At 40.8% G+C, this 144,179-nt stretch overlaps 3 protein-coding genes across 3 annotated transcripts; 1 reads left to right on the forward strand and 2 right to left on the reverse strand.

The window, feature by feature from the left end:
• Positions 1-9,784: 9,784 nt before the first annotated feature.
• On the forward strand, positions 9,785-52,903 carry LOC117256212 (protein phosphatase 1 regulatory subunit 1A-like). Its single transcript, XM_033625488.2, has 7 exons — positions 9,785-10,195; positions 26,913-26,973; positions 39,264-39,301; positions 39,474-39,537; positions 46,049-46,231; positions 50,921-51,046; positions 52,823-52,903. Exons 1-7 carry the CDS (start codon positions 10,115-10,117, stop codon positions 52,900-52,902), a joined length of 633 nt encoding a protein of 210 aa, XP_033481379.2. The 5' UTR covers positions 9,785-10,114; the 3' UTR covers position 52,903.
• A 5,634-nt stretch (positions 52,904-58,537) lies between these two features.
• LOC117256185 (dual specificity calcium/calmodulin-dependent 3',5'-cyclic nucleotide phosphodiesterase 1B-like) lies at positions 58,538-82,700 on the reverse strand. Its single transcript, XM_033625440.2, has 14 exons — positions 82,494-82,700; positions 80,309-80,422; positions 77,568-77,750; positions 77,040-77,106; positions 76,790-76,906; positions 76,248-76,388; positions 74,170-74,270; positions 70,191-70,316; positions 66,614-66,715; positions 66,274-66,394; positions 61,664-61,745; positions 61,372-61,489; positions 59,404-59,540; positions 58,538-59,024 (listed from the first exon to the last, which is right to left on the reverse strand). The coding sequence occupies exons 1-14, from the start codon at positions 82,544-82,546 to the stop codon at positions 58,927-58,929; spliced, it is 1,560 nt and encodes a 519-aa protein (XP_033481331.1). The 5' UTR covers positions 82,547-82,700; the 3' UTR covers positions 58,538-58,926.
• Positions 82,701-89,977: 7,277 nt separating this feature from the next.
• Positions 89,978-130,732, reverse strand: nckap1l (NCK associated protein 1 like). Its single transcript, XM_033627807.2, has 31 exons — positions 130,541-130,732; positions 127,149-127,259; positions 126,402-126,494; positions 125,755-125,811; positions 123,173-123,315; positions 122,441-122,531; positions 120,175-120,312; positions 119,012-119,060; positions 118,531-118,687; positions 117,159-117,215; positions 116,934-117,030; positions 116,540-116,649; positions 116,211-116,343; positions 114,513-114,594; positions 114,352-114,410; positions 114,113-114,258; positions 113,869-114,001; positions 113,369-113,488; positions 112,828-112,967; positions 111,137-111,268; positions 108,438-108,656; positions 106,636-106,766; positions 105,046-105,143; positions 102,565-102,658; positions 101,439-101,521; positions 100,142-100,222; positions 98,295-98,388; positions 98,063-98,179; positions 97,318-97,427; positions 94,497-94,586; positions 89,978-90,536 (listed from the first exon to the last, which is right to left on the reverse strand). The coding sequence occupies exons 1-31, from the start codon at positions 130,628-130,630 to the stop codon at positions 90,420-90,422; spliced, it is 3,372 nt and encodes a 1,123-aa protein (XP_033483698.1). The 5' UTR covers positions 130,631-130,732; the 3' UTR covers positions 89,978-90,419.
• Positions 130,733-144,179: the final 13,447 nt, after the last annotated feature.

Raw genomic sequence — 144,179 nt, forward strand, 5'->3', positions numbered from 1 at the left:
CCCCTGGAGATCCCTGCTCGTCTGGTTCCGGTGTTGGCAGCAACACAGGGGTAAAGCCAAACACCGCTCATCTGCACACACTGCGATGCCACATAGCTGGTTCAATATCAGCAAAGTTTCCCTTTATATTCATTGTCTTGTGTGGCGATCAGCAGTGATGTGGTGGTTCACTTTTACACTGTGATCTGTAGCCTATAGTTCGGCTTTAGCTTCTAACTATCTTTGTCTTTTTAACCTGTTGTTGCTGCTGAGTCAGTTTGACATCCTGGATATATCCTTCAAACAGACTGTAGTCCCCTCTGTCTGCTTCTCTCTGGAATCACTGTTTCACTTTTCCAAAAACAGGATAACATTTCTTCAGGGAGTGCAGTTAGTTACAGTGTGGGCTCCATGCTTACTCTGACAGCTTGTCGGACCATCACAAAGGGGCGGAGCTTAGCAAAAGGTCACAATTAAAGGGTGTAAACTCAAATTATTGAATACTACAAATACAGATGTTGAGATTGTAATATAAACCCCTTCAACAAATAATCCTATTAAAATACAGATTAAGGCTGATTAATACGTTCATTATCAATTAATTTTTTTCCCACAATCTCTGAACTGATTAGTCTAAAAAAAATGCCCTTACAATTTCTAAAACTCCAAGGAGATACAATATCTTCAAATGGCTTGTTTTTCTCCCAAAATTAAGTTGATATAATATTGAGAAAAAAAGCAGACGCTCACATTTAAGAAGCTTTAACCAGCAAGTGTTTCTTGATAACTGTCTAATGATCTAATAATAACATGTTCAATATCATAAAACTGACTGTGATGTTGTGCAGTACTGTTGAAATATATGTTAGTCTGCAGGCAGTGTTTACTCTGTTAGTTTTCCAGTTTATTTGGATTTGGTTGCTGAACAACTTTTGTGGCTTTATAACAGCTGTTTAGGTGTGATTGTTTATAAAACATCGATTAGCAGGATGTCTATAGCGCAGTGCCGAGTGTGTCAGGTACGCAGAAAACATGAAAATATTGTCACAAGAGATTGTATTATTATTTAAACACTAATTGCTGACAATTTCTAGAGCACGAACATCTGCTATACAAGTGCATCATTGTTTTTCCACTTAAGATTTGGCTCGCACAGAGGACACACAAGTACACACAGAGAAATATATGTACTGCAAACTATACATGCAATACAGTATCTCATTTAGCAAAATATCTGTGGACATTTAGTTGCTGCAATTTCATCTCCACAGACCACAGGCAGCCATGTGCAGGATTAGGTTTGATGGGACATGGATGGAGAATGTTTTATCCAGCTATCATCTGTTTAATGTACAGTGATGCACAGCTCTTCTCCACAGACTAGCAGTGGCTGTTATGGTTTTGTGTGTGGTGAATTTACAGGCCACCTGGGGAAGCAGCATGCAGTAAGCTTCGGCACTAATTAAAACATAGCAACATGCAATTACTCTACGCTTTCATGGTTTCCGCAGCCAATTACTGGGAAGGAAAGCACGTCAATCCCTCTTAGGAAGAGTTCTTTTATTAGCCTGACCTCCCATTCCTCATTATGTGCCCAGAAGACAAAATGGAGAATAACTGGTGCTGATTGGAGACTACTGACAGATGACCACTTGATTTTTTTTTTTTTTTTACTTAGGTCACCTTTGTTAACCTTTGTTTGGTTTGTTTTTCTGACCATTTATGGTTAAATCAGGGTGTATTGTTGCAACATTTAGCCTACATCACAAGTAGAGCGTAATTTGTCTTTTTATCTCTCCTCTAAATGTCAGCAATTAACCATCTAGAGTACTTTTCAGGGTTAAAAAAAAGACATAGGCTACTGTGCATAACAATATTTTCCACTAACCAACCTTGAACAAAATCTCACATGAAGCAGCATAATAAGCAGCAAATACGCTAATAAAATGAAAGTATACCCATAGATTAGACTATGGCCAGTAATATACTTGCTGCAAACAATGCAAACACGACGGCGTCATGGCTGCCATGCGTGATCTGCGTTAGTTTGATGCGTCGGCCGTACATCTCAATGCGAGGTAAATCAGGGTCAAGTCAGATATGTTGACAATTTTCCATGATAATGTAGCTTTCATCAGTTGGTTCAATTAGCCAGTCAACTATTTTTTTTTTTTTTTTTTTTTGTGGATTTCTGTTATTTTGAGCTGTAATGTTTTTTTTAGGAGGGCCTTTTTGTTTGGTGTCTTACAACTAACTAATTAAGTTACTAAGGCAGTGTTTTTGCCATTTCATTATGTACATGATGCAGGGGGTTTATAGCCAGAGTTAGAGGTATAATGAGAAATTAGTTTATAGAAATATCAGTTAGCATAGCTTCTAATGATTTTCAGTGGTATCCATGGACTGTTTCTATGGTAACACTATTACCAAGTGGAGTAACAATAGTGCTTAAGTCAAGGTACAAATCCTAGGATAGTGAAGGAATGACCCGCCTTTCTTTGCCTCCGATTGGTTTGCCCGAACAGTCTTACCCGAACCCCAACCAATCCCACTCCTCTTGCCTAAACCTTACCAGAGCTTGTGTTCTATTCTACGGCGCTGAACCTAACCAATCCAAGGAAACAGGTAGGCCTACCAGCCAATCACAAGGAGAGTAGGGCGGGTCATTTCTTCGCTATCCTAGGATTCACAGATTTGCCCACTGTAGCTAGCTAGACCTGATAACATGGCCGACAGAATGAAAAATTGAAACACTGGTGTAGTATTCAAGAACTAGACATTGCCTGTCACCATTAGATGGCATTACATCATGGGCTCTTTGTTGCATTAATGTTGCTTCGCTAGCAAGTTCCTGATTGTGTACAGTGTGACTGTTAACCTGCACTTCAAAAACCACCAGCTTTAACCAGTGTGTAACAATGTGAAAAACAGAATGAAGGGATTACACATAAAGGTAAGATTTATTTTTCTTTATATTTTAAAGCAATATGGTTTACTTACTTACTTACTTACTTACTTACTTAGCTACTAGGGACTAACAGTGAGGTGGCAAAGATGCTGGTCTGGGTTATACACTAGCTGTTGATTTATCCAGCCCACTGTAACCCAGTGTTAATGTAGCCTAAATGTGATGGTGCATTTCAAGGTTGAGAGGCAAAAAGCATATCCTCCTTGTCCTCAGCAAGTATTGATCAAAAAACACATTTGAAAAAGTTGTGGGGAAGGAAAAGAAAAGTTGCAATCAAGGCAGAGCCAGTCCTCCATCACAAAAAAAGATTAGCTAGACCCATTTTAATGGCCCTGGATGGTTTCATAGAAAAGCTCGTGAAAACGGCTGAGCGCTTTAACGGAGGTGGGTACTTAACCTGATGTGTATTTACCAAAATAACTAGTAAGTCTTCACTCTTAAAGTCATTTCTCTTGTAAAGCTGAAAAACACTATTTGAAAACACTTCAGATAAAGCATAAATCTGATTTTTGTGTCGCTTGTTGAAGTTTTTTTTAAGTGTAGAATAGACTCATTGCCCCTTATGGCAAGAACACCCACTATAAAAGCCACTCTCACTCATGGATGTACTAGATACAGCACTAGAGGTGGGACCAGATTCACTCCTGTGAAAGCTGCTCAGTGGCGCATGAAGCCAAAAAATCGCAGGGTCCATAGGGCAAACGAACTAGATACTTCCACTGGCTAAGCATCTAACATCTGCAAGCTGAGAGGCTGACCTTCAGTTTAGCCCTCTCCTTACTTGAATAGGGATTAAATGATTTAATTGTATGGCTCTCCTATACTTTCAAAACATTATTTCGATGGTGTAACGTGTCATTTTGCAGGCCATGTGACACAAAATTACCCACTGCTTTACAGACGTCTCTTTGACAATGGAAGTCACGTGAAGGACCGAGGTGTTGTAATTTCACACTTTGGCCACTTCGTAAAATTGGCTTCAAAGATCATAAAAGCTGTGTCTATGTGTGAGGATTGCTTAACATAACATGTAAGTATCATGAACTTCTGTTTGCCACAGATTTTAATTTCTGCAATAATCCAAAATCCCATTGGATTTTTGTCAAGGGAAGCAGGGTGATGCTAACTTCCAGGTTGGCCTAGAAAAACTGTCATCCCTGCAGCTGTCTTTCAGGCTACAGCTTGGTGCACCATGATAAGGCAGAGAAGAAACAGCACTTGAAAACTTACATGGACAAGCGAAACAAAGGTAAGATTTATGCTTTATTGTTAGCGCTTTGAAACAGTGTTTTTTAGTTTTGCAAGAGAAAACACTTAAAGGCAATACAATACACAAAGAAAAAAAGCATAAAGATATTTCTGCCTACCTCACCAACCTCAGTGAAGACAAGGGAAACTCTTAGTAATCATATTTGAGAGAGAGAGAGAAACTGTCAGCTAAAATATTCAAACAGTGATCCCCCGCCAGGATGTCTGAGTGTGCAGTAGGTGTACACTTGTGTAGCAACAAGGACAATGGCAATGAGATAGGAGAAATAAATACGAGGTAACAAGAAACATGTTGAGACAAAAAGATAGGACAAAGACAGAGAGAGATCAGGGCGTGGGTGCTGTTGATCACACAGCTGTAGCCTCTGATCTGCACAGCTGAGTTAAATAAAAAGATTCAGCTCATCTGAATTTCATGAGTCTGCAGGGGGGCTCAGACAAAAAGTCTGTGTGTGCAGCAATTATAAGCGACAGAGAGAGACAGAGGGATGACACACTGAGAGAGGGAGAGTGATTGTTATTGCCACCTACTGTTTGCAATAACTAACAAAAATATAAACTGCACTCACCTTCCAGAAACCATGTCCTTCCCTGGCCACTGTATGGCTCGCTGACCTTTCCTCGACCCCCCCAGCTCCCATTTTCCCTCATGGTCATCATCTTGGATGGCAGCCATCTTGAACAGTGGAGAGGGAGGTCTCAGCCATTATCGGCCGTGACCATGACACAGCACAATTTGTCACACACAACAGGCTTTAATGGCTACAGGGTGAGTGAAGGATCCCGTGAAAAAAAAAAAACAATGTCAGTGTAAAGGGTAAACTGCAGAGGCGTGCTCTCCTGCATAACTAAAAAGCGCAAAGAGTTATTTTACCTTGCAGCAAATCATTTTGCAAAAAACGCTGCTGTGTATAAGGTTCTTCCGACCATTCAAGGCAGTCCTTGTTTCCCATTTTTATGCAGAGAAAGTCTATTAGCAGATTCTTTAGCTGTAATGAAAAATCAAATATGGTGCGTATTTCTTTTTCATTTACTTACTAGAGTGTAGCTCAGTGTTGCAACTGAGAACCAGAAAATACATAAAGGATTTGGCTGATCTAACTGCACTATGTTGCAGTCTGTGAGCAAGAAAATAAATCTGGTGCCACCTTTGACTTTATATGATTTGTACTGACTCTAAACAAAGTTATCTTTGTTGATTGGAGTACATTGTGTTTTTTGACATTATGTTTTCCCATCCTATAAGTTGCTAGGACAACTGCTACCATTCAGTGAGTCTGTATTTACCACAGTGTTGAAGTAAAATACATTTTGAGCTGCTGAGTAACAAAAACACCCCAGTTCTGTGAGATGTTGATCCATAACTGTAATGCATAGTGTGAAGGCCAAGCAAGATTCAAGTTGCTGTTAAGGGACTTTCCTACCATGCTGACATAGATGGAAACCAGCAACGGCCTTGAACACAATACAATCGTAATTTGTACTGCATGAATTTGAAAAAGATTCTGAAATTCGCTTTTTGACTCGGCCAAGAGCATTGGTAGATGAAAAAATCCACTGGCCAAGCATATTTTTCACTGGCAAACTTATAACTGGCCTTTCTGTGTAACATAGCCGTCCTCTTCCTATCTTGTCTAATATCGCCACTTGTCAGTAATCTCTGCGTTAGATACTGACGCACAGAGGCACATTTCGCAGCGAGGAAAAGAAGACGCAACTTCACTCCTTGTGATGCACTCTCTGCGGCGCTTTTCCTCCTGATGATATATCTCCCCAACGATGGTAGCACCGAATCCCATTCTGTGCAGCAAAATGGGAGCGGAGGATTCAGCCTCTCTTCTCGCCCGCTCAACATCCAACACATGGAGTTCCTCATCTGTATACTCCGGCTCAAACAGGTATGGCTCTGGATCTGTGTCCGCTACAAGAAACTCTTCAAAATCACGTTCAAAGTCGTCCATTGCAGCTACTATAGTCCGGAGATATTGCTAGGCTAAATAAACAGCTGAGTTTTGTTTACAGGCTACGCTGTCAGTCAGTGTGCGGGCTGGAGATTGGTGGAGCAGAGAGGGGAGGGGGGTCCCGCTGGGTATGGTAAACGAGAATGTGTGTATGAAGTGTGTGTGTTACGCTAGAAGAGTCAGAGTTTGGGACGGAGTCTTTTACCCCCTGGAGTATTACCGGAGTTTTTGGAGTGCTCAAATAAACGGGCCTTTTTCCCGAACACTCCTCTGGTCTCCTGCTCGTGAGTGATTCATTACAATATTGTAACATGGTTTAGATTTCTAAATAAATATTCACCTCGTCGCTAGATAGACCTACTCCTGAAAAACTCATGTCTGCGCAAGGCTTTTTGTCCCTACGAGGCCACCGTCATTTACCTGACGGGAGGGGTGAGCGAGTGAGCCCTGCAATCTAGAATTTGACCACTGATGTCACTGTTTCCAACGGTTTTCAACCCATTTTACACACTGGCCCTTTAATGACAACATAGTGTGCTGTGTGTAGCATGCTACAGCAGTGACTTACTGTATGTCACAACATATGTCACATGACATGACATTACATTAGTAAAAACTGGACTTATTTAAAGACAAACCATGAAGTTTTCTTTTAAGACCTACCCACAAACCTAACCACAAACTTTTATTGCCTCAACTTCAGGAAAATAACTAAAAAACAAAGTGTTTTACCTACACTGTAAATTTACTTTGAAAAAGACTGCATGCAGAAGCTGTACATTTACTATGAAAACAGATATGTATTTTGAAATGACACTTAACAAGTGTTAACTGAGATGCTGTCCATGTACATCAAAAACTGATGCAGGAGGCTAACTAGCACGTCATCAGTTGACGTTTAGATCTACTGACAAAACAGCCATATTTGACAAGTTGGGATGAGAAAGAGTTGATGTATTCACTCATGAATAACGAGGTATTATGTTGATCACAAGGTGAGTACAGGTGATTGTTTAGCAGAGTAGCTAAACCATCGGTAAACAGTGCTGTAAAACTAGGGCAGCTTTAAAGTTTCCTCAGTTTCGGCATTGTTTAGACGTGTGTAAAAACTCATATGTGGTGTGTGTTTGTGTGTGTGAAACTCCAACACTAAGCACAGGGGAACAGCAGAGCAGCGCGCCCCTAAATGACACTAAAACACAATAGAGACTCTCAGCATAGTTTTTTCTAATGACTGTTTTGATACAAACATTTACCTGCCAGTCTGGCTGATAGCCCTCTGAGATTTACTTGCCAAATAGAAAATCTGGCATTTGGCATTTGGCGGATGTTAATTTTGGACCCTGTGGGAAAATGTAGCCTAGGCAATTTGCAGTTAGGCGTGTAAAAGTTGCAAAACCACAGATATGGCGCTGTAAGGGTGCAATGGAGAGGCTTGTTTTAAGGAGGACAATCACAACTTCACATTATGCTGCACACTGTCATTTACTGAGAGATAATTGGCTAGATTAAGGCAGTTGCACATGTATGTGGGTGTTTTTGTTTTTGATGATTCCAAGCAGTATTTGTTAGTGGCTTTTATTTCTTTCTCCCCATGACCTACAATTGTTACCACTATAGCATAGAACAACACCAAATAATATAGAAGACTGTGGTTTGGGTATAATATGCGACAGCACATACTACTACATGGCGTCTTATAAAAATTACAACTGTTGGTAGGAGCTGCATAAACATAAAATAATGAAACAACATTTAGTATTTAATTAGTGGTTAACAGGACCTTTAGCAGTCTGTAGGAGGCTATATGTGGCTGTGTGCAGTTTTCTTTGAAGCTATCCCAACCAGAGACACAAACACTATGCTGCTAATATGAGATAACACAGACTGTACAATTCTACTAGTGTTTTCCCTCCAGGAAAGAGGGTGTGTGGGAGAATACGCAGCCAGCTGTTGTCAGCTCTCTCTCTCTCACTCTTTCTCTCTCTCTCTCTCTCTCTCTCACACACACACACACACACACACACGCACGCACACGCACAGGGCATGTGGTCTTTTATTAACTCCCTTCTCTGCTTTGATGACAAAGACATAATTCAAAGAAACACTCTTATTAAAGTTACAATTTTTTAATAACACTTTCGCTCTTTCACTTTCAGCTACCAGAAAAAGAAAACGTGTCCTTTGCGTGTGAACGGTGTGTGCGCGGTTCTAGTGTAGCAACAAAGTGGCCGAGTTAAAAAAAGAAAAAAGGGTTTCAGTGTAGTCTTCATTTATTTATACGTGAATATAGAGAGAGGGAGTTCTTCATGTCAAATGATGAAAGTACTCTCTTTATCCAGCTTACTGTATCCGCTTGCTTTAAACGAGGCAAAATAAAAACTGCCACTCAACTTTAGAGACATAAATTAAAGGCCCCCTCTGGTGTAATGGTCTGGGGCTCATGCCATATGGCTGCAGTGTCCCTGGTTTGGTTCCAGCTGGGAACCTTTGTTGTCGATGAACCCACACCCTCCCTTCCCTTGCTCATTTCTCATATTTCTTGTCTGAATCTGTCCATATCACAGTCTGTAACTGTGAATTAACACACAAAGGCAAAATTCATCATATTGTGTGTGTTGTTACAGTCATAGTAGTGGTCTAAATTTGGCTGTCATCCTCTATTAATCATCCGTAAAGCTACCAGTCAGTGTGTGGAGAAAACTGTGAAAACATCTGTTCATCAGTTTCCAAGATGAGCCTCAAGCTAGTGAATCAAATTATAATTGTTAATGTGAATGAAATTTGGAATACAAGTTAATCTGATATGTTTGCTTACAAAATAATATTTCTGGGGATGTAATTGCCAGTTTTTTTTTGTTTCGTTTTTTTATCACCCCCTCCAAAAATATACTGCAAATCTGTAACAACGCAGCAGTAATATGCCTCTTGACTGGTGTCAGGTATCAGGGCCCAGTAGACGTGTGATGTAGGGACACTCAGGCTAAGAGGCGATCGATAAAGATTGTGCTGGCCAGGCGGCAGCGAGGACAAGCTTGGACAAATATGAACAATATGAACAGCTCAGGGGATCATTTTAACAGCTTTATCAGCTTTATAAATTGGGCCTGTCATTATATGGCCTACTTATATCTAAAATATACATAGTGATCTGGGTAAAATAGCTGTTATTCATTAGAGAACTCACAAACATATTTGTCTGTGAGTCACAGGTGAAATAACTGTATTAAATATAGAGGAGTTTATACATAAAGTACAAGAGAGATGACTCATTCTGAGTTAGCCTTTTCATTTACAATACCATGTAGGTTATATATATGCATGTGTAGGAAGGTGAATTTAAAAAGACTTTATTTTAAAGCAGAGGCTGGATCATGCATCTTTTCCAACCCATCCAACAGATAGAGAGAGGGAGTGTGTGTGTGTCTTTTGTCATCCTCTCTCTGCCGGCTGTGCAGGGGCTGCTGCAGGACAGCCCTGATCTCAGACGTCCAATGCAGACAGAAAGAAATGTGAACAGAGGGTGGGACTAGCGTGAAAGGGAGTCGGGCCCAGCGAATGAGAGCGAAGGAGAGGTGTTCCTAGCCCAGAATGCCCTTGCCTCAGCGCTGAGAGCCGGGGGAGACGGAGAGGAAGGAGAGTGGAGCCGGGGTAGAGACACCAGCAGGTGCAGAGGATAGAGACAAACAGGGTGCCAAAAAAAGCTAGATGATCAGGAAAAAGTGTGTTAAAGGATAAAAGTAAAGAATAGAAAATAGTTAAAGAGAGACCAGAATATAATCTTTTATTTTCCTGAGCTGGATCCCACTTATTTTCTTTTTCAGCCAGCTTCACTGAGCTCTTACCCTCCTTTTCTTGTACGGATTCTTCTTCCTCGGATCGTCCCCACCTCCTCCTCCTCTTCATCCTGTCCTCCTCTTTGACAGACAGAGCCACCATGGACACCGGGAGCCCCAGGAAGATACAGTTCACCGTCCCCCTACTGGACACCCACCTAGACCCAGAGGCAGCCGAACAGGTGAGGAGGAGGGAGAGGGGGTGGTCTGGGTGATGTGGGACTATCAGTCTTTTCGATATTTCTTTAATGCATCAGTGGCATGAATGGACTTTCAGCAAGATAACTGTGGAAAAGATTTCAGATTTCATGCTTGTCACAGAGAACTGAGAAACATTAATTCCAGTCATCAAGGCAAGCGGGTGCAGACGGAGCCAAGCAACTCAACTGGAATAAGAAGCGCAGTGTGCTGTGTCCAAATTGCGTATAGTCTGATGACAAATTGCTGCTTAAAAGAAACCACATTCTCAGTGTCTTGTCCCCCCTCCTCCCCCCCTGCACATAATTAGCAAGCTGTCTCTTTTGAATGCAGCACTGAAGTGATCATGATGAATTTAGGATTGATTTTTCCACCTCCACTCACAGCAGAGCAGGTTAGAGACACAGTATCTCAGCAGTGTTAAAAAGGGATGTTGCAGTGTATGGATGCATCTCCAGGGGTTTTGGTGGTGTTTTGGATTGAGTGACTGGCTGCACGCACTGTACGGCAGAGAGATACTGATTAAGTTGCCTGGTATCAGAAGATAAACTTCTTCCAATTTCAGCTGATTTTAAATCTCAAATATATATATAAGACATGTAGATTGTTACTGCATGACATGACTCGATTTAAACCAAATTCTCAATAGAGGAAGTTTGAAAAGATGGAACCATCTTTCCTTCACTTATTTTAGGGTCTTATAAACTCAATGTCCCTCAATATCACAAGGGCAAAGAACTCTTATTAGTGGCTGAAAAACCCAGTGGGTGCAGTTCAGGTGTCTTTTGAGACTGTTGTGAAAAAACCTGTCCCATTTTCTCGTTTTTATAAATATATCATGAACAGGACAGGTCATTAATAACGAATAAACCTGGAGTAAAACTGGCAAAGATTTATGAGTCTGACTACACCCCATTTATAGGTCTCTCTCTTTTTCTGCGGGTCACTCTTCTCTCCACTGTGACTGTAAGAAACGAGATGTTGGGAGGACTGCTTTGTTCGTGTGTATGTGAGTCTGCCCTTGTGAGGACATTTAATGGGATGGTTTGGGAATACAGCACATTCAGGGGTGAGGTTCAGGTTGAGTTGGAGCTACTGGTATGAGCAAGTATGATAACTTTGTCAGGCTCAGATGTGAGGAACTGTACGTGCAGACCTTTCATGTGCAGAATGTACTGTCACCATTATACTACATAATGTCCTTCTCTGCATGAATGTTCTCCCTCAGCTGGAATTACCTCTAAATGACATAACTTCCCTCCATATATAGAAAGGAGAATAGTTTTAATGGCTTTACTGCTCCTCTTAAAGGCAAAGTGTTATGTTTTTTTTTTTCTTGTTTTCTGTCATATGTAAATTCTTACAATGTCGGATGTTTATATAAAACGTGGCCAAAGTTTCCATGTCAGCAAAAACCTCAGACCGTTCTGAATACTAATTTTTTTTACTTTGGCAACAAGATGACATCAGATCATGACAGATGGCTCTATATGGTAATCTGCTCCAAGCACGCTACTGCAAGTGTTTAAATAATAGCCTCAACTCGGGCTCACTCCGAAGTCATCGAAAACTGGCGCTTGAGCATCGACTTCCAGCATCAAACACTGACCAATAAAGCCATCTTTTAACGTGATTGGGTAATGTGATGTGATTGGTTTGCTTGGTAGCAACGCATTTCCGGTTCTGTATTTCCAGATTACGCCATCCCCGCCGTCTTTAAACATCTTCTGTTGCGATGTAGATGTTGCAGTAATAAGGCCCATTTATGCTCAACGTTCAATACGGATACGGATACGGACGGAGCCGTCTGTCCGTGCTCCGCGTTCATTTCTCTGTGACTGGAAAAGCCAGAAGCTGAACAAAGAATCAACTAGAGACGACGATAACCATTCAGGAAAGGAACGCAGCCTCCTACCGCTCTGGCGGTGAATTGCACCGCGACAAAATGGAGTGACGGAGAAGTTCGAAGGATTCACGACAGCGTCACGGCAACGACGTAGGTACGTCCTAGGTACACCGCAGGACCATAAATCAGGCTTTAGATGCAGTAGACCCGGATGCGCTGACCAATCAGAGCAGACTGGGCTTTTTGGAGAGGGTGGCTTAAAGAGACAGGCGCCAAAACTGAGCATCTCAGACAGAACATTAATACAGGCGTCCCAGCATGAGGAATATAAATGTTTATGAACATTTAAGCATGTAAACATGTTCTAATACTAAGTATGAACCTGAAAATGAGCACAATAGGCCCCCTTTAATGTAGAAAAGACCAACTTATGTAAGTTTGATTTATAAAATTTACTGTTTAGACATTTATTTTTTCCCAGTAATATGAAACTAGCTTTGCCCCTTGACTTTTTGTGCCTGTTTATAATACTGTAACTGTCAGTGTAACATCCTATCCACACTGCAGTGTCTGTAAGAAACCATATGCTTCATGGTTAAACAAGATTGAATAATAAGAGGATTTAATGTGGCTTTTTTGATACCAATCAATGACACCAAAACTCAAATGTCAAACTGAAAACAGACCTCTACAAAGTGATCTATATTTATAAATAAAATACAAGAACAGGATATTTGTTTTATCTCCTTTATCAGGACAAACCTAAATCACCACTGGCGCTGCCAACAGGCCATTTACACAGCAGATGTTCTGACTGGTTTTATTGCAGGAAAGCAAAGGTGAAACTAATTTTATTAGCGATGACTCAGTCTCAATATGTGTCCCAGTAAGCCATGACAGTGAGCCAGCATGCACAATATCAAAGCCAGCGAGTAGCTCACCTAAACAGTGTGGCTGTTATTAATGTTACTATTAAAGGAGCTCTACGTGACATTCAAAACATTAATATAGCAGCAAACAGCTATTTACTATGTAAAGATGTGGTGGAGTAATGGTGTCCTGAGTAGATAATGAAATCATGCTACCTCTGTGTGTGATGTAATTGGAGCTTCTCTGTTCTTTGTTGTTGTAGCCTGTGCTTGCATGTTAATGCATGTGAATTCCTGTGTGTGCATCCCACTGGTTAGCTAATTGCTGCCACTCTGCACTGTACTCACACAGCGATTACCGCTGATAATGCTGTCCCGACCCCCTGTGGCATAATGGCGTCGTCATGGAAATGTTGTACCAACCCTCAGTCAGCTCTGTCAGCCATTGTTAGCAGTGTTAGCGCTGTAAGTACCTTTTGCTGATAGCCACCAGCTCAGACACCTCCATGTTGAGAGCCATGTGCAGTCAATGTTTATATTCAGTAATAACATCTCCATTCATTATTATCACTAATGTGCATTATATTACTTTCTACAGTGTATTCACTTTTCCATTTTTTCTGTTTCATATTTTTATATTTCATTTACTACATTTTAGTTATCATATGTAACTTGACCTTTTAATTGTATTTGTTTCTCACATACCTCATTTGTTTTTGTAATTCATGTTAAGTAACTGCTGTGCTGTAATACTGCAATATCCCTCTGGGATTAATAAAGTACTCTATTGATCTGCCTAGCTTTAATTATCTACTGGCTGTGTACAAAATCCCTCCCCATTAACTACATAGTGCACTATATCTGCTGTCCGCCATATTATTAGAGTGTCCATGTTTATCCATTATGTCGTGCCCTCAAAAATTCTACAGTGAAATGAAACAAGTAGAGTCCAGGGCATATACGCTACTTTCTGCTAAAAATCCCAAAGTGCAGCACTCCGTTATTTCTTTGATCTGAACACTACTGCTGAGCAACTCTGCCGCTGTCACTGATGCTATTATAACAGGAGACGTCAATGAATGAGAATCCTGCAATCTGTAGTATCACATAGCACTTGCTGTTACTACGGTAACAGCAGGCATCGCCAAATCAACCAGGACTGAAATCGCCAGATTGGATGGACGTGATTATCCAGGCCTGAAACTTATTAGTTTGTGCCGGTGTGGTTTGATCATGTTGCTATTTGAACTAAGAAACATCATTATGTGTGTAATTGGCCAAGTGATATTAGGGACACTGTGCCTGTAAATTGGTGCCTGTGGTACATTTATAAAAAGTGTGCTTGCCTAATTGTGTGTGTGCATCGATGTCTCTGAGTCCGTGCATACTTGCAGTGCATTTGTCTCTCTTACGTGTTCTCCTTCTGCTCTGTACATACAGACGTAATTAAAGTTGCTCCCTGCCTCTCCTGTTTGTGTCTGGGTGTCAGGGGGTTGGAGTCCACTGTCTTATTTATTTAGCTGCCTGTCTGATCCCAGGCTGCAGCCATTCAATATAGGATCTTAAACACCTCCAGCCTGGTGTTTACTTACTCGTCTTTACCAGCAGACAAATCGCCTTTTAGCTGCAAGTAAAATTCACTTTACATCTTCTGCAAAGACTCAAGAGAGTTCTTAGCTCTCAGCCTCAATAAGCTCGGCCAAAGCTTGGCTGATTGCCATTGAGACTTTACCCTCGTAGGATACATCTGCTATTTATTCTAGGACCACTGTGAGTGGTCAGTGAGCATGCATGGCATACTAGTTCTTAAGTGGTTGTGTGTGTGTGTGAGTGTGTGTGCACTAAATTCAAAGAAAAAGAAGGGAGAAAAACACAAAAACGAAATGTGTGTATGTGCTTGTGTCCGTGTTTACAAGCACACTTATAAAATGTCACGCCAGGGGGCTTCACCCATGGTTCACTAATCTCTGCAACCTGACTCCTACCAACATGGTGAATCAGCCTCCGTGGAGACCTGCACGTCAGTCAGAGCGGCCTCCCTGAGGTCTGACCCTCACAGCAACAGCACGCACTCATCCTCTTATCCACACACAGATACAGTGTGTGCCACCCTTATCATAACCTTGCGTTAGAGCTCACTGTGTGCTTATGAGCGGAAACTGACTGTACCTAATAGAGGCCAAGACCTGTTGGTGACAGGGGATAGTAGGTTCCAGATTATTTTTATGCAGTTACTTAGATTTTCTTTCACTAGTAGAAGCACATCGTGTTAGTTTTGAACAGATTGTGGAACAGTTTGACTATTTGATGAAATAGTAAGACATTTTGGGAAATATTCTGCTGTGATACCATTCTCCTATCTGTGTGTTAAATATGAAGCTGGAGCCAGGAGACGGTTAGCCCAGCTTTGTCCTAAGATAAATAAGATATCAGCTGGTTGCCGACAGCAACACTGCAAGGAGTCAGTGCACCTGGCCAAGATATAGTCCACATAGATTTTGTATTACAAAAGAGATATAATGTGAAAATTAGTGAGCTTTCAAAGGTGCTAGTATTCGTATATTGTTACTTTCAGACAGAGCCAGGTTAGCTGTTTCCTCCTGTTTCCAGTGTTTATGCTAAGCTAACTATTATCTCCTACTTTCACATGTGAACATATTTTCGCCGAGGGGTGCTGCACAGTTTTATTTATGTGCCCACATCAGTATGTATGTTCACACGCTTACACAGAAGATACAGACACACTGCTCAGACATACTTAAAGACTTAGAGATTGTGTGCTCCCTCACCTCAGACATAATTCTCTCTGGACTGCATGTGACAGCATTTCTAATATGTCATTCTGGCGGTCGAATATCAGTTGTCTCTTCGCTGAAGCCGCTCATGTGCCATGGGCAAATCATAGGTCCGCTTGTCATCCACTCCATCATTAGCTGCCATAAAACTCTATCCCAGTAACTGTGCCCCTGCAGTGGAAGTCCCTGACGTCCAAGAATTATATGGATTTAAAAAGCTGCTTCAAAAGTGTCGCAGCTGATCAGCGTCAGCTGCTGCAAAAGACCCCGACCCGTGCACTGTGACCTGATGTAATAACGTTGCAATGTCATCAATTTAATTCAATCGTCTTTTGTTTCATATATTTTCTCACAGGTACCTGATCATATACTCTTCAGAATTTAAAACAAACGATCAAATAACCCATTTGGTACGGTAAAATGACCAACTATGTGCAGGCTGCATTGTTTCACCCCTTGTCAATAGGGGGGCTCTCCTACCTCCAGCTTTATGTTTCACAGGCATCAGAGTTGTATTGATCTTCTCAGCTAACTCTCAGCAAGACACTGAACAAGCATATGTCTCAAAATGTCAAACTATTTTTTGTACAATACTCAGTAGAGGCCAATAAAAGCTTTGAAAAGATCGGGAAATATGATAGAGGAACTGTACGTGTTGTAGACCACTCAAGTGTTTGCCAGTCTTTGTGCTGGGCTAACTGGCTGCCGGACGTAGCCATTAATTCAACAGACAGATATGAATCTGACGTCAACCTTCTCCTCTAACTCTTGACAACAAAGTGGCTATGCCCCAAATGTCAAACTACTGCTTTAACTCTGTATGATGTCTACATTATATTCATATCACGTACACACACTAATGAATCCATTACTGCCAGACTGACGCAGCAGTCTGATGAGTGAGGTTGCCATGTTAACAGCAGGTTGTTGTCTCACATTAAGGTTGTAAACAGAGTATACTTGACAGCTGGTTTACCTCTACATTAAATTCATCTTTGCTTGTTTAGAATAACAAGTGACAATGTTGTTTACAGAAAAAATAAACACTAAAACTTTTCCAGCAACAACAGACAATTCATATTGAGCTAATTAACTGCCTCTATTATTTAGATAAAGAGAACACTATATTCATACATGAGGGCAATTTAGTCCTTGGTGAGATGATGAATCGTGACATTTTGAGGTGATCTGTTATTACAGACATTACAAGGCTGACAATTTCCTCCCACGTATTCCCCACGTTGATGTGTCAGACCATCTTTGTCCTTGAGTGAGAACATAACTATTACTCAGGATTGCCTCAGGAGGGCCATTTTCCAAGAAGAAATTCTGCAGGACCTGCAGTAGATTATATTTATTATCACACCATGCATATCACTTTTGCACATTAAGGCAATCAAGACCTGTTAAACTGAAATATATGGTTTTAACCAGGACATAGTGCTTTTGGCCATTTGCTAAATACCTCCCCAGAGTAGTGATTGTCCAGTCATGTCATAGCAACTGTTACTAGGCATAGCTGGCCTGTCAAGCTTTGGATTTTTTTTCTTTTCTGTTAATTCAGCCTGTTTTCATTCTGAAGTTGTCAAATATCGCTGCTTGGTCATTGATTTCTGCGTCAGACACCAACGAAAAAAGGCTCTTCTATCGCGCCGGTATGGCTGCCAGGCAATGGCAGTTTATAAAGCTGCAGGACAGTGTCAGTTTGAAACACCACTCGACAACAATGTAATTTAAGGTGCTGGAAAGTCCCCATTGGGTGGGCGGGATTGGTGATGGATGTGTCCAACAAACACTGGACTTTCACCCAGGAGCCCAGTGTTCACTTCCTGTATGAATGTAGCATCACCAATAGCATATATGCTGTGGTATTTCCTTAATGTGTTTAAGTTTGTCCTGGATGTTCATATAAGTTTAGGTAACAACTGCAGATCTGTGCTGCTCTTTATTGTGTTAGGGAAGTTGGTCAGTGTTACCTGAGGTAATTTAACATTGTCAAATACATCGGCTTGTCCTCATCCTCTCAGCCTTTTCTCTTATAATATATAAAATAAAATGAAAATAAAAAAAGAAACTAATTTTTACTTGTATTGCCTTAAAATTGATAATTTGTGCTCAACAAATCTCGCCAGGGTAAAAAATACATTGCCTATAAATATTGCATGTTTTGAGAGTTTGTATGTGTGTGTGTCTGTAATAATTCGTAACATATTACATAACTAAACTTATCAGCTTTAACAGGAAGAAAAATTGTTCCTTCATGATTTTTGACAATGTGTTACGGAAATATTTCTCCCAGTTGCTTCAGATAATTGCCCAACAGCCTGTGTAAATGATGCCCGCCACAATAGATATTTTTTCCAGTAATGAATGAATTCAAACATGTTTTCAAGAAGACTTAAATCAGCCTGTATGTATATGGTCAGGCCTTAAAACCACAATCAATTCACCTATGTTGTGCCAAAGTTGCCTTTTATCTTGCTGTGTTTTGACCATCCCTTGGTTAACTAGAAATTAGCATTTAATTCAATGCAAATATTTATTTTCTCTTAGGTTTAAATGAACTACTAATGATAATTAGACCTCTGCTCTTTGTCTGTGGTGCTAAAATATGTGCCAAAATTGACACAATGAAAGGTGTTCTCACTGCTCTCTCTTAGTCTTGCATCATTTGCAAACATTAGGCATTGTGAATGTGAAAGAGAGCTGTTTATCTGTTAAAACAGTTGTCAGTAGCACAGCAGGTCCTTGACATCATGTCATACTGCCATACCTTGGCTTTTGCCGAAAAAACACTCCAGTTCTAAAGTTAGAAGTGAAAACAGGCTACAGTTTGAAAACATGAACAAGTATGTAAGCTAAGCAGCCAAACAGGGTTATGTCAGAGCAAAAGAAAGTCTTGAAACTGTGTCAAGGTCAGTCTTTCAGCATAGTAAGTAATCACCAAGTTCATATCTAAGACCAATTTCTTGCTTTAAAACGAGTCAGCTGTAAAAATGAAAAAGACAAATAGAGATACACTTTTCAACCAACTCATAGAGGTTTTGTTAGCTTAATTAGCTTGCTGTTAAGTTAACTGTTAAGTGAGAAAAACCGACAGTCGACAGCAAGAAATGAGAAGCCAGCGTTTGTGTTTTTCCGTCGGAGATCAAGGACCCATTAATTTAATTGCCAGTTCCTTTACACAGTTGGTGTCTTTGCCAGTCGAGGCACAAGTACAGACACTCAAACATGTTCACAGCTGCTGCAGTAACAGGCCCCAGCAGATAAAGTCTGTGCTGCCTTCACTGAAAACATAATATGTAGCCCTTAGTGCTCCTAAGTTATATTTTATTATAAACTGCTGCAGCAAAAATCTATTATTACAGCAATGAAATTACAGCTTGTGTGTGGCATCTAACTCCTGCTCCCAGTGCAGCTGGTTGTATGATATGCAGTGAGAGATGATGATAAGAGGGGTGTTACGGGGGGGGAAGACAAAGGATTGATATAAAGTGAGAGGGAGGCAGAGGACTGAAGAAACTGAGATAAAAGAATGTGGAAGTCAGTGATCTGGGTTTTTTAGTGTCCTGTGAATACAGTAATTTCCTCCATTCAGAGACAAACGAGACCACAGTTGGAGACACTGTGAGGATTCATAATGGCTGAGGCTGGTTTTAGCCCGAACAATACCGAGACCATATTTCAAATGACAGGATGAGAAATCACATTAATTATGTCTGTGCATCGTACCAAATCTCTGACAGGCCAGTGCTGCCTCGGCCCACCCAATAACAAGGTGTGGGGGAAAGTTTCTCTTTAACCTTTTATTCCAGCAGCAATCTACTGGGTGTGAATGCCCTTTTTTTCTGATTCATGGCGCCGACTGGTGCAAACACATTGTTCTGCTGAAGGTCACAGGGCAACTCTGATAGTGCAAGTATTACAAAACTACCACTGACTTTTCTCAAAGGGAAATCAGGGTTAAGAGGTAAAGGCTTTACACCTCAGAATTTCCCTGAGTACATTGTGAACTGTAAACCTTTTTTCCATCTCTGTCACCTCAATTAGTTATGACTTTGGTTGTGCCACAATAAGACAAGAGTTCACAAGTTCAGAGCTGCGTCAAACCTGAACAATAGCTGTAACTCCTCCAAACCTCTTCATTCACGTACACTGAAATTTAAATGTCTTTATGTGAAAGGACAGTGGACATACAATGCAAGGACAAAATCCAACAAAAAAACTACACATTACATCACATTAATTTCCTGTTTATTCATGTATTTAATTTAACCTAATTTATTAACCTGTGTCAGGTCCTAAGATCCTAAGCTCAAAAAACACACCTGTCCTTGTTTTATCAGCTTGATAGTTCATGACTTGTCCTAATTTTATTAGTAGTTTAAAAGCATGACTGTGAAATGTAGCCATATTTCAAAAGACTCCAGCTGAAAAATATGGGTGGATACAATGGATGTTTATATACTCTAAATCTGCGTGTTGACAGTAGCTTTACACAGCAATATCCTCCCACCTTCCAAATATGTCCATTTAAAATTTCTGTTTGCTCATAAGAGGTCTATAAGGTGTTAGAGCAAACATATGTTTATCTCTGTGTAGGATGACAAACATTTCTTTGTCTATAAATTACTTCGTGAAAACAAAATGAAAATAGAGAGTCAAAGTGAAACAGGAACTTCTGTGTTCTGTTCCAAAAGCAAGAAAATCTCATTTAATATGCAAGTGAGACAAGAGGATTATGCCGAGAGGTTTCAGTTAGTTCAGGACCATCAGTAATAACAGCAGGACAGAGAAGAGCAAATGCTGTAGAAGTTTTAAGATAGCAGATTCAAAGTATCCTCATACACCAGTTTGTATGACATCTAAGGAATTAGCGTCCTACGAGTGATGTTACCTAACATAACATTACTACACTTAGGTTTAGGAAAAGAAACATGGTGACGACGTACCTTGAAGTGACTCAACGTTCACTTCGTTTCACACAGCTCTGAACTCCAGTCTCCTGGGGAAAGTTCTCTTTTAGAAAGTCCTGTGTTTTGTGACCCATCCACCACCCCAACCTACTTCCCTCTTTACTCCATCATTGGTCACGTGCTCGCAGCCTTCCTGATTACTTGGGTTATACAAGAATTATTGGCTCAGGATTGCTCGCAAAGTAACTGTTGTTTATCTTGTTAAAATCACCAATGTTTCAGTATCTAATACTGAGTGCAGTAGTGATGCTGATTTGTCTTAGAATATTGAAAGCAGTTTTAACCCCCCTTTTTAATTGTGTCCGCACCGCAAGAGCTAGAAACAACTGAAGTTCTTAGAGCGCCATTTGAGGGTCTTTTTAGCTCCTATTTCAGAGTTGATAATCTCCCAGCATGAGAGGAACCATGAGTGACATAATTGTACAGTGATTGGTCACATAGATGAGCCAGTACAGCACTGTCAACTGCCTTTAAAAAAAAAGCAAAACATGTTAGCTGTGAAAGAGCAGACAACACACAACTCAAACATCAATAAAAAGAGATGACAGCAAACACGTACAATTGGACTGACAGTGCAGTCCAGTCTTCACTGAGCATATATGTGATTGGGAACTACAACGTGATTTGTCAAAGTATAAGAATCCTCGATTGCCAGCTTACACCACCTCAGTGTTCCTCTTGGCTTTGTAAACCCAAACAGAAAAAAAAAAAGCCTTTGAAGGTCTCTTATTCTTGGGGGAGCTCCCAGTGGGCAGTTCCTCTAAGGGAGAACTGTTTGGCCTGAAAACACTTCATGTCAACTAAACAGAGTGTTAATTATGAAAAGAACTTTGTCCCTGCTGTCTCTTGACCTGACCTATATTTTACAGCCAAGGGTATTTTGCCCGCTGCCCCCACTCAAGAATATCAGGCATGCATGGCTCTTCCTGCCCACCCATCACTTTGGAAGGCTGGTTTTGTTCGCTGTTGTGAGAAGTGACACAAGTGCATTTTAAACGGACTGTGGGTTGAAAGGCAGGCACGGTGGTTTGAGGGGTGAGCCTGTCCAGTAAGCGGTGGTATTTGTGTGAGCGAAGGATCAGGGAGTTTGCTCTGCTGCCGGGTGAGGAGAATAACAATGACTCTGGGCATAATCAGTTCTACACAGCCATGGCTCGTTGTGCTTTAATGTGGGCCGGGAGGGGGATTTTCTGGAAGGGCAACAAAACACACACAATACTAAAATATTACTACATGGATTTATAGTATACACAAGAGTCTATATAAAACTTGATTTCTATTTCAGTTTTTAAAACCCAAGCCCCAGTGAGCTTCATGGAAATATACAGAAAGCATCAAATAAAGATAGACAGAGCCTGGCACAAAACTCCTGCAGAAGAAGTCAATAAATACAGTTTGATGTGATTCAAAACTTTGCACTGATAACTCTGACCTGAGCTGCAGAGGGTGACTGCTCAATAACCTGGAACCCAGGAGTGCCAAACACAATCATCTGTAGTCTCAAACTGTGATTGTGATACCACTTTGCTCAGAGGACCAGTAGTGTGACAGACTTAAAGAGCTGCATAGAGCCTTTTGAACTTTCAGATCTTTTAGTTAAAGCAGAAGGGAAACTGGAAGGGCTTTTCCATTGGCACTTCTGGCAACATGGAATTGATTTGCATTTTCATTACCAGATTAAGTGCACCAAGTTGTGCTAAATCGCACCCAAGATAGGTCATTTCTGGAGTTGGGACAAGGTGCGCTTGACAGCCTTCAAGCAGGTTTCAGTGTTGTCAGATGGGCTTTGTTATCATTCATCATTCAGCATCAGCATTCTGTGAAGATTCAGCGACATGTTTGATGCATTTACTTTGACACCTCTGACCTGCCTGCCTCATCTGATTCCTGATAAGTGCCTCAGCCCTCTGTCCTTGACCTTGTGAACCTTTCCGTGTCGTTGGTTGCTGTTTGACTCTAACTGCTTGGCATTTCCGTCCCATGATGACGCTACAGTATGAGTGTTCCAGTATGCTTACCTGTGGTTCCTGGTGGTCCAGAGATTTTCACCATGTCGCCACACCCGCCATTGTGTGTGCTCTTGGGAGTATTCACCACCTGGCTTCTCGACCCTCTGCCCGGCCTCGACCAACCATCTGCCTGCTCCCTTCTGGTTCGTCTGTTCGGATTGTATATTCAACTGATTCCAGATTTTCTGCCTCTTTGACCATGTCCCCTGCCTGCTCCTTCATGGTATTGTTGCCGGCTGCTGAACTAAACTGTGTTTGCTGTTGGGCTATCGTCCCTTCTCACTCGCCTGCCTTTCAGCCTAGTTCGGCTTGCCAAACCAGCCGGGCTGCCAGGTCTTTGTGGAGAGACTTTATCGGAGGGTTGAACTGTATTGTTTGCTGCCCTGCTCTGTACCGGCTGAGCTGTGACAGTAACCATCACTACATATTGTCCCTGATTTTCTGTGGGTCCATTGGATCCCATTACAGCAGCCTTAAGTGAAGAAAGTTTTGAATCAGTCAATCACTGATTTCAGCATGATGTTTATGTAAAAGTAACTAGATTTGTAAGATCACCATTTCTCAAGATACTTTAAGATGTTATCCGTGTAACAGTAATTTAGTTCAATCCACAGATTGCATGGCTCAAATTTGAGTGCTGCATCCAGATTACTTGTGATTGCATTTTGCTTCCCCAGTATAAGACATTTATTTATCTGTTGAAAAAGTGGGACCTCTGCTAAATCAGGAAAATAAACAGTTACACTCCAACATGCAGGCAAAGACAAGAACAGTGGAGGATACTTAATCTCATCTTGATTGCTTGTTCCAGGTATTTGGCAAAGATAAATCGACTGTATATGGAAGAATTGTTCTTTTTTTTGCCCAGTTCCAGCTAACGTCTTGGGGATACATTTGTATTTACTCCACACACTGCACTGTATGTGGGCAGATGCAGGTGCAAATGTAGCTTGAGCAATTGAGCATTGGATTGCTATCCAGTGACAAGAAGCACAATTTTATGCAAGGAGAAATCTACCTGTATCTGTGTTTATGTCGGCGTAGACACAGACATTGCTGTGAGAACATACAGATACAGAAAGGACGGTAGCAATGCCACGGAAAGGTGACATTGAATAGTTGACATGCTTCTCTTGGAAAAACATGAAAAGACATCTCTGCCTGCTTGGTAAAGAAAAGAAAAGTCACTCAATACCTCTTCTTATTCACACACATCCTTCTTGTATACTCCACGTCTGTGCTCTGAAAGGTAATGGATGATAAAACATCTTAAATTCTGAATACGCAATTAGACTTTGCTACTGAGATACTACTGACTGCTCATTTTTCAGTACTGCACATCATTTCTGCAGTTACATCTGTATTTCTTACTCAGCAGAGTCTAAAGTGATGTCTTGTGCCTCCAACCATTTTGTGTTATTTAACAATTTCCTCACGTGTTCTTTTGAGCACAGCAAAGCCTCAAAGTCAAACCTGCACATTGGATCCAAGGGCAATGATTTACTTCCTGATTCTCCTTTGTGACTTTATTTCTACCTTCAGCTTTGCATGCACCTGCATTAAAAAGGATAACTACCTTTTTTCCTTTCCATTGTAGAATCACAGCACGCTTAGATCTTTAATCTTTTAGTTTCTCATCTGGATAAGAAAGAGTTTTGCTGCTAGCTGATTTAAACTGCCTCAGAAAATACAGTGTGATGCTGCACTGTGCAGGCTGGGGTTAAGCTGTATAGCTGACTGGAAAAGACTACACAGCTTTGTAAGTGCACAAGCAGCATTTAGAAAAGATGCATGGAGGACTGGAGCCCGTATGCCCTCTAGCATTAGTCAGCAACCCTGTCAGCTATGTGTGAGGAGTGCATTAGTGTTTGTCTCTCTCGCTCTCTGTGGCTGTGTGTGTGTGTGTGTGTGTGTGTGTGTGTGTGTGTGTGTGTGTGTGTGCAATTGACTCCCTATTTAAATTCTACATCACAGCCCTTTTTAGGTTTATGGAGCGATAAAATGGAAAAGTAATCACCTGATTCTGGAGGCTAAATAAAATTAATCACTGTGGTCTCCCTCAAAAATCTTTGGTCCCAAAATTTTGGAGATATAAATGCAGAACTGATGCATATGCATATGCACTGGTGCATATTTCACTGCAAAACTAGCCATCAGCCCTAGGATAGAAATACATTTTAGATCGTGGCTGCAGCACTTACAGGCAGTAATAATGCAAGTGTGCTCAGGGGGAACACTTGGCCTTTGAGCAGAAAATCCAGCACACTGCTCTTGCTCAGCTTCACAGTTTATTAGTACACACTAACGTTTTGGTCCGCCTGGGCCTTTGTCAGGAGCGTTCAACACCATTATTTCTAATATTGAGTTTAAAAAGAAACTGCCCCACCCATTTCACAGGTGTGAGGGAATTAATCAACTGTAGGTGTTATTGTTATCAAAAATGTTGACCTTATGAATGAACACATCGGCCTTGCAGCTTTCTTATGCCATGTATCATAAACAAGCTGCAGTTTTGTTGAAAATTGACATTAATGGATGTCAAGTTAATATTTTTGGATAATTCTTTCGGCCAACACAGGGCATGGTGACACACAGTGCTGACTGGGTGTTTTGGGACACACATACACACACACACACACACACACACACACACACACAACACAATTTATTGCACAGGTGCAATATAAATTCAAATTTACTGCTGCTGCTCACAGTCAAGAGGGTTACCTATTTTTTTGGTTGGACCACAGAGGCGAGGCCAGCCATATTAATGTGAAAGTCTGGCCATGAGTGAGTGACTGAGTGAGTGTGATGAAGTTACACCATTGGTCGGAGTGAGTGATGTGATGTGATGTGATGCTGTTTCCCTATCTCTTGAAACAAATAGGTGCTGACAGGCTGACAGAGCCGTGGACGCTGACAGTCCTGTATTATTGTATTCCCTATTTTATGTAACCAGTTTAGCATGATAGTATGGCGAAAGTAGCAAGCTAGCTAGCTAACCAGCCACCTGTTGGCAAAATGGCGGTTTTTGACAGAGGAAAGAGAGGATCATTTCATCAGTTAGTCTGAGGAACTGCCATGTGTTTGACACAAGCCTTGCATTTATTTAAACATTACTAACTATCATGTGTTGCAATGTCAAAATAGGTGCTGCCACTGTTGTGAGAAGTATGTGGAAGTAAGATACTGATTGAAATTAAAGTGAATATTACGTTCTAAAATGTCGGAACAGGTGCTGCTGCAATAACAATAGAGGGGAGAGGAGGGTTGTGTTAAATCGAGGGAATATGAGCTCGATCAGCGGGTACAGCTCCAGAGAAAGGACGCCTCCTCTGCTTTGTGACTTTGTCTAAGTGTACTGTTCGTTATTTTAACATGACTTTTGGGTTGGGCTGCAACAGTGAGGACAGCTCGTGCCTGCTCTGCTTAGCAAAAAGTTTCAGATTAGAAGTACTCTAATACACAGACACAACACACTCTTATGAGTGGATACTAATGGATACCTCTGCCTGTTACTGTAGCAGTTAAAAATAACAAAGGTTATGCATTGCAGCTCTAATTTTCAGAGAGCTTTCTAGCAGCAGCTCTGCAGTAGGCTTGGACTGTCCAACTCCTGCACAGCTCAGTGAAATGTGCATGTTCTTTCATGTATTATCCCAGAATGGTCCATAGCTGCCACACTCTGCTAGTCATGAGCCAAGAAGCAAGTAGGTGGTGGCAGGCTGCCCTGCTGATCTTACTGCACAGCACTGTGAGATGCAGTGTAGCTCTCAACCAGCTCAGACATCTTCACAGACAACCAAACCCAAAATATGGATCACACTGCCTGTGTTATGAGCTGCCAGCATCATGAGAGAAACTCAGTGCTGAGTTGGTCACAAGACCGGTACTGAGGGAGCAGGGCTAGGCTCTCCCTGATTGGCTGAGTAATGAGAATGTGCAAATATCAGCCTACTGCTTAGCATCTTAATTGGTTAAGACAGTTAGAGGTCAACATCTGTGTGAAATTACAGCCTGGAAGTGACTGAGATTTATCAGTCAACACTCCAAATTAAAGATCTCCAAGAACAGATGTTTAAATGGAGGGTTTAAGGTGATTTTTCGTTTCAAAAGCTTCATAATCTGATTTACTGTCATAGCAGCAAACATTTGCTATAGAACATGTTTTTGTCACTTAAAAATGAGACTGCTCTACTTTTTCAGATCAGAAGACGCAGACCCACACCTGCAACTTTAGTGGCATCCAGTGATCAATCATCACCTGGTAAGACACTGAAACATAAACACACGCACACACATGTACAGGCTATTTATATCACTTGTGAGGCCATTTTATTGATTTGTATTCACTGTCTTGAGGCTGCAGCACAGTGGTGCAGTGGTTAGCATTGTCGCTTCACAGTAAGAGGGTTCCTGATTCAAACCAAGGGTGGGGGGATTCGAACCTTAGGGTGGGGGAGCAGAGTTTGCATGTTCTCCTTGTGTCAGTATGGGTTTTCTCCAGGTACTCCAGCTTCCTCCCACAATCAAAAGAAATGCAGGTTAATTGGTGACCCTAACTTGTGTGAATGGTTGACTGTGTCTATGTGTCAGCCCTGAAATAGTCTGGCAACCTATCCAGGGTGTACTGGCCCAATGACAGCTGGGATAGACTTCAGCCCCCCGCGACCCCCAACAGGATAAGCTGTTATCGAAAATGAATGAATTAATGTTTTGAAGCCCACCCTAAAATTCACAGGTAATTACCAGCCAGGACAAATGTTGCTGGTATTGCTTTTACCTCGTGAGTGTGTGTGTGTGTCACCATGGCAAAATGTGGTTCTGGTGACACAACTGGCACGGGAACTACCACAGAAGCTGTTTTATATTTTCCAGGGGTTTATATTTCTGTCTGTGGATAGATATTGCCACAGAATAGCGTCACGACCATGCAAGATGCACACATAAAACTTTACAGCCAAGATCAAAATGAACGCTGAGTTTAAAGATGGCCATGGTCTGAGCAAGGACATGGGAAATAGGGGGTAGGAAGTAAGGAAGGGGGCATTGCTCCCCTCTGACTTTACGCCCCTAGTCCAAAAGTGCTTATGTGACATTTACCCACCTAAAAGAATACATGGAAAACGATCAGTGAATTGCCTTCAGTGGTGTTACTGGTATTAGGTGCTTACTTTGTAAAAGTCCATAGAATTGTGTTGAGTGTTTTATTTGGTTCTCAGGGTTACCAGTATCCGATCATGTTCATTATTGCATGTGGGCCCAATGGGATAGGAAAGTTTAACCAGCTAGTATCCATTTTGAAAAATGGTTGCCACAGCCATTAGGGTCCGAGTTTGTGATGGCCCAATATCCAGTTTAATTCCCCATATATCTATTAACACATCTGCCAGATTTGGTGCTTTTACCACAAAATGAGCAACTGTTCTGATATATTGAGCCATGCTGCCCCACTTTTTGGATGAAGTGCAGAGCTGATTTTTTTTTTTAAAAAAAGTTGGAGCTTGGCCTCACCTCCCACTCCATTCTGCTCTAAATTTGCTTTGGTACCGCTCACACCATGAGTTCAAAGCATGCCCAACCCAGAATGCATCTGTGTAATGCGCACATGAACTGTTTTCTGTCAAAAAAATTGGTTGCTGCGAGCTCAACAATGGAGTTTACAAAGTACTTTCAAAAGGAATCCGAGCGGAGCAGGGTGAAATCTGAGTTGAGCGCAGAGCGATATTGAGCCGAGCGGCCTGGAGCAGGGGAGCTGATAGAACGAACAGCTTTGTAAGTAAGGAAGTGAAATTCTCACCACTGCACTCTGCTCACATGATCTATAAAAAATGATTGGTAACACAACAAAAATAAGACCCAAGTTGTAATAAACCAGAATTGTCTTTTAACAATGACTGCTACGTGCCTAAACTCAGCCAACCTAAACACTAAAATAAATGCCTAACCTTGGAGGGAGCACTTTTGTTATGGGAGTGAGTGCCCACAATGTGACTTTATCAGTTGCTTTTTCCCCCACAGTGTGATTAATGCAGTTACGTAGGCCCACACACACTAACAAGCTGCCTAAGCCACATGTCTTACACTGTACCTGACATTTCATTTCCTTATTTTGATTGCTGTGATGCAGCGTCTCAAGTCTATTATGCACCAAATGAGTGTTCCTGCTGCATTAGAGCAACAAAAACAGCCGTGTGTGTAACCTCTCGTGGGATCTCAATGATCAAACACAACAGCGCTCCTCTGGAGAGTTATCATCTTCTATGAGTCATCCAGCGGCTCCCTGCATCCCTCCCCTGCCTCTGCTGTACTTCGGTGTATGACTGTGTAATGTGACCCAAATTAAAAGATGATCAGCTGGGAATAAAGGACGGCGAGTGTAATGTTCTCCAGGTGAGAGAACGGAGGGTGGTATTCTCTGTTTTGTATGAATAAATGAAGAGCTGATGCGTCATTGAGGAGAGCAGCAGAGACGGCCATTGTGACATTGTTTAAGTCACTGCATTTTATCACTGAGAGTCGATGCAATTAGTGTTTTATCTTGAAAACAACAGTCTCTCTAATTGGGTGTGATTGAAAATTGGTGTCTTTTGCTTGTGATCTGTTTGCTTAATGTGTGTGTGTGTGTGTGTGTGCCTCCGTGTGATTACATGTGTTTGATTCAGTAATTGGACACTGAGCATGTGGAGTGTCTCAGAGTCAACCTTGATCTCTGAATGAAAGTGAAGAGAAAACCCTCAACAATCCGCCCTGCTTTGTAGATCAGAGACAAGGAGAGAGAAAAGAGAAAGGAGAGACTCACGAGGCAATCAAGTAGAGAAATGTGAGAAAACAACTAGAAGAAACTGAGATACTGTATAAAAGATGACAGGAAAAGAGGAAGTGTATTCTGTGTTGAATAATATATTATCTTATTACCCGTTATTTTTCAGTCATAATTATTTTACATGAGTTTTAAACTTGCTTTGATTTTGTTTTTGTTTCTTTACTTGTATAGCTCTCTGACTCTATAAATTAAGAACTAAAACATACAAAAAAATGACATAAAAAGAAAAGTCTTTGAACTTAATTCAGATTTGATTTCAGTTTCAAGACAGAACAGATGAAGAGTGTGAGAGTGCCTTTGGATAAAAGCAATACCTGCAATATTTTTGGAAAAATGTCATGGAACAGACCTCAATGGTCCAGTGTGAAAGATTTAGGGGGAAATATTGGCAGAAATGAAATGCAACAAAATAAGTATGTTTTCTTTAATGTATAATTACCTTGAAATAAGAATCGTTGTGTATTTGTTACCTTAGAATGAGGCATTTATATCTACATAGGAAGCAAGTCCTCGTCGATGGAGTCCGCCATGCTCACCACCATGTTTCTACAGTAGCCCAGAACGGGATAACCAAACAGTGGCTCTAGATAGGGCTACTTGTGATTTCATGTTGGCCATCGTAGTTAGCAGCCTCTGTAGGGCGAGCGGCATTGGCAAAATTGCTTTCTTCAGTGTTTTTACCGGTTTAAATCACCTGGTTTGTTTGTTTTAGAGAGGAAGAGACCTCTGCAGATAATTTGGCTCTCGGGAAAAACCTCCCCAACAATGAATGCCAAAGGAATTCTGACTGGGAGAGGTTTGAGCTGGTTGCAACCTGCAGTCCTCACCAATTGATGCCATTAAATCTTACTCACTGGACCTTTGGACAAACACTTTTTGTAACTTGTCACTGGACAAGACAATCAAATTAGTTTGTCCTCGTCAGGGTGGTGACAATGTTTGGGTGCTAAAACATGTATATTAGAGAAGAGCTGTGCGATTTGTTTAATTTTAATGGATTGGTATTCTAAGCAACTATAAGGAACTTTAATTTTTTGATGATTTTGGCGACCCCTGTGGACAAAAGTGGTAGTGTTTCCATGAGAGCCACAGCCTTGTGAACTTGGGCATTTGTTATGGAAGCGAGTGAAAGAAAGATGTAACTTAATTTTAAAACCATTTTTCTTTTTTTAAACAGCTGTTTACACATAGTGATATGGAGATGTAGGTATCTGTGGGTATGTGAGATCAATAATTCTAATATGATGATGGTTTAAGCCACCAACATAAACTCATATGTTGATGTTAAAACATGTCTCATTATGTATTTTATAAATAAAATACATATTACATACCTGTCAGTGAGGAAGAGGGCCAGTTCAGGGTCGGTTTTGAATTCTTTCGAATCCCACAAATCTCTGCATCTCTGCTCTATCACTACCACTTTTAGTTGTTTCTTTTTGTTGTTGTTGTTTTTTCAATCAATTCTTTTCTTTTTCTCCTTTTCTTTCCCCTGCCTCAGTATCAACCACAACCACAAAACACAACATCAAAAATAACACTGTCTACAGAAGAATCTCCTCCTGTTGCCGTTTAACTGGCTAACATACTACTTACTGCAAAACTTTGACTGGGAAAATGTTAACATATGCTCCACTGGTCTGTGTGCTGTAAATTATTTTATCTAATTACGCGGGGAATCTGTGCCAGTGACAGGCATTTAGAATAACTCTACAGAAATAGCCAATCTTCTCACTGATGGTCTTGTTGGCGTATGTAGGTCATATAGAGGCTTCAGTGTTAATTTGAGACTGTTTCACACTCCTTGTAGTTGCAATAATCTCATGCCCAGCGGCATCTCACTGTGAGTGTGTCCTCAAAATGAGAAATTATGAGAAAGACAGCTGTGCCATGGAAAGAATCGACACTACAAACATCAAGTCAGACACAGAGATGCAACCAGAGACCAAGACATTTACAGTTGTGCGTGTGTGTGCCAAAGAGGAGGGGGATGGGAAGGAATAGATATGATGATGAGGGAGGGGAGCTGTGCTGGTGCAGTAATGGTGTGCCCCACATCAGACAGAGCCCTGCATTATTTAATGCTCTGCAGATTGCTCTGCCCTGTGCACTGTGAACCCCAATAGCACATCACAGAAACAGCCTCAGATGTACAGACAACTAAGATGCAGGCTGCGAGCTAAATAACAAGGTAGCAGGAGTTGTTACAAGAGTGTGCCTGATTTGAATCTTCCCTGAAGAGGGTGATTCACGTCTTTGTTGATTCCTCAAGAGAGACAAAGAGACAACTTGAGCAGAGTTAAATAAAGCTCAATGAAAACAGAATATTTAAATTCATTATAGTACATTAAACTTGGCAGAATGCCTTCTATAATAGTGTCTATTTTGGTATTTGTGTTTCCTGAGGAGCAGCAGCAGGGCACCGCTATAGTCCTTTAAAAGGGGGAGGAAATAACCGCAAATGGCACATTTAACGATGGCGTTATGTAGTGCCCTTTAAATGGGATAATTCACCTCTACAAGCAGCAGCTGGTCTGTGGTGAGTGAGCACTGCCACTTGAAACACTTCAACAAATGTATGAAACCCTAATACCTCGTTTCCATGTAGCTCTGTGTACATATGCTTGTTAACTGGAAGTCCATTGATTCCTATGAGAAGCTCTGTGATGAATTTACGAAATTCTTCCTTTCATTTTTCGGTCCCTAATTTGCCTCGTGTATGGTAAAAAAAAGAGAACTTCAGCAGCAGGTTTCTGACAGATTGTATGCACTGTGCCACAGGAAGTAAGCATAAAAACAAATAAGCTAATGGACTGATGAATGTAAAGCCCCTTTCCCCCTCTGGCCTTTGTACATATTTGGAAAGGTTATAGTCGCCATTCGCACCCAAGTCAAATGACTCTTCAGTACTCATGGGTATTTATCGGCTCCAGCTCTGATTAGCAATGATGGAAATACAACACCCAGGTGAACGTGCTAAGTTTAGCCCCTTTACCGGCGAGATGCATTGATGCACCACCACAAAATACTGCTCCGTCTCCCCCAAGTAGCGCTCAAATTTGATCCAAATTAGTTTGCATCGAGTTTGAAAGACTGAATAAGTAAGAGATATATTGAAAGACGCAACCACTGGATTTTTCACAGTTTTCACAGGCTTCCATGCTGCTTTATACTATTTACTTACCTGTTTTCTGGCCTCCTCGATGGTGAACACGACACACCAGTAAAAACATAAAAAAAACAGAAATGCCTGTTTGTCTGCTGCAGAGCCGTGTACATGGCTCTAGTCTACTGGCAATAAGAAAATTCTTGTTATAGCCTATTTTTGGCAGGTTTTCCTGTGTTTAAATGTGTATGTGCACTAACACGCTTGGTTGGAAAGCATTAATACATTTCTTTTTATACATTTTATCTGCATTTAAAATTCCCTGGCATGCTTAGCTAGCTAACATTGGTAGCTTGCTAGCCTCATAACATATAGAGTGCATGCTTAGAAGATCATGCTTCTTCACAAAATTAGTCACAAAACTGGCTGCACACCTGTGGTGCCATTAATTATTGGTCATGTTTTTGTCTCTGTACTGCTTCATGCATATACACCGCAGGACTGGATGTCAAAGAACACTCAAAAGCAACCATTTGTGTGGTAGTGTTATTATGGATTAGTTAGAGAGTTGCATTTCCTTTGGGAAAATACAGACACAAAACAAAAGTGTGGAAACAAGGTTTAAAAGGATAGTGCACCCAAAAATGAAAATTCAGTCATTATCGACTCACCCATATGCCGAGGGAGGCTCAGGTGAAGTTTTAGAGTCCTCACATCACTTCCGGAGATCCAAGGGGAGAGTGGGTAGCAACACAACTCCACCTACTGCAGGCTGATGGCACCCCAGATTAAAACGTCCAAAAACACATAATTGAAACCACAAAATATCTCCATGCTGCTCGTCCGTAGTGATCCAAGCGTCCTGAAGCCCCGACATAAAAAGTTGTTTGGAAAAACGTTATGTGAACTCTGTTTTTAGCCTCATTGTAGCCTGCAGCTCTAACTGCCTCTCTGTGCACCGCGCTCACATGTGCAAGCTTGCGCGAGACCGTCCCGGGCTTCAGGACACTTGGATCACTATGGACGAGCAGTATGGAGATATTTTGTGGTTTCAATTATGTGTTTTTGGACATTTGAATCTGGGGCACCGTAAGCCTCCATTAGGTGGAGTTGTGCTGCTACCCCCTCTCCCCTGGGATCTCTGGAAGTGTTGTGAGGACTCTAAAACTTCACCTGAGCCTCCCTCGGCATATGGATGAGTAGATGATGGCTGAATTTTCATTTTTGGGTGCACTATCCCTTTAAGCAAGAAAAGGTGAGATGGAGTGATTCATCTTTGTATTACGACCTTAATGAATATTACACCTACTGTACACTGCAAGCACACATTGACAAAAAAACAACAAAAATAGCCGAGGAAATAGCTTTTATACTGCCTTTTATTTTAAAATGGATTCAGAAGTTACAATGATGAAAAACAGTGTCACTCCTCCTTTTGCTGTCATTGTGACTGAGGGGTGGAGCCTCTCCACAAATATACATTGTGTACAACAAACTCTTCACTACCATGCAAACTGCTGGCCTAATCCTCCTTCACCTTTCCTTTTATTCAAATCACAGATTCTCCAAATTCTCGGAGCTACAAGCTTTACTTTTTTTTTTTTTTAAGAAAACTGAACATGTGCTGCGTCAGGCAACTTTAATTTTAGCTGACAAAGATGATCCTGATAACGGTGCTCTTGGAAATGAAGTTCATTGATTTTACGCAACTTCCTGCTTTCTCTGGCTCACAAAATCAATCAAATTTAAACACTCTGTATATTGTTTTCTTTCTTTCTTTCTTTCTTTCTTTCTTTATTTAAAAAAACAACATTAATTTCTGTCTCGAGCATCATCTCACTTGGTACAGCGTGCACATTGTTGATCGAGCATCGAAAATTAAAGTCCCTGCAGTGCCTGAGAACATATAAGTTTGAGACATTCTGTCGTGTTTATGAGCTATAACCTTAAATTGTCTGTTGTTTCTCCAGTAAATGCAGCTTTTCTCGTGTCAACATGCACTCTTCAAACAACAGTTGCAGCTTGTCAGCCCTCACTCACACTTTTTAAGGAAAATACATTCTGTAGTTAAAGTAACAGGCAGTAACATAATTAGCACCTTTAATTATTTTGTTGAGGAGATGATATCTGTGTTTGAAAACAGTTCCTGGTTGGTATGTTTAAATGAAGTGGGAGTTGAGGAGGAAGAACAATGATTTCTTTGAAATTAAAAGAAAGGAGGCTCATGTTATTATTTGTGCATAAAGGGAGAAAGACATCTTCCTCCCCCACTCTTGTTGCCATGTGCATAGCAAGAGTAAACAACAGCAAAAAGTTGAAAAAAAAAAATGAAATGAATGAATGAATGCTTGTGGACTCATATTTCTTTTTCCATCAACACACGATGAGACCATTTTCTCGATTTTCAAATTTTTCCTCCACAAATGCAGTACAGAAAATATAAATTGACACCAGCTACAGTTGGCAGCGAAATTAAAGCAGCTTGGCTGAATGAAGTGGAGTCAGAAGATTGTCTGTGTTCTCGTCTGGCTTTGTGTCAGACAGCCAGTCAGCTGGGAGTTGCAGTGATAGACTCATCACAGTCGAAACGGCCTTTTTTATTGGCCTTTTCTTTCATTTTGCAGCACAGATGGGCTCGGCACACAGAGAAAACAATTTTAATATCAGTCGAGTGAAAGCCATATTTTATCTTTGTTGACCCAAAATGATATCTGAAACATGTCTACTCCTGCCACTACTACTAGCACTAATACTACTACTACTAACAATTACAATAACAATGATTTTTTTTTAATTCAAGCACAGCTGCTCACTCATCTAAGATTTTAAGTCCTCAGCTGCAGTATATTGATCCTTTGAGCCAATTTAAACATAAAAAGAAAACCTGAGAAGACACCTGAGCTCCTATTTCATCCCATCTGGTGCACAAATGTCTAATTATTTTCTCTGAAAGTGCAGAATTTTACAGCACCGCTGCTCCAAGTTCATCTCATCAGGGTCAAGACACCTTCATCTTCTTTAATTACAGTATCTACTTTGACTCTCTGCACACATTGGATTGTTAGAGCTACTTAAGATGCAATAATTCTGTAATTAAAATGGCCAACATCACCAGAGGGGAACCATTTTTATTATTTATGTCTAAACATAACAAACAGCTGAAAAAGCAATGAAATAATGAGTAAATCATTAAAAAAAAAAGATTAAAGCAATGACTGAAAAGGTGTGGGCTGACACCAGAGCTTATCAAGCATAGGTGCCTACACAGTTGAGAATAGAAGTAAAAAGGTAGTTGCAGTTATGCATTAAATATTCATAAACACGCATTCATTCAATTACAGTATGTGCCTACAAGTGCATGCACCTGTCTTTAATTCTTTTAAAAATACACTCCCTTTAAGTTGATATTCACTGTCTCTTGTTTTATTGCTGCACAAAATGTGTCAGATAATTTTGCACAGGTGAGATGAAACTTTAATTTCAGACACATGTAGTTTGACAGCTGTCTGTCAAATACCAGTCTGTAAATCGTAAGCTTCACCCTGTAACTTGAAGGACCATGGCCCATTTCCTCGGACTGATTTGAAACAAAATCCATAACAGTTGTATGAATCCTCTCAAACTCCTGGGAGAAGCTAAAAATAAGATTCAGTTTCGAGCATCACTGTAAACACGCACAGCGCCGTAAAGATGAATCCCTCTTGAAATGAAATGTAATGGTAAACGTGTGAGGTTATTACACACCGCTGAGTTTGTATTTGGTGCAGAGAGAAGGAGAGAGAGTGATGAATAAAGAACCGAGCACATCAGTGGCATTTTGAGCAGCGTAGCGCATACTTTTAAGTGGGAATAATATATGCACATGTTCACACACATGCACACACAAGCACACACAATGCCTTCCTAGTGCCTAGGGATGCATAGGTTGCCAAGCAACAAGGTGGTGTCCTAGAAAAAAAGTTCCAAAGCTGGATACGTTGAGTTGGATGCGGGTTCAACGCACTCACTATTGATCACAGTTAATGGTTTCACTGTACTCCAGCCAAGTGATCGTTGTTTCTATTTCAGGCCTCTCATATAGTGACCACAGAGTCGTGTTTCACATATTGAGTACAGATGATAAATCTTTACCAAGCAGGAGTCACATGAGCTTCACATGAGCGTAGTATCATGTTGGGGTTTCCGTATTCTCCTAAACAAATACGATCGAACAGTCGCTTCCGGTAGACAACTGGAACTTGGAGATATGTGAATACGGCAAACTTGTTTATTTCTGTTGTCATTTTCAGCCGTAACTTTGACATGTTTGAAATTAATTATTGAGGCAGCATTTGCTCAGCGCTGTTGGATTTTATGTCTGTTTTCTACTTTGAAGTTATTTCAGATTAATGTTGTGATTCAGTTTATACACTCAGTTTCTACTTTCTTAAGTACACCAAGCTAAAACTAATGCAGTCTCATACAATAGTCCCGCAATAAACCCTCACATAATGTTCAGTTTTTATTGAAATGGTTTTAAGATGATTCAGGTGATGGTGTTTGTGGTGCTGTTGAACTGCACTGCCTCATACAGAGAGGCGTTTCTGTTACTTGGCCTACCATCATCGATATAAATGGGATGGGAAAAATATTAAAAATGTATGTGCTGTCCTTGTTGCACCTCCCTTGTGCATAGCTGGACAGCCAGTTAACAATGTTTTGTGACTTTTGTTTGTAAAACGGAAACATTACAGAGATAAAAACACAAATCTACTATTTATATTTACTATGTAAATACACAATTCCTGTTAAAAATATGAGGCAAATAGCCTGCTGTAGTGTACTGCATGAAAAACACAGCTCATCTACCACAACAGTTAACCAGCTGCTGCAACTGCTCACTACCAAGCATGTTTACAAAAAACAAGAGACAATTAAAGCAGACATTTAAAAATGTAAATGTTTGATAATTATTCATACATATTACTTGTAGAAGCACAGACTCCGAGGCAGAAGCGCATCAGGAATACATTCAGCAGCAACATGAATCCAACACTGTCTGTTTTGCCTGTACGTGCTCAACGAAAGAATGCATTTGCCTCAAGAATTACCCCAACCTGACCAGTAGGTTGAAGCAGATGGCACTTTTTTTACATTTTAACTTTAACTTATTAAATTATTCACTTGTCAACTTATTTAACTAATAACGTAATCGCTTTTTTAAAACCCACTTAAATTTCTAACTCAACTTTGAATACATTTTTAAAAAAAGTGATTACGTTATTAGTGAAATTTCTAACTCAACTTTAAAGGTAGAACCAACTTATAACGTGACATGAAGGTAGGCTTTACTGCAGGACTGTAGACGACATTGGCATTAGCTATGTGTACCTAACACACTACCAACTAAGGGACCAATTCACAAAGAACGGATTGCAGCCGCTCATAACACCATCAATTGCGCATCATTTTCAACTACTATCTGCTCCATCTCAAGTTTCAATTCACAAAAGATATTTCGGTAATGATATTACAGCGCAATCACCAACAGAAAGTTTTGCAGCAGAGTGTAATGTCCTCTTTTTGTGTTGCATTGCAATATCCATGTGGCATAGTATGAATTATGCCTTTGCACCAAGAGCACAGCAGACAAAAAAAATGGAAGAGAAAAAAGACAGCTGAAATTTTCATGGTGTGAGTGACGAGGTGCAGAAGCATTCCTCAAAACTTCAGGCAATGAATTTAAATGTGACAGAGAGCACCATGGCACCTACTATAAATGCACTTCAGTTACCACCAGCTCTGTGAAGATGCTAATAATTTCACTGTAACTGCGTTTGGCTGTTAGTGCTGATCTTTGTGAATTGGACTGTTTTTGCAGTGAGGCTCATTTGCATAGAAAAGGGCCAATACTGCATCAAATATATGCATATTACCTTATTTAAATAGGTGCAAATAGCACAGGAGCACCAAGATGCTATTTGCTTTGCAGGACAGTTATGGGTGCATTTCGCCCTTTGCAGGTGCTTTGAGAATCAAACTGTTTCTTTCTGTCTTTTTTGTACAGGTTTCGCAGCCGCACAATCCTTTTGTAAATTCACCCATGAGTGTAACTCAGCTCCAGACTACACTTGAGAATGCTTCACATTTACCTCCCTTAAGGGGTTTTGGATAACCAGTGTCTTACTGTTTATCTACCATCAGCAGTTGGCTGCATGCGGGACTCTATTAGGAAGAAGATGAGAGCGGATTAGCATCCCCTTTGTTAACAAAAACAATCACCAAGAGAGTCTGTGTTTATTCATGATGAGAGTGGAGAATTTAAAGAAAAAAGAAAAAAAAATCCACCCACCATGCTTGATAAAAAAATGAGCGAACACTTGCATTGACTTGTGATGTGTCAGATAACCATCTGGCCAGAGGTCACCTTATATCCACTCTGCTCTGCACTGTCTGGAGACACAGCAGCACTCCAGCTGCAGCACACTGATGTACTGAAGAGGTCAACAGTTCTGTTATGAACAGGCTGCACAATATGTTGGACCAACGATCTTAGTATGCCAGACTACATGTTAGTCTGTTCTTTGTATCTGCTTTTAAGTGGTTTGATTGTGCAGCACTTAACTGGATATTTTCTTTCTTGCAGAAATAGATGAAGATCGTCTCCCAAACCAGTTGTACAAGGTAATCTAATTTATGCTATATGAGGGTCATTTTTTATTAGAATAAGGTTACAGAAATAGAATTATGTGAAGTCTGTTTTTTTTTTTTTTTTAGTATCTCCATCTGTATTTAAACAATCTCCTCCATCTCGATGCTCTCTGCCCAGCTCACATGAAACATTGATGTTTTACAGGCAGCCTTGTTGAACTCCCCTCGACAACGACGGAAAGGGCAAAAGGGAACACCCACGATGAAAGGTAAAATCAGTTTTCCAGATCACATTGTGGGTACACATGAAACAACAGTGAAAACTCTCATTATATGCAAGTTTTTCTGCTTTCTATATTGGCCTATTTCCAGACAGAGTAATCACCTACATCTCTCAGCTGTTCTTTAAACTCGTAATTAAGTCTAATTATCAGGTTGATTGAAATGAATATATACCCACAGTAAAAACTCCACCTGCTGTCAATGTATGGCAACGCTTGCATTTAGTTAAATGACGGTATACTTCAGTTAGAGACCGCAAAGCTTATAAACTGTACAAAAGCTAAACGTAAGACCTCGTCTTGTAATTCATTCCATCTCATACAACAGCGTATGATGCCAAACTGATTCCCTTATGGCTCTCATGACATGACAGAGGTCTGGAGAAGATGAGATATAAAAAGTTATTTAGAAACAGTTGTGTTGTTTCTGTCATTACTCACATCAGTCAGATTTTAAAGTGAAGTAGGGCGCAGGTGTTCACAGCTGTAGGACAACAAGGAGGTTGCCGTTCGTGTTATTGTGAATTAGTCAAACCAAACTGATATAGACTACCTGTGTGGCATGTGATCATAGCCTGAGTGTCAGACTGAAGCTCCCAGAACCTTCAGTCTGACATGGCTTCCATTGAAGGCGATTTACAAGGGGGAGGGAATTTGATTTTTTCCCTAACCAATCAGTAGAGATCAACGACTCACCCAGAATCTGACGTCATTAGTATCCATGCCTCGGGGGTGCCGAAAACAAGCGAGCATTGCCCGTTTAAAATGTCTCCGTCGTCGTGCATGCCCAGCTGCATCGCTGTTAAATCCAGTTTAGCAGCTTCCTTAATTTGATTCTCCATTAACGCAAGTAGTGGCGAAATACCTCGATAGCATCGTTAATGTGGTCTGTAGGATCTGTAGCGGTCGCCATTGTTGCTATCCTCACCAGTTACCCACCGGCGTACAGCTTGACATCAGCGTGGCGCTGATTGGCTAATCGCTAGACCCGCCCCCACCCCCGGCGTTCATTGGTCCGTCCATGGTTTGGACGAGATAAATCGCAAATTCATTGAAGTATGCCAGACCAGTAATGCAAGCCTACTCAGTTGAGTGGGCGGAGTCTATGGTCTGGAACCAGGCTAATGTGGTCATGCAAGTCCTGTCAGATCAAGTGTATGGCCCAACGTCTCAATAGGATGTCCTGTACAAGCCTCCAGCAAAAGTTTCCAACCCAGGGAACAACAGTGCTGCATAATATTGTTAAAAAAAATTAGGGGGAGGCTTTTAAAAACACCTTGTAGCTGCATGTGCCACATGATAAGTACAGTTGATAGGGAAAAAAACACTTTCAAAAAACTAAACCGAAAATTGTGCATGAACATGTACATGTACATGTCAATCAATATGTAAACTGAAACAGTTCTTGCTCACTGTACACATTATTTCTACAGTTACTGTTCCATCAGAGCATACCCAGAAAACACAAGCCTTTGTTCCATACAAATGTAGCATAAAATTTAACCAAATTTCATAAAATCAACAACAGGAAATGCAAATGTAAGCTTGTTTCTAATCACTACTGTGATGCAAATATTAGGAAAGGTTCACTGATGTAAGCAGTAGTTGGCATTTGCACTTTGCTTTTTTTTTTTTTTTTAAGATATTTTTGGGGGGATTTTAGCCTTTAATTGATAGGACAGGCAAGCATGAAAGGGGGAGAGAGAGAGACATGCAGCAAAGGGCCACGGGCTGGAGTCAAACCCGGGCTGCTGCAGCAACAGCCTTGTACATGGGGCATGTGCTCTACCACTAAGCTACCAACTCCCCTGCACTTTGCTTTTAATGATAAACCATCTTTTCCACTTCAGACAAGCATAACAAGGACTTTATATGATACATAAAATATGTATATATTCAGTATTGTGCTTCTTTTTTTTTCCATTTTCTGGCATTTCAACCCTATTTTTTATGCACCAGTTGAAAATGCTTATAAAAACAGGTGGATGTGTCATGATCCTTGCTTTTGTTGTAGTTATTTTCTGTTTTAGGCCTAGTCCACACGAGCACAGGTATTTTTAAAACCAAACTTTTTTGGCCTCCAGTTTTTAAAAAATCTGTGTCCATACAAGTGGTGTAATAAAAATACCTCAGTCCACATGACACCACAAATTCCACTATCAAGCAATGTAATACACATTCCAAAGCAGTAGGTGGCAATATAACTCCTAACTGTAAGGCCATTGTAGCCAATCAGAAGGCAGTAAAACGTCATTACCGGAAAAACAACAACAAGCGTACTATTATGCAGCAGGAGCAGTCTCCGTAATAGCACACTCTTGCGCCTCTGTTGCTGGATGTGGTTGAGTAGCGTTAGTTGTATGATACAGCCACAAAGTGCTGATATGCTGCTAAATAGCAGCAGTATTTTGTTTAGGTCCATCCTCAAATCGTCTCTCGCACACACTGGATCGGGTAATAACCCAGCTGTTTTCTGTTTACGTCGCACACTATGACGTCATACAATGGAGACGAGACAAAATAACTGCAGTTATCCTGTCCACACATGACTGCTGACGCTGGACTTTTCCAATAAATTTCACCCTGGACTCCGGTTACAAATAACTCCGGTTACAGGGGCCCAAAACTGCGGTTACATGTGGATGAAAGGCCAAACCGTGAGCAAAGAGTCACGGTTTTATAAATACCCAGGTTGGTGTGGACAGCCCCTTATTCTGAAAGTCAATCCCCTCATGTGTCACATTGCTTGTTTTCTGACACACCTGCCTTTTCTTGAAAACGTTTCACCTCTCATCCAAGAGGCTTCTTCAGTTCTGATGGACTGGTGTGGAGTCGCAGGCTTTTAACTGGATGTGGGTGTGAACCCAGACTCTTGGAGAGGTGAAACGTCTTCAGGAAACTCAAGCAAGTCCAGTTGCCTATGATATAGCACTTATGATTACCATGACCTGGATGACTGAGAATCTACACCGACACTCCACCCTAGTGTTCCCTACCTCACCCTTGTTATCAGTCAATCTCTGAGTTTCCCTCATTTTGTCCGTCCTCAACTATTCGAGCTGTATCTATGTTCTTGTGATTAGTTTACTGTGTATATAAACCTGTGTCTTTCCCTTTGCCCTTTGTCAGTTTGTCTGTGTTCAGCTCAGGTTCATTTTTCCTGCCTGTGCTGATTGCTTCCCAGTGTTTATCGTGCCATCCTGTTTTGTTCTCAGTTTAGTCTTTCTTTTTTACCTCGAGTCATGTCTGCCTGCCTCACAGTTTTGTTACTGTCTTGGATGTATATTATCAGCTTCATCAAAGCTCGCTTTTCGTTTAACCCCCCTGGCTGCTGGCTGCACTACATTTGGGTCCACTTTTGAACTGATCATACCAAGATGAAAACACAATTATGCAAATTTGTACCAAAAACAAAAACAAAAAAGTAGCTTTGGAAGACACCCGTTCATATCAGGCCTCGTATCAACTCCAGCTGAACTTTATAATTTGCCTGATATCAGACAGAGTTTCCAAGGTGTTGCACTCTGTTTCCATCTTCAGTCTGACACTTTGTCTGCTCTACCTGATTTCACTGGGGGATGAGGATTTGATTTTTTTCAAACCAGTCACTAGAGACCAAAATATCCGCCTGAATCTAATGTCATTTTAAGTCCACACTCATGAGTTGCCATGCCAACATGTCTGTTTTGCTGGAGATTTAAGAGTGGAGTGTAAAAACACAGTACCATGTCAGACAATACTGAGAAGACAGGACCAATTTAGAACAGCCTCAATAGCAGTGTCTATCCAGTCTATAGAGCTTACCAATGTCTTTATTGCTTCTTATTGGTTCTGGTGCACCACTTGACAACACTTGTTAACAGCTTGATAATGGCATTAGTCCTGCCTGTGGCGCTAATTGGCTGATTGAGCCCCCTGCAGTGCTCATTGGTCATTTTTCATTTCAACCAAGAAACTGCTGTTTCAAGTCACAAAGCTAAACGAATCAGTCCACTTGCTGGAGTGGGTGGACTGATTTGAAAGTGTGAACTTGAGCAACTTTATAATAGATTTTTGCTCAGAACGAGAGCAACGAATTTTGTTCCTTCTCTTACTCTTGAATCATGCCTGAAAAAGGTCTTCTCATGGCCAGTATAGACAAGCAATCAAAACCTGTTTCTCAACTACATATGGGCATGTCACTGTTGTTATAAGACAAACTTTAAAAAATGCCAGCCGATCCTTTAAAGGGCCAGTGTGTAATATTTGGCATGGTTTATTGTCAAATCTGAATCTGAATCTGAATATTCTACCCATTAATATGTTTATATAAGTGTATAATCTCTATAAAATAAAATTCGTTTGGTTTTCGTAGCCTTATAATTATGCTTTTATATATATATATATATATATATAGCAAGAGCCTTGCTTTAGAGAGGTCATCTTGCGCCGCCATGTATGTACGGCAGACCGAGTGGACAATCCAGCCAGCCAGAGAACGCGTTTCGCGTGTATAAATGAACCAACGAAGACAGCGGAAGGAAGGAAGAAAGAGGAGGAAACAGCAGAGTGTTAGTAGTTCGTGGATAGAGAGTAGCGAAAAGTTTTTTTAGTTAAAGTTTGCGAATGGACCACACTTACCACGCAACAGGAGAGAATGAACCCGAACTGTCATCTGCGAGGAAAAGAAGACGCAACTTCACTCTCTGCGTGATGCACTCTCTGCGGCGCTTTTCCTCCCGATGATATATCTCCCCAACAATGGTAGCACCAAATCCCATTCTGTGCAGCAAAATGGGAGCGGAGGATTCAGCCTCTCTTCTCGCCCACTCAGTGTACTCCGGCTCTCATCTGTATGCTCCGGCTCAAACAGGTATGGATCTGGGTCTGTGTCCGCTACAAGAAACTCTTCAAAATCGCGTTCAAAGTCGTCCATTGCAGCTACTATAGTCCGGAGATATCGCTAGGCTAAATAAACAGCTGAGCTCTGTTTACAGGCTATGCTGTCAGTCAGTGTGCGGGCTGGAGATTGGTGGAGCAGAGAGGGGAGGGGGTGCCCGCTAGGTATTGTAAATGAGTATGTGTGTATGGAGTGTGTGTGTTACGCTAGAAGAGTCAGAGTTTGGGATGGAGTCTTTTACCCCCTGGAGTGTTACCGGAGTTTTTGGAGTGCTCAAATAAACGGGCCTTTTTCCCGAACGCTACTCTGGTCTCCTGCTCGTGAGGGATTTATTACAATATCGTAACATGGTTTAGATTTCTAAATAAACATTCACCTCGTCGCTAGATAGACCTACTCCTGAAAAACTCGTGTCTGCACAAGGCTTTTTGTCCCTACAAGGCCACCGTCATTTACCCAACGGGAGGGGTGAGCAAGTGAGCTCTGCAATCTAGAATATGACCACTGATTTCACTGTTTTCAACGGTTTTCAACCCATTTTACACAGTGGCCCTTTAATGGGACAACGCTATTAGTGTGTCCGATAGAGTCCAGCATGTCAGATGTCAGGAAACTTACTTGGTGAAGCAGCTGAGCTAATGATGAAAGTTTGCTCCATCTTGAATGTCCTATTTCAACCTTGGAGCCAATCAGTGTTGCACTTGCCTCAGCAGGGATTCATTATCCATTAGTTTCTTACCAGAATTTCTCCCAATTTCCATTTTCTGAGCTTAAAAGTGGGTCTGTGTGAGTTTGGGGCATCTGGGGTCCTGCACCACTGCAAGAAAGCCTGAATAACAAACGTTAAAGTGCCCCTGAAGAGCCTGAAAAGTGTTCCAGCACCTGATTATTTCTGTCGGCTGTTTTTGTGACTGTAGTTCAAATATTTTAAGTGTCAGTTTCCAATTAGATCAAATACAGAATGTACTGATTCATGCAGTACAACAGAGAGTAGGTTCCAACAAAGAAACTGAAGCGAGGGAACAATTATGAGAAGATAAGTGAAATTTGGTGCTCAAGGATGTTTATTCTTCAATTAGTTTCACAGCTAAACAGCTCCTAGTGTGATGAGTCACTTCTAAGAGGGAACCCAGGCGAAGAGCGGCGGGCTTTAGTTTCCCACTACAAGGAGATTAACAGTAATATAACTGTGGATGAAGGAGGTCGAAGAAGGCGATTAAACTTACCACCTCCCAGCTCTGATGTATCTTTACCTGCCCCCTCACTCCACACACTGCTGGATGTTAATTAAATCTTGCTAGTTTATTAAAAAAGCTTAACCTAAAATAATCTTTTGAAGCGCTGGATTTTTCGTTGAGCCTCCACCTTTATCTTGCTTTCCTGTTCATACACCGTCTTTTCTCCCGTTGGTTCCCTTCATCTCACTCCACTTTCCTTTATCGCTTGTCCTCCTTCTTCCGACATTTCCCCAATGATTCTGTGCTTTTTACTTCCCACTATGTCTTCAAACCCACTACTTTCCCCTCTCATCTCCCTCCCCTGTTACCTCTTTCGTCTTAACCAACTTTTCTTTTCCCTGCTTCTCTCTCATCTTTCTTATCTCCACTTTCCTCCTCCCAGAGCTGCAGTTCCTGGTAGAGCACCACCTGTACAGGCAGCAGCAGGGCGCCGGGGACGAGTGCTCCTCAGAGAGCTGCCTGTCGGACCGTCCCAGCCCCGACTCTGTTCCCACCGGGGAGGAGCTCCCACACGATGATGAGGCTACTGCAGAGGCCTTTGAGAAACTGCGCTGCCAAATGGAGGGTATGTTTTGAGACTGTGAATTTGCATGCTTGCAGGATTGCAGCTGCCTTTTCAGCAACACAACCTCCTTTTAAACCTAAAATTGGCACAAACAAGAGCACTTCAACACTTTGTAAAATGAAATACTATCTGGAAATGTGTGGAGTTGGGAGGCGTACACACGCCACGTCTTCAACTGCTTGGAAAACGCAAGGTCGGGCGCTGGGCACTACTTTTGTGCCTTTTTTGAGACAGCTTTCAAGAACATAGATTGGGAATGATATCTGTTGGCTGTGATTGGTTGTTCCTCATCACATGGCATGCGGTGCGTTTTGCTGCATTCCAAAAGTTGACCTCGGTTTATCTTGGGGCACAGCCGTCACTCCCTGAAAAATAGGTGCTCAGAAATGTGTGTTGCTCTGACCTTGAAAACAATGAATTTGTGGGCGCAAAAAACATGGCTAGTGTTCGGCCCCTTGTACAGTATGAAGTTTCCTTGTTTATGTTCATGTGTTTTTCCTTTACACACTCTAAACTGATCATTAAGGTATGAAGTTTAGTGAGCATTTGTCAGTCTGGATGTGCAGTTTATGAAAGTAAAAAGAACAAAATTTCTGTTTAAAATGTGGTGTGGTAAAAGCAGAAAGTAGAAACACTTAAAGCCACTACAAGGAACTTTTAACTGGATATGCAAAAGTCTCTCGTTTCTGCTGATGTCTGTGCGTGACCTACAACAGCAAATGAGACCATCAGTGTGAAGATAAGCTATTTCTATATAGTGTATATCCATACCTTTAGGAAACTGTCTCCGGGTCCGCCCATGGTCGCTTCCAGAACGAAACGATTTACGGCACTCAGACGGCACACGTCATCTTCCCTAGCTGCTTACATTTAAAGCAAAGATACTTGTTTATAGTGACTCTTATAAATAGTTGCTATTCCTCCTCCTCGACCCGACGTCCGCAGGGAGTTAAAATAGCAGCAATCATCGGGTAAAAGTTCTGTGAAAGCACTGGACTCACCAACAGTCAGCCACATCTCAGTCACACAGAGAAAATCCAATCCTCAGGAAGTCAGGAAATCCTTCAGGATAAACGTTTTGTTTGCTAGCGATCTAGCATTTACCAGCCCAATCCTGGCAGGAGCCGGCGGGTCCACGGCGTTAGCTGTCCGGGGAGCCACACACAGAGGCCGCAGGTTGCGCAGATTCACCCCGCGCCAGCGGGGACGAGGAGAGCAGGGGCCGCGGGGCTGGAACACCTCATCCAGGTTGACCACAGGTACCAGCCAGGCGTCAACAGGGTCCAGCGAGAAATAAAGAGACGAGGCACGACAGAGGCTGAGCTGGGATCCCCGATAGGAGCGGGGGCAAAGTTTTCCTGTCTTGTTGTTTCATTCATCCCCAAAACAAACACATGCGCGAGCCAGGTAAGCGTCTTTACGACAATACGCGCTAGAGCTCATGGGAAATGATGTAGGCTTCATTCCGGCAAAACACTACGGCTTTTGTCCACAGAGTCGCCAAAATCAACTCAAAATGAAAGTTCCTTGTAGGGGCTTTCAGTAAAGTGCAGTACAAGTACTTAGAAATTGTACTTAATCTAAGCATAGTGGTTGAATAAATGTACTTTCCTCTCTGCATTTCAGTTAGAGTCCACTCATAAGATGAATGAAGAACATGAATGAATATATGAGCAGGGAGGCTGCATGTCGAGGGCAAGAAAAGGTGTAGAAAAAGAATGCAAGGGTGGACCCAGGAGGGACCCAGGAGGGACACATCAGGATGCTGGAGTGAAGCAAGGACAGACAGAAAAGGAGGTCACTGCTTTGGCCTCTGAAAAATGGATGGTGTTATTCCATGAGAAAAGAGGGAGGGGATGTTGAGGAATAATGTTAAGGGAGGGATGAATCCAAATACAGCTTATTATCATGAGGGAAGTGTGTAGAACTGGGAGAAAAGGGAAGCAGCAGAGTAAAGCAGAGAATGAGGAAAGAAGCAGGAAAATGGCTGGAAGGGATGTATGTAAATGATGTAGGGTTATGGAGGAAGAGGAAAATTAAAATGAGTGAAATAAAGGGACTGGGGGAAAAGGGGAAATGGAGAGGAATACTTAAAGGAATGTTCTGCCATTTTGGGAAATATGCTCATTTGCTTTCTTGACCAAAGTTAGGTGAGGAGATCAATACCATGTTTGTACGGTAAATATTGTGTATAGCTTGAGCCAGCTGCCAGTAAGCTTAGCATAGCATAAAGACTGGAAGAGACTAGCCTGGCTTTGTCCAAAGGTAACAAAATCAGCCTGCAAGCATCTGAAATGCTCACAATTTAACATGTTTTCTCATTTATTTAGTCTGCACAAGAGGTGTAAAAAAAAATGACATACGCATGCATGCACGCACGCACGCACACACACACACACACACACACACACACACACACACACACACAGAGCAACACTGGCAGTGTCATTTTTACACGTTTTTGTAAACATTATACAGAGCCGAGCTAGCTATTTCCTCCTGTTTTCTGTGACCAGATGTCCTGTTTTTTATTTCAGGGCTGTCCAGTTGGGTGTGGAGAATCCTGACAAAATGTCACCACAACTAGAACAATAATCAGTCCTTACAAGATTTCACGGCCTGGTTTTGTGATTTTTGTGGCCTGAAATGTCTGATTTCACAGCAGTTTTTTGTAAAAAAACAAAAACAAAAAAAAAGTAATCCGTGTTGCGATATTTAAAGGTAAAAATTGCAACAAAAAAAAGTTGAGCATATTAAAACCTTTTATTATGAGCATTCAGTGTTTCCCACAGTTAAAATGTATTTGTTGGAGAGGGACAACATAGCCCTAAAGGACTCTCTCCTCCTGCTCTCTCTGCACGGTTAGCACAAGCTAACACAACACAACGTGATTTCATCCCTACTCGTCATATTTTGCTGCTTGAGCAGAAGCCTTGCAGCAGCGGTTACCATCCGAAACCAAGCCGTGAATCTCATACCAACACAGAAACAGCCGAACCCTTCCATTAAATCTGTTAAACTATTCAGTAACGTTAGCTGTGTGATGCTAACAGTTACCCCTGTCACTGTGTGTGTGACTGTGTCCTCCAAGACACAGAGCTCTGGTGAAGGAGGGACTTAGAGAATCAATAGTCTGCACACAGCTCTACAATGAAATTAGATTTTACTGGTTTTAAATAGGCTAGTCAACTTTGCGGTAATGTTACCGCAATTGTACAATATTGCAAGGTCATACAGAGTTCACAAGGATTGGCTAAATTGGTGTTAATTGTTACGATTGCGATTGCGATTCCATCCATCCTGGATGGAGTGGATAATAAGATTATAGGCTACTTGGTTTTAGTGCTCACAGACCTGATGTTTATCATGTTCTGACCCACTCATTATTACCTAACCCAATGTAGAAACAAGCAATGTGCCACACTGTCTGTATGTGTTTCAGTCAATGTGTTATTGTATTATTGAGACTGCTGCTGTAATGGTTAGCTGTCATGCTACAGATAAAGTTGATCTCTTCTAAAGAGCTCCAAGAGGCTCCTTCCCTTGTAAAGTTCCCATGACGAAAACCATCTGGTAAAACATAACCGGAGATTGTTTGTTTTTTGGTTTTCAAATAAACTATATTTGGGTGTATTAGGAGAGACAAAACATACATTTTTGTCTGCTGAGGCACTATCTAGGGTGTTGAAAGGTGTGCTAGGTAGATATGCTAAGCGCTGTTTAGCCCCCATCCTGATGACAATGCCTATGTTGCATGAATAAGCGCATGTGTCGAATAAGCACATGAACATGAGGTGCACTTAAGAGTCCTAGGTTTGAGGTTTGAACATGTGGTCACCCCCTGATTCCAGTCTTTATGCTAAGCTAAGCTAAACTAACTGGCTGCTGGCTGTAGCTCCATATTTACCGTAAAGACATGAGAGTGATATTGACCTTCTCATCAAACTCCCTGAGAGAAAGTGATTACTTGAACTGTTACTTTAATGAAAACACTTAACATGGTTCAGTACCACCTTGGCAGATACTGTCTCCTCCCTGTGCCAAATACTTTAACATCCGATGAGAAAAAACAGAATCAGCTTTTGAGTTCAGGCCAAATAATTCACTTTAATGGCAGGTGAGTGGATGGTCAGAGAGTACAGCACGTACTGTACACACATGCAGTAATTACCCAGCACTAATGCACCATGAGGGCTGCTTTTCTGAAGTGCTGACATATTTTACAATTTTTGTTGTTATCTACAGTATTTTACTTTTCACTGAGACACATGCTTTTTAGGGCATTAAAAAAATTACTCCAGTGTGATAACATGACCATGTATTTTTTGGGTTGCTCGCATGGTGTGGAGGAGCTGCTAATTAAGCTCTCAGTGCAGATGAAAGGAGGAAGGGGGAAGCTGGGGGAAACAAATCGATGACCATTAACACCAGTGCAGTTGAGGGGTGTTTTCACTCAAAGAGCCTTTTGAATTCACTCAGCGTGACTAAAATAGATGTAACTAAATGTCAGGTGAAGCTGATTGATGTGACAAGGTGGTTAAGTTTGGTACTCTAATATAATTTAACATGAAATATGTTTTATTTTTATCCACACTGCTGGGTGACTGAAAGTGCATTGTTTTGTCTCTGCTTAGTTACATCGCTCTCCACCTTCATGTCGTCCTCTGTTTGTCCCTCTGCCCCCTGCAGAGTTCTCAAGGGAGAGTCTAGAAGCTGCTGGTGGACTCGAGTGCCCCCTCTCCAAGGAGAAGGCTGATTGCTCCAGCATTGCCAACGTAGCAGATCCCTCATCGCAACAAAACAACGCACAAGCAGGTACGTAGAGTCATAAGAGCTGCATTTACACAGGAATCCTCTCCCTCAGGGGACTCTTCATCACCTGTTCACTAGGCCGGGTTTATTTCGATATGTTAAACAGTTCAACAGGCTTGGCTTGGTGTCATGTAATCATGGCTTGTCAACAAACATCTGTGAAGTGGCTTTGATCCGCACTTCACAGAGCGCTGCAGTGGCTGCAATGCCCCGGGAGGCAGCTCGTACGGAAGTGGAAAAATTTGTTTGTAGGGCTGATGGGGTTGAGCTGATACTGTGGCTGATCTGTCATTACCGTAGACTTTGTTTGTTTATTTGTCTAAACCATTGATCTACGTGGTCATAAATCAAGAAAATGTAATTTGTTGCAAATCACTGGTTAACTCTGTGAGAAGCTAATTCAAGTGTGTAGATATAAAAGTCAGGCTTAATTGTTGAACCTTCATTATGGATCATGATGTTTCACTGTGTGTTCACAGAGCTAACTGTAGAGGCGGCACAATCGGATACATAATAAACGGAAAGATAAAGATTGGAAGCATAAATTGCAGCGTTGATGCTTCTGAGTGAGTTAAAACTGCTTCAGGATCATTTATGGGGGAGTGCCCAGTGGCTTTCCATGTAAAAGGCCATGTCCTGATGAATAACTGATGAACATTTAGGTAAATATAAGGATCAGATTGGACATGGAATTGACAGACACTCAATTACAAATCAGAGATGAGCTGGCCGCAAGTGACTGGTTGACAGCAAAGCATCAGCCAATCACATGTTTTTGTTTCTAGCAGGGGTACTGTTGTTTTGCTCAGTTAGCTGATAGTATGCTAGCTTTCCATGGGTTGCAGATTCAAATCCACCGGCCTGCGGGGTGCTTCTGTGCGGAGTTTGCATGTTCTCCCCATGTCAGCATGTGTTCTTTCCAGCTTCCTTCCACAATCCAAAGATATGCAGGTTAGGTTAATCGGTGACTCTAAATTGGTGTGAATGTGAGCATGAATGGTTGTCTGTCTTGTTGTCTGTGTCTGGCAACCTGTCCAGACTGTATTATGCCGCTCACCCAATGTCAGCTGGGATAGGCTCCAGCCCCCCCGCAGCTCTGTACCAGGATAAGTGGATACAGAAAATGAATGAATGAATGAATGAATGACTGCTAGCTTTCTGTGCACTGTGGTGCACACAGGGATACAATATGTAGACAGAATGTGATTTTAAAATGGGGCTCAGACATTTAAGAAAAGCACAGATTTTCTTTTGACCAAATACAGACAGTGGTTGACATTCAGACAAGGTACTTTAAGGAAAGTAGCAGAGACACACACACAAGCCCATGACGACGTAACTACATTTCGGAGTGCTTGAGCAGCAATTCACCGGCAACTTGGTGATAATGTAGCTTGTCACTTAGAGTGTGAGCACAGCATAAGTTGCCCAAATTAGATAAATAATCGCTTCATAACCGCTCTTACCATGTTGAAGAAAAGTCATAAGATGAATTTTACCCTCATATCTACATGATATCAGAAAATACAAAAAGAGAAAGTGAGAGTAAATTATAGAACTTTACCTTCCATTGTAAAGCCAAGGTGAGTGTATATATTATTTCTATATAGTTTAGTCTCTCTATTTGTAGAAACAACCATGCCTTTGTTGGAATAAAAAAGTGTTCCTGAATATTCATTTATTGTTTAGCTGCAAGAGTCCATTAAAATCCCTCGAGTCAGCCTCTTCTCTTTCTTTTATTGTCCTCCAGTCTTTTATGTCTCTGTCTATATTTTGCAGACACAAAAGCAGCAGCATCCAGCGCAAGTCAGCCGGCGGAGGAGAAGACAAAGAAATGCAGCCTGGAGAAAGAAAAATAAAGCGTTCTTCTTCTGTACAACACAAAGCTGCTCAGTCTGCTCAGCCAGCCCAGCACAATGACAGAAGATTGTGTCTGCAGATCCACTTTTTAGAAACATCAGGGCATCTATGTTCCTCTACGGTCAGGCCTTAGTTACCACCCCGAGAACAAGAACAAAGGTTTCTACACTTATTTTGTGTCAACAATCCTGTGTGAATTATTTAATTGGTTTTCTAGCTTCTCCTGCACTAAACTAAAACTAGCCTAATGTATCAACCTTACGGGAAAGAGAGCGTCTTTTCCTGTTTCAGTCACACAGTCATTATCATAAACCACCAACACTCACATGCATAATGTCCTGCTTAATGTTCAAAGGCAACAAATATTCTATCACAATCCTTTTAGTCAGTTTTTATCATTAAATATGTGCCATGACTCCTGCAATTATTGTTCCATCTCAAAGCAATAAAAATGAATTAGTACCTCATAAATAACTGGGACCCAAAACATCACTTTTAAATTCAAATGCAGTCCTTTAGTTAGATAGACACTGAATCTGAAATGAGTGGCTCACACATCTGGATTGACTGACAGTTTAAAATATTCATGTATGTTTACAGCACTGGATTGGATAGCTATCCTTATCCTCCATCTATCATCTTTCCTTAGTTTTCCACCAACAGAAACACAGCCCAGTTGCCAGTAGAAAATATTTGCATTGCACACATCTGCAAACCACAAATATGTTACATTTGCACTTTTTACACATATACTAATGTTTCTAAATGAAATGAAATGATGTAATATATAAGCTGACTTTGTCTTCGGGAGGTGGAGGGCATGGTGGGTGGTGTGTCCCCTAGGTGAGACACCTCACAAGCTACAGATCACTGTTCAAATCCAACAAACAACACTGGTTGTTTTCCAGCAGCGTTTGAGCGGCAGAGTCTATTTCACTGTCTCATCCCTGCTTTTCCAGCGGCTTTTGTGCCACCAAATGTGGGTGTTTTGATCCAAAACATTATCTTTTCCTTATCATAACCAAGTGGTGTGTGTACCTAAACATCACCACACGGAAAGTTTCAATGAACCTGCTACAAATTAATGTACAAATATAATGTATCGATGGTTTGCAGAAATATACAATGTAAACATTTTTATGGTGATTGCGTTGATTATGTTTTGGAGTTTTGTGCTGTTGGTCGGACAAAACAAGACATTTGAAGACATCATTTTTAACTCTAACTTTAAAAAAACTCTGAGGGGCACTGAGGGACAGAATGATTCATCAGTTAATCGAGAAAATTATCAGTCACCAGTTGCAGCCCGAACATCATGCTGTTAAAGCTCTGTAAATCACCTGTCCTGTGTTCAACTTTGAGAAAAAAAAAGACCATAAACATAAACCAAAAGGGAAAACTATTTATACTTTACAGTTTGATGATGGTTCCCCCTATCTTTGCATAAATTTGTTGGAATACTGTTCTGATATTCATCCAAGTGGATGGGGACCTTGCTTCCATACAGCCAATCAGATCGCTTCATTCTAAACTATATTTGCATAAAGCACTGACCTCAGACAGCAGCCTGAGCAACAAGAGCCACAAACTTTAAACAACCCACATTAACTTTCTCCTTCTTATCCAACTTGCAAACACGAACGCACGCCTTGCCCCGAATGTTCAGCTTGTTGAATGAGTGACAGAACAATCATCCACTGGGGGAAAGTACTCTGCTAACTTCATTTTGCAGGCTCGACACTCATTTATGGAGCCCCTGAGGTCCTGGTGATATTATTTATCTTGTTCCCACAAGACAGTTAACTTTTGTATACAAGATAATTATTTTGTGGGAACAAGTTATTATCTTGCGCTAATGAGATAATAACCTATGCCTATCATAAGCACAAGAGGCTAATTCATGTGTACAGGATAAGAAAATGTCTCTGGTGAAACTTTAGGGGCTCCATAATGATTAGTCACTCAGCTGCAACAGCTTGTAAGCTTACCTGCAAATATCTGGTTAGATGCTGGTGTAGTTCTCAGTCTTCAATACCACTGCTAACAGCACCCTGTCTGCCCATGACATGTAGACTACAATGTAAGTTTGTCACCTGCTAGCTGTCAATCAAACAGAGACACACCCTCAGCTGCTGAGGCGAAAGTACATCTGATATTTTCTTTATTTATTTTTATTCAAGACCCTTATCTTTGACATTGTAACTATTAACAATACATAAAAAACATTATTTTTGTCAGTTGGACTTCAAAGTGGGAAGTAATTACTGCTAAATCCCAATTAAAAACATAAGTGATTATCATGTCTGGTTACAGTAATACACTAATAACCAGCGTTCACCAGCTTAACTGTGTGGTTGTACATCTCTAAAAGAAGGGATGTTAATGAGGGGTGCGTCTGCAGATGCATTTACATATTTGGAGCTAACAAGGACAAACCCCTCTCCAGTGAACAAATTGCACCCTTATATTTGACACTGGAATGATTTTTGGGAATCTTAATCCTGCTCATGAAACACTTTCCTGCATGGCACTGAATCAACGGTGACTTTTCTTTACTGTGCTTCATTTTGTACGGGAACTGACTTAAACATTGAATCTGACATTTTAAATACAGGACACAAACTGTAATTACGGACATTCCCTTTTCATTCTAGTTTTGTATGAAACATGGACATTATAAAGTCATCACCGCACTCTTAAATGTTATCTCATCTGTTAATTGTATCACTGAAGTGGCATTATTATGTAGAGTATGTGACAATCCTCCCATAACCTTCACATTATACTCGACATGCCTGAAAGAAATAAAACTGAAACCGAAAACTAAAGCCACCCAAGTATTGATCACAACAACTGCAAACACTATGTTCACAAAGAACAAGAAAGACAGTAAAAACATTCCTGTGCAAGCTTTTGGTTTTTTCTTCTGCAGTGTATTTATGGACCATGTAATGTTTGTTCTGTTTTTGAATGGTAATAGTGTTCTTTACATGGATTTAATCTGGGGAGTTTTGTTCCAATTTTACTTGAATTGATTGATGATTACATATGTAATCTAAATTTGTTTGATACAATAAAAAGTTTAAATTGGTGATTGGCTGTTTTTCTTTCACACTAACATCCAGGCACAGTCTATGAACTCTGCATCCAGTCAAGATAAAATCTGCTTTCCTATTATAAACATAGGTGTGTTAGAGGAAATACTGAGGTTAAAGTCAGTTTAATTTACAGCTTCTGACAACACTGCACCACTAGTTATGTGTTCGGTAGAGGTTGACTCCTAAAAATAGGCACTCTGCCAATAAATAATTCAATATACTCAGAGCCGGAAGCATAAAAACATTCATTTTTCATACACGGCACTGGTTTCACAAATATATGTTGAAACACTGCAGCAATTTAAGCTACATGTGGTATCAATACACCTCCAGTTGCCTTTTTAACACAGCCTGAGAGAGACTGATCACCTCTATTTCACGTTTTTGCTGTGAAAGCACGTTGCAGTCATCACTTTAGGTGGATAGGCTGCAGGATTTTTTGAGAGTAAAAGACTAAAGTTGCAGTTTTTTTATTGATTTTCTGTATAAGGGTGAGAAACGCTCTGACCATAACTTTTAAATTGGGTTGAGAAAAGAATATAAACCTTAAGAAATACAGAATGTCATACAGAAAATATATGCTTCATTGTTTTTGTGCTGAGATTCTGCAGATCATATTCACTACGTACAGTACATGTGTAAGGTGACAGTATTGGTGCCTTTTTGTGTGTGTGTGTGTGTGTGTGTGTGTGTGTGTGTGTGTGTGTGTGTGTGCATGTTTGAAGCTGAACCCTCTGGGCAACCCTGGAGCCACTTCTCTCACTTTGCTCTACAGCTCCTCCAGCTGGAAGAGCAGAGAACTGAAGTCATTGCATCAGACAAAGGGGCACTTTCACATTTTTACTGTGCATGTTAAAGTCACTTTGACAGCAAGTTACATTTTGAGAAGAATGGGATCAAGGTTTGGGATGTATTTGGAACTCAACGCATATTAAGAACTAAAAGTCAAGAAATCTGCCACATTAATTTTGAAAAATCTTGAACAAGCTGTCTCTTTCAAGTCCCCAAACTTTATGTAATACTAAACTGCTGGACATCCATCCATCTTCTAACCGCTTCATCCTCTTGAGGGTCACGGGGGGGCTGGAGCCTATCCCAGCTAACATTGGGCGAGAGGCAGGGTACACCCTGGACAGGTCGCCAGACTATCGCAGGACTGACACATAGAGACAGACAACCATTCACGCTCACATTCACACCTACGGACAATTTAGAGTTATCAGTTAACCTAGTTCCCAACCTGCATGTCTTTGGACTGTGGGAGGAAGCCGGAGTGCCCGGAGAGAACCCATACTGACACGGGGAGAACATGCAAACTCCGCACAGAAGGGCTCCCACACCCAGGATCAAAGTGGGAACCCTCTTGCTGTGAGGCGACAGTGCTAACCACCATACCACCGTGCCTGCTGGACATAAATTTACAATTATACTTTCAATACATCCATCCATTCATCCATCCATTTTCATCTGCTTATCAGGGGCCAGGTCATGAGGGCAGCAGGCTGAGCAACAGCTTCTCCCCAGCAACACTTTCCAGCTCTTCCTGTGGGACCCCGAAGTGTTACCAGGCTAGATGAGATATGTAATCCCTCCAGTGTGTTCTGGGTCTGCCCTGATGCCTCCTACCAGTGGGACATGTATGGAACACCTCTAACAAGAGGCACCCAGGAGGCATCTTAATCAGTTGCCCGAACCACCTCAACTGACCCCTTTTGTCGCGAAGGAGTAGCGACTCTACTCCGAGCTCCCTTCGGATGTCTATGCTCCTCAACCTGTCTCTAAGGCTGAGCCCAGTCACCCCACAGAGGAAACTCAATTTGGCTGCTTGTGTCTGCGATCTCATTCTTTCGGTCACTACCCAGAGCTCATGACCATAGATGAGGGTTGGGACATAGATGGACCAGTATATTGAAAGCTTTGCCCTGTGGCTCAACTCCCTCTTCACCATGACCACCAACTTTTTTAAAAAAAGGTTCTCATTAGAAAAAGGGTTCTGCAGTAAAACCTCAGCCTTTCAGCAAGAACCCTTTTGGAAACTTTATTTCTAAGAGTGTATTCTAATGAGAATAATTGTGCAACATAAGCACTGAAAGCAAGCAGGCAGCCACAGAAAATTGGCGCACTTCTGCTCACAGTGTGAACTCAGCATTACAGTCAAACTACTCAAAAAGATTGCAAGATATTTTTAAAAAGGGATTATATATCACAGTAGAAAACAGTGGAGATATCACTAGAGTCGGCCTTTAAGCCAAAATGTGCTCTTGGGTTTGTGCAGAACATTATCTTCTTGTATTTTATGGTTATGGCTTTGCTGAATAAGCCACTAAATGTGCTGTTACTGTATTTCACAGACTTGGAACAGAATAAAATAATTGTTAAAATGACGCAAGGCCAGCAGCTTCAATTTAATCAAAGATTAGGGTGTCTGGCCTTGCAGCTGAATCCCTTAAATGTTTTAATTAAAAACAACGGAGCACAATATCTTGCCAAAACAAGGCCAGCCTCATAATAAATCAATACTTCACGTAAAAACATGGAGAGTTTCTCAACATTTATTGCATGGTTAAATGATTTGTGTACAGGTCAAACTATTAAAGGTAAAATGTTCCTTACAAGTGTTTTGGTGGCAAATTAAATTAATAACATGCACTATACTGTATAACATGGCCAGCATGTACACTTTGCATTTAAATTATCACAGTATACTACACTTGAAATAAGACATGAGGACATCTCTGTGACTATACTGCATCTTACCTTGGGAAGATGATGTTAACCTTAAACCACCCCTCCCTCCTGCAGCTCCCTCGACCATCACATAAGAAGGCATCGTGGTTTTGTTACAAACAGTGACTCAGCATTAACCTCAGGTAACTGTTGTAGGTATTCTATGACAAACAGCACATATCGTGCATGAAGTCTCGTCTACTGTTTGGTGTCTGTAATGGGCTCTTGCAGGGATTTTTCTGACAGCTCCTCTTGTCTGGATCTCTGCTCTTTTGTCACGTCGGGGTCTGAAAATCCTGGAGGATACAGGGGATTGGAAAAGGCATTGGAAAATTCTGTTAAGCTGAACGGGAAACAATATCTGTAAATCTCCTCATGAGATCACTGCGAAATGAGTGAAGATAACAAATCAAATCAGGGACACTGAGCACATTCATGGAGCAGAGTGGCTTTGTGTCTGCCAAATCAGCCACACATCCAGAACAAAGATCTTTCATACTGTGTTAGCAGAGGATGTCAGACGTTTACAGGTGAGCATTTTAATTCCAAATGGTTGAGAAAGATGACAGAAAAGTAAAACCATTTCTCAGGATTGTTAAATGGTAAGCAGTGTTGTGATAGCTGTGACTTTACAAAGTGCATACAGTACATTCAATGAATGAATATATGACATACCATTGGAGCCACTCTCCTTCCATTTGAGCTTGTTGTCTTCGGTGTGTCGTGTCCAAATGGAGCGGAAGCTCACCAGTTCAGCTGTGATATGAGCGAGACTCCACTGCAGACCTCTGGAGCTCTCCTTCCACAGATTACTGTTGAGATGTAACAGTGCTTTCATAGCAATAATTTATGTTCCCCAGTTTTACCATTCACCTTTCTTTCTTTCTTTCTTTCTTTCCTTCTTTCTTTCTTTCTTTCTTTCTGGCGAACATTTTTCATCAGTGCACTGGCTTCCAGTTAAATGTAGCATTGACTTCAAGGCCTCACTTACTGTCAAAAAGTCACTCAGTGGTCTGGGCCCAAAGTATATTGCTGATATGTGTGCTGAGTTCAAGCCAGGTAAGTCTCTCCAGTCTGCAGGGACTGGTCAGGTAGTGGTGCCCAGAGTTCAATCCAAATGCGGTGAAGCAGGTTTCAGCCATTATGCTCCCCTTGAACCAAGATATGCCCCAGTTGTAGCCCATTTTTAAAACTAAGTTTAATGCTGTTCTCTTTTTTAAAGCTTTTCATTGATCAGTTTTTATGGTACTTTTATTACTTTTATTTACTTTTATTAAACATGCCTGTGTTTTTATTTACCTTATTTCAGTCTTCTATTTTTTTTAATCATTTTATTTTTCTTATATTTTTCCTGCAAAGCACTTTGAATAACATTTGTGTATATTCAGGTGCTATATAAATAAACTTGCCCTTTCTTTCTTTCTTTCTTTCTTTCTTTCTTTCTTGTACATAGGCCAAAACCATTTGATAAATATGTTTATCTGCTTTTTTGCTTTGAGTTAACAACTTTGACTTTTGGTTTCACACAGGATAGGAAAAGCAGTCTCCTTGGGGAAAGTCCTTTGTTTGTTTGACACATCCATCCACCCCAACCTCCTGCTTACATGGACATTTTGCCTTTTATTCTGTCACCTGACTTTCTCCTTTTCTCCTGTGATAATTACAATGGCCACTAGAGGTTGCCGCCTATCGTAAACATAAATATGGGTTGTAAGTGCTTGCACAGACAACATATATGGCAGCTTTTTGGGGTTTTTTGGGTGAGAGGTGATGGTAGGCAGACTTTTCAGACTGTGGACAGAGCCAGGATAGCTGTGTCCCCCTGTATCCAACATGGATGTGTTATAAGAAGTGGATACTGGACTCCAAGATGGTTCATATCACAGGAAATCGCTTGCTGAGTATATCAGCCAAAAAAAAAGTTTTAGCTTACTTCCACACTTTGCACATTAGTGTTTCCACTCATCCTAAGGACTTTGATATTACAAAGAGTAATAATGGACCTTGTTTGCAGTTCAAGGTTTTCTGTCACAGTTACACAGATGTGTCTATTATAATGGTGGTCTATGGCAACGATGCTTTTAGGGTCACAGAGCGTTTGTCATTGCAATGCCACAAGCAGCCACTGGGACAAACTAGTCACAACACTGAGTGGAGGCGTCGCATACAGCTTTCTTAATACATTCATGGTTTCCAGTCTTTATCCTCAAAAGCAAATCAGCTGAATATCCAACCAAGCCACAATTACTGCCTCCACCGACCAGTCAAGTTGCAGTTTACATTCATGTAACTGTGAAGATGACTATTTGGATATAAAATGTCATCACTTCAACATTTTATCCGATTAAACATTTGTGTGAATGAGCGTATGAATTCTTGAATTACAGCCCAAAATGTGTTTTGTGAGATCACAGTGACCTTTGACCGCCAAAATCTAATCAGTTCATCCTCAAGTCCAAGTGGACATTTGTGCCAGATTTGAAGACATTCCCTCAAGGCGTTCCTGAGAGATCACATTCATGAGAAAAGGACGGACTGAGAACTCGAAAACATAATGCCTCTGGGTACGGCTGTTGCTTTCACAAAGGCAGAAATAATTTAGTACATGTACTTTTCCAACAACTAAGCGCTCTCTGTTGTTACCTGTGTCTGTTGCAGGGGTCTGGCGGACCTGGGTTCTCCTCCACCAGAGGAATAACAATCTTTTCAGCCATGTCCGTCAGCAGAGAGAATGTAGGATACACAATGAAGTCTATGAAACCTGCAAAAGATGATATCGCCATATTAACATTTGAAATTAAAATGCCTCCAAGCTCATATATGTTACAGCAGATTCATGACTTTACCAAACAGAAGTATTAATGGTAACTAAATCTATTTTATAGAATATCAGTGAGAAAAATTAGTGAAAGAAAGTGTTTTTTGTGAGACGTACCAATCTGAGACTCAGCTACCAGGGTGCTTTTTCGATCACACAGAGGAGAGAAGGGAAGGCTGAGCTCCGCCTCTCTATCACCCTCACAATGATAGAAAGAGAGAGAGAAGATATCTTAAAGGGCATCCCACACGTCACCTGAAAATAACTTGATTTGACTCCAGCACACTCGTCATCTGCGGCTTTCAGACTGTTCAAAGAATACCATATACTGCTTATGTTTTTTAAAGTCACACAACAAACATTAAAGAGCCTTTTTTGAGATCAGTTTCGAACACATTCTTTTCAAAGAGAGTAGGGCTGCCCGACACCTCCTCTATTCTATTTATTCTTCAAGTCTAGGCAGTGAAAATAGAGCAGAGAGGATGCCAGCACAGAAACGTATTGCTTTTGCATGTATTGGACATCCACTCAGTCAAAGTAGCAGCCACTTCTCTCATTGACATCTGGCAAGACTCAGAATTCGTGTGAAAATAATGACATTTTAAGTCGTTTGTAAGAACATGTAATTGACAGTTACAGCAACTCAGACATCACTATAAACACTTCCTAAACATGACTGGATGATTGCATCTCACGTCTAACAGGTCTAAAACTGTGGCCAAATGTATCCTGAGCAATAAACAAAATCAGCCTCAATCAGGAGAGTTGCAGAGCCACGCGTCACTTGATATCTGTAACAACGAGGCTAAACACGTTGTCAAACAACCTCATCTCAAGGTCCATTTAGTTGCAGTTCTACATCACGTGATCCAGATTTTTCCAACTTGTCATGAAACTAGATTTTCAAACAACCATTTCCAGAGCTTTTGAATGACTTCACATAAATGACAGCTTAGAAATATATAAATAGAAAACACTAATTCCATGACACCGCCATGTGCTGATTAGGATCATGTTATATCCTGTAAAGCTCCATAACAGCTGCTAAATGGACCTTGTAGGCACTCTTGTTTACTTGTTAATAACTCAGTCCCTTTGTTTTCCTGTTTTATCCAGATCTATTCAGGGTTTCAGTTTCTTTTGACAAGGTAAATCCCCCTGAGCTTCTTTTAAAAAAATTAACAATGTTGTCATCTGTTATAAGGTCAAAAACCTTTTGTTTTCCACTCTAAGCTCAGCTGATTTGCTTCGAAACTACTCATTCATATTTTGTTCTACTCCTGTAGCACTGCCGGTTGATGCAGACCAGTCCCCAGAGGAAAGCATTGGCATTTTACGTTTCTGCAAACCATGAATACGTTACATTTGTACATGTCATTCATATTATCTTAATTGGTTACACTTTACTTGAAGGTATCTACATAAGGGAGACATGACACTGTCATAACTATGACATGACACGGTCATGAACCTGTCATGAATATTATGTACACGTCATAAACGTTTATGACTGCTGTTATTAAGTGTCATTCGGTTTTTGTAATGACAAGTTGACATTGTTTGGGTTGTCTTGATTATGACAACTTGACATTAATTAAAGTGACATTACCAGAAGTTCTCTTTGTCATGACAAGTTGACATTAAATTTGTTTGGGATGTCCTTATAATGACAACTTGACATTAACCAGGATGACATTAACAAAAACGTGTCTTTGTCATAACAATTTGACATTAACAAGAAATGCACCTCTTTTTGTGTTTATGACAAGTTGACATAATGATTGATACAAAGATATCTTCTGGTAATGTCATCCTGATTAATGTCAGGTTGTCATAATCAAGACAACCCAAACAATGTCAACTTGTCATGACAAAAACCGAATGACACTTAATGACAGCAGTCATAAACATTTATGACATGTACATAATGTTTATGACAAGTTCATGACAGTGTCATGTCACCCTTATGTAGATACCTTTAAGTAAAGTGTTACATATTAATTTTTCTGAGGTGATGTATATGAGCTGGCTTTGTCATAAGGAGATGGAGGTGATGGTGGATGATGTGATACCTAGGTGAGATGCCTGCCAAGCTGCAGAGCACTGTTCAAGACCAACAAACAACTACACCGGTTGTGTTTTAGTGACCTGTTGCTGTTTTTCCAGTGGCTTTTAAGGTACCAAATGTGGACATTTTGCAGCAATTTCCTGTGTTTTCAGCAGGGGTAGTGCAAATAAAAGTGTTTGTTTTTTACAGCGATATCGCTGTGCTGTTTTGTTACACATATTGTTCCAAAGGGTCAAGAACAATCTTCCTCTAGGCTCCATTTTTTTATGAAGTTTGGGAGTTTTGAAAAACACCATCACGATTTGGTGTATCTGGCTCATTGATTCTTTGTGGATTTTTTACCAGGCTTAAATCTTGTACAAAATCTGAGCTTGTAAGATCGAGTGTGGCTTCAGCTATGCAAAGTGCATGTTCAATAAACTTCTCAAAATGACTTTCCTCTCTCTGACTGTCTCTGCTTCATACCTGAGGTGCTATTTATGTCGTTTTCTTTAGCTCTGACGTAATAAACCTCTTTGAAGGTTTCTCACTCTGACTTTCAGACTCCGATGAGTCATTTACAAAACTGAACAGCTGTTATTTGGCATCCAACCTTTTGACTCATCAATCATGCAGAGATGATTACAGATCAAACCCATCAGATAAGAATAGAGGTACGTAGGACATGAAAGAGCAGAGTAGAAATGATCGGCGCATATGTGAAAGTAATATTCTCTTTACAACACTCTGACATCTACACTCACAGTCAGACTTTACAGAACTAACGAAAAACACTGATAAAATCAACACAATAACTCAAAAGCCTTTCATATGATAGTTCTATAATAGTGTCCCTTTTCCTGTTATACTTTTGTACATAGCTGTTATGCCATATTATATTTGTCATGTTATATTTCTGTCATCATGCAGTAACGCTGAGACTGCATTGCTGTTGCAACAAACTGCTGAACAAATTGCACCCACAATTTATGTATTTAAAAATGTTGGGAATTATGCATGACTGATAAATTTTAAATGAACATTTTCAAAAAAACTCATCAACCCCCTGCAGCACTCTAAAGTGCCCCTGTGGGGGTACACCTATCCCAGTTACAAAAACACTTCTTAACTTTATTTTCTTCAGTAGAGTTTAAATAATTTTTCAATTTAAAAATTAGTTGATCAAGATAAAATTAATTGGGAACAATTATGATAACTGATTAATTGATGCAGTCATTTTTTAAGCAAAAAAGTGTGAATAAAATGTGACTATTTAGAGTTTCTTTGGTCTTCTGTCTTTAGATCACTTATCACAATTACATGAAATTACACAGCCCAGTCGTCAGGATAAAGTTTTGGAATTGTACATATGCATCATATCAGTATTTCCAAAACAATGTAGTTCCAGTAAAATGTATATGAGCTTAATGTATATTTGAGTTTTCATGAGTTTTCATCAGGAGGAGGAGAGGCTCGTGAATGTCATGACACATAGGTAAGACTGTTCAAGACCAACAAACAACAATAACACAGTTCTAGATATTTAAGTCACTTTTTTAGCAACCATACCAGGAGTTTTAAGCCAAAACATTATCTTCATAATCCTAACCGAGTGGGTCTGTGCCTAATCCAATACAGTTTCAACATATGTGCTATATACAGTATGAAATGTACAAATGAAACATATCTGTGGTTTGCAGAAATGTTCACTGCAAAAATTTATGCTGGCGATTACTTAGAAATCATGCAGGGATGTCCAAACTTTGGGGGGCCAGGGGACCAGACTAGATAATGTGAAAATAACTGGGGGCATCATATGGGTTATTAAAAAAAAGAAAGAAAAATCATACAAATGAGACAAATGCAAACTGTATACTGAAAAGTATACAACTTTCTACCGCTCCTGAAAGCGGTCCAGTCCTCGCTGTTGATTTAACACTTCTTTGCAACGTCCATGTCTGCTACCTAGCTGGAAATGTCTGCTGTTAGGTAGCTGTACATCTGTTTATTTACTGTCTGTTTATGAAAACACATTACTTTCACCTGCATAGCTCCTACTTGGTGCATGTCTAAAAACTGTATGATAGTCCTGCCATTGTGAGGGGAACAAAAAAATGCAAAGTGAACTTGCTTGATTAACCAGTATCATGTGATTACATATAGTATATTTTGAAAGACGAGCTGCAGGCCTTTCACAATTGGTCTATGGGCCATAATTAGCTCATTGGCTAGACATGTCTGACATTAAGAAGGCTATTCATGCTGTTTTTATGTGTGGGTAGACGATGTAAATTGTTTTATTGAATATTTCAGTTCTCTCAGAAGGGAAAATATCACTAATTAATATGTTATTTCTCTTTTGTTTATTCACTACAAAAAATGAAGTATTAAAATTACAAGCTGAGCCAGGCCAGCCACATATTTGCTATCCAGATATGAGAGAGAGTGTCAATTCCTCATCAAACAAATTCAGCAAGAAAGCAAATAAGTAGCCTAAATATTTTATTATTTCCCAAAATGTCAAACTATTTCCTTAATGATTATGTATTCTATCTTATTTTTTCATGTTTGACCTTATCATAGAGCAATAAATCTGATAATACAATGCTTGACCTCAAAAGAACAGAAGAGAAGCAGAGAAGGAGTCACATTGTCAGCTGAGGTCCATTAGAGCTCCTACCTGCCTGAAAAACTCCTCCATCAGGGCTTTGGTCCAGCGAGAGTGCAGCGCCCAGGGCTTGGATGGATGGCTTATGTCAGCCGTGTGGAGTAACAGAGACAGCGCTTTGGGCTTGTCAATCCTGTCAGAGAAAAAACATGATGCACTTCTTGTTTTTGCTGTTTTGTTGTGTGTCTCAGACATGTCTGAAAAAAGCAGACTTGACACCAGCTGCTGTCACACTGATTTGACTGTGCGTCTCTCAGTGCAGGATGTTTGAATCAGCTGCTCTGAACATTTCATTTTATGACCTGTTGATTTGTGCACCACAGCGTGAACAAACAGAACAGAGTCTTATTACCGTTCTTGTTGTTGTAGACAGGATTTCATCCCTTTGACTTGGAGTAGGTGCGAGGACATGTCCGTGGACAGCACCATCTCTATGACAAGCGATCGCAGCTCCCTGTAAACAAAAACATAAACAGTCTACCAGATGACCTTGCATTATGGGAAGTAACTGTACAGAGTAAAAACAGCAGATTCAGTGGGGTAACCTTTTTAGATTGCATGATGGATTTTCTTGTTCCCATGGTAACGCCGACTGCTAGAAAAGCCCACTACATATAATGCTGCTGGTGTTTATCTTTGGCGATATCTGCAGAGCGCTTCCATGAATAAAACAGTCACATACTGTATCTGTGATGTATGAAGCATCAGCTGCCGTGAGTATAAACACTGTTTATACAGTTAAGATATTCTCATCATAAACTGTGTTTTAGTCCAGAAAGGGATGGTTTGCACAACTAATATATGTACATACGTGGAGAGAAAGTGAGCCAGTGCCCATATCCATCAACCTCTGTTGAGTTTTTTCACTTTTAATTGTTTACATACGTCACATATCATGCTGTTAAAGTGAAATATAAAATGATGATTTTAGCTCCCTGATGACATCCATGATCGGTGGTTAGTGCAGTCACAGGAAGTACACAGTGACTCATTCACTATCCAACTGCTGATTAGTGAATGCCAAACAGAAATAGTAACGTGATCCTTTATTGATTCCTAAAAGAGACATTTTATCTTATGAGGTCAGAGGTCAGGGACAGTGTGAGGAGCAGCCTTGTAGCTGGTAAGGATTCAAAGTCTCATCTAAGGACAGATATTTGCCTTAATTTGTTCCCTCCTGTCGCCGTCTGTCAGTATTTCACCCTGTAGCCATTTTAAATCCACCAGTGCAACTGCACCACTCAGGTTATAATTCAAACCATAAGGCTGCCATTATTTCTTCCAAACACACTACTTCCGTCTGAAGTTGTACATCTTTAAAAACAGGTCACAAACTTATAGTTTCATTTTTTTAAGCAGCAGATTAATATACATTTGGTGCTCTTGTGAGTATTAACAGTACAGCAGCAGGACAGTGTATGTGGGATTGTTACAAAATGAACTACCAGGGTTATACGAGGTACTTATCCATGGTCAGTGTATTAAACACAGCAGATGTCAGTCTGCACGCCCCTAGTTTGGAGAAGCAGGCTGGAGTCTGCCACAGAGGCCATGCACTGCTGTGGATGGGGGTCAGCAACAAAACATATTTTAGCCACCTAAAAAAGTCCCACCCAAATAAAGCAATAACAGTTTAAGTTTATGCTATGCTGAGAGTATTTTCACTGCTTTACCTTTCCGTCAGACAGCCCGTTTTAATGAGGAAGCCGTTGACAGCTTCAGTTCCCCATCTATGCTCTTGTCAAAGCCACCAGGCTCCATTTAGATAAACGGTAGTTTTAGCTTGCTAAACAAAGGGCTACCGCTATCTCGATTGGCTAGTTTGTTTGTGTTATTGTGTGACTTTGGTGAATCCGAACTAACCCATTTCAAACACCAAAGTCACACAATAACACAAACAAACTAAATGATTGAGGCAGCAGTAGACCAGCAGCTCCTGTATTCAGCAATCTTAAATCAATGTTTTTCTCAATGAAGTCTGGCTTTGAGGAGAGCGATTGAATGGCTTTAAGCAATGATAATATTCTAAATACAGCGTACACTTAAAATTATATCAGTTTTTTAGGTGGGACTTTTGGTAGGTGGCTAAAATACATTTTGTTGCTGACCCCTCCACAGCTCTTGTCTAGCTTCCATGTTGGACTCCAGCCTGCTACTCCAAACTGGGGGTGTGCTGACTTTGTATGTGATACACTGACTATGGATAAGTACCTAATACAATCCCTCCTCAAAGAGTTTCAAGTGTTGTCTTTTCATAAGATTTGCTGACAATAAGACAAAAAGGCAGATATTGCCAATAATATGTTCTTGAATTTTGTCAAGTATCTCCCACTCTGCGCTGCAGAAAGTGTCACGATTTTCTAATGTTTACTGTATTTCTATGCCCTTGTAAAGCCCTTTGAATTGCCTTGCGTCTGAATGGTGCTTTATAAATATGCTTGCCTTGCCATATCTGACTTTCTTCTTGTCATGATGCAAACCTCAGAAGGTTGTTGACTATTCTCTTTCTCTCTTTTTCAGTAAGTGAGTTTTCAGACACACTCTACACTCAGCTGTGTAGTTATGTAGTAGGAGATCAGCTGGGTTTTTCCCAGAAAAGGCTTGCCATGACATTTGTTCAAAATGCACCCTGGTCTTTTGGGTGCATTTTAATTATCTCTGCCTTTTCTGTAATGGATTTCTCCCTGGTTTTATCACTGGTGCAAAACACACACAATGACACCTTTACTCTTTGATTATATAAGTGACTTCCATTGTCACCATGTTGAAAAACTTCATATAACAATGAGAACTAGAAAAGTGTGCCGAGTATAAAACTAATCTGCAGATGCACAGGATCAAAATGAGACTGAACTTTCCTAAAGATGTCAGTTGTTGAACCATGATGAAGGCCATTATATGACCTGCAACAGATGGTAAGGTTTTTTGTTTTTAGCTGAGCTGATTGACAGAAATGACTTTTGGTCTATACTTTTGCTACGTGCTTTTATTTAGGACTTGCGGTCGGAGGAGTGAGGAGTCAGCGGTGAATTACTGCATAAAACAGTCAATAAAACAGGTTTTTCAAAGATTTTGAATGACTGCAACCATGGGAGATCCTAAATTACTCAAAGAAACACAAAACAGGAGGCTGATTGGTCCAATAGTTTGCAAGATTAGCTGTGGCCAGACAAACACACACACACACACACACACACACACACACACAACCAAACGCATCCTCTCCAGGCTTGTGACTGGCAGAGATGATAGAACTTTAAATGGTCAAGTGTTTGATATTAGATTTTCCCTTTAAATTGTGGTGGCTGCTGTATCCTCCCTGAATGTAGAACCAGTCCTCAAGGTCTTTAAGTTAATAGTAAATTAAGCTGTGTTTAAAGTTGCACTTGCGTTAGTTGACTGACATCAGCTGTTTCATCTATGCTTCACATTATTCACTGGTTTATTCACAGCTTTGAGGCTGATTAGTCACATCCACTTGTATGAATATGGGTATTAAAAATGATGCTCATGCCAACACTGATTACTGCTGCAGCTCAGAGACCATTCTAATCTCTCAATTATGCACAGAGATTTTTATGCTGCTTTATATTTACATACTTTTATTTCATACTCTTATACTTATTATAATTCTCTGTTCTTTACATCAAAGCGACTGTAATGAATCACAATTTCCCCTCTGGGATCAATAAAGTATTTCTGATCCTGATTCTGATTTTGATTTAACTAAGATTTAACAAAGTTGTTGAGTTTGCTCTCCCAGCCAACCCTACAGAGTCCTTGTTGGAGATTGGATTCTTTATGAGCTCTTTTCTGCCATATCTGCCTAACTCTTTTCTTTAAATGGTCATTTCCCTGACGTCAGTGTCAACTAACTGAAACAACAATAAGCAACACATTTTTTTGATGGTAAATAACAGTTGTTTTACATCCATTCCTCTCTGCTCAAATTAGTGAAGATGTTCATTTGGTCGTCCTGCAGCAGGCGAAACGCTGCACTCAGATGATGGCTTTCCTGTACCGACCGATCGTTGTAGATCAATGCAAACTCTGACCTGGCACAAAGACAGAGAAAAAGCAAAAGAGGAGTTGATCGTCACAGAGAAAAGAAGGAGTTTACAGAGTGTGAGTATGCATTAAAGTGTAGTTTTACAACCCTGTAGTGGTGAGGGGAGGAGGAGGTGAGGATGAGATAAAAAAGAGACTCCTGAGGGAGTAATTTAAGCACTATGACTGTGGTCTGAAATGATGAATTTAAAGTGCTGAGGACGGAGTGGGATGTGATAAAAAAACTGGCACCATGTGGGTATTAATGACTCAGTATAGCAAGTTAATTAACTTATTTCTCAATCAGGCATCCGGTGTCCACTCAATTTGCATAATCTACTTTATTAGACTATTGAAATGGGTAACAAAGTACGATGTGAGAAGTTTTCCAATTAGTGATTATTTTGTTAAAGCAAACATAAAACAAAACACTTGTTAAATGTCTTCAAAGGAAGCATTGAGCTGTGTGTTTAAATGGCCTTCAGGGGGCTGTTAAAAGTTTTATTCTTCACAGAGCGAGTGGTCGCGGTCAGCTTGAATTCATGATTGTTATAATGGTTTTAAATAATGCCAACATTTCTTGGTGGAAAATAAACTCAAGCAACACTTTATTTTACGGATCCGTAATTACCGAAAACCTTTAATTTCCTAGGATGGTAGAGTCCTGGCAAAAATTATGTAGAGTGGCTGTAATTATACTTAAAGTAAAGTGAAAAGATTTCCTCATCCCCTGAGGGAGGAATGAACAACAAACAATTCAGCAGGACTAAATGAAGAAATTAATCTTGTCTTCTACGATTTTTCTATTATGTTTTTTGTTATGTATGTTTATATTGTTGGCCAGTGTGCAGGCAATTTAAACAAAAAGAAATATTTCATGTTGAAACCAAAGACTGTATAGAAATACTAGATTGATACTAGTTTGGCATTTTGGCCGTCGCCATCTTGGATTTTTGAAGCCAAAAGTGACCATTTTGGACAAGAGGGTGAAACTGGGGAGGAGCGAGGGGTGGATCTGACTCATAGATTGTGGTGACGCCTTGCAGAAAGCCTGTCATTCAAAGCAGCCATGCCCTTAAACATGAGTAACTTTAAGCCTTAAAGCCACAGTGTGTAGGAATTTCTCCCATCTAACATTGAAATCATACATTGCATTCAAACGGATAGCGCACTCTAGCGCCTCACTGTTTCGTATTGCAACAACTGTAGCCGCTGTGTACCAAAAAGCTATGATAACATTAATGAAACCATGTCATCCGATACTTCATGGAGTATTCATTCAGGCTCCTACACAGACACACGCATCGCGAGTTGACAAACCCCCTCCTCACCATGCTGGCTGTGTTTACAACGTAGAACTGTTGGGGCGGGTGTAAATCGAAACAAACCAATCACATCTTGTCTTTTGACAACTGACAAGATGCTCAGCCTCACACATCTCATCCCTCTCCTCGCATCACTGTGCTGCTGACAGCGGCGCTGGCCTGTGATTGCATTACCTTTCTCCTTCAGCAGCTCTCTCCACCTGGGAAAGGCTACCCGGTCACGAGGATTTCGTCTCCCGTGATGCTGCATATGCATGATCCTGCATTATGCTCAAAGAGTGGGACTTTGTTATGCTGCAGTAGTGCCGGGGTAGTAGCAAAGCACCTCTTGCTCCTCTCCTTCTCAGTCACGCAGCGCTGGCCTGGCTCTCAACAAAAACGGCTGTATGTCCCTTGCTGGCGAAACATTATGGAACCGCCCCAGATGACTTACCCGCACAATGTACAAACAAATCCGAAATTCTCCTTTTACGAGAATAAGTCAGATTATTGGTGGAGGTAATAGTACACCAATGATGACATATTTATGAATGCAGACATCGATTTTTGCCAATAAACAATTGAAAATGTTACACAATGTCCCCTTAATAAAATGCTACCTATTAGGCTAGCTATAGAGACCAAAATCGTTTTTTGTAAAAGGCTGTAAACATGTTTATTTCTGCTGTAAAGATGGGCTTTTTTTTTAAATGTTAGTCTATGGGGATTGACTCTCTTTTGTAGACAGCCTCAAGTGGCTATTTGATGGACTACAGTTTTTGGCACTTGTCGCGTAGGCTTTATTTTTCAGCCCCAGAGGTCGCTCCTTGGTTGAAACATTAGTTGTTGCACCTTTTTGTTGCAAGTTTTGTTAAGTTTATAAGGAGTCATTCATTTCCAGAGGAATTTTTTACAAAGAACTGCTCCATTTAAACCATCTTTAATTTTTTTTTTTTTTTTATTATTACTGTTTATTACGGATGTTGCGATATACTGTTATTGACAATAACATAATAATAATAATAATAATTATTAATGAAATATTAATATTATGTTAATAACACACAGATGATAATATTGTGTATATAATCCAGCCCTTCTTAAATCATTTCCCTTTCTTTCTGTTCTCACTTTGTCTTCCTCTCCCAACACCACCTGGTTGCTGTTTTACTCCCCATAAAGCATAATTGGTCTTTTGGTGTGGTTTTGTATAGTTATGGTTACAGACTCTCGCTCCACCTCCCTATACTCATAATGTGAGTGTAATTAATTTGCCATAAGAGAGAGACAAAATGCACAATAAACAAAGTTAAAAATGAATTTGATTTATAGCAATGTGATTATTATTTTTCAACATTTATAAAGATGCCGCAACAATATAATCGTGAACTCTTTTGGCCGCAATGATCATGTGGTGAAAGTCTGATATCGTGCCAGCCTTACTTTTTATTATCAACTTTCATTATTTGGAACTTAATTCTTCTTTTATGCTTACCTGTAGGCACATTTTAAATGCCAGCTGAGCTGCTACTGACAAAATAATTCATGCTGGCAGTTAATTGTGATTAATGAGTTAGCTGGAAATATACCAGCTGAACACTGTTTCCTTTTACCCTACAATTACCACCAAATTACACAGTCATTGATAGAGGAACAGTCATATGACTTTCAAGTCACTTATCAGTTCCCTTTCAGGAAATTATAGTTTACTAAAGCACCCATAAAATTAACTGTCACAATGCATAGAAACAAGTATAACAAATGCTTTTTAACATTTGAACCTCAACTCTTTTGGGAAATTTTTTTTTAGACATACACAGAAACTTCAAATGAATTCCAGTTTAGTCCTGCAGCATTTATACACAGCCTCAATCAGAGCTTCAGAGTTTCGAGGAGCCCCATGGTGCACCACATGAAGCTGTTTATTTAGTCATATTTTGGCAAAATGTTTAGTGTTTGGAGCAAACAGGTGGACAGTGGAGAAGTGCGTTCTGCTGCAGGAGTGGTTTTAAATGTTTCTTTGGATGTTTTTGATACTTTTCTCAAGCTGACTGCAGCCACTATTCTTCGTTAATAAGGAAACAGCAGTTAAGTTATAACAGCCAGTATTTGCAGCCTACTGGAGGTCAGTGTCTGACACTGAGAGGACATATTTTGGGTGCAGTATGACTTATATATTTTGGGTGGAGTTTGACCTTAAGAAAGACTCAGGGGTTTACTGTAGATTCTGTATCTAAGACATGTTCTCTTATTGTGGGCAATTATTTTTCCCAAAATAAAGCATGATGATGATGATGGGTGCCAAGAGACTGCGTTCTTCAGCCTTCCTATGTGGAAAATGGACATCTAAAAATACTGCATTCCCTCCATGAAGATGTGTTTGCTTTAGAGTGCACGCTCTCCCTCCACTCCCCCTAAAATTACATCTAAGAAACACTACCTTACTATTCCTATGTCGCTGAAATCTCTTTTTACAAAAGTCAAAACAGGATGCAGCATATATAGCTGGTTCTTTATACGACAGGGTTGATATAGTAGGTTCAGGAAAAGAGCTTACTTTGTGTGGATGTGAAAGTTGTTTGTGGTTCCCGTGTGTTCATAGTCATGGATGGCTGCAGCAAATAGTGACGCCATCACCTCGAGTTCTGTCAGCCAGTGCTTGATGGACACAAGAGACAGGACAAATCAATACAAAAACAAACTGTGTGTAGCAGGGTGCACAGAGTTTACAGTTTATATGTCCTTAGATCACTTAGGTTTAAAAGACCAGTGTAGGATTTAGGAGCATTAATTGGCAGAAAATTGTATCTTATTTTCACAACTATGTTTTCCATAGTATATAATCACCTGAAAATAAGAACAGTTGTGTTTTTGTTACTTTAGAATGAGCCATTTATGTCTACATACAAAGAGGGCCCTTCTTCACGGAGTCTGCCATGTTGTCTCTACAGCAGCACAGAATGGACAAATCAAGCACTGGCGCTAGATAGGACCATTTCACTGTTTTGCCTTTTCGCCACCATAGTGTTCCTGCACACTTGTCACAAGAGAAAAAAATTTGGTTTTGCAGTCTCACATCTAGATGCCACTAAGTACCACACACTGGACCTTTTAAAGGGTAAGGCTTATTTTTCTTTTTGTCAGCAAATCCTATAAAAAGTTAACCTGGAAATCCAGATGTCCCGCCCCTAGCAAATTAGAATTTGCTCTGCACGGGGATCTGGCCCCAACGAGCAGAGCCTGCTGAATCGCCATCGGACCAATCTGATCAGTCTATCTGACAGAGGCGGGCTCTGGGCGGGCGTAACATGATGACGACAGCGCTGTGCCGTAGGAGTCGAAAAGTAAACAGCCAAGATGGCAGCTGCCAAAGAACCACGTCCATTTAGTTTAGCTTTGGAAGAAACGCTAAGCCAACTACACTTATCTTTTTCCTTGAGAGAGAAACAGAAGACTGCCCTAGAAGCCTTCGTTTCCAGGAAGGATGTTTTTGCAGTTTTGCCAACGGGATATGGCAAAAGCATAATATATCGGTTAGCCCCACTTTTCGGCAAACAAATGGGGCTTAGTGCAATGAATACGTCACCTTATTTTTTGCTCTGATTGGCCAATTGTGTGCAGCGGCATTTGAAATGCCTCAGTTAGTGCCGCCCCTTGGGTAGGAAGGGTGTATCGGTGAGGGCCAGACTCAAAATCTTTCTAGATTTGAGTCAAGGATTTCCAGGCTAATAAAAAGTCAAAACCAACAAAGAATTGACCCTACACATCCCCACCTGTGTAGCCAAAACACTGATGTAGCTTATGTTGACCAAACACTATAACTCTGCAGCCATGCTAGCTGTAAACGCTAATGTCAGGATGCTACAAGATTACAGTGACAATACTAACATGAATATGTTAAGCTAGCAGGTAAAATGTTCATCATGGTAATTAGCTTAGTTTAGTATGTTAGGATGCTAAGTATTGGACAAATTAACATGTTGACCTGATGATGGTGGTGTATTTAAAGAATGTATGTATCACATTTGATGGCAATCCATCCAATTAATGGGATCTTGTCGTGTTTTGTCATTTGGGCAGAAGCCTCCAGCAGCATAAAATGATGGTGGGGGCAACCTTTTGAATTGTATCTTGATGAGTGGTTAGGTTTAGGCCACAAAACTACTTGGTTAGGATTAGGAAAATATCATTGCTGACATCATTCACATTAGTCAATTCATGTGACCATCACCTGACTAACAACTGAGGAGCGACTGACTAGCAACTCTTGTGACACAAAAAACGCTGAATTTTGGTTTCACACGGTACACAAACACCAGCCTCATTTGTCAAAGTCCTGTGCTTATTGGACCCTTCCCACACACAATAAAAATACTTTCTGTGTCTTTTTATGTCCATTGTTCTGAACGTCTATAACACGATGAATTTGTAATGTGTTATCTGCTCATGTTAAAAATCAAAAGTGCAGCGTTTTAAATGGAAACAAATGAAGGTAAAGGAATGAAAAGCAGGTCTATTTTGGACATTGGATTTGTTGCCAGTTGGGACACTATACAAAAACCAGCCTTATCCTTTTTAAAACAGGATGGAGCACCCAAAATAAAAAAAAAGACTATTAAAATGAGCCCACAGTACCACAAGTCCAGAGCGCAGCAGCAGGCAGTGCAGCGTCTGAGTCACATCAGCAGCATGAACGTGGCTGTGATAAGGGTTGTTGTGTTTGCAGTATCCTCTCTCCAGCGCAGACAGGAACTCTGTCAGGCATGAGATGGGGATCTGCAAAGTGTATTACATAATCGTTAAAGTCAGAGTCGTGTTTGAGAATCCAAGGTTCACAAAGTTTGTGTCAACAATAAAAGCTCAAACAGTGATGATGTTAATGTTCTAATAAAGTTGGGATTCGGATTGACAGGGTTTACGGTATGATGACATGTGATCCGCACACATAATTTGGCAATCCATTGTTCCAAACTGATAATAAAACCCATATGCCTGATGATATCTGCAATTACAACACACATTTCCCACAGAAGCAGAGGTTACAAGTACAAGGGCAGTAATGAAAATATTACTGTTATTTTTTTTTTTATCCAAAGCACTCACATTCTTGCATTTCTATCATAACATATTGAATGTGAAGTGCACTATATATACTGTGCAAAGAAGTCCAAAGAGACCTTAAAGCGGCTGTTGAGGCCATATCTGGTGATCAGCTCAAAGAACAGAGTTCGTAGAGCGTGATCAGAGCAGGCTGAGTTTAGAGCAAACACGTCAAAGCTCCAGCGGTCAACATCCTGAGGAGAAGGAAGGGAAAGTGACTGCGTTATTGATGCATACTTGTGGTGTGTATATGATCCCTTTTGTGATGTCCGATTTATTGCACAAACACATGACGCGCGGAGAGATTTATGATGAGTGGAGGCTTACCCTGAGGCAGTTTACGACCGCTGCAGGTTGGTCTGGCATGGCTGCCGTGTAGGCCCTCTTGAACATCCTGAAATAATGCAATGTTTATGTTGAGTTCAGTTAAAGTTCAGATGTTGACACTGTGCAGCGAACTCGTCTCAGGAGCTGTTTATATAAATCCTCCAAAGTCCCTGTCCCCTTTGGAAGGATGTTTTAAAGAGAAAAGGAGGCTAATGTTTCACAGTCCAGTGCAGCTGTCTGTGTTTTCTGTAGCTGTTATAGTAACAACACTGTATGAGCTTACATTAGAGTTATAGTACAGTCATGGAGATCAGTCATTTACAATGGGAGTTTTATGGTATGAGATTATAGTTTACCTATTTTATTGTATTTAAGTCCCATAAATAATACATATAGCTGTATGACTGGTCCTTTTATGCAGCAGCTGCTTTGTTACAGGCATCCTGATGAATCACACAGGCCTCCTCTAAAGAATCATGACCTTATAATGCTGAAATAGAGACAGAGTGAACCTATGTGTTATTTTACCTCTCCACAAATATCCCTGCCTGCACCGCGTGCACAATGCTGCGGAACTTGGGCTTCTCGTCCGAGCGCCGCACAGGCCGCCGGACCCTCTGTGTGAAGGTGGACGCCAGCCAATCAGTGACCTCTGAAGGCACGCCGTCTGACTGCAGCTGCTGAAGGTCGTCCTCAGACTCCAGACACTGCCTGTGAGAGACAACACACATATACACGAACAGTGGCTGTTAAACAGACGATAAGAAAACAGAAGCACGGATGTAGACTTCAGGGGGGAAATAGTGGAGGGCTTTTATTTTGATGGTACTGAACACATTTTCACCATAAATTGATTCAGAAAAGGGAAAACCAGTGCATAAAAATTCACCAGAATGCAATTAATTAAGTCTTTGAGCGTGGAAAACTGTGGACGCCCAAACCCCCTGTTTCATATGTGTCTCCCCCAATGTTGAAACAAAAACATTGCCCTTGCACAGAGTCAAAGATCAGTACTGGATTAAAGCACCACAGAATCACTATCTGTGTCCAGAATCAGTTCCTATTTAATATGCATTATTGTTCCCTCTTTATTTTTGGTGTCAAATCAATTGTGAAAATTTGTGAACAGTCATGTGACTCTACAGCTGTCAGTGATGACGCAAAATGGGTGTCCGAAATCCTCATTTACTGCTTACAACAGAGTAAACTATTGAGCTTCTACAACTGTATAGAGGGAGTGCTAATCTCTACCAACAGATATTTGCACATGTATGCAGATTCTGTATGCAGCGGTACAAGATTTTGTTATTGGAAGCAGGCTGATATCTGTTTGTAGCCAGAGTAGTATTGACCAATCACTTTTGAGCAGCAGGTAAACAGTCCATGAGGTAGCAATAAAGTCTGTTTAAATATCTCTGTATAAAGAGACTAGCCGAAATTAGTGGTGCACGAGGTAACGACATGACCTGGCCTACTCTTACCTTGCCTGCCTCTGACTGGCTTACCCTGACATTGTTACCCTAACCCTAACCAAACACACTCCTCTTGCTTAAACCTAACTAACTAAGAAAACAAGTACTAGCCAATCAGAGTGCAAATAGGACGGGTCATGCCTTTGCAGTCCGAGGAAAAAACAAAATTGGCATACGTAAGAGAAAGTTTTGGCCTGGATAGCAGCTGGATACACTGGATCCCTTAAGATATTGACCATTGCCCCCTGAGGCTTATCGTTGTCAGACTGATAGGTGATGGGTTTGAGTGTAGTAAATAAAAGAATTAGGGAGAGTTATTGTGCTATAATGTCGTATATTAGGTCTCTTCTTTGGAACATGCCGCTGTATGATGGCAGTTAACCAGAAGTCATCATCAGACTATACTTTACAGGCGATGTTACTGAGTTTGAAAGGGAAAATAGAACATTAAATAACCGTAATCACAGAACTATACAAGTAAGGAGTAATTATCTGTTATCTGTTTAGATACAGAGTTGGTATCTTAGGATTAAAGAAAGTAAAACTTTTAAGGAGGTTGTAGAACGACTGTGTCAACATTTACGACGATTTCTCAGAACATTCCTGTGAATAAGATACAAACCCTGTCTGTGTAAAGAGCGGAACAATGAAAGTTCATATCAGCTGTTTTCTTAAAACTCTAAAAGTGATTTATTATAGGTGGTGTGGACTTTTCTTTGAATGCACATTTGTTAATGATTTATAACTCTTCTGGCACCTGATAATCAGTGTTATACTGATAATTACAGGTGTAGTATGTGCATGCATGTCTCCTAGAAATTATGTTTATATTCATCTAACAACATATATATTTTTTTAGGGAAACAAATTAACCATAATGAGGAAATGTTTCTTATGAACATATCTAACAAGCTGCAAAAATGTTGATACTGAATGTATCAATAAAATGTTCACTGACAAAGTATTTCAGATGTTGTCTACGAGAATAGGCAAACTTGCAATACAGTATTCACTCAAATAGACTAAAGCATTATTTTTGATTACTTTTTATGTAAACATTTAACCAAAATCACAATCTTTTCCAAACCTTTACCGAAATGCTTTGTTGCCTTAAGCTAAGACAAGAGTCTGGACACAAACCCAGGGTTCAGGTGTCACAGTCCTGTACTTTGTACGGCCACCATCCTCCCCAACCACCTCCTTGCATGAATGCAGTGTTTCATCACCTTAAAATAATGTTGTCCCTGAACACAATCCAGGCAGCAATTACGTTGCCACAACATAATTAAGAAAGCAGTTTTGTAACCTACATGTACACCTTCAAGGAGACAGGCTTGAGTTGGTGATGCAATGGCTCCAGGTTAAGGACAGCAGTCCCTTACTTTATTATTTTTTCAGTAATTAATTTTTTTTTTTTAAATCAATAAAAAGTTCTATTAGTTTGCAACGGGGCGTCACCTCACACCCCGCTGTGGGTTTCCTTCAGGTGCGCCAGTTTCCTCTCACAGACCAAAAACATGCAGATAAGGTTAACTGATGACTCTAAGTTGCCTGTGGGTGTGAATCTAAGTGTGGATAGGTGTTAGCCCAGTGACCGGCCAGTGACCTGTCCAGGGTGTACTCCGCTTTTTGCCCACTGTCAACCTGTATTCTAACACAAATTAAGGCCTTTTATCTGACACTTTTCTTGGACCTGTACTAAGAAAGTTTGAAGTAATGAACTGTTTACTGAAAGAGCTGGTATAAAAATCTGCTCAGAAGAAAACACCAACATCACATTATTCCACAATATCCTACCTTGTTCCATCAAGGTAAACTGCCTCCAGTAACGACGCCGTGAAATCCAGATTCTTTTTGATTTCTTCAAAGTCGACATCTTTCTCCTCCAGCTGTTTCAGAATGCTCCTCAGCCTGCGAGGAAACACAATTGTTTATTTGGATTTGATCGCAACAAAATAATAATTCTTTTGAAAGCACTGGAAATGCTGTTTTCAGCTCTCAAAACAGCAATCTCTGAGAGGTAATAGTGGTGTGAAAATTGTTGGAGGTTACAGCACTTTGGCATCAAAGTCTTCACATTAATTCACACTGGGTACAGCCATAAAAGTTATAGCTCCGGAAGAAAGCGCAGTTTGAACAAAATGGGGACGTACAAGCTTCCTAAAACAGCTTTATAAATCGAGAGCACTTGTCATTGTCTCGAGGGAGTGAAACAAGGTCCGAGCAGTGCTTTAACAGGTTGAGAAATCATCGTGAAAGGAAAGTGTTCATTTGGAAGTGATTTAAATGCCAAGCTGTCCAAAGAGAGCCAGTGGCAAAAGGGCATCATTAGTGCCAAATTTTCCATGAGAGGAAAACTTCCCATGGTTGAGGTCTTATGTAACCCACATTTTGTCAAAGTGGGCTCCGTGAAAAATGATGTTTTGGAGTTTTTAAGTCTTGGCCACATTCTGATCTTGTCTGAGAACATGTTGCTCAATTTGAAACTTTTAATCGAATTACGATAGAGAAGTGGTGGAACAGAATTAATCTCCTGCAGCGTAATAAAAAGCAAATGCTTGGAGCACATGTCACCTTCAGTGTAACCCACCTGCAGCGTGTTAATGTAATCTCATCACGGTAACAAATCCAACAGCTGACATAGCATAATACAGCTCTGATGAAAAATCTCACCCTCAGTTTATAGGAGTGGAATCTTTCTTCTTTTGATTGGGTTTTATTTTCTCTGCGAGCATGTGAAAGAGAGATCCATTTGATTTGATACCACATTTGTAACACAGATCATTTCTCCAAAACATTTTGGTGTCTACACCGCTGTGACCAGAATGATTGTGCTCAAACTGCGCCAGGCCACGCCGTGGAGCCAACTCCTGGGGATGAGACGCTCACAGCTTTTCAAGTGTTTATCACGCTGGCAAGGGCTTTCAAAAGCTGTTGAGTCATAAAAATAGCATGCATCTGAATGCCACCGCTCACTTTCAATCTCAAGTAATCTTTCGTGATAACACGGCCTTTTTTGTTTCAACTGTTCAGAGAAGAAGAGCCTCTGACAGGACGTTTACAGGAAATTACTCGTCAAGTGCACTCGTGAAACTGTGTTTATAGAGAGAAATGACAAATCCTCCTTTGGCTCGGGCTTTGTTGAATCTACATGCTGCGTAGTGTCATCGTTACTCGGAGCACAGCAGTGTTACAGAGCTTGAATGGTATCAGCTTTGTCAGCACAAATCTCTAAATAGATTTCTGTGCTTTCATGAATTTTTTTGAGAATAAAGAAGAAAATAAAAACTTAAATCCACATGAGATCATATCTAATGTCAACATAAAAGTGTTATGAATCGACACCTGTAAATACTGACTGCTATGACGCAAATTATGTGTGAATTTATGGAGCAAACACCCAACAAGGCGTCGAGCTCTGAACCCTGCAGACACTAATACATCAATGTGTTAACCAAAACAAAACCACATGACCCATCACCCTTTGCAGCACCTCTTCCTCCCACAGCCAAAGCATGACTAAGATGAGTGATCACACAACAACTTGGAGTGACAAGCTCTCATGCTGCTAAGTATAGTTGTAGAAAATCCTAATGAAATCTGTCAAACCTATAATTACAAATCAGAGGGCAAGTATCTTTTAAAAAGGAGACTTTTTAAGGTAAGCGGAAACTTCTTTTTGTTTGCTTTGCAGTGACTTGCAGATATAAAATGTGTCGGAAAAACCACAGAGTTCTGCTTCATTATCACTCATCACTGTGTGCAGCACAGGGTGTATTTTGACTCACATATTTCCATTGCTGCAAAACAAGAAAACCCTTACAGCAGAGTGAGATCCAAACAGCCTTACTGCACCCAGCAGTGATCAATCATTTTAAATTTAAAAATGTAGCATGTTTGGTAAAGTCCTCCAGCCTTATTTATGCAAGACAGGCTAACTAACTATGACTTCATTTGCATCGATCTTAACCCCCTGTCTTACCTAGAGATGGGGATCTGCAGCCGTTTCTTACGGATTCGCACCAGTTCAGCCATTCCACACTCAAGCTGTGCCCTGATGGACCCCAGAGTTCAATAAAAAAAACAATAACAGGACAAAAAAGGAAAATTATTGCAGAAGTTGCAAGCAGAAAAGTTCTCCAAACCACCAACGCAAACTTTGTGTGTCCTGAGACAGACTTCTGTTTCAACAGCTTTCCCACCCACTTCTGGGGGGACCTACTCCACTTCACTCTGATTGGTTAAGCAGGCCCAAACTGTGTCAGTGTGTGTGTGTGTGTGTGTGTGTGTGTGTGTGTGTGTGAGAGAGAGTGTCTTTGTGAGTGAGTGAGTGACTGAGTGAGTGAGTGAGTGAGTGTTTGTGTATATGTGTACACTCGTTGTGTGAAGTGCGAGTGAGTTGACCTCACTCACTGATGAAGTGTTGACTGCGAGGCTTTCAAGCCGCGTGTACTCAAATCCCAAATGAGAATTTTCCACCGCAGCCACAAATTAGGGAACCACACAGAGAGTCTTTCACAGAAACCCACCAGAGTCACCCGAACCAAAATATATAAACAAAGCTTGTCCTCGAAAGCCACCCACAACAGCCCGATAGGTTAACTGCTGTACTCGATACTGCAGTGCACAGAAAACATGAGAGGCGAAAAAAACAGGCACTCTTACACTGAAAATAAATTTTCTTTGACTGCTTTGACAGGTTGCCTCTTTTTTTTTACTGTTATGTTGTAGCTGAAGTTGATTCACAGAATTCATTATGCAAAAAGAAAATAAACACTGTGTCAGAGACTTCCCTTTTTTCACAAAATACAAAACCTGCAGAGACAGAGCCAGCTTCAATCAACAGCACAGAGGCTGAAATCATAATAAAAAACGTGTCAATAATTTGCTTTAACAGCAGAGTCAAAATATTTTTACTGAAAATGTCACATCAGTAAATGTCAGTGAGTGCTTTCAAAGCAGCATCGAGCTAAAATACAGGTTTTCTATCCGCCAAGACGCCAAAAATGGAAAACGCAGAAAACTACAAGATCAGACGAGACAATGAAAGTCGTCCCTAAACACTTCTATAGTCCGAGGTCCTAAAACCATTACTCGTCTTTATTTATAGAGCATTGTGAGAGCTGTGTGACAACGTGGCTTGCATGGGAAAACCCCCTGCCTGCTGTCCCTCCTTGCTTGTCCTGCTTTGGCTGCTGGGTCAGACTGACTCTCATGCTCCCATGCTCTTTGACATGGCTCAACATATTGCAAAAATGAAAAGAAGTAACATCATGATGTTTGATTCTCCATCTCCTGTGTCACTTTGAGCTGTTTAGTTTTCACCAAAAGCAGTGAGAATGAGGAGAATGCCAGAGGATGATGCTCCTAATAGTCTTACTCTCACATTCACACTGTGGTATAAGTTAAAAATGTAAATGAAAGACCACAGAAGAGAAATTCATCTTGTGTAAAAACTCAAGACTGTATATTTCCTTTGTTTGCTTGCCAGCTTCTTGCTTTAAACTCCAAACTGTTTTATGTTTTTTTTCTCCATTAGTCTGTCATCCTCTTAGTCTCCCTCTGATGATGACGATCCCTCTCTCTCTGACCACTCAGTGACACGAGCCAGTTATTACTCACCCAGCCCTACTTTAGAGAGAGACGGAGAGAAATCTGACTCTGTGGCACCATAAATCACGTCTAACTGTGACGTGTCTCAGTGTGGGAACTGGATGTTCAAGGGACTGAGGGTGCTGAGGGGCATGGATTTTAACCAATTCAAAGAGGTTTTTTTTCACTGATTACAATGGCCAGAGGGTCAGTGGTTAATTATCTTAACTTCCTCTGGTCTCTGGGTGGGCTGATCTCTGTCACTGTTCGTACTTTTACCGAAGAAAAGTAATGCACTATAATTTGTATATGACTCATGTAATTGTGAGCCAGGGGGCTGTGATCATGTGACCTATGTGCTGCAGGCTGTCCGCCCACATATGACAGGAGGAAGTCTAGTCACGAGGTATAAAGAGCGACAGAGTCCGCATAGGGAGGATGATTGGGGTGGTAGATGGGTCAAACAAACACAGGACTTTGACCCAGGAGACCGCAGCTTGTGTCACGTGTGAAACCAAAAGTCAATGAGATGGCTGCAAAGCTGCAGATCACTGTTGAAAACCAACAAACAACAAAAGCAGGGGTTTTAGCAAGACATCAGCAGTTGTCCCAGCAGCAATTGTGTCACCAAAGGGAATGTTTATGAATGTTTAATGAGACAAAAAAGCAGATACAGGACTTTGCCTCAGGAGAACAGGGTTTGTGTCCCATGTGAAACCAAAAGTCAAAGCTGAGTTAAACACATTTAACATCACTACAGTGAGGTCAGGTAAGGTTAGGTAAGGTAAGGTAAGGTAAGGTAAGGCTAGGTAAGGTAAAACTCTAATGTCTCCAAGGGACAATTTGAGATACATACAGTAGTCATTAGCACAACAAAACAGACAAAACAGACAGTGCAATATGTTTTTATTTTTTTTTTACATCTTGCCAAAGGACTACAGTTGAAAATTAGCCTGCTGGCTAACACTGGCACATTTACAGAAATGGTGATTAATGTGCACTGTCCTTTAAATAAATGAAATGAAATGAAATGAAATAACAAACAGGGATAAATCATGGACATTTATTGGTCACTGCTGGTTAAGAAAAGTGATAGCAATTGGGACAAAGGATGATCTATAACGCAAACCTCCCCCTCATGGACGCATCTGAAACTCAACATGGAGGGGATGTTGAGAGTCTGAGACAATGGTCACGCCATGGCCTACATCACATCACATCATGCTACATTGTAACGGTAGTTACGTTAAGTGACAACGCCCAACCATGATTCTTCTCCAAAACCTAACCTGTCGGGGCAGTACTCATAAGATATCATACGAACTGCTGTATGAGGACACATTGGTCTTGGATGAACCTCACACCCAGTCAACCACCTGTGCTTGACTAAAGAGAGTTTTCTGCCACCGCCTGAACACAGTATGTATGTGACTGGAATTTCGTTTGCGGAAAATCACATTAAATGTTTCAATGTAATCTCTCTTTCTCTGCACAGTATTCCTGTTGCTATGAATAATCAACAGAATATGCTGCAGACACTTTTCATTGAAACCATTTTTCACCAAAGAAAAAGTCCATTAACACTAATGACAGTGAGTCATATGGATCATACAGAATGGTAAATGGACTGCACTTGTATAACACTTTTCTTGCCTTCTAACCGCTCAAAGTGCTTTAACACTATATGTCGCATTCACCCATACACACACACATGTTAACACACTGGTGGCTGAGGCTGCCATACATAATGCCTCCTGCTACTCAGTAACCATTCCCTTGCACTCACACACTGATGCAGCTCAGGCTTCAGTATCTTGCCCAAGGATACTTTGACATGCGGGCTGGAGGATCCACGGATCAAAACGCTGATCTTCCAATTAGTGAACGACCTGCTCTACCTCTAAACTACAGCCACCCACGAGAATAACAAGGACAATGACTGTTAAAAGTCATGTTAATATCAATTTTTTAGCCACATTAGCTTTGTGACTCCTGGCGTGGCGGGGTCACTCGGTCAGTCCACAGTTTTAGTTGTAGCCCAGATTTCTCTGCCACTATTGGGTGTTTGCCATGACATTTTCTACACAGATTTATGATCCCTCAAAGTTGAAACATGCTGTTGGTTGTCCATCAACTTTTTGCAGCTCCCCTGAGGTCATCACAGGCTGATTTCTAACTTGTCAAATGTAGATGCGTGGTTAGTGGCCCGACATAAAAAGCTATGAAGTTCTAGTACACCTCCAAAGTCAGTTTTGGAGGCTCAGGGACGGCGTGTCAGTTTATGGTTGTTATATGCATTGTGTCTTTTTCAAAATAAACTTTGGTTTTTACAGGAAATGCACAGCTTCTGCTTATTTTCAAAAATAAACCTAGAATTTGCATTTACTTCTGAATTTCAAGTTTACTTCTTCAGGTTAGGACAACAAAAGTAGCTTACATGGTTACATTTAGAAAATGACCAGCAGTCTTCGAGGCCAGAACCCAGAGTGTGTTTAACCCTCCTGCTCAGCCTTTGCAGACTTTCTCGCTTAATATACTACGCCAGTTCCTCAGAGCATCGAAAAATGCTGCCGCCCAGCGCGTCTCACACCACCACCACCACAGAGTGCCTCGGTGTATCGTATCTAACCCCTCAGGGTTTGTCTATCATTTGGGAGCACCATCCCTTAAAGATCAATGAACTGAATGTGACAAGACAACATTCTATGTACGTCAGTGCATTCATTGTCATATCATTAATAAGAAGCACACAAAGTATGTTGCAAAAGATAATACAGTGACACCTCTCTGCACAGAACTCCACTCACTGAAGAAACAAATCTAACTCTTCTGCATCTTTATGGTCAACAACAACCCCAGAATATTTCTAAAAACTGCAGTGAAGTGTAGAGTAAGAAAAACAAACCATTAAAAATTGTCTTACCGTCCCAGTGTGGTCCTCCATGTCAGAAGGCCCAGATGTCTATCAGCTGCTCTGTGTATTTTGCAAACTGGTGTCATGACCTGTGGCTTTGACTGCTGCTGAAGACCATGTGTGTGACTGAAAATGCTACAGAGACACAGAATGAGCTTTGTGCCTGAGAGTGGTACTCTAAATCCTGCACGTGTCCTCTGTTTGAATGTGTGTGTGTGTGTATACGGAGCTGTAGTTTATGTTAATCTACGCTGCTCTGTGTTTACACACTCAAATACGTCTATTCCTTTCCTCTGTGTATGTACACTGTATTTTGCAGTGTGTGTACAGTGTGTGTATGTGTGTAATCCTCAGTGTCAGCAGGAGAGCCTCTGTGTCACCAACACAATCAGCAGAGAGTCTTTATATCAGGACCAGAGTTTCCACCATTAACTGTCCTCTGGGTCTCAGGACAGGCTCCACTGTGGAGCTGCAGGGGAATAATTCATCTGCATGCATCCTTAAAACGTATGATGTCATTCACTACTACCAATAGTTATATAACTTATATTAAATGTTTTATATGTTATTATTTTGCATTTAAAAAAAACAATCATACCAGTAAAATATAAACATATGAACATTAAATAAATTGTTTATAACACATTATGTAGTTGTAAGCATTTGCAAGGACAGTTCACCCTCAAACCAAAAATACATATTTTGCCTCTTACTGTACCTGTAGTGCTTTTTATCAATCTAGATTGTTTTGGTGTGAGTTGCAGAGTGTTGGAGATAGCAGTCATACAGATGTCTGCTTTCTTTTGAATATAATGGAACTAGATTTCACTCGACTTGTGGTGTTTGAAGTGCCAAAAAATACATTTGAAAAACTCAACAGCAATGTCTCTTTCCAGAAATTATGACCTGGCAACTCAAGATAATCCACAGACCTTGATGTGAACAGTTTCATGTAGGTACTATTTTCTTTCTACCAAAGTGTACCTGCTAACCATGTCACTGCACAGAAGGGAGTCTTCATCTACTCATGGTCGAGAGGCTCGTGCTTGTGACAGCACGAAATGTAAATATTAATGGCGTCCTACTCGGCTGAGCTGTAACATAAGCTAGCTCAGGTGAGCTAGCAGTACTGAATTAAGATGCATGCTTCCTTCAACATGGTGCAACGTATCTTCATACAACGGTTTGTATGATATCCTATGAATTAGCGCCACATAAATGATATTATAGTATGTACTTCACATAAACTTAAAGACTTTAGGTTACGGCAAAAAACATGGTGAAGACGTACCTTAAATTTACTCAGAGTTCACACAGTGCCAAACAATGGTCCCCCAGTGAAAGTCCTGTGTTTTGTGACCCATTCACCACCCGAACCTGCCTCGGTGTGGTACCTCTTCCTCCTTTACTCCCAACAGCACATGAACACAGTCTTCCCCAAAATGTCGGTTAGTCAGGAATTATGTGCTCCTTATTAGATGGTATATACTTGAATTTGGTGCATTACATTTCAGAAGAAAACATACAAACAGTGTATGAGAACAGCCTGCGTGGTGATACAGTATAAGCATGTAGCTCAATAGAAAGAAATAGTTACTACATGAAACTGCTCACAAAAAGGTCTGTGGATCATCTTGAGTAACTGGGTCATGATTTCTGGAAAGAGACATTGCTGTTGAGTTGCAATCTGAGCAACACAAGCCAAATGTCATCTAATTCCATTATATTCGAGAGAAGGCAGACATCTACACGGCCAATATCTCCAACACGCGGCAACTCAAACCAAAACAGTCTACACTGATAAATAGCACCACATGTAAGAGGAAAAATACCTGTTTTTGATTTGAGGATGAACTGTCCTTTTAGATGTTTGTTAGCGTGCAGTATTTGATAGCATATTTTATATTATTACAACTGTGTTTTACCATAATGTTATTCATTACCTGTTTATAAACCAGAATAAACACTATATCAACTTACAGCTACATTATAGCAGGTTATAAACCATATTATTACAACATATTAAAATGTGCTTATTAATTCTTAATAGAGGAGGTTAATAAATAAAAAAAATAAAGGCAAGGAAAGATTACCATAAAATAGCAAAAAGAAATGAAAGAGGCATTAAGGATCTCACAAGAACGGGGAAGCTTACAAGTCTGGTTAATGGGCAGCATGATGAAATAAGAATGAGCAAACCTCCCAACTGGTATCTGGCTGTTGCCACTGCTCATAACAGACATTAAAAATGAAAGAAAATGTGTTTTTTGTTTTTTTTACAATCTTATTTTTGTAGTTTTGGCTATTATCATTCATTTTTCCCTTCAATGGCCCCATATATACCTCATTACCTCACTGAGGCCGTCTGTTTTTACAGCCTGAGGGACTTTAACCTTTTATAAACACAAACACTCATACTGTTTGTTTCTGTTTGTGATTTTGCATCAAGTGTGTGATTTTGTAATGTGCTGTTCTAAGGGTCTGTCATTTGTTTATTCATGAATGTTCAACTGCGTATTCATGTAAGTGTTGCCTGTAGTGGGAATTGGACCTCTTGAGCTCTTGTGAGAGGGCTGAGTCCCTCGGCCTCAGACGCCCTAAATACAACTCACACACACACACACACACACACACACACATAGTGCACACAAACGGATGTGAACATCCAGATCTCTAGTGTGGCAACCAAATGGATATGGCTGCAGACCAGGGTGAGCAAGGAGGAGACAGAAGAAAAAGGAAGAAAAGAGGGACGGTGCTGGCTGCAAAGTAAAATCACTGAAGGGGCGTCTAAAATTAGCAACAAGCACTTTTGGGTCTGCAAAACTGGAGTGCATCATTTAAATTGTACATGAAAAATGACTCTCATCCAGGGAGGAAGGACAGGAGGGTATTGAGGGTGGAGGACACACTGGAAATAGGAACACTTGTTGAATACGGACCAAAAAGAAAACAACTAGCATTGTTATCATCTTTATTCGTGGAAAATATGTAAGAAATAATGTTATACAGCAACTATTAATACAATAATCTATTAAAATCTTGTGGTTTCATTTTAAAAACATGCTTTATATAACTATAGGTTGGATGTTACAGAATTATTTAAGCTGATTTTAGTAAAAGTACAGCAATCGTAATTCTACACTATAATACTGGCACCATCAAAGCACGTCTAGAGTCTGTAAAATGAGGAAGGATCTTTTGTAATGTGGGTACATAAGAAACGCTGACTCACAGGAAGCATTATAAACACTGTGATGGAAAGTATCCAAGGCCATGGTTAACCTGGGGTGACTGTGCAGACTTGTGTGAATAAGACACTGAACTGAATGAAAACAAAACTACACACACATTAAAATAGTTTCTTGGATAAATAAAGGTCAGAAGTATTTAACAAAGTCTTCAGCCCAGAGTGACGATGAGGGGCCTGTACACCTCTCTGTAGGCGTTTCGGAGGAGAACATACGGGAAGCAGCTCTCCAGCATGTCTTGGCTCAAGAACGGAGACTCCTCCACAATCTGAGTGAAAAAAGTGATGCAAGTGTTAAAAACTGGAGTTACTCCATAATTTTTATTGTTAACAAAACACATTAAGAATATCAGTTTGCTTTAAGCCCATAAAGATGTTAATCTTTGTGTCACTAACATATAGTTTCCTTTGAATAATTTCCTAAAATAGCTGGGTGCTGTAGTTTTTAGCAAATGTTCCTCAAACATGAGAAAATAGTGCACTTTTTGGGGGGACTATTTTCAGCCTTGGATTAATACACGTTCGGTGTGCTGCTATACAAACTCTGCTCAGGACACACTTTAAACTGTGTAAAAAAAAGTGCTGTGATTAATATTTTCTGGGCTGGAAGCAGACCTCTGTCTCCTTTATGTTGTGTTCAAAACATTTCGCACCAGTGAATTACATGTTAATTTAATGTAAAGATGCAATTAGATGTGAATTCCTGCCCGCCAGCTCAATGGACGCAACAGGAATTATGCAAAATAATGCAAATTAAGCAGCATGAATGAAGTGAGCAGCTCGATTTCACGTCACACCCTTAATCGCGAGAGTTGAAAAATCCGAACTTCAGAGACCAATTCGCACTGTGATAGCCAATTAGCATTGAGATCCTCCGGGGATGTATGACACAGAGGACAAACTGGTGGAAATTCATTCATCTATTAAGCAATTTCACACGTGAATGTTGTGAGTTATTCATGCGATTCAACAAAAAATATTCTAGTGTTCAAACTCATGCAAGTAACACAACACAAAAATTTGTGTTAAAAACTGGAGTTACACACAACATTATTGAGAAATTCTGGATCTGGCCTGAGTCCCAGCTTACTGGGAAACTAGTGCTAGGTTGACTGGTGTTGCATCAAGATGGCTAGCATAAGTGTTAGAGGAAACATCAGAGAGATTCAGCCATACATGCCTCAGCCAGATTCTAATAGAGTGCCGCAGGGATGATGTTTTTTCCGTAGGCTGACACTGAAGTTAGCATCACACTGGTTCCCTTATCAAAAAGCCTATGAGATTTTTCCATTGGATTTTGTATTATTGCAGAAAATAAGCTCTGTGGCAAACAAACCTCTATGATACTTAAATGTTTTGTTCAACAAGATAATCTCCACAAATGAACACCATTATAATGAAGCCTAAATGCAATTGCCAGAATTATAAAGCTAACATTAGGCTGTAAACAAACTACTCTGCAGTCACATGATATAACATCACCACCACAACAAGGCTTAGCTCAGTGTGATGATGTTCTGTAGTCTCATTTAGCCACTTGGTAGCAAACACCTTTTTAAAACACATAAAAGCTTCAAAGTTTACGAGTGGGGTTTTTACTGAGGTATCTATGTCGTAGAACAAAACGTGAAATTCTCTTAAGCTTGTTTTAAGGTTCCAGGTTTCTTTGCCGAGGCGGTATCAAAGTCTGGGTTTCTGTTGATATGTGTGTCTCATAATAGACAGTGATTGGCTGTCATATCAGTGACCCAAATTAGCTTGCCTGGCCTACGTTTGAATAACAGACTTTAGGGAACTGCATAGACGTCACCCTACTCAGTAGAGAAATGTAAAAGCACCTCTCTGGAAACCAACTCTGCAAAGAAGCAAGTCAGTATGGTCAAGGTCAGACATTTTAGAGGACATAAAGATAAGAAAAACACATTTTTGAGTGAAGGGAATCTTTAAGGCAGCAGGACATTGTATGCGAGATTGATTCAAACTAAAGTGCCCATGTTCATCCTAATGAAGCAACATGTCACCCAGTGCAGCAGCGGGGCTTATTGATGCAATTTTAATTGTTCTGGGACAAAAAGTGGAGGTCTGTTGCACAGAGCTAAACTCACCCAATACTTGCTGATGGGATCAATTCATTGTCAGTTGAGAATCCAAAAAATATTGACTACCAGTTGTCTTGTATTATAAAAACATTTGCACCATAATGATTTTTAATAACACAAAACTACTGTAATATACAGTACAGGCCAAAAGTTTGGACACACCTTCTCATTCAATGCGTTTTCTTTATTTTCATGACTATTTACATTGTAGATTCTCACTGAAGGCATCAAAACTATGAATGAACACATGTGGAGTTATGTACTTAACAAAAAAAGGTGAAATAACTGAAAACATGTTTTATATTCTAGTTTCTTCAAAATAGCCACCCTTTGCTCTGATTACTGCTTTGCACACTCTTGGCATTCTCTCAATGAGCTTCAAGAGGTAGTCACCTGAAATGGTTTTCCAACAGTCTTGAAGGAGTTCCCAGAGGTGTTTAGCTCTTGTTGGCCCCTTTGCCTTCACTCTGCGGTCCAGCTCACCCCAAACCATCTCGATTGGGTTCAGGTCCGGTGACTGTGGAGGCCAGGTCGTCTGCCGCAGCACTCCATCACTCTCCTTCTTGGTCAAATAGCCCTTACACAGCCTGGAGGTGTGTTTGGGGTCATTGTCCTGTTGAAAAATAAATGATCGTCCAACTAAACACAAACCGGATGGGATGGCATGTCGCTGCAGGATGCTGTGGTAGCCATGCTGGTTCAGTGTGCCTTCAATTTTGAATAAATCCCCAACAGTGTCACCAGCAAAACACCCCCACACCATCACACCTCCTCCTCCATGCTTCACAGTGGGAACCAGGCATGTGGAATCCATCCGTTCACCTTTTCTGTGTCTCACAAAGACACGGCGGTTGGAACCAAAGATCTCAAATTTGGACTCATCAGACCAAAGCACAGATTTCCACTGGTCTAATGTCCATTCCTTGTGTTTCTTGGCCCAAACAAATCTCTTCTGCTTGTTGCCTCTCCTTAGCAGTGGTTTCCTAGCAGCTATTTGACCATGAAGGCCTGATTCGCGCAGTCTCCTCTTAACAGTTGTTCTAGAGATGGGTCTGCTGCTAGAACTCTGTGTGGCATTCATCTGGTCTCTGATCTGAGCTGCTGTTAACTTGCGATTTCTGAGGCTGGTGACTCGGATGAACTTATCCTCAGAAGCAGAGGTGACTCTTGGTCTTCCTTTCCTGGGTCGGTCCTCATGTGTGCCAGTTTCGTTGTAGCGCTTGATGGTTTTTGCGACTCCACTTGGGGACACATTTAAAGTTTTTGCAATTTTCCGGACTGACTGACCTTCATTTCTTAAAGTAATGATGGCCACTCGTTTTTCTTTAGTTAGCTGATTGGTTCTTGCCATAAAATGAATTTTAACAGTTGTCCAATAGGGCTGTCGGCTGTGTATTAACCTGACTTCTGCACAACACAACTGATGGTCCCAACCCCATTGATAAAGCAAGAAATTCCACTAATTAACCCTGATAAGGCACACCTGTGAAGTGGAAACCATTTCAGGTGACTACCTCTTGAAGCTCATCGAGAGAATGCCAAGAGTGTGCAAAGCAGTAATCAGAGCAAAGGGTGGCTATTTTGAAGAAACTAGAATATAAAACATGTTTTCAGTTATTTCACCTTTTTTTGTTAAGTACATAACTCCACATGTGTTCATTCATAGTTTGATGCCTTCAGTGAGAATCTACAATGTAAATAGTCATGAAAATAAAGAAAATGCATTGAATGAGAAGGTGTGTCCAAACTTTTGGCCTGTACTGTATGTTGAGATATAATAAAGCTGTTAATACATTTATACTGCACTCCAGTGTGGGCTGAGATTTCTGTATTCTTGAGATGTAAAAAGAAAACCCTCTCCATTAATTTGAAATTTTACATCCACCTTAATACTAACTGTATAGGGTTTATAAGATTAAATTCCTTTGTTGTTAATCACTCATTTCTTAGTGCTTTAAAGATAAGGACTAAGCCATTATAGAAGACACTGCGGGCATGATGACTTATTACAAAGAGGAAAAAACTCAAGCTTAAGGAAGGGTCATAGGTTTTCCCATTAGTCTCATAAACCCACTTATGTCTTGTTGTAAATCTGAAAATACATTTTTAGTATTGTAATGGGAAGCCTACCATGTGCAGGAGCAGGTAGATGGAGTCTCGGTTTTTGCTCTCCATTCTTTCCACATTTTGTCCCAACTGAAGCAGAGTGGAGGAGGCCAGCTGTGGAATAACACAAAGTTAAAAAAGATCAAACGACTGGAACGTTTTTTATACTGTTGGACCCGACCTCAGCTGGGGCAAAGGTTGGCAGTGTCTTGAGAAAGCTCTTAAACTGAAATACTGTCAGAGTGATGTGCCCAAGAAACAATTTATCACTCGTCACATGCCTGTTAGGTTTAAGGCTTTTCTAAGATTCTTTGCACCATGCCATCTGTGCATTCTGTGAAACTATTTATTAAAGGCCCAGTGTGCAGGATTTAGAGGGATTTATTAGCAGATATGGAACATAATATAATAAGTACATTTTCTTTAGCATATAATAGACTGAAAATAAGAATTGTTGTGTTTTTGTTACCTTCTACTGAACTGTTTATATCTACACAGGGAGCAGGCCCTCGTCCATTAAGTCCTCCATGTTTTTTTCCATGTTTCTACAGTAGTTTTTTTGTGTGGTTTTCTACGTAAAACTGCTTTATTCAGTGTTTTACTGGTTTAAATCACCAGGTCTGTTTGCTTTATTTGCAGATAATTCTGCTCCCAGTAAAACCCTCCTGAACAATGAACTCTGAAGGAATACTGACAGGGAGTAGTTGTAGCTGGTTGATCAGCCCGATCTCACTCACAACCTATCAAAGACTGCCGCTGTGTCAGTGGACTTTGGTGGCAGACATCGACGCATAGAGGCACTCTCAGCTGCAGTATGATACACACCGGGCAGCGCCTTTTTCTGATGCTGCAGGCAACCATCATAGTATAAAGTGCGTGAAAGTCTACATAGGGTGGGTGGGAGAGGAGTGGGGCGGGTCAAACAGAATCCAGACTTTCACCCGGGAGCTCCCAGTCTGTTTCCCATGTGAAATGAAATGACAGTTGAGTCATTTTGATAACAAGTACAGTACAGTGGTTCCCAACTGGTGGGTCGTGGTCCAAAAGTGGGTCGCAGGTCTATCATGAATGGACTGCAAGTGGCTGACAAACATATCAAGGTTATATATATATAAAAAAAAAAAAAAAAAAAAAAAAAAAACCCACACACACTTTATTTTTAAGTGCAGTGAATTTCCAGCACAGAGTTTTTATTTTGAAGTATCGTTTCCTGCTGTAGTGTGAGTGACTAACGGACAGCAACTTAACAGAGACAGCAAATTAGCTTGACGACATGGCCAAACCCAAGTATGACACCAGATGTATCACACTGTGTGGACCTTGAGCTAGTGATTGAGGGGGAGTCTTGACCTCATGGCTGTACCAGTTGGGAACCACTGTGCTATGTGTAGCATGCTAGTGATGTTAGCAATATATGTCACGTGATGTTACGTTACGTTAATATCAAATGTACTCTTTTAAGCCGAACCATGATGTTTTTTTCCAAAAACACGCTTTTGGTGCCTAAAAAGAAAAAGTAAACCTGAAAGTAGTGTTCTACCTGTGTTGTAAGTTTATTTTGAAAAGAGACTTTATGCACGTAACAAGTGGAAACTGTACATTTCCCATGAAAACGGAAGACACAATAGCTGTGTTCGAAACCGTCCACTCACTCACTCACTCACTCACTCACTATTCCCTATTTCGTGTTTACTATATAGTGCACTACATGGGGAACGACTGAACGAGATTTCGGACACTAACTGAAATTTTCTGAATGTTGCTGCGTCAGTAGCTGTGCCGCATACTCCTGTGACGCCAGTGGACGCGTCGAGCAACATGTAAACAAACCGGGCGCTTTGAGGATGATCAAACTGTATGGTGGTTGTACTTTTTGTCAATAAATTGTTGAAATGTCAATGGTGTGGACGTTTGGTTTTGTCAGCTACGGTTGTGTGTCTGCATTGTGAGCTGTAATAGCCCACGATAGTACACGAGCTACAAGCTACCTGGCTCGTGCGAGCTAAGTGGCTATTGTTAGCTCGTGAGCTAACGTTACCGGCTAGCATCCTATTCGTTTCTTTTCTCTTAGCGGTTATTCTTCTTCTTCTCCTCTGGCAAAAGACGACCGCATTGCATTGTGGTATACGGGAGTAAAATGTAGGGTACATTGTTTGTTCACTCACATTTGCTGTGCACTGTGGGTATTTTATAGTCCACTATATAGTGAATGAAATTAACCACGGAGAATTCGAACAACACTACAAAATGGCGAACATACTATACAGTGCACTATATCCGTGATAGGGAGCGATTTCGAACACAGCTAATGCGTGTAACAAGCATACAATGACACAATGGTCCTGGGCATCCAAAACTAATGCAGGAGAGATCCTAGTGCATCATAATTTGATGTGTAGGGCCGCTGAGCAATTAGTATGTGATCAGTATTTGGCAAGTTGGAATGAGAGCATGTTGGCTAGATGCCACTAAATCCCCCCCTACATCTACACACTGTTCCTTTAAGTCACTGCACCCTGACCTTGGTATGAAGGATTTCCTTTTAGAGCCCTTGTTACAGGATGCATGTGAACTTTTCAACTGACTAGTGATTTTCCTTTCTAAGACTTCAATTCTTAGAAGCTTGGTAAGGTTAGCTATCCAGTATTACACACAAAATGCAATCACTAGAGAAAAATACAATCTTGTGTAGCAGAATTTAGATTCACCAAGGTCAGCATCAGGTAAACCCCTGAGGTTCATCTTGGGGGTTTACCTGTATGAAATACCGGATGTGTGAAACCAGAACATTTTATCTGACCCTTTTCCATTTTAGTAAGAACTTAATAAAATGTTTTCCACTCACCAGGAGAAACTCCTTGAGGTGCTGCTCTATGTTCTTGTTCTGAACAGTGAACATGGCAGCAGCCAGCTGGTTGATCGCTGTAGCTAAACAGTGTATGTTGTTGTTGTGGCCTGAGAAAATAAAAAAATAAAAAAAAGACACAAAATACAACACTGGCACACAGAGAGAACATAAAGCATGTCCTGTAACTTAAGCCACAGAGAGGATGTTTTCATTGGCCCAACAATTAGAGAAATTTACCCAATGATCCGTAACACTGAACAGGAAGTATACTGAGCGTACTTCCTCAGGCTCACAGGGTATATCTTTCTCTAACATGCCAATGGAAAACAGAGACAAAGAAAATAATCTGAGACAAACGCCACCCTGTGCTTTGATAGAAATCTAGGCTATTTGCTTTTAATGTTGCAGTCCAGGCTCGGAGCCAAGCGGTTAGGGTCAGCAGGGCCACATGCCAAGAGTAACTGTATCGATGCACGTCAGCCGAACTTATCTGTAAACAAAAGTCCCTCAACAGAAACGTGTTTCTCATTAACCAACATACTTTGTTTTGAACCGCGTCAGTTGGACTGGAAAGTCTGATGCACAAAGATGCTAATAAGCCTAATGTTTCAGGGTGGAGTACCTTTTCTTTTACACTCTATCAGCAGCTGGTACGTAATGACTGGAAGAAGGAGCGATTAGTATTTGGTTGTGGTCTGGCAAGCAGTTTGTAGCAGCTGAAAATGAAAGAATCAATATGCACCTCCATGCTCTCGGCTGTAGGAAGAGTTGGAGTCCAGCGCCAGAGTAGGCAGGGACACAGCGATGTACACCAGCAGCAGACAGGACAGCTTGTACTCCTCATCAACTGACATGTTGTCTGCAGAATTTTTCAAAGAAAAACACTGAGTGATGAAAGAACACTCTCTTTCCCCGATGATGATGCCATAGGATCAAACTGTGCACAGGAGTGGCAGTGCAAGTTTTAGTGTTACCTGTCTGCATATTGCTGATAGCTGCGACGAGGGAGGGATCAATATCACAGTTCAATCCTGCAGCAGAGGCCAGCTCAAAAACACTTAGAGTCACCTGTAAGGTCATTAAGCATTTCATGAAGTGCAGCGAAAATAGGCAGTTTAATGGGACAGTTCACAGCAAAATCAAAATTACACACTTTTCTTCTTACCTGCAGCGCTATTTATTAATCTAGATTGTCGTGGTGTGAGTTGCAGAGTGTTGGAGATATCGAGCATAGAAATGTCTGCCCCCTCTGGAACATAATGGAACTAGATGGCACTCAGCTTGTGGAGCTTAAAGGGCCCAATAACATATGTGAAAACTCAGCAGCAATGTCTCTTTCCAGAAATCATGAGCCAGCTACTCAAGAGAATCCACAGACCTTGTTGTGAGCAGTTTCATGTAGGAACTATTTTTTTTTTCTTCAAAACTACATGCGCCAACCGTATAACCTTGTAGACGGAAGCATCCATTTACACATAGACAAGAGGCTTGTGCTCATGACAGCGCATGATGTGAACATTAATGACGTCCTCCCCGGCTGAGCTGTGACGTTAGCTAGCTCTGTGGTGCTAGGTGAGCTGGCATTAGATGCACGCTTTCTTCTGTGTGGTGATACATTTGGAAGGTGTAGTTCAGCACACAAAAAAATAGTTCCTACATGAAACTGCTCACAGCAAGGTCTGTGGATTATCTTGAATCATCACAGCATGATTTCTGGAAAGAGACATTGCTGTTGAGTCTTTCAAATGTATTTTTTTGGCGCATTGAGCACCGCAAGCTGAGTGTCATCTAGTTCCATTATATTCCAGAGAGGGCAGACATCTCTACAGCTGATATCTCCAACACTCTGCAACTCACACCAAAACAATCTAGATTAATAAATTCCACTACAGGTAAAAGGAAAATATATATTTTTGATTTTGGGGTGAACTGTCCCTTTAATGCTTCTGCAGCAAAGATGTGCATAATGCAGACATGAAGTGTAATTTAAACATAATGCACCATTTAAAATTTCATAATTCTGTTGCATTTTATTGCTGAGAAACACCACAAACACACAGTGAATAGGATGCTGGTGTGTACTTTTGTATTTCATGTAGCAGCCCCAGAAGTGATATACTGTATATGTAATAACACTAAATCAGTGGTGGGTGCCTTTGTCTTGACACACAGGTTTTGATCTGGCCCTATTTCTGGTTGCATGCATGGTTGGCCCGTCTGGGCAGAATGTTTCCACTGATGTGGTTTAGACTGCAGAGCTGCAGTGGCCATCAGAGTCTCTCTCACGGAGGCATGAGGGGGCTGCTGACGTCTTTGGGGTTATCCTGGCCCCGGCTGTGGCACGGCTGTCATGCCTCAATCAGAGGCCAGACGTAAGTAAGGGAGGGGGGAGTTCATGAGTCACAGTCACATGGATTGCTCCAGAGGGAGATAAGGAATTTAATTTGGTTGGTACTAGAGTATAGAAAAAGGCTTCTCTGCTACTCTCCCACTCAGATCGACTGTTGCACACTGTCTATTGTGCTACATTATATTCTGCATTCTTAACCTCTGGTGGCAATCAGTCAACTCCCCAAAGTCTCAAATGTAAATATGTTTGGATGAATGTAAATACAATAATATGCCTTCAACCCAAATTCTCCCACAATGAGTCGGCCCTGTGAAAATAAACTGTTAATATACTGTTGATAAACTGTGATTGGATGATTCATGCACAGTGAGAGCCTGATTACTGTACTGCAATTCCTCTGTGGAGACTCAACATATGGATGCTGTTTTTACAGTGTAGCTGTCATACAGCAGTGTACAAGCTGTGCTTTACCTTGATGTCAGTTTCAGGAGAGATGAAGTCTCTCAGGCACTCGATGGGCCCCATCATGTACGGGCAATGCTTTTTCAGGACCTAGATTATAGGATGACACAATGTTACTGAGATCATACATGATGAAGGAAAGACATTATACAGCAAGTGGTCAAGGGCAGTTTTCTTCTAAACTAGTTTCAACTTTGAGGAAAAAAGGAGACGATCTTAGCTCAAGGTCCACTTGCTCAGTTTTCCCCTTAGAGCTTTCAGCTGCACAGTTTGCTCGTCCGTCATCACACAATCCAGATAAGGAGCTTCAGTCACATGACAGCAGGTCAGGTGGTCGTATTTAACTTGTGTATATAATGACTGAGAAAACTCGCTGGTGAAGACTGTGAGATGCAGCTGAAAGCTCCATAAAAGCTGAATCTGTCCTCCTCCAAAATACGACCACATACATCATTTGCACAAGCAGCTTACTACAACCCATATTTACGTTACTGTTATGAAGCAACTTCTTGTGGCCATAGTAATTATGAAGGGAGCAAAGGAGGAAGTCAGGTGATGTAGTAAGAGCAGCAACAAAATCCGCATAGGGAGGAGGTCAGGGTTGGTGGATGGGTCTAAAAGCACAGGACTTACATCCACATAGATCACTGTTCGTGTCCTGTGTGTAAGTCACATGACATTAGTAACAAATGTGGTGTAGCTATGATCTTTTTTTTTATAAACCTAACCAATGAGTTTTGGTGCAGCTGTGACAGTTTCATTCACATACAACTTATTCTGTCCTCTAGGTGTGACACCAGTAGGAGAGTTATTTTAGAAAATGTGAGTGGGTGGTTGTAGCAGAAGGTAGAAACAAAAGGCTCATGTGGTTGTATGGGTTGGAGGACTTGTTGCAGAAGCTAGTAATGAACCTTGAGGATCTTTTTTAATTTTATTTTTTAAACCACTTTTCCCCAAGGTCAAGAAATTTCACTCTTAATTTTAACTTTCCTAATCCATAGAGCATCACAACCTCTTGTCTGTTGTACCTACACTTTATTACAAACTGTTTCATCACAGTATCAGCCATCTAAGAGATTCATATTATCAGAAAATCTTGTTGGCACCCAGACGCTTAGTGGGTAGAGATGGCATCCCATATACGAAGGCAACGTCTTTGTCAGCAATTTAATTCCGGCCTGTGGCCCTTCGCTGCATGACATCCCCTCTTTCTCTCCCCCTTTGATGCTAAGCTAATAAAGGCAAATAAGCCAAAAAACAAAACCTTAAAAAAAAAAAAAAGAAAGAAAATCATGTTTGACATTACTTCTTTCAGACAGTCCTGTGCCATCGATCTGAAGGACAGGATCACCCCGATGATCGTCATCCTCTTCAGCACATTGTCTCCACCTAGAAGTGCACGTGAAACACATCAGAGTCTGTATGTGAAGCAGTAAAGCAGTCATATGTGACTGGCTGCTACTGTATTGATTTAGGACATGTCATCACTGGGCAAATTAAATTACCATTCGGAAGTGTCTGACAGCTCACTCGGTTATTTGCACTTGAATTAATTTCTTTATACTACTCTGGGCTTTGAGAAACAAAAGCCCTGCTCTACTAGAGGTGACCAAGTAATAAGATTATGTGATTAGGTTTTTATGAGCTTTGTGAACTAAGGGATCTAGAAAGAAAAATGAGCATCAGTGTGCTGATGAATTTGTCATTATAGGCTCAAAAGAAGAGATCAGATGTAGATACACCCGTTCATTTATTAAATTAGCCTTCACATAAAGGTATTTTAAAAGTTTTTTCTTACATCTTTCTCTTTCTAAAAATACTAGCAGCAGTTCACTACACACACAGAGATGTTTCCAGCTTTGCTTCAGTGTCCACACACACTTCTCCTAATGATTTAATAAAAAAGATAATACGTGAGTGTTCGCCTTATGGATCAATGGGCTTTTGTTCCTGACTGACAACACCCTGATGATTTGTAAAAGATGTGAAATAAAGACAATAGGTAGAGCTCATTCATTTCTCTGTCTTACTTAATTTATTTTTTGCATTTATTTACTCTATTTGTTTGTCTTACACCTGACCATGGTGTCTGCAAGTGCTTACAGGAGTTCATTCTTGTCATGTTAGCCTGAAATAATAAGTGACGTACAAAGAACAGAGTCCTACTGGCTGACCAAAGACAGATACATGTGTGTCAGTCAGTGCAGACATGATAAGAGTTTCTGCTTAGAGTGATTCATCTACAGCACTTCTCCTTGGCTTCTTGTTATCGCTCCACTTCTCTGTCGTCATGTTCCTTTCTTCAGTTTGTGTGCCACCTAATCTCCTCCAGTCTGAGTGCTCCACATCTACACCTTTTATTAAATCCGTCCCTTTTTAACCCCCTTCCATTCCGTCACATCTCCTCCCACGTTCCTCTCGCCACTTCTCACCTGTCAGCCTCTTCTTCAGATTGGCCATTTCCTCTGGCTTCTCAAAGTTGTTCCTCATCTGTACCAGGATGTCCATGTTCTCAATCACCAGTTTCTAGCAGAGGACAGGTGAGATAAGTGATAAACCACCTTCAGGTGGGAGCCATGATGGAGAGAGGTCATAGCTTTGACAGATCAATCTCTCAGTAAGTTCAGAGCTGCAGCGGCGTGGCTCCACACTTCAATCAAAGGTGTCAAAGTGGGGAGTCTGACACAGTACAGCAGTAGCAACAGTTATAAAAGAGGTACACGCGTTTGACAAGATAAAAGGAAGCTTTGAAGCACAAACAATGTTTCCAGATCAACAAATTTTGTGTGTAAATTCATCATATTAGATTAAAATTCACTGGAGTGATTCTTGAAGGAAACATTTACATGCTTTACTACTGCTCATAGATTTGACTGCAGTTTTGTAACCTACACATCTTGTATTAAAAAGTTAAGACCTAAATCTGATTTTTTTGGGCGCAGAATGTTTACATTATAATATGTCATGCAATAAAAACGTAGAATGTATAAAGCAGTGTATAAAATAACAGGTTTTATATTTGCATTTGCTAGAAAAAGAGATCTAAAACCAAGCCAAACCTGCCTGGCTGTGTGTACTTCCTGCTCTGGCTGTGCATTGCTGCCCAGGCTGTAATAATTGCACTCTGCCTTAGTCATTTGTACAGCTGAGTAGCCACTGCCATGCAGCACTGTCTGCCACAGAAAAACAGCTAACTAGACAGCTAATGCAAGAGAGCCAACAATATCAAGTAAAGACTAGCTGGTTAGAAAGCTAGCCTCAACTAAAACTTAATTAAACAGTTGGTCTTTCTCTAGCTCTTACTTGTAAATAAAAAAAATATATATCCATTTTGATAATTTCACATATTTACAACTCATTATGTTACTCTGGCTACCATCTCAGGTTTTTGATTCTACTGGAATTTATACGATTTGGAGCCGTTAAGCTTCCTTCAAGTCATATATTTAAATGTATTGAATCACTGTGGTAGTAGTAATAGTAAATTAGTTTATGCGATTGATTCCAATGCAAACATATATATATAGTAAATAAAAAGACAGAAAAAAGACTATTCCTATTAGCTATGGGTTGTAAATAATAAAAAAAAAATGTATGTTCTTAAATTAACTAGTTAAAATGGACATAAAAGCTAAAAGAATGCAATTCAATTTTCTCCTGTGTGTCTTGAAGACTATTCAAAGGCAGAGCACAGTAGCCTATCTGCATATCTTAAGTATAAGACCCTGACACACCAAACTGACGGTCAGCCATCAGATAATGTCGGACCCTGGGTGAGCGTCTGTCACCTGAGTTTTTGCCACGTGTTCCGCACTGTTGGCACTAGTCAGCTCCAGTTGGCCAATAGAACACCTTGGTGTGAGAAATCACTCCCACTCCTCATTGGCAGTTCTGCTCAGTGCACGAGAAGAGAAATGAAAGTGAGGAAAGTAAACATATGAATAAAGTAAGGCTATTTTTTAGCCTTATAGCACTTCAGCTGAAACATCTCGTAATTGATTGTGTTTATGTTTGCTAGCGCATGGTAAATATTATTTGTTACTGGCTCACCTTTTTTCCCCTTTAAGGGCAGTGGCCTTGTGGGTAACCTGCGAGTGGGTGACGTGTGCTTTCGTGTACGTGGAGGGAAGCAGCTCTCTCGGGGTGTCATGGTGAAGATGGCAGGTGGCAAAGAGTGATGATAATCAGTAGAATTAAGTGTCTAGATAAGCTCAGGGCCACTATTAAACCTCATTAGGAAGGCCATGTTTATTGTCTTGTGGTGAAGACTGCAATAAAACCATTGTTGGTGAACGGCACCCGAATGCCTCGCAATCCTTCCTTCTGCAGAGTCGTCCGGACCGCTACAAGCTAGTTACCAGCTAATAACTAGCCAAGCTGTAATTAATGTTAATAAGCTAGCATGTTCCCAGCCCTGGTAAGCTGTCACTGAGAGAGGTAACAATCATACTGTGTTGTTAATGTGCTAACTGGCTAACAAGCGTCTTGAATCTGTCCTGTCGGTCTTCTGGTTTCCCATTTTAAATGACAAATACAGACTATTGCCACCTGCTGGTGTTGAGAGTTAATTTCTTCTAACACAGTGGCAGAACGTATGTGCTAGCTGGCCAATGGCGAAGGCTTCAAGTGCAGTTTTTTGGCTGAGACACAGGCGATGTGAGGCGACACAACAGTTGGCCTTCATCACCACTAGTTCTGTGATGTCAGTTTGGTGTGTCTAGGGCTTTAGGCTTTTTTTGGTGTTAAAATAATCAGGGCACAAAATGAAGGTGTTAAATTTGGGGTGGGTTTTCTCAGCTACACTGCTTCTGATGTTTCTTCTCAGAAGGGCAGCATCTCCCACACACTACAAACAACTACTCATCAAAGCAACCCAGGTGATTCAGCAGGCCACTGATTGCATCATACTTTACCTTGAGCTCACTGACTTGAGAGGTGATGTGCCACATCAGGTTCTCACTCAGAAACTTCAGGCCATATGGACCAATTAGCTCCGCCAGGGCCTGTAACTCTGTTAAGGGTGTGATATGAATAATTAAAACATCATGATTGGAGATGAAATGAGGGAGCAGATTGATGCTGACGTCAAGCAGCCAAGCTTGTTTACAAAATTGCTCAACAGAGCCGAGCTCAGGTGGAGCTGTATTGTTTGTTTCCAGTAGTGTGAGCCTAATACAAAGCCTGACTCTGTACCAGTGACAATACTAAGAAAGGAAAATCATTTAAATTTGATTTATGAGTGTTGCTGAATCAGTGACAGAGAGACAACTGCAGCTATTAGACCTTGCACTCAGCTCGACATCTCTGCCTGGATATGGACGGATAAGATGTGTGTGGTTAAAATTGGAGGTGGTTAATGGATCGGTGAGTGAATCACCGCGAGGCGCGCACATACCTCACTAAGGAGTAAATATAGACAATGATGATGACATTGGGCGGGGGCGTCTGTTGAAGTGCGGTGGTCTCCAAGGTACCGTGTATGTGTGCAGGCCTTATGTATGCATCTCTATAATGTTTGAATGAGGTCTGTAGTGGAGAGGATGTAGCCATAACGCAGCCATAAGGAGGTCAACTGCTCCTACAAGCATGGAGGCAGAATGGGAGGCTGTGTGGAGGAGAGACAAGTGATGCTGGAATAGTTACGAGGCAGGGACGGAAGAGCGGGGGAGATGATAAGCATTACTGAACTTTACATTAACCAGGCAGTGTCAGAATAAACTGCGTGACAAGCAGCGTGAAAGAAAACACCACACACCACCATAATAACAAGCTCTACATCCTCTTGAGCAATAAAGCTCCCTCCACATGTGGTGTCACAGGAGCGAACAAGATCTGCGAGTTTTTGGAAAGAGCGAGTCATGTCTTGGATCCGTGGGACAAGTGATCATTAAACTTCAGAGTACAGGTACAGGGGAAACTCTGTGATTCTGTCAAGTGTAAAAACATGTGTCTGCAAAAAGTGGATCTCTCTCACTGACGCCTTTTCTCTCTTGTCATGCAAAAGTTCTCACGGAATAACGTGTTAAAAACTGTAGGTGTTTGTTTTTTGGCAAACTTTTCTCAGATAAACTAAGATTCTCCATAACGTGCAGTATTTTGATAGTAAATGACACAAATTTAGTGGACAACATGGACAAGTTCACATTAAAAACCTCTCCAAAAGTTGGAGTTGTTGCTATGGATACTAAGCTCTGCATGTCACTGATGACTGTCATCTGAATTCATTTATCCAACGATGCAACATGCAATTAAAGTCGATGAACAGCTGTATAAACTGTACACTTCTGCAGCTGTGTAATACTTGTCTCCCACCTCCTCAGTCACTCTCTATTAAAAGACAGAGGCGAGGTACTGAAAGACAGAGGTGAGGTAACACTTCTAACTTATTTAATAGAGCTGTGAGCATTCATCCAGCTAAAATGACAGATGAACCTTACAGCTCAAATTGACATATTGATTTATGCTACAGAATAAATGACTGTAATAAAGCTCTGGGGCCCAACCTGCTATATCTGAAAACTCCTCTGCTCTGAAACTTGGCTCGTTGTCAGTAGTCTGGTTGACAAAGCAGTGCATCGTGGGACAGTGAACGATGAGGGAGTTGCTTGCCTGACGCAAGAGACTCTCCAGGAACCTGAGATGAAGGAAAAACAAACAGAACTTAAGTTCCTCAGCCTTTACTCAGCAGATGTTTGAATTACAGAGAGAGTGAAAGTGAGTGACAAAGAAAAGGGGTGAGAATAACGGGACTTACAAAAATTGGTGCAAAAAAAAATCAACAGAATGGAGGAAATTCAGTGTTTGATGTTCAAAATTTTCTGGCAGAGGACCCTGAAATCCCCCATTTCACATGTGTGTCCCCCAAATGTTGAAACAAAACCCATACCCTTGAATATATGCCTGCATGATGCTTCCTGATACGTGATGTTTTGTCATATTTATTCTGTCATTCAATTTTCATGAGTTTGTCAGTCAGTTTGTTCCTAATGACTTCATATTATTGATTTCTGTGTCTGTTTTAAGTTCTGTTTTAGACGTACCCATGTATTGGGGTCCTATGAAATATTTTCACCCTTATATCACCTATGCAGTTTAAATAGATGGAGTTCATGTATGCCATGAGTCCTAACTTAAAGTATCACACATTGTTAGAAGGGTAGCAGGCTTCCAGGATGTGCACTGGATTTTGAAGCCAATTTGACATAGTGGCCAAACCATGTAAGTACACTTCAGGTCCATGACATGATGCCATGGGGCCCAAAGAGACTTTTTTTAGACTTACATTGTGAAAGAGACATCTGTTAATCAGTGAATACATTTTTTTGAGCATCACAACTCCTGCAAAATGAATTGTTTCACTATCTGGATTTGATTCATTTGGTCCAATAATTTTCTGAAAGTCTAGAGGAGCCATGCGATCAGATAAATTTTTTCCCATTTAGTGGAAAGCTAAGCCAGAGGTAGCTGGCTCGCCGGCCGAGTAAGTATGGCTGCGGCTGGAGCAGCTATGTGACTCATCCACCATACCTACACATCTGCCCCCTTCGTCCCTTTGGCCTACAGGCAGAGATACAGTTAAAGCTACAGACACATTCCATTTGTAGCGTACATGATACACCCCTCTAAACTGCGCCCAACACTAGTACGAGACAAACCCATTACACTTACCCTTACTTTAACCACCTCACTTTTAACCAATACTTCATAGCCTGCTAAATGCAAACTTAGCATTTTCTTTAAGGCTTCCACTTTGAGACATGTATAGCTGCAGACAGATTCCATGGGGTTGATGATGTTGAAGTCAGGTATTTTAAAGAAGATAAACACAGATTCCCTCATGTGCTCTGACGATGACCCTGAATACTGCTCTTCCTACAGTAAGATGACAGTAGCCCAGAGTGGACAAACCAAACACTGGCTCTAGATAGGACCTGTCGTGTTTTTGCGTTGGCCACCATAGTTCTCTTACACACTTGGACCCTTTAGAAGTTTCTGTTGGTTGCAATCTGTAAACTCACCGCAAGATGCCACCAAATCCTAAACATTAGACCTCTAAGTGTAACTTTCCTAAAAAAATAATAATAATCTGTTTTTACTAGATGACATTAAATTCAAAACTAATGAGGTTTCGAGAAGGTTTAAGTTAACATTTTGCTGTGATGGTTATTTCTTACTGTTGTTTTTTCTTGGGGTCCTCAGGGACCCCATCTGAAGTCCTTGTGTGCTAAATTTGTTGGTAGGATGAAGGTTAAATGGACACTTGTATGCAGCATACAGTAGATACAGCTCTATATATTACACACACCAGTTTGTGTAGACAGTCGTGATGGTCTGCCCTCCACGGGAGTCCAGGGGCTGTGTTTGCTGCAGCAGGACGTTTTTCACCAGCCGGGTGACATCCACATTGATGTAGCTGGAGAGGCAGTGCAGGCTGGCTGTATAGGCTCTTACCCCTGCCAGCAGATCCGAAGGACGGGCTATCTCCTGGGTGGTCTGGTTGTAATTGGCCATTCTCACGATGATCCTGGACAAACATGTTTAACCAACGTCATTTATAACCAGGCCAGAGTGGGCTGAGAGCGGACAGATGGGACCTTAAAATGGCTTAAACGAGCCATGGTGGCATGGTACTATACTCTCATTAGGTCAGCACATTCACCGCTCCAGGGCGTCACTGCAATTGTATTTATTTTCTGGCAGGGCCCTTCGTTCTTGCTCTTCCTCTCGCTGACTAGACTGGATTTACAATTTTGGCCATGGAGGGACCAATCACCGAGAGCTTGCTGCTACTCAAGGGTGCTAATTTTAGGGTGACAGGGGAGATAATCATCAGCTAAGACAGGGAGACTAAGCAGAGCATACACACAGAAACATTAGGTTGCCCTGGTACCAATCCCTAATCTAAATAACAGTTAGTACTGAAATGACACAGAGCAAGGGAGTGACATGATGAATCTCTTCGCAGATTTTTAAGTCAGTGCAGCACAGTCTGACACGGGGGAATCGGATAGAAACGCAGGGTTCATTATAGTGATGGAGGAGACATTTCACAAGAGACAAGCTCCAAATGATTCCCTAATTGTCAGGACAAAAAAATGTGTGCAAATCTCTAAGTGACAATTGGAAAGGATGCGGTGTGAGATGCCTCTGAGGTCTCCCAGCACTCTGTCACATCCTGGTGTTTAACATTTCAACAGCCCCTGTTCAGCAGGGAGGTCAGCACACTGGACAGTGTGAATGTAAGCAGTGTGGACATGGAGTCAAAAACAGGGAAATGATGGTGCTTTGTTAGTACACTGAGGTACAGTCGCACAGCACATTTACGCACTGGCAGAGGAAACAATAATACATCGACAATGTGTTCCTTTCACAATGAAAGTGGGCGCTCGTGTCAGTTATTAGCATATTTCTGACAGTAATTGTTTACGGAGCCGCTGAAGTGACACATGCAAAAAAATCTAAGCTCTACTGCTGCACATGAGATAGGGGAAATTGCAAATGTCACCTCAGGGACTTTTTACACACTTTCAGGATCATCATCCATCATCCACATTTATTGGGACACATGGTAACACTTTATATTAAAACAAAAGATGGTAAGTTTTATTAAAAAAAAGGAACTTTTTGTATATTTGCTGAAGCTGTCACTGTATTAACACAGATAATCTGACAGATAATCTGTGGAAAAAAAATCATACTCCTCTGCCTACTCTATTGCCATGTAGTGCTTCTAATAACTTGACTGTATGTGAACGAAAACAACCAGTCAACACTGAGAAGCCCCGGGGCGTCGGTAGTGTAGTGGATAGTGCCGGCACCCCATGTACAAAGGCATCGCCTTGCCACAGTGGCCGCAGGTTCAAATCCGGCTTGCAGCCCTTTGCTGCATGTCAGTCCCCACTCTCTCTCTCTCTCTCTGTCTCCCCATTTCACTCTCTGTCCTGTCAATAAAGGCAAAAGGCCCATAAAAATAATCTTTAAAAAAAAAACACTGAGAAGTCTCTAACGCAGCTGTCAATCATGTCAGTCATGGCTTGTGAACTGCAGTCAAACTGTCAAACTGGGAAGCACTGAGCAAATGTAAGAGATGCTGTTACTGCATCCTGTTTCTCATCTCAGATCTTTTTGGCCACATATTTTAGCGTACTGCTTAGCTGTAAAATAAGAATGTTAGTGACCTGGCCACCATGTTGGATACATTTAAATGCAGGAGACACAAGCACTGCCCGCTAGCTGGACAAACTTTCTAATTTTATAGCGAAACAGGACACTGAAATATGTCTCTGAAAACATTTGAGGTGAGAATAGGCCACGCTGTAACAGAATCTTGATTCATATTTGATCAGCGATGCCTAGTTTGACAGTTTGATCACAGTTCATGGAATGATTGACATGACTGACAGCTGCGTTAGAGACTCCTTGGCTCTGATTGGTTGTGGCTGACCCCGCCGTGGCCTGATTCTACTGAATGCCATCAGAGGCAGTAGCAAGAGGAGTAGGGACATTTTTTTACAGACTATCTGTCTCATGTACGTCTGTCAAACATAGTGACAGTTCATGAAAGTTACCATCTTTAGCTTTAACAGACCCTATTCTTAAGTGATGAGGCAATACATTTTAATAGATGTGTTTGAAAATCTCTGAAGTGGTCCATTAATAAAGGGATTTTTTCTACATGTGCTGACTTTGTTCTAAAATACCACCATTTTCCATCACTTAACCTGCAATCGTATAAGGCCCATACTGAGCAACGCACATTAAGATCGTAATTCGTGTTCAACAAGTTCCTTATTTCCTATCAATAAGCAGTAATTAGAAGGTTATTGGGAGGAAACTCTTAGTTGATGGTCTAGACGCTGTAGAATATGGTCATGCAGAATAAGACATTTAGCCTATAAGTGCTTTATAATGACAATAAAGAACCAATATGCTACTAATATGCATGCTACTAAGCAACTAGTTATCAGACACATATATTAATGCCCCCATTCCCACTCAGCATACTCAGAGAGGCGTGTCTCCAGATGAGAAAGGAGGAACTCTGTGGGAACAACGATGTGGTTGAAGACAATAAAGTCACTGCAGAGGCCGTAGGAGGAGCAGAGCTCTGTCAGCATCAGGTGCATCTTGTCTATACTGGAGAAGAGAGACACAGAGAGAGAAATGGAAGTCTTTAGGAACTTAAGACAAATATTTTGACAATGACTGTAGTATGAACACCCTTTTCTCAGGCAAATAAGGTAACAACATGAGAACTGTAAAACATCTCCAGACTGAGGCAGTGGCGGGGGGAAACTGAGAGCAGGGAGAGAGACAGTATTACAACTCTTCAGAATTAATTAGTGAGCTTTCTGACTGTGGCGACATATAGAATATGATCAAAACAATGAAGATGCCAACTTAAAATGAGCTGCCAGTAAAAGCGTTTTCTTTTTTTAATGCACCAAGGTGTTTTGTTTCTTATTATATTACACTGAATATAGTCTGATTCAGTACCTGTCAACCCCGATTCTAGTTGACGGGTAATAAAGTTCAGAACAAATAATGCCTTGTTTGTGAGAGCATTTTAATCCTGTCCTCCTGATAACAGGAAAGAAGCTGGGGTGAATAAAGTCATTTCTAAATGTCAGCAGAAATTAGAATATTTCTACCAACATGAACTGCATTAACCTGCCTCAGACCTTGGCAGAATCATCCACTGCTGAATGTTTATTTAACTGTACTTTGACCAGAAAAAGTGATGGTGATAATGCTGCATGTCTCCAGAAATCAGAGATGTATTAAAGGTCCAGTGTGTAGGATTTAGGAGGATATACTTGCAGGCCTGGAATATAATAAGCATGTTTTCTTCCGTGTATAATCACATGAAAATAGGAATAATTTTGTTTTTGTTACCTTAGAATGAGCCATTTATATCTACTGTACATAGGGAGTGGGACCCCATCCACAGAGTCCACCATGTTTCTACAGTAGCCCAGAACAGACAAACCAAACACTGGCTTTAAATGGGGCCATTTTGTGTTTTGCGTCTGCCACGATTTTTTTTCTTGTGAAACTGCTGGATTCACTGTTTTTACCGGTTTAAATCACCGCGTCCATTATCTGCTGATAATTTGGCTCCGGGTGAAAACCTCCTTAACATCTGGGACTGGTTGCACAAAGCACCTTAAGATTTCCTTTAAGTCCGAATTAAGGTTTCCTTTTTTTAAAAAAAAAAAATGGTTGCACAAAACATCCTCAAGTCTTCTCTTTAAGGTTTCCTTAAAATGTTTACTTAAGAATTTATGTTTATGTCCGTATCTTGGTCTTATACTTAAGGAATTGCTGAAAGTTTGTTAAACTATTGCACAAAGAAGCTTAATAACTAAAGTAAGGACAAGAACATAAAGTACCTCTGACTACATTTTAATTGCAACAGTGTTATTATTCAGTTTATTTTGGAGAGGAAGAGACCTTTGCAGACAATTCGGCTCCTGGTAAAAAAAGAACCTCCTGCACAATGAGCACCGAAGGTGAGTGGGAAAAGTTTCAGCTGTTGTAATCTGCAGCCCTCACCCCTAGAAGCCACTATATCCCCCTAAATCTTACACACTGCTCCTTTAATTTTGCTCACTTTTCTAAAAGGAAACTTTTCCTAAGGATCAAGCAGAGAGAGATAAGTCAGGAAAGTGGGAAAAACAAAAAGAAAAGCTGACTTGGTAACAACTGTGCGGTCCTTCCTCAGGCTTTCAGCGCCCGGTTTCTCTTTCTGGACCTCTCCCTTCTTTGGCAACGGCTTCTTTTGCTTTCTATGGCGAGCTGCGCTGATGGTCTCGGCACAGTGCTTGGGCTGCAGCTGAGGGGTTATCAAGTGGAAAGAGGTGGATGCAGAGACGGAGAGAAGGGGAGGGGAAGAAACAGAGAGAGAAAGAGGGATGAAGAATTCAGCCAAGCAAATATTGGGTAACATGCTCAAATACAAACATGGGAGTTTTGCATTCACGTTGGAAGCACTCAGTCAAAAAGTAAACACTCCTCATATTTTCCTCCAGGGATTAGAGAAACAACACTGCATTAATCAACTCCAGAATTTTAGACCTGTATTATCATTCAAATTCTCAAGTCTGTCCACTGCCGCCAGCTAAACCCACTGATGCCAAGCTGGGACTAGTGTGATTATATTTGGATATGGAGTTTGGCAGAATCAATCTGCGCAAGATAATGAGTTTTTTTTGAAGAACCTGAAATAGCCTTCACCTGGTCATTGAGGTTGCACTGCTCAGCACATATCTCTAACACAACACCGCTGGTCTGCTTGGCCAACTGCTCCAAGAAGGTCACACACAGGCGCAGAGTCTTCTTCTCCATTGCCTCGGTCTAGAAACACAAACAAGTGCAGTGTGTGTGAGCACATGTGAAGGAGAGTCAAGCATGTACGAAACCACACACACACACACACACACACACACACACACACACACACACACACACACGAAAATAGAAGGCATATTTTCACCCATAATCTCCCAAACTACATTTAGCTTACTGTGAAGGAGCTGTTTCATGTCCAGTGTTTCAAACGGCATGTATACCTATGACTTAAAAGTTGTCATTTGAATAAACGGCATGTTGCTGTCATGATGCAGACGGTGACGTGAAAGTGTTAGGGATCAAACTTCATGCAGAGTGTAACCAGAGTCTTCAATGCGTCTCAGCTGGTGATTAATGGCTTGTTAGGGAAACAACTGAACACTGACCTCTTCTGGGCAGAGAGGGTGTCCACACTGGCTGAAGTGAGAACACGCAGCTGGGAAGGCCATGAGGTAACGCTTCATGGTCACCTCCTCGCTGCTCTGGCAGAACATCTTCTCAAAGACACGCGGGTAGTAACTGAGAAACAAACAGGAGAATAAACAGTTGAGACATCTTGAATTTGTAAGAGAAGAGAAGAGAAGAGAAAAGAAGAGAAGAGAGGAGAAGAGAAGAGAAGAAGAGACTGACCCGAGAATGGACACTTCAGATGTCTCCTGCAGAAGTTCATCCACGCTGTCCACCATCCTGGTGTGAAATTGAATCATGTTCATCACCTTCGCCAAGTCTGGGTACTCCTTTAGTGGAAGAGGGGCCTTGTTCACACTTGTGTAGGCCTGAAACAGAAGAGAAAGAAAACCTAAGAGTGGTTTTACAATGATAACTGAATAAAGTGTGATATTTGATTATGTTTTAACAAACCTATCTACCTGCAATCTCAGCCAGTCCAGTCTCAGAGCTCTGAAATCAAACTCCTCCTTGTTTTCCACTGCAGAGTAAAACTGAATCCATCACTGTTCATCATTTCTCATGCCAATTTTAAATGTATCTACAGAAGCTAAAATAATCTGCAGCGTGTTTTTTGTGATACCTTGTTTGATTGACAAAGCAGACAGGGTTGAAACGAACGAAGTCATCAGGACCGACTCCTCTTCTGGACACACATACATGTTCTGCAGAGGAGAAATACATGTATGTATTAATGTTGAAGAAGAAAAACATTGAATGCTTTCAGTATTAAAAATGTTGTTTTTTCCCTCTGTGCCACTTTCTGCACCACAATTATTGAAAGAAAAATACTCTGAATTTTATGTTACACATTATACTGTATAGTACATCTACACTGATCAGCCACAACATTAAAATCACTGACAGGTGAAGTGAATAATATTGATTATCTAATTACAATGCAAGCTTCTGTTGGAAAACCACACCACAAAAACTGCTCAAGAACAGGCCAAGAAATGTGACAAAGAGCTCAAGGTGTCGACCTGGCCTCCAAATTCTTGAGATCCCGATCTGATTGAGCCTCCCTGGAACGTGCCGGGAAAAACTCTAATAAATGAAGAATCCACCTCAGCCCACAGGACTCAAACGTCCCGTTGTCAGACAGCAAATGACAACCCCAGAGGTCCTGTGTCTGGGCCTCGACAGGTCAGAGCAAAGCCAGATCTAAGGGACCAGGACTTCACTGATGCTCAGATTAGGATCTGGGGAATTTGAAGGCCAGGTCGACACCTTGAGCTGTTTGTCATGTTCCTCAGGCCATTCTTGAGCAGTGTGGCATGGTGCATTGTCCTGCTGAGGGGGCCACTGTCATTAGGTAGTGTCACTGCAATAAGAGGGTGTACAGAGACGAGGTCTGCAAATTGATAGAATGGTGTTCAGTGAACAACCTGTCACTAAAGATCAGAAAGACAAAGGAGCTCCTCGTTACCCACATCAGCGAGGACCTCAAGTGGACTGTAAACTCCACTGCTCTGGTGAAAAAGGCCTGAGAGAGACTTCCTCAGGACGCCGAGGTGATCCAACCTGTCTGCAAAATAACTTGTGTCTGTCTACCACTGCTCAGTGGAGAGCATCTTGACGTACTGCATCACAGCCTGGTATGAGAACTGTTCTGCGGCAGACAGGGTGGCTCTCCAGAGGGTTTTCAACACAGTGCAAAAAAAAATATTGGACTCCCCCTGCCCCCCCTTGAAGGCATCTACAGGTCTCACTGCCACAGTAGAGCCTGCAGGATTGTTATAGGCAGCACTCACCCCTTTCATCTCCTGGTCACACTGCTGCCCTCTGAAAGACACTATATAGTCCTGAAATGCTGCACCTCCAGACTGAAGAACGTTTTTACCCCCCAACCACACACAAACTGAGCTTCCTCCAAAATCCCCATCCCTCCCCCACCACCACTACAACAATTTTAAATTGCACTACCACAGACAGATGTACAATAGCTGCATATGCATTTAATCTTGTCCATTTTATAGCACCATATTTTAGTGTGTGGGTATGTGAGTGTGTGTTGAGTGTATGGAACAGTTTTTCTTTCATGACAGACAGCAAATTTTGTCATATGTGAACATGCAGCAACAATAAAGGCATTCATTCGTTCATTTATACTATTTGCAACAGTGTTTGGGTGGGTGGTGCATCCATGCAGCATCCACATGAATGCCAGGACCCAAGGTTTCCCAGCAGAACATTGCATTGTAACAAGATGATCAATGTTAATCACTTCACCTGTCAGTGGTTTCAATGCTGTGGCTGATCGGTATATATAAACAAGTACCTGTATGGTGTCATTGAGAACCATGGCATCGAACTGTGCCAGGTACTGGATGTGGTAGCGCTGGACCACATGGATGTACTTTGTCATCAGACCTCTTAACTTTTCCATGTGGAACAGCAGCTCTGCCATCTGACTGTTAAACAGAAAAAGCAAATTAACACCAAACATATTCACCTTTTATTAACTTTAACAATAAAAGACAATGTAAACTCTCTTGTGCACACTTTAGTTGCAGTGAGGTAGAACTTGCTAGCTTGCATACTTTTGCACACAGAAATAACAATGTGTGACCTCCACAGTGGTTAACTTCCTCTGCACCTATGACCTACTTGTCGATGTAGTCCTCGGGCGTCTTTATCTTGGGCATATTCTCAGAGTGTCTGACGAGCCACAGGACCTCGTCACGGGAAAATGACAGAGCCATGAAGACAAACAGGGCCTTGGGGATTTGATTGGAACAGGGAAGAAGAAGGAATGTTAGGAAACAGTCTCAGCTTACTTTAGTAAAAGTCATGATTGCTGTGAAATGTAGGGTCATTCAAAGACATTCCCCCCTCCTGTCCAAATATTCCCCAGAGTCCAAGTTCAGGATGGCAGCTGGATCAAAGGTACTGTTTTTCATTGGTCATGTGACCAGAATTTCATTTTGGACTTATAACTCGCAGTAATGAACTCATTTAAATTCCTCATGCACAGCTGTTATGCTCTTTACTGCACTTCTACCTTTGGTCCCAGAAGTCCAGGTTCATCCTCCAGAACTTTATATAATTCCCTCAGCGCTCCTCTCAGGAACTGCCTCCTCTCTCTGTGCAAAGCTCCACTAGCAATAACACAGGAAATGGACATGAATGTTTGGTTCCCACAGTTCATTTCAAAGTAAATACACACCAGTGAATATTTATGACACAAAAGTTGTAAAAACTTTACTGAGTTTCCTGCCAGTCTCACCTGTTGAGTAAAGCATGCTCACGACATTCCTTGATGTCTGCAACTCGCTTGCTATATCTAAAAACAAAAACAAAGAAAGAAAGTGATGAGAAGCCAATGAAGCATCTAAATATTTAAAGCAGTCATGGATTGATTCACTACAGTGGCCAAAGAATATCGACTCTACCATCTTTGAATTGGTATGTATTAACTTTTCAATGGAATCAGTTTTTATCTTCTGAAACAATTATGAAGAAATACATAATCAGTAATTACTATACTGTAAGCTGTAGTTTATATAATCCACGCTTTTTTCTTCTTTAATTTTATTTGCACACACATAAAACTGCATAAAATCAATATGATAAAAAATGAGAAATGTGTCAAGAGAGGTCAAAAAGCCACAGACTTGAACAACGGACCACCTCTCAACTTCGGGAGAGAAAAAAACAATTAAAAGAGCAGAAAAATAAAAAAGAATTAAGCTTATATAATTTAGAAAAATACAGCAAAGATACATGATGACAAGAAGAAAACATAAAAGACACATAGTAACATGTAGAAATATAAGAACACCTATGCACAATGACAATAACCAACAGACTCATTCATCCTTGTACTTAAGAGAGCTTTAAAATCAGGCAAAGAGAACAATTCACTGAGTTTCACAGAGTTTTTTGAAGGTTATTCTAACGTGAGAGGATCAGAGTACATAAAAGCTTACTTTCCCAGCTCAGTCCGTGCACGAGCAACAGACAAAACTAAGTCTTGAGATCTCAGACTGTAGCTGCAGTCAGATCTCTGATCTCTGTTTTAAGTTGGTCACATAAAAAATAAATACTCTTTTTCTCAATAGTACTCTACTACTCTTAGACATGTTGAAAATATATTCTCTAATGAACAAAACTCTGTGCTTTTGCATTAGAGTTATATTGCGTTGCCTACTTTGAAAACAGCGCTGCTAACTATGTTTTCAAGTGGTTGCTCCGAAATTGTTTTTACCAATACAATGTTGTTTATTACAAACATTCATAGATAACATTCATAATTTTCTTAATTGGATAGATGTTTTTGGCTTCTAGGATTTAGAATGTCACCTAAGGCCACTGTTGGTTCTCTATATGCTTAGAAAGGGCGGGGTGACGGGAGGGGTGTCCAGCTGGTTGCAATCTGCAACTTCACCGCTACAGTAGATGTTACTAAAGCCTAAACACTGCTTCTTCAAGGCCTCTAATGTTGGCTCAGTGCAGGTCTTTATTATTCAGCTTCAATGAAGAATCAAAGAGACCTGTCCTAAACACTGCAAGACTATTTAATCCATTCACATCAATTCTTATTCATCAACTAAGACTATTTCTGACAGTTGTATACTGTAGCCGTGCATGTTACGTACCCTTTGATATTGTCGAAGAGGTCCTCTGAGACCTTGTGTATGTTGAGCACCTCGTCTCTGGTGAGGATGAGGTAGAAGCCGCTCCGCAGAGCCATCTTCCACAGCTCCTGGGAGGCCTGGTTGGTATTCAGGCTGCTGTGGCACAACAGGAAGCCGACTGCAAGGGGCACAATCAGCAACATTAAAGATGCAATCTAAAATGCTGCTAGTTCTGCATGTGACAACACAGTGCTCCTGTCTTGTTTACAGTCATTTATATGCATTGTTAACTGGTGATGCCTCTGAAGGGAAATTCATCCACAAAAAACATTCTCCTATGAATGCTGCTGTTGTGTATAGTTCTGCTTTTTCATATGTGATATCATTGTGTATGAAATGTGTCTCAGCTACAACACGACAAACAAATTAAAATGCTGCATCATGTTTATATATTTATATTAAAAGATAAAGTAAATAATCATTCAAGATGAGTAATACTCACTAATGATCCACCGCTCCATCACCTCCATAGACAGGTATTCACATGCCATCTGTGGTGAACAACACGTTTATTAACTGCCAATACAGACACATTCACTACAGCTGTGCATGCACTAAACCAGTGATTCCCAACTTGTCCAGCCACGGGGTCCAGATTTCTCTGTAGTCATTTGTTAAAGGTCAGTTAAATGTTATTTAGCATCATACTTGCATTTGGCCATGCCACTGAGCTAGTTTGCTGTCTCTGTCATGTAGCTGTCCATTCGTCACTCACTCTACAGCAGGGAACTGCACTTCAAAGTAAAAGCTCTGTGCTGTAAATTCACTGTACTTCAAAATTAAGTGTGTTTTTTACAAACTGGACAAGTTCGCAAGTCACTTGTGGCCCATTCAGAATGGACCCAGGACCTACTTTTGGACCAGGACCCACCAGTTGGAACCACTGTACTAAACCCACTGTATGATGAAGTACAATCCTGTCAGTTAAACTATATGGTAGCCATCAGCATTTTCATTGCTACTCTGTTCCTCCACCTTCAAAAGATAATTACATTTTTTTCTGAGATTAGTCACCATAAAAACCCTCTGTACATCATGCACAGTATTTTTTCCTCCTGAAAATACTGACCTCCCTAAATGTGGTTTAAAAAATGCACATCTAATAATATAGAGAGCTTTCAGTATTCTCTATAGACTTTAAATGAGTGGCCATCTTTTGCTCTCAAATATGTGGTGTCTTTTGATAAGAAATTGCTGCCTGGAGGTTCCTTTCATGGCTGGACGACTGAAGTGGTTATTATATGAGGAAGCCACAGGCAATAGGGATCATAACATTACATCACAGGAGCTGTAATGGCCCGTGCTCAAAGACAGCAGAGAGACTGAGGACTGAAATGTGCAGAAAATGGAGATAGGAAGAAATAAAAGTTCAGGGATGAGCAGAGAAAGGTCAGAAGACAATAAAATAAATCATTTTCTAAATGATAGCTCCGTAATGGAAGGACATTGAACTACTAATGTTAAATTGATTGTATCTGACCTTCAAGACAATACTTGCACTGTTATTGTATAATTTAGCCCTGACATATTCTCTCATTACTGTGGCTGACATCACTGGAAAAACATGAGAGATAAATACAGGAGGAGATGGGAGGGCGGACTCACAGTGTCACAGCAAGCTGGGTCCAGCATGGCAGCTGGAGCACTGAGCAGGCTGAGGAGCTGGGCACTCCGCCACTGCTCTGCTGGCAGGTTCCTGCGTGGGTAGACCATCCTCAGAGACAGCAAGGCCGCCGTCACTGACTGGGAGAGAGACAGAGAAGGAAATTGAATGAGTGAGCTGAAGAGAGGCAAAGATAAAGGAAGACGCAAAATGACAGAGATACAGATAAATGCCAACACTTCATGCCTAATTATAGTGAAAACGAGCTGGAGGCTGAAAATCTGTGGTTTAATTTTGTTGCATATGGGCTTATCTTAATGATCCACTACACAGACCGGTGTAGCTGTCACTGTTAAACTAGAAATACCACCTCGCAGCTGTATGCCTGCGCACACCACTCAAGTTGCACTTACAGTTTACACCCATGTCTGTGAAAACATGGATGCTTCACACACATCTTCCCCCCTGGCAGCACAGACAATCTATAACATCAGCTAAGTGTCAAGGTAGACACCCCAGAAAAGTGTCACCAATTCAGTATATAACCAAATGTCTCCTCTTCTGTTCTGATATGATGTCGAGTTATGGTCAGAAAATGTTATATGCAGAACATTGTGATGTCACAGTGGAGCTGACCTTTGACCTTTTGGATATAAAATGACATCACTTCATCATCATATACTATTCGAATGAATTCTTGAGTTATGGCCAAAAACATGTTTTGTGAGGTCACAGTGACCTTTGACCTCTGACCATCAAATTCTAATTTGTTCATTGTTGAGTCCAAGTGAAGGTTTGTGCCAAATTTGAAGATATTCCCTCAAGGTGTTTGTGAGAGATCTTGTTCAGAAGAATGAGATGGATGCAAGGTGACATTGACCTTTGACCACCAAAATCTAACCTGTTCAACATTGAGCCCAAGTGAAGTAATACATAATTTGAATTTCCCTTGGTCCCACTTCAGGGAAGTCTTAATTCTGCAGCACACAATAATATTTTAGACAAGTGTGCTTCCAACATTGTGGCAACAGTTTGGTAAGGACACTATTTTAACATGTGACACATCCGGTGCACAAAGCAATGACCATAAAGAAAGTATTTCAGTTTGGTATGGACCAGTTAAAGCTGTAATTACAATCATTTATTCTGGTTTTCTATGAATGAGAGCATGTATTTAGGTCTGATTGATCAATTGACTTTTCAAAATAAAGCCAAAAAAGGTTGTTTTTAGATGTAATTAATAATTATAGTGGCATGTGCATTACATTTAATGAGTTTTACAGTTACCTCAGAGGCACAGATGGCATACAAACCTAAAATAGCCAATCTGGAAACTTTGCCTTTACATACCCCTACTAAAATCTCTCTAAATTGCATCTGCATCTGTCTATGCATAGGTAACATTCAGATGTTGTCATCTGGTTTGCTAGAGTTTTTGGGCTGCAACTGCATGATTCCAAAGTGTAATGTTTTGTTAGGCAGAGATAAAATCTTTCATTTATTTTGTCTTATTTCTTCATTTACTCTGACCCAGCAACATCTGCATGGATGCTTAAACCTTAAACCTCTGTAGTAGTGTCAGTCAGTGAGGTCATGTCACAGTGATGGCAGCACGGAGTAGTGCAACAGCTTGGAGCTCTCTGGACTGGTGCCCTGTTTTGGTGTTTTTCCTTTGTTATCATTGTGTTTATTTTGTTGTTGTGGTGTCTTGTTTAACATAGTGACTAATTTTAAATTTAATTTAATAAAATGTATATTATGCACCACAGGGAGTTTGAAATTCCTTTGTATGCTTGCTCATATAATGACAAATAAAGTTCTTCTTCTTCTTCTCCTACACTGCAAAGTGTAAGTGTTAACTTCATTATGATACCAAGATTATTCATTGCAGAGAAATAATTCATTTTGGGCATGTAATTTTCCAGCAGAGGCCTAGAGAATAAGAGGTTTAGCCACAAATCAATAATACTGCTTTTGGAATGAGACATTCAACCATCACAATGTTTGGGTGGTCACACAGTACCAACACATCACCCTCGGGTGTTCTGGTGTAATAAGACAAAACAAATGGGTGTATCATTTAGTATTTATGTTCTGTGTTTAAACATTTAAACATAAACAAAAATGTCAAAACAAAGTTGAATAAAACTGAACATTAAGTTTACTTTACTGTGCCACCATCCACGTTTCAGTTACAGCAAATCATCAGCTGTTTATTGATGCACCTTTGTGCTGTGCTGTGTGTAAACAGTGACACACTGAGCTTACCCTTGTGTGAGGGCCAAACTCCTCAGTGAGCTTCTTCCAAGGATGATCATACTCCACAAACATCTGGCCAAGCCGCGGGTAGGAGGGGTCGCTGCAGGATACATTACAGTGTGCAGTTAATCAAGAAGGAAAAGAACTAATACGTTATAATAATTCCCAAAAACGTGTCAATCTAGAATTTCATTGGTGATAAAAATGTATATAAATGACATAATTTTCTACGGCGTCAATTGAGTGGCTGACATAATGAAGAGCTGAGACAGTTCCCTCTCAAGGGGTCTAGCTGTGTGTTGGATGTGCAAGTCAAATGTGACATTAAAATGTACAGTATGTGTTTGTTTTCCCTGCTCACGTGTCACATTGAGATAAGCATCCTTTTGAAGGGGAATAAATAAATATCATGCAAAGAGGGCAGACTCAAAATGTCAGATCACCACTTGGCACTCAGGAAAGGTTGATGGTGGGCCGTTGATGTCGGAGGCAATTAAGATTGTAATTAATAATGAGGATGAGAGAAATGGTGGTATTGATGGATGTGGAAACTCGTAATGGATTTCATTAAAGCTCTTAAATGAAGTGTTTGTCGTAGATAAAAAGCTGCACTCAGCAAATGCAACTTGACTGAATACTATTTTGATCAATCCGGGTGAGTGAATGGAAAACACATCCATCAGTTTACTTTGAACTCCATGTATGGTGTCGCTTCCTATAAGCAGTGTCATGTTTTCTCACCTGCTCCCATTGGTCATCTCATGAGCACAGTTGAACATGCCCACCAGTGCCTTCTTGTCATCGATGCGGGAGAGCGTTATGATCACAGATGTGTAGGTGATGATCAGATCCAAGTAGTTCTTGGTGAAGTCAAAGTTGACTGCCTGAAATCAAAATTCCAGTGTGACTGTCTAAGTTTAAAAACATCAAACCTTTTTTCAGGGTTTTTTTAAGTTAAAAACAACCATTGTCTTACACATTTGTCAGTATATACATTCATAGTGATCAGCTGAAATCTTTTATAAGGCAATAACTGACTTTAAAACACACATGCACCCCCTGCAGGCCTGTAAGAGAGGCTGTTTTGTTACTGGCAGAGAAAAGTAGTTGAAGATGCATGGAGAAACTATATTCATCTACAGTTTATGTTATCATAAATATGAGAATTTGGAACATACCAGCCCAGTTACCCCAGTCAATCAGAGAAAGTTATGTTTCTCCAAACTACATTTACGTTACATTTGTACATTTCATACTTATCATATCAACATTTCTAAAGTGACATAGCATTTAAGCTGACTTTGTCATCAAGAGCAGGAGGGGATGATGGGTGATATGACACTGGGGAGACGGTTGCCAAGTTACAGACTACTGTTCGAGAACAACAAACCACAAAACCGGTCAGTTTTAAGTGATCCACCACTGTGTTGCACCGGTAATAGTGTCACAAAAAGCAGTCCTTCTTTGCTGCTACATTGCTGCATTTATACTGTTCGCACACAGTGTTCGTGTGATTTGCTGTTCATAAGTAACGCACCAAAATTCATAAATCTCCTACACAATCATGAGCCAGACTTGTATTACCTACATATTTGGGAAGGCTGCAATCATGTGACCAATGCACTGATGTGAGTAAAGAGGGAAGCTGTCCCGTAAGAAGGCAGGCTGGGGAAGTCGATGGGTTACAAACCAAAGGATTTTCTCCAGGTGACCAGTGTTTGGAAACATGTGAACTTTGAATCATTTTGAGGTACGTTGTCACCTTGTTTCTTTTCCTAAACATAAAAACAGCAACCTTACTTGCCCAAACCTAACCTCCATAACTTTACATTAACTAATAATTATGTAGCATCATTCATGGGGTTCTACATCATAGGATATCATAAGAACCGTTGTATGACCGTACACTGCTGCATTTCCAGCTGGGATTCTTCTTCTTCGTTCCCTTTAGGGGTCTCCACAGCGAATCATCTGCCTCCATCTAACCCTATCCTCTGTATCCTCTTCTCTCACACCAACTGACTTCATGTCTTCTTTCTTTACCTCCATAAATCTCCTCTTTGGTCTTCCTCTCGGCCTCTTGCCAGGCAGTTCCAACCTCAGCATCCTTCTCCATCTTACATTCACTATCCCTCCTCTGAACATGTCCAAACCATCTCAGTCTGGCCTCTCTGACTTTATCTCCAAAGGTTCTAACATGAGCTGTCCCACTGATGTACTCATTCCCGATCCTATCCATCCTCGGCACTCCCAAAGAGAACCTCGACATCTTTATCTCTGCTACCTCCAGCTCTGCCTCCTGTCTTTTCCTCAGTGCCACTGTCTCAAAACCAGCAGGGATTACAAATTTAAAAAAAAGCCATAACATGATGTTTTCCAATCGTAACCTGGTGGGTTTTGTGCCTTAACCTCAGTGTTGTTAAAACGTGACAAACATTACATTTTTATGTATCGGCTACATAACGATGCACAATGGTAACATATGTGGTATACAGAAATGCACAATACAAACTTTTTTTCGACCAACTTCGAGAAGATTGGGTTGCAGGCTGACAGACAGAAGTGGGTTATGAGGAGTAGTTTGAACCATTTTTATCTTCTGTTACTTTTCCCAACCTGAAAACCTGTCTTTATGTAAATCCACAGTAACGGACAGAATTGTCACCACAGCTGCTATTGTCCCTTACTCAGCATATTATCGTCACCTTTAGAGCCAAGAGGGGGTTAAATGGCTTACGATAGTTCTGAGGTGAAATATTCCTTTAATATTATGTGTCAGTTGAAAAGATCACAGATCATCTCCCCCAATGTCAGCTGGAATAGACTCCAGCCCCCCTGCGACCCCCAACAGGATAAGCAGTTACAGAAAATGAATTATTGGGATGAATGAAAGATTCACTTTTTATTACAACAGATGTGTCTGCAGTTATATTTAGTAAAATAAAAAAGAGGTCCTGCGCTCAGATGTTCTGCAAATAAATCCAAGCCCTGTGAGGTGGTTAAAACGCTCACATTAACTGTGCCGATCAGATCACAGGAGACACAGATCGCTGAAATATCCAGTAGGATATACATAATGCACAAGGCGAGAGGTGCCACTTTAATTATGATAATAAAAAAACCTGACAAACTGAATAGCTGAGGGCCGGGGGTGGTGTGGAGAGACCTGCAGCACATACAGTAGCAGGAAGGAGCAAACAGTATCGTAGCAGAATGAATAAAAATGAGTGACAGCTTGTCAGATTATCAGCAGATGTTGTGTTTGACGTCAGTGTTTTCACCAACTTATAAATAAACATAAATATATTGCAGCCTGTACTTACAATGTCAAAGAAGCACTGACAGGCATCTATGGTGTTCAGCAACTCATAAACGTGGTCCTGCATGAAGAACAGAGAGGGATTAGATTAGAAACATGACATAAACATATTATCATTTTCATAGTATCCTGTCACTGAATAATCATTACACATGCATATTTCTATAACATGATTGAGTTATTCTCAATCTTACAAATACGGGGGATGCATTGGCGTGGCTGCGACCTCCATCACAGAAATATGCTAATGTGAGGAGACGAGTAACAAGCTGCACCAAACCAGACTGAGCTGTCCTTGATATTTGGAATAAAATCAATTATTTTCCTATATAAGAGTAAACCACTCTATATGTAAATTTATTCTGGAAACCAAAATAGCAGAAGAAAACAAAGAGAATGGGGAGGAGAGCGCTGCAAACACCGTCATTGTCCTCTATTATCAGATTTGTGTTTTCGTATTTCAGGAATATATTTATTTTCCATTTTCATTGTTTTTCACTGTTTGTTAATGACGACAGTTGTTATGTAGTTATGCTTCTGTTTCTTCCTCTGCTGCTGTTGTTATGTAGGTCCTTGTCATGTTATGTGAAAACACAATAAATCTGAAATTTAAAACTTGACAAGACAGAAGAGACAGACAGAGATAATCACCCTGAACTCTATGACATCCAGGAAAGAGTCGTAGTAGCTCGTTGTGGCTGCCAACACCTCAGACTTCTGTCGCTGTATGCCGGTCAGATTTTGCTGCAAAGAAACAATAATGAGAACTTTTTATTACTGGTCAGGTATTATGAGGCATCACACTGTGTGAGACAACTATTTCTTGTTGCCCTTCTTCCTGTGACTGATTAAACCAATAGCCATATGCAAATGAAATGAAATGAACAAATATTTAAACACAGAGTGAACACAATAACATACTTAGTAGGCAGCTCATTGATACTAAACGGGGGGAGCGGACTAAGACTAAACAAAGTCTTGGCTTTCAGAATAGTGAAATCTATTAAAACACACAGGCTTGCCACAGAGCTAGTTCTAAGCAGCTTAGCATCATGCAACAAAGATAATATTAAATGTTTAAACTTTTGTCAATATGGACATGCTACACATATTGAGGTGGCACACCGATGCAGTTGTTAGCATTGCTGCCTCACAGCAAGAGGGTTTCTAGTTCGGATCCAGGGTGGGGGAGCCCTCCTGTGTGTTCTCCCTGTGTCAGCGTGGGTTTTCTCTGGTACTCCGGCTTCCTCCCACAGTCCAAAGACATGCAGGTTAATTGGTGACTCTAAATTGTCCGTAGGTGTGATTGTGAGTGTGGATGGTTGTCTGTCTCTATGTGTCATGAAAAACAAGCACCTGCATGTCCTTATGTAGAAACCAGGAGGCACTCATACTTACAATGTTTCCTCTGAAGTCAATGTTGGGGAATTTCTTGTTGATGTATTTGACGGCAGGCTCCATGGCTTTATCGGTCAGGAGGGAAGGCCGCAACTTGGGGTCTGCACATATCTGTAAAGAGGGTTAGTACAGGATAAAGATGTGAGGATGTGATGCGATCAGTTATCACATCATACCGTCACACTCAGTCAGATTTTTGTCATATTTCACTCAGGAGGTTTGGCAGTTAAATCCTTGATTTTTAACACATTTTCAAGCCCTGCCATCATGCACTGTGGGCTCTCTCGACAGGATTAAACTGTAATATTTTTACATTTTGAGTGGCATCCAGCCACTGGTTAGCTTGCCAGAAGAAGAATCCAAAGACTAGCTGGGGGAATCGTGGGCAGAGTGGGTAACAATGCTCTCCCACCTCCCTCAACAACCACCCTCAAAGTGACCTTGAGCAGAATATGTAACTGAACTGCTCCTGTGGGTCTGTTTAGAAACTGACAATTGAAGACTGTGCAGCAGCTCTAGAGTGTGAAGTCTGGCTGTGAAAATAAAAAATGCATGCATGCTCAGCACATCTTCGCCTGGCCTAAAACGAGACTGGTCTTCCATGTCTCCTCCTGATAAATGTTACAGAACACATGCTCATATAGGGTTACAGAAAGGGAGGTGTGTGTGTGTGTGTGTGTGTGTGTGTGTGTGTGTGTGTGTGTCTGTGTGTGTGTGTGTGTGTGTGTGTGTGTGTGTGTGTGTATGTGTGTGTGTGTGTGTGTGGTGCATGCACACATACTGTACAGTACACAAAACATAGTCTGTTTTCTCCTGTGTTTCACTTCCTGCATGTCACGTCAAGATAATGCCTGGGTCGTCAAAACAAGCTCGAAATTCAGAATAGTATGGCTGCAACCATGTACACGCATAAATCTACACGTTCACACATTCACACACACACGCACAGCCTCACAAACACTTGACGCTAATACAGTGATGCCTCCCTGAGACACGTGCCCTTTCATGAGTCATGAAAGGGCACATGACAAATGGTGTGTTTGTGTGTGTATTTCTGTCTATCTGTGTGACTGTATGTTTTTTTTACAAAGTTTGGTCATGTTACATGAATCCTTTTAGAAGTTATGTGCTTATTCATTATAGTCCAATCCAACCCCCCGACTCCTATTTGACATGAACAGTTAATTAGCTGTCCTTTGGCTCATGACCAATCTTTAAACAAAATCTTGTGCATGCCTGTGAATCAATTTAGGAGCCTTTTTGTTGTAGGCCACTCCCACAGACCCCCCCTAACCAACTGGCATAATCGCAAACCAACGCATTCTCACTCTGACCTCATCACATATTGACGTTTGGTCATGGACTTTCAACGTTCACATACGATGTGAAAGGTTCCCTGGTTGCATTGGTTGTTGATGTTCTGGGACACCGTGTCAAGTTCTGCCTGTTAGATGCATTGTCTTCTTTCAAAATACACTTCCGTTTTCACAGGTAATAAAACATTTTCATACAGTCTCTTTCAAAATAAAAGCATTAGGTTGGTAGAACACCGCAAAGTGAAGTTTTTTTTTCCTCCAGCAACTAACACACATGGTATGGCTTAGGCAACAAAAGCACGTGGTTAGGTTTAGGAAAAAAGAAAAGGGTTTGGCTTAAGAATCTTTCACCACCTTAACTTTTGTCCTTGTCCAGCCCCATTTCCCCCTGACGCCACCAAGCACTGTTGAACTATAAGGGCAACCGGCCACGTATCATGCGGATGTCAAAGAAAGCCTTTTTTCATTGGTTTCTGATGCCACAAGTCACTGCCCAAGCACTGGATTTCGACAACTTCGGAGTGAGACCAGGCTCTCGCAAACACACACCTTCACACATACAAACACACACACACACACTCACTAGAACTCCATACCGTTGCCACCAAAAGGGTGGGTAATTTTTTTTGGACCAACTGACCAACCAACAGAGCAGCCTATAGAGCTGCTGGTTGCAGTTAATAAACCAATCATACTATCTCTGGAGTCATCTTATAGTGACATTCTCCAATTTTTTCATTATGTTTCACTCGTCTGTTTGCATCTGATCTGATCAGGGCCATGCAGAGACCTTTAGGAAGGCAGGTGCTCAAAGTTAAAAATGAGCACATGGAACTATATTTTAAAACACCGTGCACCAACATAATGTAAAGTATAACCTAATCAAACCAACCCAGATTATAAGAAAATGCAACATGTAAGCTTACAACAAACTGCATCATACTGTATCATTGTCTCCCATGCGCTCAAAAACTGTACGAGGAAATCACATTAAATTTGTCATGGTCATAATCAGGGTCATCCCGAACAGGAATCCTTTGAAAATTTTATATAACATATTGAAATTTCCAATACCAGGGATTTATAAATGTGTTAAAATGTGTTGTGAGAGGACTTTCCTTTTATATTTCTCAAAAACTGTACAATAAAATCATGTGAACATTTCATCAAAACAGGAGTCCAATGGAAAATTTCAGCTAACTTATGAAGGAAAGGTTTTTATGACAAGTTAAAGATGTGTATATAATGATATTTTTGACTTTGGACTTTTTCAGATTGAGTAAAATAAAGAGTAGAGTAGAATCATTTCAAAATTTATTATAAGTGGATTTTATATAATATGCAGTATAATATCTTGGCTTTGGACCTTTGACATCAAGGTGCAAAGAGGTGGGTGCTCCCTCTGCATGTGCCTGAATCTGCCGTGTGACTTTCACAGCATTCGGTTTAAAATAACTGAAATTTGAGGTGACTGACAGCTCAGACTGACTTCCTGTTTGCACTTCCGCTTTCGGAGAAACAAGCTCAGAAGTGAGCTGGAACACAGTGCTGCCTGGACAACAAAGCACATAGTTGTTATAACTATCTCACATCGTTTTATTACTGCAGTCTGAGTTACAGCTTTTAGAGAGTTTCTTGATATTAAAAAGCAGTGAAGTACTGAGCTATTACTGGTGGTTTTCGTCCTTATGAGAATACGTTGTACAGTCCTGTATGGCAGAGAAAGTCATTTAACATGTTTGGCTTTATACCATTATTATAATTCGTATTATAAATACAAATGTAGATTGTTATCAGTACAATCAAGCTCTTGTTCCCCTTTAATAGTTCTACATGATCTGATAATAGAAATCAATGCTTATGCTTCTGAATATGATTCAATTTTAGTTTATTCCTAAGCAGTGAATAACTACTGATATGTTTACTGTTAAATGTATCTTTGTATAGTGTAACAAATGTATGCACACACAAATTCTGAGAAGACTACCACAGCATAAGCATATAAGGTCAAAATCAAGTTCCTTCTTTCTGTTACACGGACAACTCGCCTCTGTAAGCCTTCCTATTCTCCCTCACCTTTTTAATGTAGTTCATGCGTATTAACACCCCATTCCCTCTCTCATTGAGGATGGTGAGTTTTTCGGCCAGTTTCTGTTGGTAATCCATGGCTCCAGAAACACTGCACCTCTCCCTCCGTTCGAGCCTTGGCCTCCTGGTCCGGTGTGGCAGTCGAACCCTCAGAAACAAGTGCACACAGAGCCTCACCCTGACACTAGGTCACATGGGGCTCATGGGTGGGGGTGGAGCCATGAGTTCATTTGGGCTGAGTGTTAAAATCGCAGACATGCTGTCACTGTATGTCAAAAAATGGATATGAACTAAGAAAGAATTAAAACTTCCAAAAAGGTCAAAAAAAAAAAATACAAAAAGTTGGCAGGAGTGTTGTTTTTAAAACACTTTGCAACATTTAGATTTTCAGTCACATTTTAAGAAATGAGCGTCGACATTAATTGTACCACTTCACTGTAACACTTTGATTTGATGCTGGAGAGAAAACATATATCATTAATCATATATAGTTGTGTAAATGGATGTAAATGAATGGCTATGTCAATGCTTCCTGTCTGTTAAACTGCCTCTTTTGTTGTGTGCAGTTTGAGCTACTTCCTCTTGCTCTATAAAAGCACTCCTGTGAAAAGGGATGTTCGTACAAACCATATTTGTGTCATTCAAGGAGAGTGCACTGAGTGTAACACTTGTACAGAGGATAAAATAACAAGCCAGTAAGGAAAACCAGGAAAAGGAATGAACACCTAGCATCTCACTCACCACAAGATGGCACTGTTTACTAACTGAAGCTGTGTTTCTAGTTTGAATGGGGAATCAATTATGCAACAAAGTGTGAATGTGTGACAATGCCTTTTAAAGGAAGCATAATCATGGACGGATTACTGAACAGGCCTACCGGGCACAGACCCAGGGACTCAATCTAAGTGTCAGGGAGCCCCCTGGCCTTCATCTGCAGAGTGTCACTCAAATTAACACATACCAACCAGGGTGAGACACAAAAAGACTACAAAGAGATGCAAAGAAACTGCAAAGAGACACAAAATAACAACAACAAGCGGGAAAACAACCACAAAGAGACACAAAGTGACCAAAAAAAGAGACACAAATTACCTCAAGGAAAAACAAATGACAGAAAAGAGTCGCAAAACTACTATAAGGTGACATAAAATTACCACAAAGACACAAAATGACAATGGTAACTTTATATATATATATATATGGCATAGTTCATTACATTAATGTTGCTTCACATTTAAAGACAACATATAGGAGAACATATGAGAACATCAGTGGCATAAAACTATGTAAGAATGCAGTATGAGCATGAGTCATCATTAGCATAATAATATAGAGAACACGCATAAATAAACACACACACACACACACACACACAAAAGATGCAGAACAACTACAAAGACATGCAATACAAACAAAATAGTAAAACCCACACAAAGACTGTGTGTCTTGCTCCTATGGAGAAAAGGCAGTGGGGCCTTTGGCATATCTGTGCCCAGGGGCCCAGTCTCTCATAACCCACCGGAGCAAAAGAGATATATTTTTATCCAATTCGGAGAAGTTTGGCTCTCAAATGTGCAGTACTCATCCCACGCACTCAAGTCCAACACAAAACGTGAGCACTGAATCACATTGGCTCTGACCACACATTATCTTATAGATACAAGGTTCACATTCACAAACGATTGAGTGCCTTTTTTTTCTTAGTTTAGGGGACAGTAAGACAGCATAGATTCATGGTGAGAACATTGATTCCAGCATGAAGTCTGTGCTTTAGTCCTTCTTGTTTTGTGGGTACACAAATGGGTTTAAAAGGCTTGTAAATCTTGCAGGAGTCCAGACCAGAGCCAGCCCTACACATTAGGTGATATAAGTTGTTGCTTGTTGTTGACAAAAATGTAAAACATTTCATGTCATTTTTGCCAACAAAGATGATGAAATGAACAATGTAGGAAGACTCAGAATGTATTTTACTGTCCCCTACAAAACAAGCACTTCTAGGATGCTGGGTTAGAACAAGAAAAATGATTCACAGGTTAGGACAAATAAACAAATACTGTATTTATTATGGTCTGTTTAATGTCAGTGCTGCTGCTAATAGGTCTCACTTAGTCTTCACGTGCAAGCTTAAACCAATATTTACAATACACAAGTTGGTTCAGTGCCACGTGAACATTTTACATTGAGGGGCCCCCCAAACCAAATCTGGCTTAGGGCCCTCAAACGTCCGGAGCTGGCCCTAGTCCGGACTCTGTCTCTGCAATATGGCTCCTAAGAAACAACATTATTAGAATGTGTCTCTTATAAATCAGTGTTTTTGTGTTTAGGCATGTAAACAGTTTCAGAAACCTCTATTACCTGAAAGGCGCACAGTCACGTTACTTCCACATTGAGCCATTCTCACATTCAGCATAATTACTGAGACCAAAGACTTTGTCATGTAAACTAGAAAGGCCCCCAAGTTATTCAGCAACCAAGTGTTGCTTTCTGTTTTTCCCGCAAGACCCCAACAACTCCTCTTGGAATTTAGTGACAGGTTCAGTGAAGTGTAAACTGAAGAGTGCAGCGGAGTACTTTAGCGCTCGGAGAGAGTAATTTTCTTAATGAGAGTCACTAAAGTCAACCACAGCGGGCGCAAAGCTAAGCAAAGCAATGATTGATGTTAAGTGGACTCGAAGAAATAATCTGTTTATTATTTCCCTACTGGCAGAAACTCTGAGAGCGGTAGACATGTTAACAAGGCTGTCTGGGAAAGCAGACAGGAGGATGTGGATGTGGGAGGAGAGAGAGTGCAGGGGACGGTGGATGTGGGGGGTACAGTGTTTAGAATACTCTTGCCCTTTGTGAACCAAGTCAAAAAAGTGGATTCTTACCTGGCTTATTACGAAAGAGAGAGATACATGAAGCTGTCTGGCTTCCCGACTCGTGATTTGTGAAACCGGGAACTTGTTCCAGATGCACAAGAAGCAGCTGGAACAGGGTTATCGTCACAAATACAGATTGGAGCTACTGTAAGACTGCACTGAATGAACCTCTGAGTTGATCCAGGTTGATTTGGAGGACGGCTTGAGTTTGAAACATAAACTATGGAGAAAGGGACAGGTCTTAGGTCTGAAATATGATTGTAAAACTACTACAGTATGATTCAAAAGCTCAATACATCTCATGTAATACCAAGTCAGGTATCTATAGAAGATGCGCTAAAATGAGATGACCAACTGGCTTAAGTTCAACTGCATGACTGATCAAAAACTAATCTATCAACTATCAGGAGAGATTTTTAGAACGGATGGCTGAATATCCCACCCAAATATTTGTGTACATGCATTATTAAAACAAGATACAAAGAGATAAAGTTGCCCCAGACTTGAAGACAACAGGGTTATCCTTGCAGTGTGTGAGTGGGGCTGCAGGAGGAGGTGATGGTAATGATAGGGGAAGGGTTTGAGGAAGTGCTCGCAGCTCCGGCTGCAGCCCAGATGTCAGAAGAGAGACGGCAAAACACATGGGCCTGTCTAATAAATACAGTATAGGCAAGTGTAAAATAGGCTGCTATGTTATGAATGTTACCCGATATCAGCAGGACAATCTAACAATATGTGTAAATGTATTTGTCAGACTTTAGATTAACTTGATTTGCCCTGTTTCATGCTTAAAGCAGCTATGATCAGTATTTTTATACATGTTTTACAACCACTTCTAATTCTCAGGGTGTCATATACTGACACTTGGTCACACCCCTTAGTGTCTGATACCAACGCATAAGGCACCTATTAGCACCTGTATGAGACACACCAACTAACTGCAATGTAAACCCATTCTTGGTGATATTAGACGCTCACAGTAACTGATGTAGTATAAAGAGCGAGAAAGTCTGCATAGGTAGAAGGTCGGGGTGGAGGGATCGGTCAAACACACACAGAACTTTGTACCGCTGTTTTCAGTGAAAAAGCTCTAAAAATGGACTATAAAATATCTGTCAAAAGAACCAGATATGTCACTGAGACAATGGTGGAGACCAAAAAAGAGCTAAAAGAGTAAATATTAGACTTAATGCTGCTTTGTGTCTCCTGGATGTGTAAATAAGCAGCTGTTTGCTGACAAGTTCACAATAATATGTTGGTGTTGTGTGCACTGCATGTTTCTGCTGCCACTTAGTGGACAATAAAACAGGTATTGCAAGTTTAACATAGCTGATATAGAGGACATGTTATTTGCAGGACAATCACGTACACTTACATATTTTGTGAGTACGCAAGATCTATTCAAGGACCATTGTGTCCAAGTGTTTCATGCCTACATACCACAATTGTCCATCTGAGACAGTCCCAAATACATCCTATGACTGAAGTAGCTAACAATTAGCTAGTTACTTAGAATGTTGAACAGCTAGCAAAACATTGGCCTCAGATGGCAACTAATGGTTACCTAGCTATAATAATAAAAAAAATACAAATTAAAACTCCAACAAGGATACTTGGGGAGTAGATAAAAAAATGCTTGTCAATAGCTATATGTGTGGCGGATGTAATAATGTCAGTTAAACTCATGGATGTATAAAGAGAACTGGATACAGCATTGGAGGCAGGCCCATGTTCATTCCTATGAAAGTTGCTCAGTGGCACATTAAGCCAGAAAGTTCTGATGAGCTCTGCTGAGTATTTGTGCAGCTCTTCTAGACTGTTATCAGACTGATTGGATCAAATCTTGATAGTCAAATGAAACTCATTTTGCAAGCGTTGTGACACTCAAAAGAATGTCTCCACTGATTTACAGACGTATCTTTCACAGTGTAAGTCTATGGGAAAGAGTCTTTTTGTGCCCTGTGGCATCACATCCAGCTGGACGACCCAGATATTCTAATTCCACATTTGGCCACGCTGTAAAACGGCTTTAAAGCTCGGCACTGTTGGGGCTTGGATATAAAAACTACCTGGATCTACCACATTTATGGCCCCATAGAGCAAATGCACTACTGTTTCCGTCAATCCTTCTTCCCAACCACTCAGTCTTGGGCTCACTCACATGAATGACAGTAGGAAAATAACTCTTGATTCAGCCATTAGTGAATTTTACAACTTGTAGGAGATTTGGGCTATTTATGTGTTCATACTGGGATGTTAATGTACCTCAAAAACTGCTATCCACTGATTTACGGACATCTATTTCACAATCAAAGTCTATGGGGAAAAAGTCTTTCTGGGTCTAATGGCAGCATGTGGCAGACCTGGAAGTTGTAATTACAGGGTTTGGCCACTATGTTAAACTGGCTTATAGAGCTTGGGGCTCTTCGTGGGATCTTGGTTAAACTGCTTTAGAACTGCTCCTCTCGGGGTTGCTATAGCAAAAAAATGTTCGAGTAAACTGCTGGTGGTAGATCATGGGCAGTAGTGTTGTTATGGTACTATATGAAATATATAGTGTATGACAGGTTACATGGCCCCGACCCCACTGTTAATATACAAACAGATGATCTACCAGGCCTGTAACTATACAACTTTCTCAGCTTCGTCTATTAACCTATCAAAGGACGGGGCATTTACACCTCTTAGAAAATTGTAGTAAATTTGGCCCCTAGCTATGACATCCTACGCAGCATGTAATTATACATCTAAATGGTTAAACATATAGAGGAGTTGAGAGAGACAGCATTCTTCCTTGGCACGTTGTGACATGGTAGAGAGACTGGAAGGAAAACAAGACACTGAGGATAATATACAGCCCTGATGAAAAGACTTAAACATCTTTGGCAGGCAGCAACAACATAGACATTAAATCTTCACACTTTTACTGCTTACAGGCAGCAAGGAATGTGTGTGATGAGTGAAAATACATGCATTGGCTACAAGTTCAAATAAACATGACTTATGATTATCTCTTCAGAATCAGACTCACTTTATTTGCTAGATATATAAACGAAAAATAACCTTTTCCAAAGTATTTTTTCTCTGGCTGGATTTCTGCTGCTCCTGGGGATACTTCATCCCCAAGATGACTGAAGTCTGCTCTTTTCAGCTGGTAGGAGTTAAATGGTTTAGTCTAGTTCCTACTTTGTTGAAATATAGTAGTGTGTTGTGTAGTCAAGACCACCTAAACAGAGACCAGTCAAGACAAAAGTCGAGGCAGTGCAAGTCCGAGTCAAGACCAGACCAGTGTGAATCACACCCACTGACAATAAAATGTGAAACATGCAAACATATAGGCACTCCTCATATTGATCTGAAAGATCCACATTCCCATAAAAATACAAATAGAAACTAATTATGATTCCTATTCATCCAGCTCTTTTATTTCATACTGTATATGTGTGTGTATCTATAGGTTTACTATGAGAAACATTGTGATAAAATAATCAAAAGTTACTGGAGAGGTAATTTTCGGGGGGTATTTTCCTTTGTTTTCAAGAGAAAACAAATACAAAGAAACACTACAGGAGATTGAGACAAGACCAAGTAATATGCGGCTCAGTCTGAGACAAGTCCTTGATCGAAAAATGGTCCTGAGACCAAGACGGATCCGTGTACTAATAAAACATGTAGTGACAAGCTTTGAGAACATTACAAAATATGGACAGTTACTCATCAGAATGAGCAGACCAGAGTAAAAGGAGTACAAGTATCAAAATATACTCCACCACAAGTAAAAGGTGTGTATAGTTACCACAGAATTGTTGTTAGCAAAATGTTTAAAAGCAGAACTACTCAATGTGCATAACTGCCTTTGTATTTTAGGTAGGTGGTGTAGGTGGTGTAGGTTGAAGCGACGCTAGTTCTAACAATTTATGTCATATAAAATCTGAATCTGCAGAGTATCTAGTGACTATAGCTGTCAGACCAATTTAGAGGAGTAAAAAGTCCAATAATTCCCTCTGAAATGTGTGGATGGCACAGACACACGGGCCAAAAGTGTCAGGATGCCCCCTGGCCTTCACTTGCAAAATGTCAGTCAAATTACCATGTACCAACCAGGAAGAGACAAAGAATGACCAGAAAGAGACACAAAAAGACCAAAAAGTGAGGAAAAGAAACTGCAAAAAGACACAAAACAGCCACAAGGAAACACAAAATGATTATAAAACAACACAAAACAACAAGAAAAGACATAAAATGACCTCAAACTGACACAAAACAATGAAAAAAGATAAAGAAGTAACTTCAAGAGGGGAAAAAAACAACCCTAAGAAGATACAAAATGACCATAAAGAGACACAAAAGCATCAAAGGACGCATGACAACTACAAAGAAAAGCTCCACAAAATCTGTGTCTTGCTCCTCTGCAGAGGCAGTGGGGCTCTTTGCTTATCTGTGCCAAGGGACCCACTGTCTTGTTATCCACCCATGCTGAAATGTAGTAGAGTAGGAATAAAGTACAACTTCAAAGTTGTACTTACAGTAAGTATAATGCTTGAATAAACGTACTTGTTTCCACCAGTGAACAGAAATCAACAGCAATTTAACTGCTTCTCTTTCTTGGCTAAAAAAAGACTGGTCTCTGCCACATTCTTGACTGTGCTTGATTATGTGGATGTATTATAAATGAATGCACCCTCCCGATGTTTGTATGCCCTGGACTATGTGTATCATGGTGCATTGAGATTTATTATCAACTGTAAGCTCCTAACTCATCACTGTATCCTGTATGCTCGGGCTGGGTGGCTCTCTTTAAAATTTTGTAGACTTTTTCATTGACATTCTCATGTCTACTAAGCTCTTCATGGCCTACTGGCAGCATGTTTATGTGTGTATATTAAGCAAAATATTGAAAATGGCTCTGCTCTCCATTCACTGAACATGTTTTTATTGTCTGTACTGAGGGTACGAACCGAGTTTGGCAAGCAAGCACTTATGTATGCAGCTTCTTATATGAGGAGTGTTCTGCAGAAGGACTTAAAGTCGCACTTTTTGGTTCCTCTTGGCTGTTTCAAATCACTGTTGTGGGGTCGTTGTACACATTCTTCTATATGCCAATGTCAGGTTGTATTTTACCTGGTCTTTGGAATCATGTGTAGTTGCCCTTTTTGCATTTTTATGGTTCATTTCTAGTATGTAACATACTTTTTGGCTTTCCTTTGTAGTAATCTTATTTTGTGTTTTATACTGCTTGTTTTAGAACTGTATATTTTTTATTCTGTACCTTTGTTCTACGCTGTCTGTCTGTAACTTATGTTGCTGCTTGTCTTGGCCTGGACACTCTTGAAAAGAGATTTTTAATCTCAGGAGGTTTTTCTGGTTAAATAAAGGTTAAATAAAAATTAAATATTATGCAAGACTATAAAAAACTAATAGAAATGTCCTTTGTAAGTATTTATGCTTGGAGCTTGTTCCCTGGTATCAGTGTTGCTGGATTTCTAATCTGCACAGAATTTAAGTTTATGCAGAATTTAAAAACGGTTAACTCTTTACTAAATGCTATTGTTTCCTGTATGTTGTTGCTGTCCACCAGGAGGTATTTCCATGTTGAGTCAGGAGTTTTCTCCCCTCAGGTTTTCATATCAAACTGACAGTGGAATGCAGTAGCTTACTAATGCCAGAGAAATTGGGATGACACCGGGGTGAGAGAGATTCAAACTGAGAAACACAGAAAGAGACCAAAGACCCTGCAGCTGGAAGAGGTATGCAAAAAGAGAGAGTGACCAAATGGTCTCAATGACTTGAGGCTGGTTTCCTCAACTGAGTGTAACTGCAGGTCACCAGAACAGCCCTCCTACTTAGTCTGATAATTACAAAGTGAACTGAGGAAGGGTGGAGGGGCTCTAGAAACGTGGCATATGCACATGCACTCACACACACCGGACACTACAGGGTGTGCCAATGGGCAGCTCCAGTAAATGCATGACAGAGTGACATTCACAGACTTGTAAATCCAATAACCTGGCAAGACTTCACACGGACAGCTGAGAGACGGACAGAACCAGGCACACAGACTGAAAGACATTAGAAGTGGAAATGCAGGTCAGAGGACTGAAATAAAGGGAGGGAGGAGGTGGTGGTGCTTTCTGAAAGATGGAGTTAGACAGTAATCCCCTCACCTGGCCGGGGGTTCAGCTACCAACTGTTTATTTCAGATTCTGTCTGGGAAAGTGACCTGTGAAGTCCGGACACAGCTCAGGCAGAGATAAAGTCATTAGAGGTGATAGTAGAAAAGATGTTCATTTACACAGCAAAGGGACTGATAAATCAGCCATGTTGATAATTAGGGCATATTCATAACAGAAGCTGTGTAATGTGTGGAATTGCTCAATAGTTCCCACTGTGCAGATGGTAAGACTATCAACTGTTTGCATGATTTTCCAAAATACGGCAGAGCTGTCATGTGATGGCTGGTCATGCTGGCCCTCTGTAGGCATGATTAAACACAGCAAACCACATTTTATGCCCTTCTCTTCATAAAAGACATTGAAACAGACCATTTCACTTGCCCCCTATAGACCCAAACAAAATAGTTCACACTTATAAAAGATAATCAAAGACAGCACGCACATGTGTGTAAATCTCTGCACTGCTCTGGGTGAAAAAAATCACTCAAGGTTTGTTTTCCATTTCACTAAAGTCTTTTTTTTCCCCCCTGTACCCTGCTTTGCTCTGGCGTCTCTGAGAGCCTGTCAGGGCTCATTTAGCCAGGGTGTGTCCCTTCACTGCACATTGCACTTTTCAAAAGACAAATTGGAGCTATATTAACAGACCAGTTTCTCCCACTCAGAACAATCCCCACCTCTTTCTATTTTCCACCTACTTTGTCTCAGTTTAGTGACCAAGATAATGTTGTGACTGCCCAAACACCAAAGTATGCAATAACTCAAGCTCAAATTCAGAGGAAAGAGCAACAGTGCCGTGCTTAAAGAGGACTAAAAATATTTCAGCAAGGTCTGCTTTTGTAACTACCAGTCAGAGCGCAAAGCTTTTGGCCACACTGTTATTGTCGAGTGCTTCTGAGGCTGATGTATTTTCTTTGATTATATTAACAAGGTGGCTGAAAATTGTCAAACCCTCAGTGAGAAGAATGCAAATTGCTCACAGACGGCCTGGCCCCACATCGGAAACAGGTCAGCTGTCTGCCAGCCGCTCAGCTGGTAGCGCAGATTAAATAACAGGTGGTTCCATTTGCACATTTTTCTTTTTTACTTTTACCACTGCAGTGAGCACTAGTCTGACTCGGTGAAGCTTCAAGCATGAAAAGAAGGGCTTTGCGGCAGATACTTGGAGGAGAAAATGCATGGGTCATAATTTATGATTTGTATATGTGTGTGTAAAAGAGGACCACAGAGTTGCATAATGTTTGTGGGCTGTGGTTTCTGTGGCAATGTCTTTTCCAGGAGTGTTATTATCAGTAAAATATTATCTCCACTGACTCCACTGACCATGTATTTTCATATTTTGCTAATGAAGTGCCTTCAGCAGTGTGTAGGCTATTGATTTACAGCATGCAATAAAAACTACAGTTGTTGCAAAATCTTTTTCTCCTTTAAAATGATTAAGGACTCGCTCAACATCAGCTGATATCTGGTATGAAAGAATGATCAGAGTGGGAGGAGTTAACAAGACAAAAATAAAGAGAGTGTGAGATGATTGGACCCAGGGAGGGTGAGAAAGGAGTAAAGTGGAAAGTAAAGAGGGGTGGAAAGAGGGAAAACTAGGTGACAGGGAGGAGGAAATATTGAAAAAGAGGAGGTGAAGAGAAATTCCTTCACTGATGTGGGGTTTCCTTCTTGACAAAATCCTCTGAACATGGAATGTAGCAAGTGACAGAGGGAGTATTTGCAATGTACTGTGGATGTTTGTGCCTTCTTATGGTGGGTTTTTTTTTCAGGACACCTGGCATCAGTTCATTTAGAAAAAACCTAATGTTCCATTCTGCCCCCGTCTCTCTTCTCATCTTCCCCTCCTGCCTGCCAGAGTGTCTCGTCATGAGAGGAGAGGTAAGGTGTGCCAAAGGGAAATAGCTCTAGCAGTCATGCATCCAAAGCTATAAGAGCTGCAGCAGTGAGGCTCAAAAGAATCTGAAACTGACTGTGCTAAAAGGCACTAAGATGTTTTTTTAATATATATATAGAAACTTCTTTCTCTCCTTTAAGTTTTTTGAGTACATTTTAGATTTTCAGATTATATGTTGCCTACACAGTTTATCGTCTTTCCCATCTCCATATCACGTACTCTACCAGTGGCTCTGAACACACTTGACTTGTGACCCCTCACTTAGAATCAAGGATTTTACACAGTGCGGGGATTTAAGTGTTCATACCGATAGCAATGCAAATTAGCGACAGTTGCAACGCTTGTGCAATAAAATGTTTTGATGCAAACCAATTCGCCTGCAGCAAGCACAATGCGACAACTACTGGGATCCAATGACACAGAGCAGCATCTAGCAGTCTGTCTGAGTGGGAGCCAAAACCCTGCAGCTATCAGGCTCCTCTTCTGTGGGACCATCGTCCACTTTCTGTCTGAGAGGCAGACACCGTCTCCACGTGTAAGAGTAGACTTAAGACTTTCTTCTTTGACAAAGCTTACAGTTAGGGGTGGCTCAGGCTTGCCTTTGACCAGCTCTAATTAGGCTGATACAGGCCTAGTCTGCTGGGGGACTTCCTCTCTCCTTTTCTTTCTTTCTATTGGCAAACATTTGTGTCCCATTAATGCATGTTAATAACTCGGCACTTTCCCCTGAGCCTATGTGCTCTCTTGTCTCACAGGTTCCTTCGGATCGTGGTTGTGCCTGAATTGTGGGTCATGCCTGCACTGCTGCCACACTCCTCCTGCTACTACTACCTCTACTATCATTATACACTTATAATTAGTATTGTCACACACACATACTTTCATATATTAATACATTCATATAAAATATATACTGTCATATACTACTATTATTATTATTCATATTTCTATTATCATTGCTATATCCCTTTGTCTTTCTCTTAGTATGTATCATTTTATCTTATGGATTACTATAATTTTATTATGTTGATCTGTTGGTAGAGGTTTCTACCATTTTTTTCCCATTAAAGGTTTTTTTGGGGGGTTTTCTCATCTGCTGTGAGGGATCAAGGACAGCGGGATGCTGTATGCTGTAAAGCCCTCTGAGGCAAATTGTAATTTGTGATAATGGGCTTTGTAAATAAAACTTAATTGAATAGAATTGTTGTGTACCCTAAGATACTGGAATTTTTTTGAGTTTCTCTAAGTGAATATGAGTTTCCTCCGGTAAACGGCTGCGCAATGTACATGAGTTTTTATTGTGAAAGATAAGAATGGAAGGAGTGGATCTGGTATGCACTGCCTGTGTCACGGCTTACATGAGTTATAAAGTTTGGTGCCTTGGTTTGGACTACGGTCAAGTTGTTGTTTTATAATCCTCATATAGGTGCAACATGATTATGGAAAAAAATTACATCGTAATTACAAAAATTACAAGGCCTTACGTCTGATGTTAGTTCATAATTGTCACTAAAATCAAGCTGAAACTAGTCCCAAAAAGTTTATTATTTTCATCTGATAGAGTAACATTTGCACAAAACTACAGCCCAGCTCCTTAAGGAAATTACTGAGCCTTTCTCCTTTTAAATGAAGCTATATATTTGTGTCCCATTTTTAACAATTAAGTAGGAATAGTGGGCTAGGGGCATAGACAGGTTAGGGAAGATATATACAGAACAAAAATGCACTGCAGAAAATATATAACAACATCACCCTTATCATTTTAAGGAAAGTAATGTCTCCTTGTAAACTTTTTTCTTCTTTTTTAAAATAATTTAAAGAGGTGAGACTATCCATGAATTCAGTAACAGTTATTAGCAGTCCCAGGTATGTTATCACTGTATTATACCACCAACCCCTCAAAGACAATGGTCAGTGTTCTCAAAAACGTGTCTTTACCTACACATTCTCTGTCAGCACCTATAGGTGGCGCACTCTTCCTGGCAGTATCTGTGGCCGAGCAGTGTGGCTCAGTATGGAGACCTGTGGCTCTGGCCCACTGTCTGCTGTCTATGAGGCCATTGTATCAATGAGGTAAAGATAGCATCTCCCAGTAGACATCACCTCCATAGACACAGAGCGCCCAGTGTTCACGTCCAACCGCCCATGAATGAGAGCTCAGCGACTGGCTGAAAACTCTGCTCTGCTCCCCCTGATGAGTCTCTCCTCTATTTCTGTTTTTTCTTCTCCTTCTGGTTGCCGCCCACCCCCTCCTCTCTCCCTCTCTGTTTTACTGTCTCTGTCCTAATTACACCAAACACAGACCTCAACACACTTATGGCCTCATCATCTCCCAACTCCCCCTGCAATTTACTGCCTCTTACTCGCCTGTAACGCGCTCACAGATGGTGTCACTGTAAATAATGTACAATAATCTCCAATAAGGCTGAGTAAGAAAATATTTCAACTCATATAATGATATGAAGATGATACGATCACAGATGAGTGGAGTGACTGTCCAGGTGGAAATACCTCCTTTAATCTCAAACAACAATTAGATAAAGTATTCGGTCTTCTGCTGCTGGATAATCAAAAACTGACAGGGATATCCATCTGTTTCCATGGCAACTCACTCCCCTGACAGTCAACAGGTCAGCCAGTGAGCTGAAGGTCAGGCCAGGTGTATTAACCTGTCATCACACAAGGATGGCAGCTGATGA

This window comes from Epinephelus lanceolatus, chromosome 1, assembly GCF_041903045.1.
Source record: "Epinephelus lanceolatus isolate andai-2023 chromosome 1, ASM4190304v1, whole genome shotgun sequence".
In the NCBI taxonomy this organism is placed as follows: domain Eukaryota; kingdom Metazoa; phylum Chordata; class Actinopteri; order Perciformes; family Serranidae; genus Epinephelus; species Epinephelus lanceolatus.

Bases quoted from the DNA above. Each gene is read 5' to 3' on its own strand.
- LOC117256212 (XM_033625488.2), top strand. From the start codon at position 10,115: ATGGACACCGGGAGCCCCAGGAAGATACAGTTCACCGTCCCCCTACTG. The intron at 39,302-39,473 runs GTAATCTAATTT...GATGTTTTACAG, and splicing joins TCCCAAACCAGTTGTACAAG to GCAGCCTTGTTGAACTCCCC. The intron at 46,232-50,920 runs GTATGTTTTGAG...TGCCCCCTGCAG, and splicing joins ACTGCGCTGCCAAATGGAGG to AGTTCTCAAGGGAGAGTCTA.
- nckap1l (XM_033627807.2), bottom strand. From the start codon at position 130,630: ATGGATTACCAACAGAAACTGGCCGAAAAACTCACCATCCTCAATGAG. The intron at 127,260-130,540 runs GTGAGGGAGAAT...CCCTCTTTACAG, and splicing joins GCATGAACTACATTAAAAAG to ATATGTGCAGACCCCAAGTT. The intron at 117,216-118,530 runs GTACGTAACATG...TTTTGTTTTTAG, and splicing joins CTCTTCGACAATATCAAAGG to ATATAGCAAGCGAGTTGCAG.
- LOC117256185 (XM_033625440.2), bottom strand. From the start codon at position 82,546: ATGGCTGAACTGGTGCGAATCCGTAAGAAACGGCTGCAGATCCCCATC. The intron at 80,423-82,493 runs GTAAGACAGGGG...GTTTCCTCGCAG, and splicing joins CTGCAGATCCCCATCTCTAG to GCTGAGGAGCATTCTGAAAC. The intron at 77,751-80,308 runs GTAGGATATTGT...TGTCTCTCACAG, and splicing joins GTTTACCTTGATGGAACAAG to GCAGTGTCTGGAGTCTGAGG.